Source organism: Vigna unguiculata, chromosome 3 (genome assembly GCF_004118075.2).
Source record: "Vigna unguiculata cultivar IT97K-499-35 chromosome 3, ASM411807v1, whole genome shotgun sequence".
In the NCBI taxonomy this organism is placed as follows: Eukaryota; Viridiplantae; Streptophyta; class Magnoliopsida; order Fabales; family Fabaceae; genus Vigna; species Vigna unguiculata.
Genome location: NC_040281.1, coordinates 13,031,234 through 13,175,412, shown reverse-complemented (window position 1 = coordinate 13,175,412; position 144,179 = coordinate 13,031,234). Strand labels below are relative to the sequence as shown.

The 144,179-nt window shown below is 31.8% G+C and overlaps 13 protein-coding genes and 2 pseudogenes across 20 annotated transcripts; 6 read left to right on the top strand and 9 right to left on the bottom strand.

The window, feature by feature from the left end:
- The first annotated feature begins 1,805 nt into the window (after positions 1–1,805).
- Positions 1,806–5,593, top strand: LOC114175993 (mitochondrial arginine transporter BAC2). The gene is made up of 6 exons (XM_028060866.1): positions 1,806–2,052; positions 2,129–2,204; positions 2,501–2,596; positions 2,954–3,470; positions 4,119–4,254; positions 5,079–5,593. Exons 1-6 carry the CDS (start codon positions 1,936–1,938, stop codon positions 5,277–5,279), a joined length of 1,143 nt encoding a protein of 380 aa, XP_027916667.1. The 5' UTR covers positions 1,806–1,935; the 3' UTR covers positions 5,280–5,593.
- Positions 5,594–8,514: 2,921 nt separating this feature from the next.
- Positions 8,515–10,141, bottom strand: LOC114177146 (NAC domain-containing protein 104-like). The gene is made up of 3 exons (XM_028062400.1): positions 9,738–10,141; positions 9,221–9,492; positions 8,515–9,120 (listed from the first exon to the last, which is right to left on the bottom strand). The coding sequence occupies exons 1-3, from the start codon at positions 9,898–9,900 to the stop codon at positions 8,983–8,985; spliced, it is 573 nt and encodes a 190-aa protein (XP_027918201.1). The 5' UTR covers positions 9,901–10,141; the 3' UTR covers positions 8,515–8,982.
- A 12,487-nt stretch (positions 10,142–22,628) lies between these two features.
- LOC114175042 (L-type lectin-domain containing receptor kinase S.4-like) lies at positions 22,629–24,692 on the top strand. The gene has a single exon (XM_028059797.1). It carries the CDS (start codon positions 22,629–22,631, stop codon positions 24,690–24,692), a length of 2,064 nt encoding a protein of 687 aa, XP_027915598.1.
- Positions 24,693–25,877: 1,185 nt separating this feature from the next.
- On the bottom strand, positions 25,878–33,215 carry LOC114175629 (dynamin-like protein ARC5). Its single transcript, XM_028060394.1, is given in 15 exon segments — positions 25,878–26,207; positions 26,313–26,477; positions 27,526–27,861; positions 28,063–28,120; positions 28,509–28,609; positions 29,016–29,078; positions 29,508–29,568; positions 29,645–29,802; positions 30,353–30,435; positions 30,585–30,633; positions 30,907–30,970; positions 31,124–31,216; positions 31,318–31,451; positions 32,145–32,296; positions 32,299–33,215. Coding segments are annotated over 15 exon segments (2,283 nt in total). The 5' UTR covers positions 32,999–33,215; the 3' UTR covers positions 25,878–26,141.
- A 778-nt stretch (positions 33,216–33,993) lies between these two features.
- On the bottom strand, positions 33,994–35,867 carry LOC114175631 (15-cis-phytoene desaturase, chloroplastic/chromoplastic). The gene has a single exon (XM_028060399.1). The coding sequence runs from the start codon at positions 35,474–35,476 to the stop codon at positions 34,043–34,045; it is 1,434 nt and encodes a 477-aa protein (XP_027916200.1). The 5' UTR covers positions 35,477–35,867; the 3' UTR covers positions 33,994–34,042.
- A 114-nt stretch (positions 35,868–35,981) lies between these two features.
- On the bottom strand, positions 35,982–39,549 carry LOC114175632 (putative protein TPRXL). Of its 2 annotated transcripts, none has more exons than XM_028060400.1 (4): positions 39,378–39,549; positions 38,459–39,076; positions 36,599–36,655; positions 35,982–36,521 (listed from the first exon to the last, which is right to left on the bottom strand). In XM_028060400.1, exons 2-4 carry the CDS (start codon positions 39,065–39,067, stop codon positions 36,210–36,212), a joined length of 978 nt encoding a protein of 325 aa, XP_027916201.1. In that variant the 5' UTR covers positions 39,068–39,076; positions 39,378–39,549; the 3' UTR covers positions 35,982–36,209. The 2 variants fall into 2 exon arrangements, with proteins under 2 accessions (XP_027916201.1, XP_027916202.1); XM_028060401.1 differs by having other exon boundaries at positions 39,382–39,474.
- Positions 39,550–39,561: 12 nt separating this feature from the next.
- LOC114175630 lies at positions 39,562–44,362 on the bottom strand. 3 transcript variants are annotated; one of them, XM_028060396.1, is made up of 3 exons: positions 44,206–44,362; positions 43,132–43,286; positions 39,562–42,119 (listed from the first exon to the last, which is right to left on the bottom strand). In XM_028060396.1, the coding sequence occupies exon 3, from the start codon at positions 41,780–41,782 to the stop codon at positions 39,869–39,871; it is 1,914 nt and encodes a 637-aa protein (XP_027916197.1). In that variant the 5' UTR covers positions 41,783–42,119; positions 43,132–43,286; positions 44,206–44,362; the 3' UTR covers positions 39,562–39,868. The 3 variants fall into 3 exon arrangements, with proteins under 3 accessions (XP_027916197.1, XP_027916196.1, XP_027916199.1); XM_028060395.1 differs by having other exon boundaries at positions 44,085–44,268; XM_028060398.1 differs by having other exon boundaries at positions 44,150–44,215.
- A 19,084-nt stretch (positions 44,363–63,446) lies between these two features.
- Positions 63,447–67,273, bottom strand: LOC114178706 (beta-xylosidase/alpha-L-arabinofuranosidase 2-like). The gene is made up of 7 exons (XM_028064761.1): positions 66,517–67,273; positions 65,950–66,237; positions 65,696–65,865; positions 65,253–65,350; positions 64,775–65,125; positions 64,263–64,673; positions 63,447–64,168 (listed from the first exon to the last, which is right to left on the bottom strand). Exons 1-7 carry the CDS (start codon positions 66,937–66,939, stop codon positions 63,597–63,599), a joined length of 2,313 nt encoding a protein of 770 aa, XP_027920562.1. The 5' UTR covers positions 66,940–67,273; the 3' UTR covers positions 63,447–63,596.
- Positions 67,274–74,281: 7,008 nt separating this feature from the next.
- Positions 74,282–80,127, top strand: LOC114176318 (somatic embryogenesis receptor kinase 1-like). Of its 4 annotated transcripts, none has more exons than XM_028061324.1 (11): positions 74,282–74,566; positions 75,029–75,161; positions 75,236–75,307; positions 75,552–75,695; positions 75,882–75,953; positions 76,053–76,124; positions 76,447–76,520; positions 77,541–77,675; positions 77,765–78,106; positions 78,568–78,962; positions 79,507–80,127. In XM_028061324.1, the coding sequence occupies exons 1-11, from the start codon at positions 74,464–74,466 to the stop codon at positions 79,813–79,815; spliced, it is 1,851 nt and encodes a 616-aa protein (XP_027917125.1). In that variant the 5' UTR covers positions 74,282–74,463; the 3' UTR covers positions 79,816–80,127. The 4 variants fall into 4 exon arrangements, with proteins under 4 accessions (XP_027917125.1, XP_027917124.1, XP_027917126.1 ...); XM_028061323.1 differs by having other exon boundaries at positions 75,224–75,307; XM_028061325.1 differs by lacking the exon at positions 74,282–74,566 and adding an exon at positions 74,735–74,835 and having other exon boundaries at positions 75,224–75,307.
- Positions 80,128–82,618: 2,491 nt separating this feature from the next.
- On the top strand, positions 82,619–89,785 carry LOC114175041 (annotated as a pseudogene).
- A 3,555-nt stretch (positions 89,786–93,340) lies between these two features.
- Positions 93,341–100,767, top strand: LOC114176320 (BRASSINOSTEROID INSENSITIVE 1-associated receptor kinase 1-like). 2 transcript variants are annotated; one of them, XM_028061329.1, is made up of 11 exons: positions 93,341–93,821; positions 94,004–94,136; positions 94,254–94,325; positions 95,114–95,257; positions 95,535–95,606; positions 95,690–95,761; positions 98,097–98,173; positions 98,720–98,854; positions 98,950–99,291; positions 99,410–99,804; positions 100,114–100,767. In XM_028061329.1, exons 2-11 carry the CDS (start codon positions 94,033–94,035, stop codon positions 100,432–100,434), a joined length of 1,734 nt encoding a protein of 577 aa, XP_027917130.1. In that variant the 5' UTR covers positions 93,341–93,821; positions 94,004–94,032; the 3' UTR covers positions 100,435–100,767. The 2 variants fall into 2 exon arrangements, with proteins under 2 accessions (XP_027917130.1, XP_027917128.1); XM_028061327.1 differs by having other exon boundaries at positions 93,341–93,889.
- A 1,057-nt stretch (positions 100,768–101,824) lies between these two features.
- On the bottom strand, positions 101,825–116,502 carry LOC114175040 (annotated as a pseudogene).
- LOC114179324 (protein SODIUM POTASSIUM ROOT DEFECTIVE 1-like) lies at positions 116,396–118,529 on the top strand. Its single transcript, XM_028065625.1, has 3 exons — positions 116,396–116,881; positions 117,811–117,886; positions 117,992–118,529. The coding sequence occupies exons 1-3, from the start codon at positions 116,582–116,584 to the stop codon at positions 118,114–118,116; spliced, it is 501 nt and encodes a 166-aa protein (XP_027921426.1). The 5' UTR covers positions 116,396–116,581; the 3' UTR covers positions 118,117–118,529.
- Positions 118,530–119,726: 1,197 nt separating this feature from the next.
- On the bottom strand, positions 119,727–120,468 carry LOC114176914 (chaperone protein dnaJ 20, chloroplastic-like). The gene has a single exon (XM_028062115.1). It carries the CDS (start codon positions 120,382–120,384, stop codon positions 119,830–119,832), a length of 555 nt encoding a protein of 184 aa, XP_027917916.1. The 5' UTR covers positions 120,385–120,468; the 3' UTR covers positions 119,727–119,829.
- A 6,397-nt stretch (positions 120,469–126,865) lies between these two features.
- LOC114175039 (non-specific lipid-transfer protein-like protein At5g64080) lies at positions 126,866–135,097 on the bottom strand. The gene is made up of 4 exons (XM_028059796.1): positions 135,053–135,097; positions 128,198–128,654; positions 127,701–127,730; positions 126,866–127,290 (listed from the first exon to the last, which is right to left on the bottom strand). Exons 1-4 carry the CDS (start codon positions 135,095–135,097, stop codon positions 127,112–127,114), a joined length of 711 nt encoding a protein of 236 aa, XP_027915597.1. The 3' UTR covers positions 126,866–127,111.
- Positions 135,098–144,179: the final 9,082 nt, after the last annotated feature.

Genomic DNA, 144,179 nt, shown 5'->3' with positions numbered 1-144,179 from the left:
TGCTTTTAAAATTAAATGATATAAGGAAGTGGTTGTACTTTAACGATAGTGGCACAAATAAAAATAACTTAAATGCATGGTCATATACATGATAATGTCCTTGGTTCTTCAGAATTTTAAAATTATGCATGACATATGTCTCATTCTCCACCAACCTATCTTCCCACGCAACTAGATCTTCTTTCCTAACCATGGCCAATATAAGGTCACCCTACAATTGTATGGAAATTTCATTAAAGTACACAAAACTAATAAACATGAAGTAAAAAAGACTTTCATCTAAGGTAAGACCATAGGAAATATATACGTATTTGATCATCCATAAGAATCATTTCCATATGTTTGCTTCCATCCTTATTCTAAACATACAAAAACTCATTGATTTTAACCCAAAGTTTAAGTGTCTCCCTTTTCCCATCAACATCTTTAATTTGGTCGAACTTATTATCCGTTCTAAACAACCATATTCAATATTCAACAACATTACAAAACACAATAAATGACCAATAAAAGTATAAGAGTGTAAATGAATCCATTCCTCTATCCTGAAAAAGAGGAATGAAATGCACAAACAACAACTAACCAACATTTAAAACAATCGACAAACATACCAAAATGTAAAGAGAAAAAAGAAGAAGAAAAAAAGTTAAGTAAGGCAAACAAACCAAAATGTAAGAAGAAAAAAGGAGAAGAAAAAAAGGTGAAGTACCAAAATAAGAAAACAACAACAAACAAAACGAAAAAATAGAAGCAGAAGAAAAAGAAGAATATCTGACAAACAAAACCTTACCTTATGAAAGACGAATAGAAGAAAAAGAAGCATAACCATCAACAACTCTTTGTTAAATAAAATAACTTTTACAAAACAAAACAAATATTATGCCCTTCAGAAAAAAGAATAAAAAAATTCCACAACCAAGCAATTTGACAACAAACAAAGAAAAACATAAAAGAAGAAGGAAACCTGAGAAAAAAAATAAAAAGGAAAACAACACAACGACATTACCTAACCAAAACCTATATTTTAAACTATTTCAAATTAATGGAGAGAGGATTTCAAAAAGTACATTGGTATTCTGATAATGTATTTCCTTTTACTACCATTTGATAGTATTTCTCATTTATATCAACTCTCTTTTTCTTTACGAAATACAAATATTAATTTTTATTTAGAATATTTCACTCTTATAAAAGTTGTCAAATGATAATTAAACAATCTCACACTACTCTCGCCAACATCACCTTTGCATTGCTGAATTACCGATAAGACTAAATAACCTTCAAATGGAAGCAAAAGGATTGGGTAAAAATGAGAATTCGGTTCGGTGCCCTAAGGGAGAAATCAGAGAAAGAAAATTACCCCAAATCCTAAAAAATATACACCCGTCAAACATGTAGGACAAACAATATTAAATTTTTGCGTGTGGTAAATGACCATATAACTAAAAAGGTGTACAAATATCATGATTTTAGGATGAACATTGGTATTTTCTGACCGAAATATTTTTTCATATTACAAAAATTTAATTTTAGAAAGTGTTTAAAACTATATTATAGATTTAATTTCAATATATACTAAATATTTATCGAAGATTAGAATAATTAATACTTTACAAAATTAAAATTTTTGAATATGATGCAAAACGTGGTAGTTTTTTATTTTCTAAAACTCTTTTAGTTTTTAATTCTAAAATATTTAAAAAATATATAGAGTCATAAAATAGACATTCTTTAATTATTTCCAACTTATTTTATACTATATCGATAATTAATAATAAACTAGAATAGATTCTTTTTAGTTTAAGGTAAAAACGAAGGAAAGTGAGAGTGTGGAATGCGTAGGGTTTAACATCGTGTTCCAAAACTCTTTGCCGTGGTTCTTCTCTTCAAAAATTCACTCTAATTCTGCGTTTCCTCCATAGTTTAGATGTTAAGATGAAGGAGTTATCTCAGAACCAAACTATCGCTGTCCATGGTATAGCTGGTGCTGGGTCAGTGGCTTTTGCCACTGCCTTCACTTATCCACTCGACACTATGAAAGTTCTTATTCAGGTTCTCACTTTTTCTGCAACCCTCTTTCTTTTTAAGCCCTACCCATGTGAATTTATTCAAGCTTGTTTATTCGAAGGTTGGTTCCAGTACTGGTAAACAATTGGACGCTGCTCAGGCTTTGTCGAGAGTAGTCTTTCTGTCGGGTAATGCAGGTAATGCTATTCCTTTTCCTGGGACATACTGAATGATGACCTGCTATAGGAGAATTAGAACGTTAAATGCGTGTATGCATAATAGACATGAGAATGCTGGGTGATGATGCAAATGGGTTACTGTGTAGTTCAGGATTGATGGGAAACTTTACATTTGTTTTTGGCATTTTCAGATTTGGTCGCATGTTACAGGTTTTGTGAAGCTAACTGCTGTTTCCTGTTGGTTTCTTGATCCACAATCACTTTATACAGACAGTATGGTAATTCGGGTGTTTTGTTGTTTTTGGACATGTTAGGTTTGTACAGTGGTTTTGGCTGGTTGGCAGTTGGAAGGATTTTTGGTCTGGGAGCACGATTTGGGGTTTATGAAATTCTGACTGCCTTTTATAAAGGTAACTCCTTTTGTTTTTCTTTGAATTCTCTTGTGTGATTAGTATTTTTTGTTTCAATTTTCTCATAAATATCAATGAAATAGAGTCGGACTACTTTCTTTTAATTGCTTATGCTTGTGACATGTTTCTCTTTATATCAATAGATAGTTAGTTTTGAAGTTTTTATAGGCCTGTAGATTGGCATTGTCTGATTTTGAGATGGCTTTTTGATTGCTTGACTTAAAGTTCATTAAGTCTTTCTTTTTGATTATCAGAATACGTTTTAGAGGTTGTACTCTGTAAAGTACAATTTATAGTGAATTTCTTCTTAGGTGGAGCATGATTTGGTGCTCACAAATATATTTTTGCACATGGCAGATGGTCGGGAAGATAATTATTTGTTTCCTTCCGAGGCACTTTTGGCTGGCATGGCATCTGGTGCCATTGAGACTGTCATAAGCTCTCCATTTGAACTCATCAAGCTTCGCAAGCAGGTTACCTCTGCTTCATATGTTCCGAGCCCCAACTTTGCTCTGGAAAATGGGGCTCGGAAACCTTTAATTGCAAGGTTACTTAATGGTTGTTATCCAGACAAAAGGTCCTTGGACCTGTATACTCGTCTTATCTCCACCTTAACAACAAAAAATACGAACATGACTAGTGCTTTACTAGAGTATCCATGGACAATGTCAGGATCTGGGAAGCCACCAGCAGTTTCCAGTGTCACGAGACCATCTGACATTATATCTTTGGAAGGCTGGAGCACTTTATGGAGAGGTCTTCGTTCTGGAATTGCACGAGATTCTGTATTTGGGGGCGTATTTTTTTCAACCTGGCAATTGCTTCACCAAGCTATGGTAGATTGGAAGGCTGTAGGAATGAATCCTCCACCCAGGTTCATCTCTTGTTCATTAATTGAATGAACATTTATTTTGAATCATTCTTCCTTCTATTGTTAGTGTTGTATTTTTAGGGAAGGTAGCTTTGTTAAAAAAATTCTAGATATAGCTAACGATGTTTAACGTTTTTATTTGTATTTACTACTTTTTAACGTCCTTCTACATAGATTGTTTTGTAATAACCTTTATGTGCAATAGCAATTGCTTGTTTTTGTGACAGTAAACTATGTGTAGGTTATTGTTGATTAGGTTTATAGGTTTCTTATTTTTCATTTTCTGCGTGGATTTTTTAAAGTGGATATGTAATCATCTGCATTTGCACTTCCAATGAAATGAAGCCAGAAAAACAAATTAGGCAAGTATGCATCCACAGCTTTTTGTTTTATTAGGTTTTCATGTGAGATTTTCTGTGATTTCTTTTGATAGTTTCTACGAATTAGTTTATGCTGATTTTAACTTATGGAGAAGTTCGATACATTTTTTCTTCATAATTTTTCCCTCCTAGAAGTCTTTTCAGAGAAATTTGTCTAAACAAATCTTAAATTGTATATTGTTGTCATCTACTAGTTCTTTTGGATTAATTAGTTTAATACAAGTGAGTTTAGTTATTCTATTTTGGTCTAAGTGTGCTTGTCCCGACTCAGGTTTAATGAAGACATTGGTCCATTGTCTCCTTTTACTGTTAGTCTTACTGCTGGATTCTCAGCTTCAGTTGCTGCTGCTGCTTCTCATGGTTTTGATACTTCAAGAAGTAGATCACAATGTAATGTTCTTCCAAAGGTATGAATGATACTACTTGTTACTGAAAAGTTTGAAACTGTGTGAACTACTGCCTTATTTATATTTCTCTTACATATAAAGCCTTAGATTCAGAAAAAGGGAAAGGTTGTACTTGAATATTTTGAATATAATGATTTTGGTATTTTGCAGCCATATTCTTTTCGCTAAGAATTGCTTTTCTTTTCTGACAAAAAAAAAAAAATTGGAGGGCAGAAAGAGTACAGAGGACAAGGAGGCTGACATAGTCTACTTAACTAAAGAAAAGTTAACAAAACATGAACTCAGTAACTTCTTAAAGTTTAATTTCTACATTTCAACCCAGAAGAATACCATTTGCAGATTTCACTGAAAGAAAAAAATCTGACGTATTAGGTTCAAGGTCAAAACCTTTTTTCTATTGTCCGAGAAATTAGCATGTTCATTAATTATATTTGTTTTGGGTGATAGGATTATGTCCTGGCAGTCATAAAGTTTTTGTGTTTCAATACTTGCTACCAAAAAGTGTAGTACTGATATCTAGATAGTAAAGTCAAAATTTGAGACTATAAATAGTAGAGAAAGAAATTGCATAATGTCCGATTAACTACGTTAAGCATGGCTTACTAGCAGGTTAGTCTGGGAAATTGCCTTCATATATCAACAAGTGTGACAACAACTTGTCTATCTACTGTTATTTGCTTAAAGTCTATATGCTAATTCTATATGTTGTCATACAACACCTTAAATAGTATTAATATCTCACTCCAAAAAAATAAATACTGTAATTTCATGTGTTTCCAAATTGCAATCAATCTGATAGCTACTCACACTTTGTATGTTTTTAGTACATCTCAATGGAGAGAAAGATTTTGAAATGGAAGCGACCAGGAAACAAGTTTGAAAGAATTACTGGGATCCATCCTTCAGACAGGAATGTCTTGTTCCACGGTATTGGTTGGCGGATGGCTCGCGCTGGGTTGGCGTCATCCATGATTGTAGGAAGCTATTTATTTGTTGCTGATCAGCTTACTTCTATTTTGACTTGATTGCCAAATATTGATACCCCTTGTTGGTTAATATGTAATGTCTACTATTTTTTCTCCTGGAAAAGTGACATGATTTGGGATTGTGCTCTGTACTAGTTAGTAAATGAAAATAGAAAGGAAACAGTACTTGATGCTACCACAGTTGAATTGGATACTGGTGGGAACCAGTACACGGATTCTAGTCCAGATAGAAAGCGAGAAGACTACATTTATTCAATTCATACAAAAGATCCTTGATGTGAGGATTCACAATGGGAATTTGTACCTTCCAATGACTGGTAACTTAATAAGATTATACATTTTCTGGATGTTTATGTATTATTGCTTCCCTTTCTTTTAGTTTGAATATAAAAATAATTGGTTTTATGAATTGTTGGCCATTCTTTAAATTATATACTGAGTACACTGATCTTCATATCTTGCCTATATACACCAGCCTCTTAAACATCCGTATTTTGCCCACAAAGCAATTGTTGTATACGTGTAGTTATACAGCATTTTTGAGTATCCTGGTAGTAGAAAAGACATACTATTTTCTTATGAACATCGTATATTTATCCCGTTTATGTGGTCCCTTAATTGGGTCAGCGTTGTATTGAGTCCTCATGGTGCAAAACCACATCTTTTTGTTTCCTTCATATTTTAGGACCTTTGTCCCTTGGGCGACAAGTTCTCTCCCTTTAGCACACTCAAAACTCACTGAGAATTTTCACCTTAGAAGGGCTTTTCCCTTTTGAGTAATCCCTTTGTGTGGGGTTGACTTATTTTGAACTTTTGTGTTGACTTGTGATGGCTGCATGGGTGGGTTGGTATAATTAACTTCACTCAAAAGCTACCTAGGTATTGGCCTCACAATCATGGTGGCTGGTTGTACTTTTTGCCATTGTAAGGGGGGGAAACATAATTCCTCGAAAACAAGCAAGCCAAAGGGCAATAGGATTGGGTTGGATGAGTACTTCTCAAACACCTGCCTTCCACTTTGTGGCTTTCAATACACATAAATTTTGTTACAAACAACCAAAACTTTATGTACAAGGTGAAAGAAAACCAAGGCCCATTGTGAGGGTTTTCATGACAGACAATCATAATGACTTCCAATTCGATTTGGCATTTTCCACTTTACAGGTCCAAACGGGGCATATAGTTTGTGTGAGATTGAGAGCCACAAACTATAATTATGTGATTCTTCTAAGTAATGACTTTTGGTCTCTTTGAAGTTGCCACCGAAAATCACACCTCACTCAACTCACATGTGTTATGTTAATAACCAAGCACGAGTGAGATGATTAGAAGGTTCAGTGGTTACGAGCTGATTAAGCAATGAAATAGTATTTTTATCATTATTATAATTACAAGAAACAACGGAGACTCGTGGATGCGAAGATCGAAGGGAAGCATACTTAGATAGGACAAAAACTATTCTTTTATCATTTAAGTACCAAGTTTCAGATGTTGGATTCTACCTTAAGATTTCAAACCACGTTATAACTTGTGAAAAGAGTCACATGACTTTAAACTACCATTTTAATCAAAAAGAAAACAACAAAGTGTGTAATGTGATGAATAAAAAGAAAAATGTTATTAGAGTGAATAAAAATGATGAGAGGTAATTGATTTGCTCTTGCTAGTGGATTCAATACACGGTCAAACAGTTTCATCTTTTTTCTTAGTAATAGCTTTGAGATGTCAGTTATTACATTACTTTAGTCCGTTACTCTAAAGCAAAACATAAAAGCAGTGTTATAAAAGCTTTTGTCTGTTTTATCACAGTCTTCAACTCTCATTTTCACATCCTATCAAAATCAAATTATTAAACTTGAAATGAATATACTTGTCGAGGGGCATTGTGATAGCTCTTGTTCTTTGACCAAACCATTTCGGCTAATTTCTCATTTATCTTTCACTTTCATATTCTGTGACACAACTACACTTCTAATAAGCTTTATAATTTTGAGTAAAATTTCTGACTTCACAACCTACCCACGACAAACGAAGTTGTAGTGGTTTGACTTTCACATTATATTTAATTAATAAAGCCTTTCGTGTAACTCTATCAACGGAGTTTTCTCCACACAGAATTCTCCTTTTGAAAAACGGAAGCTGTGTGTTTTTTTTATCTTCAAAAAGTGTGAACTTCATTCTAAACATAAAACAAACAAACTATAAGTATTCGCCACACATCAATTATCAAGCACGCCTTTGTCAAAAGAATCATTGCAATAAGTTGACTTCAATATTGATGTTGTTAAATTATACCATTTGTTTCACTGCTTAACCAGACATGTAATTACTAGACATTATTATAAGTGCTATTGTATATTCTAAAAATGAACCCTTTTCATTTCTCTGGGTATGTTTTTTACTCGATAAGTAAGCTTCATCATATCATTAATTAACGGATCTTGAATTTGGGTAGATGGTAATGACAAAGATGCCCAATAATGCAATTCTGAATTAATTTTTTATTTGGCACATCTATTTTTGTGATTATTTATTTTTTAACCCATGATTGTGGCATTGGAAGTTTGTGATAAAACTTAGAAAGCTCTTGGTCATAATCTTGTCTGTTCTAGTGGATATGTATGAAGAGAGAAAGAAGGTCATGAATGAGGTAAGCATCATGGACTGGTGTGTCACTCTTTTGTGATGACAATATATGGATATAATATAGTGCTCGTGTTGGTGCTTCAAAGCATGCGAATGCTTGCATCACACATGACTTGATGCTTCCCTAAGCAGGAACCCATATGCAACAAAAACAATACAAAGCAAAAACCGAAAAATAAAATAAAATGTCCCTCAGCATTGTGACACAAGACAACTAGCTAACAAATACCATCAAAGTAGGCAAAAGCTATAAAAGCCTAATAGGACTATTGCCCAATGTTCACTTGCAAGCATCCCTTGGAGTGCTCAATGGGCTCCACAACCCTCCACAAAATTTCAATCAACATGAATCTCATTCATTCTCTCAACACTATCCTTGCACGTGAGGATCGCAACTACCAGTTCAAACACAACCTTGAACACATATTAGGTGGGTTTTTCACTCCCAACATCATTTTTTCCATATCTAAACTAACACCATCAAGATTCAAATTCAGAACCAGTTATGGCATTCGATCTCACCACTCTATATATATAAATATCCCAGAAGAAATTTAGTTTCATTTTCATTTGCTTTGTTATATCAGAATGTCTTTTTAAGTGCACAGAACTCTTATGCAACAGTAGTCAAGTGTAGATTATATGGTAAATTGCTGATACATGTAAAGTTAAAGAAACAAGAAATAGAGGTTTTTGCATATCTTATCTTGATTTGCAGGATTAAAGAGTCCTACATTAATGGCTGAGAGTAGATACTAGATATATTGTGATTATCCACGTGTTGGAATAAGGACTAAAGAGCATGGAATTTCCAAGATTGACCTGTGCTAGTGAATGGGATATTTGAAAGCATAACGTCACACTGCATATTGTTTGGTTTTGGCCATGAGTTTCACCTAGTGCCCCACTTGAAAGGCTGCTATGTGGAAATCTAGCTATAGCGACTTCACTGATTACAATGGAACCTAAACTGCTAAAGGCTTTAACTACAACCAGTAAATATCAATAATAATAATGATCATGATAACAACAAAATTAGCTTAAATTAATATCCCATTTGGATATATAATGTAGCTAACTACATCACTTGCATCATTTAATTTGGCAAACTTATTTCCTCAAGATCATCCAATGACAAGAAAACTTCATCCAAACAAGAGAGCTCTGTTCCATCACCATCATCATCATCGTTATCCCGCTCATAAACTCGACATATCACCCATTTACTGTGATCCTGAATCAAACAACCAAAGAAAAACAAATCAGTACACATATCAAATTTCATTTTTTGGGTAAAATTTTCATGTACTATCGGCACTGCACTACGTACTAACCGGTTTTGGTTGTGGTCTTCTTCTGGATGATCTGCTAGAGGAAGCAGAATCTAATAGACGATACTCTTGCATTATCCAATTGGTGGTGTTAGCATCAGGGGCTTCTCCCACATGGAAAACATAATATTTCTTCATGCCAACTCTCTTGTTGCTTGAGCTTGTAATCACTGGCTCTTCCATTCCCATTGGCATCCAATAACCATTCCCAGTGACCCTATTTTGTGTCCTCCTGCTGTAGTAGTACCATTGCTTTCCCTCTGCCAAAGCTCTACCTGCAGCAATGCAAAACCACCCACCCACCCACAATTGATTAATACACACCAACTTTCATTTATTCTCTACCTATTTTTCATCATGAGATTTTCAAATTGACCCTAAATAGCATTCACTTTCAAAAACAATTGTGTTCAAGACATTGTTGTATACTAACCATGCTCACCTCCCTCAACAGAAATTTGAACCTTGCTATTGAGAAATGAAGTAATAAAGCATAAAACATATGTATATATGTGTGTACCATGAAGTTCCCAAGGATCATATGGGTAGAGTTCAAGATCAGGGATGACATCTGGATGGCAAGGTAGAAGATTTGCCTTTCTTTGAAGGAAATGGACGACAAGCTCTTCATCTGTGGGATAAAAGTGAAAGCCAGGTGGGAGGTTGACATTGTTATCTGCCATGCTTTCTAGAGCAAGGAAGAGAGGTTGAGTGAAAGAGCAATAATGGAAAATGAAGGTGGTGAGTAACTAGGTAAGGTGTGGTATTTATAGAATTGTAATGCAAAGAAGGGAGGGAGAGAAAGACTAAATGGACATATAAGAGACTGACGTGAAACTGAAGTTGGCGTTTATCACATACAAATACAATACAATACTGATACATCTCAATATTTTATCAAGTGTTTGATAAAAGTTTTGAGTACTTTCAGCACTCAACATCAAGCAAGCAAGGCGGCGGATAACGGAACGTGATGTACCACTTAGCTAAAACGAGATCTCCAAAACTGTGTTGGAGAGAGATTTGTGTGTGAGACAGAAAATGTTGCAGCTGTTTCTCTCAAAGTTTCTTATTGATTTTTTCTTTTCATTTTGGAATTTGCACAGGTTTATGAGAACTTTTAGACAGAAACATGTGAGAATTGATTTTAGGACGATATGTTAGGCACATACATACTCTTATAAGCACTATTTTAGATTTGTATGTTGTTACTGTTTATGGATATAAAATTTTGCATACTTGTATCCTGAATTTGTATTTTGTGTGTTGTGGGTTATGATCACACTTCATGCTGATATCATGGATGAGCGTTACGAACGTGGCACAAGAGTATGGTTTTGGTGTTGGGAGAGTTGAATTGGGGTGACCGACCTGTTGGAGTATACCTATATATGCTTCATGATTATTAGCAATTATCATAGGATTTTAAATTAGAATTAAAATACAAGGTCTTTTTGTTTGCTTTCTACCCATATGCTTTTGCCTTGCTTTGTAATCAATGGATTAGTAGTAGGAGTAGCACAGTGGGAACTGCACATACATTCCACATGAAACAAAGCAATCAAGTGAATGAGCTAATTTTTTTTTGAAGGGTTAGGGTCCACGAGTTTAACTGATTTGCTTGGGTCATTGGGGGGGCCAAAGAAGCCCCACATTATTTATATAATTAATCAATTATTAAATCTTGCATAAGAAAGAAACAAACATATAAAACTCTACTAGGAAACAACTACTTTGCTTATAACTTTTCCAACCATAAATTACATTTTGCAGCTCTACTATTATATATTTTCTTCTGATTTAGGAGCTCAGCAATTATAATTCTTCCATTAAAGTAGACAACATTATTCTGTTTCTGATGGCTAATCTCAAATTTTATAGTACCATTTGAGGCCAATTATAACCATATCGAGATATAAAATGTGAGGAAGTTACTATTTGCAGTACAAGGTGTTACAGTGTTTTTCTTTTATGTCATTATCTCCCTTTAAGGTGGTACCAACCTCCGTGAGACTACAACCAAAACCACAGGCATCAGCAACAAAAAACATCAAGTTTTAGTTTCAAAATCTTGGTGCCATATCATGTTAATTTTAATTCCTAAGTCTTGGTGCCAGGTTTGAAAGTTACTTGCACCAATTTTAGGTGTAATCCATGATCCCCTCTAAAGGAATAAAGAGTATAGATGTGGAAGCACTATCATGTATTTCTTTGTACCTTCGTATCCATGCCCCATTTCTGGGCTCTGGTGGACCAAGATTTGAGGGAAAACCTTCTATAAGGCATATTTTATCCATAAGGCCCAGTAAGCAGCATTCCCAAGTGTATATGAACTTAGCTTTTCATCCCCATTCCACATGGTCATTGACTTTTCTACTTATCCTTAGTCATCAGATTGGTTGTCGGTGTTTCTTCCACAATGAAACTGATCTTGCATGTTGAAAGTGTGCGTAAATATTTAGTCTAAAAATGACTGAATAACTCTTCTTCAGAACTTACTAATTATATTTCAAATCGTTGGGATAGAGTGTAAATAAAGGTACAAAACTTATTCTTATTTAAAAGTACTATCTTTTACTGTCAAGATGTTAATATTTTGCATAGATGTCACACTCCGGTTCTTTGAAAAAATATTTTTTTTTTCTGAGAGCATTCCAATAATGCATGACATCTATGCAGACAGAAATAGTATTACCAGTGAAAAAAGATTGCTGCAATTCTACTCATGCCTTAGTAAGTGTCAGTGAATTCTGTTAAACACAGGTTTTTTTCAGCGGTTCAAGTTTACTTAGATTAGTGGTGAGTGAGGTTCAATAAAAAGTTTCAAGCGATTTCATAATATCAAACAGTTTATAGTCAATAACAAGTGTGTATGAAAATATAGTTTTAACAGTTCTCTTAGTTCCACATAAGAGCATAGCATATTTGGAAAGGCACTGGTGCAGAATTGTGACATTTTGCAAAACTGTATCATTTTGTACAGTGGAAAATAACGTATAGAGAGTGGTTCTGTGGTGGGGTTTGTGAGAAAGAATGCAAATAGATTGCAACAAGGACAGGGGCTGGAAAGCACACAGTACCCCTTTGTTTCTGCTAACCTTTTCTCAGAACAAATCAATCTTTATACGAGAGAGACACAAACTCAGACATCCATCAAAATGGATAATTGCTGGAGCATTCACAAGTTACAGTCAGATTCATAATGCAAATTTCGGTACATTTCCAATTCATTGCCACATTCTGAAGTAATTAGTCACTTTTTTAGATGATCGAGACATCCAAAGAAATCCCAATTATACTAATATTTTTCTCTTTTCTTTTTACCTGTTATATAATAGACGTTCAATTTGAATTAGCAAGAGTGGAAGTATGCTAAAAGAGCATTATAATGCCCCAAATGGAATGAGCACGCAAGTTTTGCTGACTAAGATGATGGTGTTACGGTAATTGAGTGGTGGGTCTGAGTTAGGCATGTTTTGCTCTCATACTATCTTATTCCTTTATCCTTTTCCTATTATTGGCCGACATCAAAGGTAGTCACAAAAATTAAATAGAATAATTATACATGTATGCATACAATTTACAAACAAACATACCAATATTAATTTTACTGTCACAAGTAGTTGTTGTTTGTTACATTACATTGAGTAATAATCACTGGTCAAGTACTGCACTATCATCGGACAAGGAAACAGCAAAAGGGTCTTTTTCACCTTTTCAACAGCAAACAGTTTCAATTTCAACCTTTGAAATAAGTAGGGGGCTAATGGGGGTCTCAAAGTCTCAAAACTTTCAATTTCTTTGGTATGAACCACTCATTTGCAAAGTAACAAGTGACTCACTCAATTCTAGGATGGTAAAAGATCACTGGACGTGTCAATTTTCTGTATGAAGCACAGCCTTTGGTTCCCTACTTCCCTCCCATCATTTCACACCTTAAAAGGGTGGTATTCAAGCATAGCTCTAAAGCAACAGTAATTTGACTAGTGAAGCTTTATGTGAATGAACTAACAAGTGTTTTTCATGTTATTAGTCAATTTTGAAGTGTCAAGGAAAATCTGATCTGACTGAGAAAGAAGGGGGGAGTAGAGTGTAGAATAATTCACTCAAGAGTTGTTTCAAATCCAATCAAGAATAGCCAGAAACAGCAGTAAGTGATTGATGCACAGTACAATACGTGTGTGTGATGTTTTTGATTACTTGGATCACCACGAAGTTTGGACTCTGGCTGCTACATTTGTTGACAAAAGAAGCAATGCCAAAGTAATTTAAAACAGCAGTTAGGCAATCTTTGTCAATGATGAAGCCTTGTCAGGTAGAAAAGACCCTTACTAGTACTATTAATAGAACATGCTGATACAAAGAGAAAAACATAACAAAGGCATGATCTTAGGAAAAATAATACTGAGGGAGGGGGAGAGAAGATCGTACATGTCTCATCACCATCTTGAGATGTTAGTGTCAGTGGTGTTGGACTGAAAGCGAACCAAAGTGCTACTACACTTGTTTGATTGACACCATGATGTGCATTCATATCTCATATACCTTCATCCATCAAATGCTGAAATTTGGGCAATGGATTTTGACCCTCTTCACATGCTTTGACTCATCAAAAACTACTCTAGCAGTGATAGCTACGCTACCATTATTACAACACAGGAACTAACATGTAACACCAGATTAACATTTTGAAACATCAGGGTATGCTTTTGATGTAACTATGAAACTTGATAGAAGGTAGATTCTTCACTTCTTCACTGTATTCAAATGTTGCTATATGCAACAAAAATAGGATAATTACAAGTGGAGCATAAAAGTCATAAACTGGCCTTAATATTGACATTACTTGAAAAAATGTACTGTATCTGTATTGCTACTTGCCTTAAAAATTTTACCATAGTGACCAAAAAGATCTTTTATATAGTGTGCATTGCTTCCTCCAAGTCTGTGCTGGTTTGGAATTTAATTTGTACCTTTCAAAGTTGAAAGAGGCTGATCAATAATTAGGGTGTTTATTGTAATAGGAGGAACTCAATTCGACTTGATCTAAACTAAATAGGGTGAATTTTCTTTGTAATTGAATCAAATCTAACCTAACTTAATTTGACTCAAATTTGTATTGGTCGGGTGATGAATTATGTATATTAAATTCTATATCCAACTCAACTCTATCAAAATTATTAAGTAATACTAATACTAACAGTAATATAATTAATATTTAATTTAATTTATTATTGTTTTAACTAAATATGTATTTTGGACTATTAAATTATTCAATTATTTAAATATAAAATAATAGTCCATTAAAAAATGCCAATAATCTAATAAAAAAGTTTTGAAATTATAAATTCAAAAAATTTAAAACTTATAGTTTGATTAACATGAATTTATTAAAGATAGGTTAGATTAAATTAAATATAATAAAGAGAATGTCTAAATACAACTACTCCAATCAGAAAAATAAATTATTAGTTACATGATAGATTTATTGTAGCCTGACCTTACATCTCTACCTGTCATAGGTTGAATAATAATAAGAATAGGAAATAAAAGCGAATTATCCACCCCACATATTTTGAATCAGGTAAAGGAAGAAAATAGGTTGATATGAGATTGAAAAGAAAAAGGTATGCCATGTTCTGCCAATATCAATAATTCAGCAGAAATTTTTTCACTCTAAAATATATTGTTCGCCAACTTTAATCTTACTGTATAAAAGGATCTGCCATGAGAGAAAAAACAAACTATGTTAAAGGAATATGAGGTTACATTATCTATATTTGTTTTTGTTTTGTTTTATTTCAATAAATTTTCTCTTTAAACTTTTTATAACTATTGTAGAGATGTAGAAAACAGTTTAAAAGTGTTAGTGATTTTAAAGATGACACTCAATTATTTTATTTATAAAAAATTATTATAAATAGATTTTTACATTAGTCTAGTTTTATTTTTATAAAAATCATTATTTTCTTTATAATTTTTTTTTCTAAAGTTTTTCTTTGTCTTTCCTCTAACTTTTTGAGTTTGTCATTATCTATTTGATGATGATCATAAACCACTATGGATTCATGACAAAAAGATTTATACTTTTAACCGATCAAAATTAAAAACAGAGTAAATTCACTTTTTGCTTTATTTTTGAGTTAGTTTAGTATTTTGGGACACATGTTGTTCTAGGATTTATGTATGTGACTCAAAAGAGATGATAAAGTTGCATTGAGTGCCTTTTAGAATTGTGTGAAATAGAGATCCACGATTTACTTTTAAATACTGGCAAACTCGATAAGGTGCCTTGGGTAGTAGGTTGAGGATGAACTATGCTTACCATCCTCAAACAGATGAATCAGAGAGGACGATTTAGTCATTAAGGACTTGCTTAGGACATGTGTGCTGAATCATCTTAGAGGTTGGGGTGAAGTGTTGTCTTTGGTGGAGTTCACCTATAACAACTATCATGCCAGTATTGTTATGAGACCTTACGAGGATTTGTATGGCAAAAGATGCAGAACTCCTTTGTGTTGGTAGCAAGATGGAGAATCTATGTTGGTAGGGTCTGAGTTGTTGTAACATATCACAGAGGAAGTGAAGAAGGTAAAAGAGAGGATGAAAATCTTGTAGTGTCAGCAAAAATCTTATGTTGATCAGAGGAGAAGACCTTTGGAGTTCACAAATGGGGATCATGATTTCTTCTAGGTGGCTCTCACCACTGGTGTGGGAAGGGATATCCGTTCAAGAAAGTTTTCTCCTAAGTTCATTGGTCCATAATAAATCTTTAGAGGAATTGGGCCAATGGCTTATGAGATTGTTCTACCTTCTGAATTAGAAAACCTTCATTTGGTATTTTGTGTCTCTCAACTGATGAAGTATGTACCTGACCCTTCTCATATGCTAGAAGTGGAAGCTGTCACAATCATAGCAAATCTCCTAGTGGAGGTGCAACCTATTGGTATAATGGATCACCAAACAAAGCAACTTAGAGGGAAATTCATTAGTCTAGTAAAGATATTTTGGGATAGGAGAATAGATGAATCTACTTGGGAGATAGAGGAGAATATGAAGAAGTCATGTCCACATTTGTTCTCTAGTAGGTCTAATTTTCGAGGTTAAAATTCTTTTTTGTATTGAGGGGATTGTAATTTTTTTATTATTACCATTATCAATCCTATTGTCGACAACTAACTTTATACCACACACATAACCCTTCAAAAAAAAAAAAAAATTCTCCACGTTTGGCTTGCTTTCTCCTAAACCTATATATCTTCTTCTTCTCAATCATGTTCCCTCCTTCCTCAATGTCTAGGATCTGCTACTCAACTACAAGGGAGAGACCTTCTCAAGCCACATGACCTAATTTCCTTAGTGTAGGTAATGTTCTGTCCTCCTCTCTTTCGTTGGTCATTTTGGGTTCACATGCAAGCAATCCTTTTTTTCTTGCATGTGCCATTTAAACCTTTCTTAAGATTGATGGTGATGTGGGGATTCCCAGGGAAGGAAATATTATTTATATAGTAGGGTATGCATTAATGTAAGGAGTCAATACTAGAGGTTTATCCTAATACTCTAATAATTATTCAGACTCATATAGTATGGAATGAGTTATGTGGTGAGAGAGACAAAAGGTCCTAGTTTAGGGCCTTTACTTTGGACAAAGACTATGAAAGGATTAACCATGTGCGTCGAAGGGTGAAACCCATTCACAATGGTTCTACAAATTAGTAAAGGCCACCACAAGTGTGAGATCACCAAGAATCATACATTAATGATGTATCTAGATAATTGAGCCTAAAGTCATCTCTATTTGAATTTGTAGGTCTTGTTTGTTTGTGTGGTTTTGTTTTATTTTCTTTTGCAATGATCACCTTGTTTAGTGTGAGCAGAGGATTATGTAAGGTTAGATGAACCTTTGGGTGATATAAGGAGCTAACAACTTGAGTTTGAAGTAGTTGTTCTTTTTATCATAGATAATTTTGAGATAAAACTTGGTTGTCTAGCACATCTAAATTATATAATTATTATGATTTATTTTTTTGGATGATTGTATTAAAATATTCTTTATACCTTAGACTATTTGATTTGGATTATTTACTATAAAATGTATTATTTTAGTAGCATAATGTTATTATTGGATGTTACACATTTCAATAAAAAATTAAATTCTAAACTATTGTTTAATTAAGCTTCCATTTTTCTATTGATTATATATATATATATATATATATATATATATATATATATATATATATATATATATATATATATATATAAATGTATGTATATATGTATATATAAATGTATGTATATATGTATATGGTTAAAGTCCAACATGAATGGTGAGAAATTTGACATCCATTTTTCTAATATAATTTACCAATTTTATTATAAGATTTTGAGATTTATTTTACTAAAGAATTTATTACAAAATATCAAAACTCAAAAATAAATGATGAAAAATTTGACTCTCATTTTACCGACAAAATTTATAAATGGATCCATTATTAAAAAAGGAGTTAAATATGTTTTTGGTTTCTTAAGTTTCAGTGAAATTTGAAATTTTAAGTTTCAGTGAAATTTGAAATTAGTCCCTCTTCAAAACTTTTGTCCAATTTAGTCATTCATCTTTAAAAATGAGTGAATTTAGTCATTTTAACCAAATTTTGTTAAGTTTATCTGACATTCAAATGCATTTTATGATAGTATTTGAATTGATTACATCGTTTGACACATTTTCGTTTCAATGTTAACTCAAATATTATCATAAAATGCGTTTAAAATGTCAAATAAACCTAACAAAATTTGGTAAGAATGACTAAATTTACGTATTTCTAGAAATGAATGACTAAATTGGTATAAAATTTTGAAGAAAGACTAATTCCAAAATTCACTGAAACTTAAGAGACCAAAATCATATTTAACCCTTAAAAAATTTTATCACAAAAAGTTATACTATTAAAGCTGCAAATTGTCGACCTCGATTAAAATAAAGGTTGTCGATACAAATATTTTGTCAATAATAAGAAGTTATAGATTTGATGATATTTTTCATTGGTAAATCAATTTTATAGAAAAATTATTATCTATCAATAAAATTCTGTCTGTAATTACTTGTAATGTGTATTGAATTAATTTCTAAATGTTTGTTAAAATTAATGGAGATGTTGGTTTTGGATAGATTTTATTTAGAGTTATTAAAAGTTGATTGTTGGATGAATCCATTTAAAATATTGTAACATAGGTTAAATTAAATAAAAATATGTGGTTTACATTTAACTGAATTATTATTATTTATTTAATCCAATTATTTTCAACCTAAGTTTTGACTTATATTCATAGACTTACCACCAATTTTGCTTTATAAAGTAATAATTAAATTTAAAAAAAAATAAAAGCATTTAAATAGATCATATTCTTAATTACGATTTATATATTAAAAAATTGTATTTAAAATTAAAAATAATTTAATATAATTATTTTTTTTAAATTTATATTCAATTTATTATTTATTTTTCTATGTTTTTTTTCTTTCAAAATCCACCTCCCATATACACATATCCGAATTGTTAATTACCAATATGAATAATTTATGATTCTTAATAGTCTTGTTATAATGTGTCAGGTCACCACTCAATTATTGGATTTTATTTTTATATTTAATATTTTTTTTTTGAACTTTTATCCATAACAGATTTTAACTTTAATTTTGTCCCAAAAAAGACTTTCTACATAATTTTATTTCACTTTCTAAAGTGTTATAATCTGAATGACTTTCAAGACGAAAAAATTAATATTTTCATTTATAAATGATTAAGTCCGATCGATAATGATTAACAAAATTAAACATTGTTAATTGAATAACAAAAACATTTCTAATTTACCATTTAAGCCATGAGGAAAAACTCACAATTTCATCAATTTGGATGGAGTCAAATAATATAAACATATCAAGGCCAATGTTAGTTAGGGTGGACTAATTGGGTCCATGATAAACCCTAATTTTAAACTCTCATATTCATCTTCAAATGAGAGAGAAATGCAACAAAAAAGGTAGAGGTAGTTTGGCAAGTGTAGGAAGAAAAAGGAATACATTTTTTTTTTTCATAAAAGAGAAAACATTGTAACAACATATGTGGTCCATCTTAACTTGGTGATATTATTTATGAGCCTTGAAAGATGATAAAGAAATCTCTTCACCTTTTAAGCATATGCATGGGAGCTTTGGGATTGAGAAATTGGAAGAAATTGGAAGAAATGTTCAAAGTTTCCAAGTGGGGTCCAAATGTCAATTTTAATTACTCTTGTTTCTATGACTTGGTAAACCATTTGTATCCAAAAAGTTGTACATTCTTGCCAGCTATTACTCATTCACATTCAAGCAATTCAAAAGTCTATGTAATTTGAACTTCATAATTATAATTATGCCTTTGACATTAGTAATAAATTGAAACATATAAGATCATTTCAATCATTACTCTTTTGCCATCATACAAATATCGACTTGATCATGCAAATTAGAACCAATAATTTGTCTCTTTCTAGAGTGCTCTTGTTGGTCTCAGTGGGAATTTGCCTTCATTAAAACCCTTCTTAACAAGCTAGTAAAATAAATTTCCAATTCACATTGATTTTGATGCTTAATAGTAGGTGAGGTTGAAACTTACTACACAAATGTAAGAAATAAACATTTCATTGAAGGAAAATAAAGTTAATATCAGTCTTTTTCTTTTTTTTTTTTTAAGATTTTTATAAGAAGATACATTAAAAATATTTGACATCAATGAATAATGAACAAGTTCATATAGAAGATTAAGACATCATTTTTAGCTCAAAACTTTAAGATAATAAACTTATGAGTCTTTTTCTAATATATTGTTCATCGTACTCATCGTTACTCAATTTGGAACTTTTAACTCAAATTAAATTCTTAACAATCTCTTAATCTCTCTCAAGTGTGAGTCTCCCCCACATTATAACATCTCCCTCTTAAGCACGAGTATCTTAATGATGACCATTCCTTTGTACCAACATTCTACAACAAGACACACTTTCCTGAAATGAAAGACTCTTGTTACAAAAAAACCTTAAATGTTAGGCTTCTCCATATTTTTATACCATGCTTGTTTGAACCATCACTAGATGGGGCGCCAAGCCACATAGGTCCGACCCGCATAGGCTTAGGATAGGGCACACCAGGTATAAAAGAAAAAGTTTTTTATGCACTTGTGTATGTTGGTTACTTTCCTTCTGGGCTTCTGCATGAACATTCAAAATTCTTGTATGAGTGAAAAAGATCAATGATATATATCTTTGAATGTGCTAAAATGTCAAGATTTGATCATGCATATCAAATTAGAGATATAATGAAAATTGTGGATTATCAATTTATTATTTAACTCCCCAAAGTTTATGTTTAATTTTGTAGGACATTAAAAGCTTTATCAAAGAAAATTTAAAAAGAAAAAAAAAATTGCAATCAGCTTGCTAGCTAGGACCTATACAGGGTGACCAGACTATTAAGCTCATATTTTGTAGGCCAAATGTTGAGCAGGCCTAAACAGACCATGTCAACCCGCATTATCACCCTTACTATTAGATCTTTTTCGTGAGAGACATTAGGAAAATTCAACAACAATGAGTTATGAACAAAAGTCGAAATATCACTTTCAATCCAAAACTTTAAAATAATAAGTTTATGGATCTCTCTATTTATATATTATTCATCTTATCTGTTTTTATCTATGGTAAAACTGCCAAACTTACCTTGAGCTCCTATAAAAAGTTGTCAACATTTACTTGAATATCAACTTGACCAACCTATTTGCGTGCATGGCTCCACAATCAAGTTCCATAGATATCACTCCCCAATGCTAATAATTGAAGAGTTATAACAATTTTTTAAGCAAATGTTTATGGATGTTCAATATTGTAACTTCCATAATAAGAAAGTAATGTTGTAGTGTCAGCAAAATTATCTTGATTTTCTTTTATTCTTCAAAATACATATTAGTCCACTATAATTCTTTTTTTCACTGGACTTCTATTTCTATAGACAAGGAAAGGTTTACAATATTTACAACAATAATCAATCACAGTTATAAGGTGATACTCATTTTTTCCTCTCTACATTTTTAAAACTATTATGGCTTAAACATGTTTAGTTCAGGTATGGTAGAAAACGAAGGCTGTCTCCAATGATATTTGATCTTGAGGGTCTTTAATTTTTGAGCTTCAACAGAGCCAGGTCTCTCTCTCCAAGAACATTAGGTCCTTGCTCCAAGAATATCAATTGCCTAGTTGCCTAGTTTGGGTACAAATGAACACATCACACTTAATTAACAATACTACTTTATTGGTATGCAGAACACAAGTATAAATAATTCATCGACTGTTTTCTTGTCTACTTTATTCCATGTGTTCATCTCAGAGTTCCCCAGTAGCAAGCCGTTTGAATTTGGCAGATGCAGAATCAAATCTGAGGATATTTTTCATAGAGAAAAATAGATTTTTTTCCCCTGAAAATACATTGAAATTTGATTCTGATCCCGAAAAAAAAAAGATTACAAGGTTTTAGTCTGATCAATGTATAACCTTTTAATTTGTCATGGAGAAAATTGAAATTTATCACAAGAACTGTGGTAACACCTTTTGTCAGAAGAGTGTTCTAAGAAAATAAAATAGAAAGTATTGAGAAAGAGTTATAGTAGGGAGTGGATATACACTCGTTTAGACTTTACCACAAATAGTTAAAATGGGATTGATTCATTTGTATAAGTAATTTATTATCATTTTGTACATTTTTTAGTTTATTTAATAGAAGTTTGATCAAGTTATTACTTCCATTACTGTACCAAAACAAAGTTATTTCTTCAATCGCGAGTTAAATGCTAATTTATGAAAATAATGCATGAATCAATACGACAGAATCATAAACAAAAATGTTTTTCAGAAGGTCTTTGTCTAATACTTTTATTCAAACTATTTCTCATACATGTTTTACTGGTATCCTTCAAAGCCACATGATCAAGCATGTATTTGTAATCTCTTTTTTTTTCTTTTTAGATGAGTTATCTTAATCTTAACTCTTTCTCTTGATATTTGTACTTGTAATGAGATAATATACATTAATTCCTTCTTTTCTCACCATCTAATGAGATACACTTTTCGTTTTCATGGATTTTTATTTAAGTACAAGTTGACATTTTTCAATTAAAATTCTGTCTGAAGCCTTTTCTTATCTTCAAGTTATTGCCATTAATATCATTATTTGGGTTAAAAAAACGATTCTCACTTCCAAGGTGCATAATTCCAAACGGAGTATTAATAGGCTCTTTCCACCAAAACACCAGAGTAACCATAATCCTTATTTCAGAGAGCAGTGTTCTAATCTTTCTCAACAACCAATACCAACTTCACAAACATGGCAATGCATGCATTTGTCATCCTTTTGGTTGTTCTTTACTCTCTGTTCAGGCTTGCAATGTCGGATATCAATTTTGTAAAATATGGTTTTCTGCAATCAGGCTTGAAAATGGATGGAGCTTATGTGAGGCCAAATGGCATACTTACATTGACAAATGATTCCGCAAAAATCTTAGCTCATGCATTCTATCCATCTCCTTTGCCATTCAAATCTAGCAAAAACAAATCCATTGTTGCAACCTTTAGCACTACCTTTGTCTTTTCCATTGTTCCCAAGTACCCAGATCTTGGAGGACACGGTTTTGCATTCGTCCTAATATCCACCAACGAACCAAAAGGGTGCCTCAAAAATCAATATTTAGGCCTCCCAAATGAGACAAGTAATAAGCAACTCTCAACCCGGTTCCTAGCTGTAGAGTTCGATGGGGTACAAAACCTTGAACTTGAAGACATCGATGATAATCACGTGGGAATAGATATATCCAGCCTCATCTCTAACACATCTAAATCAGCAGCATACTACATAGAAAGAAATGGCCAAGAAGATCACAGCAAGAACATTTCCATCAGTTTGAAGAGTGGAAAACCAATTCAAGCATGGGTTGATTACAATGAAAGGGAGATGATGATGCATGTCACAATTTCACCTTTTGGCATGCCAAAGCCATATTTTCCTTTGATATCATTTCGCATAGACCTATCCTTGGTGTTTGATGATTACATGTATGCAGGTTTTTCTGCTTCCAACGGTCTGCTGATAGCTGAGTATAACATACATGGTTGGAGCTTCAAAATAGGAGCAGCAGCACAAGAGCTAGAAAATTCAGCTGTGCCACTTTTTCGATCAAATACTTCTATTAAGGTGGTGCACAAAAAACACTATGCAGCAGGTATTACTCTAGCAAGTGCATCTCTTTTTATATTGACAATTATAGGAGCTCTTGCCCTGCACAGATTAAGAAACAGGGAGGAGGTTTTAGAAGATTGGGAACTCGAATTTGCCACCCATAAATTTAAATATTCTGAGCTTCATTCAGCCACGGGAAGGTTTGGGGACAGAAACCTTATTGGGTATGGAGGTTTTGGTAAAGTCTACAGAGGTGTAATCCCTAGCACAGGACTAGAAGTAGCCGTGAAGCGGGTTGCTCCTGATTCAAGGCAGGGAATCAGAGAATTTGTGGCGGAAATAACAAGCATGACACAGCTTAAGCATAGAAATTTGGTGCAATTACATGGGTGGTGCAGGAAGCAGAATGAACTCCTGATTGTGTATGACTATCTACCAAATGGAAGCCTGGACAAGCTTCTGTTCGAAAATGGTGATCAAAAGAAGAAAGTACTAAATTGGGATCATAGATACAAGATCATTACTGGAGTTGCACAAGGGCTGCTGTATCTCCATGAAGAAAGTGAGGTGCAGGTTGTTCACAGAGATGTAAAGCCAAGCAATGTTCTGATAGATGCAGATCTTCAACCAAAGCTTGGAGATTTCGGTCTTGCAAGGACTTATGAGCATGGAATCAATCCACAGACAACAAGTGTTGTGGGAACACTAGGCTACATGGCCCCTGAGCTCACCAAGACTGGGAAAGCAAGAACAAACACAGATGTATATGGGTATGGAGTACTCATTTTGGAAGTAGCATGTGGAAGGAGGCCAATAGAGCCTCAAAAGAATCCTGAGGAACTGGTTTTGGTGGACTGGGTTAGAGAACTACATCACCAAGGACAGATCTGTAGAGCTATTGACCCCAGTTTATATGAGTATGACAGAGATGAAGCTCAGCTTGTGCTTAGTCTTGGATTGCTTTGCTCTCATCCAAATCCTGATTACAGACCTAATATGAGAAGCATTGTCCAGTTTCTTATGGGAGAAATTATCCTTTCTCCTCTTCCTCCAGACATTCATGGTGAAGGTCCAAGACCAATACCAAAATGTCCCTGTAACTTCCCTTATGATTCTGGACCTTCAAGTTCTATGGTGTCTTCGTCAAACTATCATAGTCTTACATGTTTTGATGAGGTGGTGTACCCTGCTGAAGTCACTGGTATCACTTCATAGCTATGGCTGTAAGTAACATAATAATAAAGAATCACATTGTTTTAGGTAATGATATCTCTGTGAAAGGAAAGCAATCCCAATTCCATGATTCTGTTGTCCTTAATATTTTTCCATAAATATAGAGAAGCACTCTTATATATACCAAGTTTTATTCATTTTTTAGGGGAGAATAGACATATTACCAGTCGAAGTAGGGTGTTTAGAACAGCACAAATTCAAATAAATAATTGAAAACTTATTCCAAAAATCGATACCCAATTAAAATAAAAAAATTTAAATTGATTTGAATTTTTTTTGTTTCTCAATGGTTTGGTTCAGTTTATTGGGAAGAAACCGTTCTTGTATATGCTATCTTTCTTTATTTCAACTAAGTTATGATTATCTATTATTTATGTCACAATAAATACACCATAACCTCCTTTATTCTTTGTTTTTCCTTCGTAAGTGCTTAAATACCTCTTGTGTCTTTCTATTTTATTTTACTTCGTTTGCAAATAAAAGAATAGCTAATTTATGTAAACAAGTTGTTTGACACTATGTACAACGTTTAAAATAACAATGAAGCCCGAAATTAAAATTTTCATAATGGTATAACATTAGACAGATACATGTATTGATAGATAAAAAAAAAATTAAAGAAAAAAAACTATACAACAAATCCGCTAAAACAAGTGGTGGAAAAGATTGCTTTTCTTGATTTCAGAAAGAAACATTACATTGTTAGTTAAAGGAAAAACGAAATCTGAATAAAAATAAATAAATATCCTAAAATAAAGGAAATGCATATCCATAAATAAAGGTAATAAATCTCCTGAAATAAAGATCTAATCCCAATCCCTTAATTTAAGTTTCTTACAATCAAATATGTATATATTATTTAATCAATCTATATTTATTGCAAAGTAAATGTGATATTTACACCCATATTTCAACGTTTGGTTTGAATTTCTTCATGTTCAAACAGAACCACATAATTTTAATTTTTATGTTTTATTCAGATGTACTTTAACCAAAAACCAAATCAAACTGTATTCGCAAACACTGCTAAGTCCAAGCATTCGCAACCAATATTTAGGGCCAGAACTAACAGCAGACACGTGATTACGGATTCAACTCAATATGTGGTGATCCACCGCAATTTGCTTTTGTTAACTTATAGACACATTAAAATTATTCTTGAAACTCTTGACAAACAAAAATTTATGTGTAACATAAAAGAATAAGAAAAGAATGTGCAAACACAATGTATTCTAGAAGCACATCACCTGACTTGAACTACTTGAGGAAAACAGATGTTCAGTTAGCTACAGCAAAATGTCCTCGTAATGAACATCCTATTCATTCTTCTTCTATGATAATTCATTAGCCACACATTAATATAAGAAAATGAAAGATCATAAATCTTTAAATCACATGCCTGTTTCATTTGAAAATTATATACTCAGCAGCTCACATGACTTGATTTTGAATTAGCTGCTCATGTATCATTCTGAATTTCTCTTTGAGCCTCTGGATCTGTAAATCGACAAAAAACGTTTAACATCATGGACGACAAAGACAAAAGTTGGCACGTCTGGATATTGTTCATGAGAAAACCATGTTATACGAAATAAGAAATACCCTTTTCAGTTCAATTTCTGTGTCTCTCTTTTGCTGCCCGAACGAATGCTGCAGATTGGTTATGTCAAAAACATTATCCAAGTCATCTTCAAAGGCAGATTCTAGATCTTCCCGGAGAAGTGCAGGCAACTTGTCCACAATGGGCATCAAAAGGAAACAGTTGAACTGCAAAATATTGGGTATAAGCGATGCATAAAAGATGGGGAAAAAAATTTTACAAAAATTCTAAATTATGAATGATTTTTATTATCCTAATCTATTGCCCAAAGTCTTGACATATTGTCTAGTGGTGTTAGTTTTAATCAACCTGAGCAAAAACAAAAAATTTGAAAGAAGGAAAAGAAAAATAAATGTAAATATGGGGTATACCTAACATATGATAACTAACTTGCTACCTTTGCTGCAGTCTGTTTTGCATGTGTAAATGAATTTTTTCATATATTGATATCCTTTGAGAAATTACAACATGCAAGTGTTAAATAAGAAATAAAAAATCTTCTTTTACAATACCTGATGTTGATGCAGTGCAACTTATAAATTTTTTTCTCAGTATTGGAAATATTGGAAGAATCAAATAGAAATACTGGAGAATCATCAACTATTTTTTAAATTTCACATAATTTTCTTGCTTAGATACCTTTAGACTCGCAGTTGCAGGAAAGGAAATCCATTTGAACAGTGTTGCTATTTGTTTTAGTAATTTTTTAAATTTTAAAAAAAGTAGCAATGAATATAATTGATCTTGACAAAAGCAAAAACATCAACTTTTCTGCTTACAGAAATTGATTTTGGGTATAGAATCCATATAACGTACTCATTTTTACTTCACCGTAGTTTTAGTTTACACTTCAAACAAAACTGATTAAAGGATTATTCTAAACTCAAACCTTAACAAAACTCAAATCAATTTTTGTAACCTAATTCTTTCACACTCAATCTACTCTAATCAATTTACAATGTCTGTAATTTTGAAGAGCTACACTTTTCTCTTATATTGTCATGCTGTAAAAGCAGAGGGGATCTCTTTGCCAAAAAATATTTAAGAACAATCACAATTTTCAGTAAATATCGCAGGTTGTGTATGTATATTAAACCCAAACAATCAGCCCTTAATTTCTATGCTTACCTGGGAAGCTTTCACTTCAAGCAAGAAAGAAGAAAACTGGGAGACCAAAAACAAAGAAGCTTAAATTAAAAAAGAAATATCCCAAACCTTTAATTCTGTGGAAACCAGGAAATATTCTCTAATGCCATGAAATATCTGTTGTACCAAGCCATAAACAATTCTTTCAGACGAAGGTGCAAGCCTCCTATTCCAGAGTGTACTATCCAGAAGGTCGGCAAGCTTTGTTTCTGTTGTCTGAATGGATGAACTAGAATCAATCCCAGAGGCGACATGACTGAGTTTTACATCTGGTTGTGACTTCGTGTCTTCTCTGTCATGCGCACTTGTTTGTGATATAATATTTGTTGTAGGATTATTAGAAGCATTGTTGCTCTGCTCTGTTCCACCAAATGAATCTAAGAACTGACGTAACCCAGCACGACTCTACAAAGTTGACAGTGACACTAGAATGAGATAGAAAATGAGCTATGAAAACTTAGCTTAGCAAATAATATTTTACTCATTTCTCCCAGGAAGATATAATGATACAATCCTAGCTTAAATTCCACGTAGGGAGCAACATCATTTAAAAGTGCACCATGCCAAACAATCGGTCCCTGTAAATGCCCCTTAAATCAAGTATACCTTATTGTGGAGAGACCATGAAACATATCTGGTGGTGCTTACCAAATCCTCCATACATCTAAAGCAAAGGATAACAAAATTGAATTTAGAGAATAGCAAATAAACAACGCTGAGTACTAATGTTTAATGTAAGAAAGAAAAATGATAAATTATGGATGAAAATGCAAAGCTAGAACATTTTTAAGATCAAGGGGAAAAAATGCACCCTAACATCTAAAAATAACAGGCATGAAAAAAATGGAAGAAAGCACAAAATGGTGATGTGATGCAAGAATGTCATATATTACACTTGATGTTCTCTTTTAAAAACATCAACTGTACATCTTATTCCTCATGCTAAAATTAAGGTCTTGATTATTCATTTTTCTTTTTTTTATCAAAAAGCTCAATTTTTCACTTGACATATGGAACAAACTTGTAGCATATGGGGACAAGTGGTGGTTAACTTTTCATGGCATGATTTTTCCGTCGATTCTGCAAAGTTGTTGAAGGCAGAGGCAACACGCCTGAGGAACACCTCATGGCCACTTAGATATTCATTATCTTTCTGTCAAACAAAGTCCATAAAAAAAATAAGTTAGGAAAAATAACAGACTAATAATTGTACAAAATTGTGAGGATATTTGCAAAAGCATAAACAATTTATTCATAAAACACATCAAGAACCGACTATCTCAAAAGCATAAGCTGTTAGGTGAAGACCTAAATAATTTTATACCATATTCAGGCTGTGCAAGAGCCCTTCAGAATTGAAGCACTGATACTGCACAGATCAACGCCTACCTTGTGCTAAAATTCACTTTTATTTAGAATAATAGAGCTGGCAAGGATCAAACTTTATATAATTTGTTTATGGAGGCTCTTGATCATTTCAACAACTAGGTGTCCTAAAAGCTAATGCTCCTAGGTAAGATTCAAATACTTTATATCTTACAGAAAATCCGAAAGAATACCTGAAGAAGATAAACAGAGATAGGAAGCAATCTCTTAAGTATATACAACAGTCTGGAGCCCAACTGTGCCAAGAATAGAGAATTAATCATTTAGTTAGACTTGGAATATGAAAAATAGTTAATTTTATTTTCTCATAATTCGAAGAATACAACAAAGATCATTTTGTATACAGCTTTGATCATAAAACTATGATAGAATCCTGGAAATCAAATCAAACCTAATTATTACAAACTGCAGCTGTCAATGATAAAGCTGGCTACTCAAACTTGTTAAGAACTGAATTTGGATATGAAAAAAATAGTGAGATCAAGAAATTTGAGGATTGTACAAAAATTGTAGATTTTTTAAAATCCAGGGACTAAGATCACAAAAATATTGGAAGACTAAAATACCAAATCAGAAATTAAAAGAGAACTAGAATTGCAATTCAGCTAAATAATTAAAGAAAGAAATCAAAAGGAATATATATTCATTTCTGTAGCATTAATCACCTGATGAAGAAAGGGTTCAAATGTGTCACGAGCCTTTGCAACAGCAATTACACAAGCAGTCCTGGTTACTCAAAAAATATCATTTTAATATTTGCAATTGGTAGCATCTCAAGAATGAATAGGTAAAACACACGGACCTAGAGTAATTTGTTCCATCATGAATGTCTTCGACTCCACAAGCATTTACAATTTCTTCACGAGTAATTGGGGGACACTTTATTCCTCCAACCACAAAACGAAATTCAGCCATTGCCCTATGATATTGTGCTCCACCATAAAGTCGCATACTTGCATTCTGTGCACAAGGATAGGTTAGCCTGTCCAATTATAGAGACAAAGCAAACAGAAAATACAAGGCTATGAAATGCATGTATCATTTATTAATGTATACAGGCATGATCAATGAAATCAAAATCCTGCGTATATTACTGTTTTAAGAGGCCTAATTTCTCATGGGTCCCAATTCCAAATTCCAGCCTCCCCTCCACCTCCCTTTAACTTTCTATACCCCTTCTCTTTCCTAGGTGTGTTGCACCTTTTAACTCTCCCAACATATACCTTAGTAAGGGTGGGCTTTAGACCTGTATCATCAGGTGTTTGTTTAACAAGATTCCGAGAATATCTTCACCCACCACACAAACAAAAAACTCATACGAAAGTCGTGATTAACAGACATTACTAACTGCCCAAGTTAAATAAAATCATCAACGAGAAGACAGAAATTGGCAATTATGCATGTTTTTAACAAGGGAAAATAGTAAAATCAAGAGTAGCTAGATTGCCATCCACTGCAATGAAAAGCTAATGCAGCTCATAAGAATGGTAAAAGAGTAAGCCGGACTTACAGGTATTAACTTATGAGGGAACTGAACACCATCAGCACCAATAAATGCACCTCCATTTATTCGTTCATCTTGCAGTGTTTCACCTGAAACAACAAAAAAACAAAAGGTCAAGCAACTTGTCAAGGGAAAAGGGATATCAAAAGATAGTAAGCTTGCTTTTTAAGTGCTGTGCATTATCAACTGTTCAATAGGCTAGCCCTTGCAAAACAGTTAAGAGGAATAGGAGATTTACCAAACTTATCAGGAGGTGCAACAACTGTCCCTTTAAGCAACAATGACAACTGAATAATAGAAAATATGCAAGTGAGGGAGGGAAAATTCGAGTAAATTTTAAGGTTCAAATGCTATCTATGAATTCAAACAGCTGAAAATAATTAATTACAAGCAGGCATATGCAGATACATACAGACTAAGAGACAGACAAAGAGTTACAAACTAAAAAACACAGATCAAATACCCCTGACATTGGTAGGAGGACAAACAACCAGAAACATAATAATTTTAGCAATAAAGAAGAGTCAGATACTGAGAAGAAGAATTTATGACAAAGAAACCTTGGTCAAGAACATATCATGGAATGCTCTTCCTTTCTCTTTCAGTTTGGCTTCATCAAGTGTGCTGTATACAATGTGAAGAAGAATAAGACAAGTAATGAATGGAAAACAGATAGATAAAAGTTCTATAACTAAAAAATTCAAAACCAAAATTATCACCCTCGTTCCTTCCTTTGCAGATCAAGTACAATAGAGATTTTTTTAACTTACAACATACCTCAACTCTTGATTTATGTCACTCAATTTCCTTGTCACACTCCGATACTCCTTCTCAAGAAGTGGAATGATCAATGGTACATTATTTATATACCTAGCACGATAATTATTAAGGACTCAGCCACAGAATTATAAACAAAAAATAAATAAATAAATAACCTGACAAACTTAAATCAAACTATAATATACAATTACCTCTTCTGTAGCAATTCTTCCAGAAACAGCCTAAGTTTACTTACGCCTATCCTACTCCTTTCCTGCTTTGACAATGCCCTCCCTAACTTCTCCTCCAAAGATGCAACATCTTCTATCTCTCTGAAGGACACTGCCTGCATCCGTAAGTAGAACTAAATAGATCAAGGAAATGAAACTCTCAACTACCAGTGCACCAAAATTTTAATCAAATTAAGAACTGCTTAAGGGAATTACAAGCTGAAATCGCAGTGGCATTGCGCTGTTTATTTATTATCTGGCTTAATTGCATTTTAGTTTCTTAAGTATCACGACTGTGCAATTTTGGTTCTTCAGATTTCGATTGCACCAATAGGATATCTAAAGTTTTTTCTCACTTCCAATCATGACCCTCCATCCCAATTTCATCCAATATTTAAGTCATTAATTGCTGAAGACGGAAGAACATTCCTTTTCTTCAAAACAATTCGTCGACAATCAAGTCACTATACTGACAGTACCTTTTATGTCATTGTCATTCAAATATCCGTGGTTTTGTATTTACTCGTCGTCATGTGATGCTAGTTTAGCAAGCGATGTAATTTTGTTTAAATATTGGACGGAATGAAGATGTGATAACCTGGACCAAAATCACACAATCTGCTCTTTTACTTTTAGCCACTGGATAGACATTGACAACAGTGGTAGAAAAACAGAAAAGAAAATGCGCAACATACTTGGCATGCCGAACATTGAAATGCAACAAAATAAGAAGTAGTAAACGAAGAGCACAAGAAAAATGGCAGGGAAACTGGCCATATACGAAGGAGGTAAAGGAGCATAAGCATAACCTGTTTGAACTCATCATTGGAGGAGTAGAGAAAACCAGTTCCACAGCCCACTCTTCCGGAAGGCACGGAGGTGAAGAAGGGGGAATCACCGAGAATGCAGCCGTCAAGCGTGGAGGGAGGCGGCGAGAGGAAAACCTCGACGTCGGAGGGCGGGCGAACTGAGGGATCCTGGTGTCGAGCTTGGTGGAGACGATGACAGTCCTGGCGAGCTCGGGATCGACCTGCATGACGACGCGCCTGGTGGTGGCGTTGCTCCAGTCGCTGCAATCCTCGAGGCAGAGTATGATGAACTCCTTGTGCTGCATCTTGGCCCGGACGAGCGCCTCGACGGCACGTGCCTGGGCCTGCAAAGCGCGGTTCCTGCGGCCGGGAGCGGGAGCGATGAGGCCGGGAGTGTCGATGATGGTGAGGTTGGGACAGTACTTGTACTCCACTCTGATGATGATTTCTTTGGCGGAGAATTGGCTTGAGTCCTGCTCCAACCGAGCATTTTCAGCTTCGATGAAAGCCTGAATTTGGGGGAGGGATTTGTGGTGAGAGAGGGAAGGGTCAGTGTCGGAGACGAGGTGGCAAGAAGGGGACTCGCATTGGGGGTCGTATTTCATGTGGAGGGTGATGGGCCTGCGGGTCTTGGTGCCGCCTCCCACGTGGTTGAACTGAAACCCCATCAGGGCCTCCACCAGGGCGCTCTTGCCGTCCGTTTGGTGGCCCACCACCAGAACCGCCGGCGCGTCGAACGGCGTCTGCAAGTCCTGGGCCAGCGCGTGAAGCTCATTGTAGGCTTCGTAGAGGCGCCACTCCCGCTGCTCCTCCTCCTCTTCTTGCGCCAACTCCATCTCCCTCTCCCTCTCCATTTCCAGATAACTCTTCCTTCCTCTTCCTCTGCTTCTCACTTTCCTACTACTCTTCCTTCCACCGCTTCCTCTTCAAATTCCCATTTACCATCTTACCCTCTGTTCAAATTCCCAACTGGCAGGAAAAGGAGCCATGACGTGATTCGATGCGTCACCAACTGACACCTGTCTTCTCACCTAAGACAAAACCAAAACATAACTCTTTCTGTCTGGCTCTACACTAGATATTTAGTTCATTCTAGACCCTTTTGAGATTGTAAAAACTAACTACCAAAACTTACTCTCACTCTAAAACTTATTTAATGTTCCTATAATTTTAGAATCCTATTGTTGATTGTTGGTCGGAACAAAAGTATCACCAGCATTATCTTTGACTCAATAAATTTTCTAGTAATTGCTCCCACATTTTCGAAGATAGAATCTGGCTTGAAGGAATAAACTGAGAAGTGGACTTCCAAGTTAAGACAGACTAACTCAAATTATTTTATCATAGTGTGTAGTTCTATGTCATTCTTAATATAATAATAGTGACCGAAACGCATTTAAACTAAATTTTGTAAATTGGGGTAAAAAAATGATTACAAAAACTTCTTGCCGAAAAAAAATTCTAGATTTTGCTGCAGCAAGTCATAGTGGGATTTTTGTCAAACATATGCTGTTATTGCTAGTGAATCCATGGCACCCTGGGCAACGTGGCTTATGTTGTTTCTTTGTTTCGTTTGATTCCGACCCAGTTACTGTCCCTACTTATCCTTGATGACAAGCTTGGATTGCATCATTGGAATTTCCTGTAAAGAGAAACGCTTCTCCTTATCCTATACAAGTTATCTCAGAAAAATATTCGATTTTATAATTTCAATAATTACATTACATTACATGAATCATACATATTTGAACAAATATCTCAGTGACTTGCACTCATTCGTCTATATTCTGAGTTGGTAAGAAAATTATATTTGAACCAAAGAAACAGAAATAAATAAATGAACTTATAATTATGACTCAGAAGGAAAAGAATTGTTTGGAATTAAAAGTGGAAGAATTTTAAGAGGAGGGAGTGAGGGCTCTATCCTTCAACAGGGATTCTGATGCCCTTCTCCCAGAGACCAAAGCACCATCAAACGTGGCAGATGTCAAATAATCACCACAAACATACAAACCCGACTCAACTCTCGGGTTTTTCTTCAGATCCGTGGGTGGGCACTGATTGGGCTGGGCAAACCCGATTCGATAGGTCCTCAAATGCTTCCACTCCCTAACCCATTTGCCCCCAAACCAACCCGAAAGCTCCTCAATAACCTTACCCACGAGTTCATCGTCGGACACACCCTCAAACAACCCAATTAGTGACACTGATACCAGGGCCTTGTCGGGTGGCCCGTACGATGGAGCCACATTCGTCGCAAAGAACATGTTGTTTACAATGCCCTTACCCGACCCGTTCAGAAATAGTACCGGGTCTTGAACCGGTATCTGATCCCGGTTCGCGGTGAAATACAAGCATACCGTGCTTCGAACCGGTTTCTTAGGAACCTGAGTAATCCTTCCCGCTAATAGTTCAATTGCCGCGGGTTCTTCGACTGCGACGATGACTCCCAGCTCACTCTTCAAAACGTCGCCGTTTTGCAGTCTTACGAGAGGTGTTTTGGAGCCGTCGAGGTCGACGGAAACGGCCCTGGAGTTGAGCAGGATCGAACCAGTCGGCAACCTCGCCGCCAGCTGTTCCGGAATAGCCGATATGCCTCTCGCCGGCAGGGTGTTGTCTCCGAGAGCGAGGCACTTGAAGATAAAATCGAACAGGCGCGATGTCGTTTCCAGGTTTGGATCAAAGAAGATTCCGCCGAAGAAGGGGCGGAAGAACCTTCCGATGATGGAATCAGAAAACCCTAGCTTCTTGAGTAAAGCAATTGTGGGGACTTCCTCTGCGGCGAAGATTTCTTCGTTGGATTTGGAGAGGACGCGAATTCTGGTGGATCCGATAAGTAGCTTGTCGAGAGGGGATCCAATCGGATTGGTGAGGGATTTTGCGGAGTCCCAGAAGTGGCGGAGAGGGTCGGCGACGGTGTGAAATTGACCATTGTAGAAAATTCGAGCTCCGGAGTAGAACTTCTGGAGATTCAGGGACTGGTAATTGAGGAGCTTTTGGGCCTCTGGATAGGCAGTGATGAAGATTTGGAAGCCGCGGTCCAGGAGGAAGCCGTCGACAATGTCGGTGCGGACGCGGCCGCCGACTGCGTCTGAAGCTTCGAGGAGGAGGAAGGGGATGTTGTTGGAGTTCAGGTGAGTGGCGGCGGCAAGGCCGGCGAGGCCAGCGCCGATGACAATGACTCCGGTTTTGGGTAGTGAGGGGTTTTGCAGAGGTGAAGAAGAGGTGGGGGAAAGTTGTGCGGAGGATTGGGGATTGAATCTGAATCGTTTTGGAGGAGAAGAGAAGGAGAGGTTTGTGCAAGGGATGGAAAATAGTGTGATAGTAGTCATTGGAGTTTGGATAAGGTTTTCGGTTAATGATCAAAAACCCTTTTTTTTCACAATAAGGGTTTGATTCTGGTGGATGTGGCTCTTGGATTAGTTTTGGTGGAGACGCTGATGTTGATGCCATGTCTTTACGTGGATTAATGAAATCTCTCGTGACATATTAATACTATCTGTGGAGAGTAAAAGTATGTTTTTCAATATTTTAAGAATATCAGAAGCAAGACGTGTCACGATATTCTCCCCTTGAGCTCCCTTCTCCTTCACACGAGGCATGGTATGATTGGATGAAATCATTTTCTTGTGCACTGCTAGGAATGTGAATAAGACGAATCCACTCTACAATGTCACTAATAGTTCAGTTGTCAACTCGTGACATTCCTCAAATTTTGACTAGATTTAACGCTGCTCCTATCATATACCTCATTGAAGAATAATCAAATTCCCTGTGCATAACTCCATACAAACAAATATGGTAGAAAGGCATTCAATCAAAAACAAAAACAAAATCTTAGCGATAATTTTTTTTTCTATCATGTCATTATTACGAAATGTATGCACAACTACACAGGTATTCTGGTCACCACGGTTATTGTTTCCAGTACGCCCCCGCAACCATGATTTTATTTATTTAAAAAGTGGGGGAAATTATTCGAATGAAAAAAAGAAAACAGCATGGTTTGGAGTTAGAATAGTATGTTCCATCAGTGAAGAGGTGTTGCTTTATGAATGGTGGGGATCAAGCCCCCTTGGTAATTGCTTCAAATACCGATAGCCTCCTTTTAGCAATCCGGCTATGTTTAAAACTGGAAATATAAGCTTGAATTTGTTCTCTTGATGGAGCTTCATCTGAACCTGGGAGTACAACCTCAATACCATCATCCAGGGGTGACCAGTCATTGGCAGATTCGGGTGAAGTTGGTTGGGAAGTTGCACCTTGCTGATCAGACTCCGCCGCTGCATGCTGCTGTTCAACAATGTCGCTGCTTAGGCCAGGCGTGCTTGATTCTGCTCTCACAGATGATGATGATGATGATGTGCCTGTCTCTGCCTACATAACTCCACAAAAAATACTCAATTCCTGAATACTTGCTTTTTTATATCCAACCTCATTGGTGTATTGCTTACTCTGGATTTGCTTTTCGAGGAGGGACGACCAGACTGAGGTTCTTCTTTTAAGTGTAACTACAAAATGTTGACACCGTTAAGCTATCAAAAACCAGAAGACAGGGCAATTTATTTCCTATTGACATTGAATAGAAAAGCATTTTACCAAAATAATAGATTATATTGTACCATTTTCAATAAAATGCAATTCGATGGATATATTTGGTACCCTTTTTCCTTAAACTTTTCAGAATCCCAGACCAATAGAATTTAGCAGATTCCTAAGACCGAAACTTAGTTCCATGCCAAGTAGCATTATCCAGGTCCAAATCGTGATCCCATGTTGAAGTGTGGGTAGTTATATTTTAGTCTAAAATGTCATTCTCAACCTAATTTAGAATGGGTCCTGTTTACAATTGATAATCACCTAATTAATCATTATCTTTTCATGTCACTGCAATTTATATTATAATTGTACACGTAGAAAACAGAGAAGGAAAGAAAGAAATTGGCTGGGAACGACAGAACATAATAGGAGTCAAAGATCATTAATTAAACCTTCTAAGACACATTTACAGTCCCTAGTATAACATCTGCCAAAGACTTGACAAATGCGTAACCAGAAGTGACAACAAAGATTTTCACACTACCCCATAGTGGAATTCAACTGTTCGCCACAGTAAGACATTCCTCATCCTAGAAAGGGAACCAAAACGGAAAGAAACCACGGGTTGCATTGAGGTTATGGTAAAGAAAAGTAAGAAAAGAAAGCATAATAATACACTCTTTTTCTTGAAAAAAACTCCTCTATTGATGAATGTTCACAATTTCATTAAAAATAGTTGCCCAACTTCGCAAGAAATTTGCATGGACAAAACCACATTCTTTAAAACACAAAATTGGTTTGGAGAGTTTCTTTGAATGTAAGCCCACCTGAAAGTAGAATTACTCTTCCAGTGGGCAAAGATTTTATCTTAATCAAACATAAAATTAGAGAATTTAAATACCCGAGCTCAATAAAGAATCATCTATGTAACAGATAAACCCACAAGACCAGTAGATAATTTTCTAGAGGAAGAAGAGAACAGGAAAAAGAAAAAAAACCTTCTACTAACCACAGTTTACCTTACCCTGACTACGTCCACGTAGAGCAGACTCTTCGTCACCTTCAAACAACCCATGAAAAGATTTATAAAAGGTCCTCTAATCCACTGACACCAGCCAGAGTAATCAACGCTTTCGCACTCGTGTTCAATAATTACCACTGGACGAATGAATAATTCTAACTTCTTACCAATCTTCCTATATATATCATTTAAAGAAAGTATTAAGTATACGTTATATTTCTAAAATATTTACTTCTTTATTTAATACAATACTAAAAGGATACAAAAAGAAACTATGAAAAAATTTAACATACTCCCATTATTACTACAAGATTTTAAGTTTAAATACTTCTAAATGTTAAAGTAAATTTTACTTCTATCCTTTAAATGTTGATATTTGTATTTCATATAATTTTTAAAAAAAATTATATTAGTTAGTTCTTTAAGTAAAAAACTTCTATCTGTCAATGAATATAGAAAAAAGTTGTGATAGGATTTTGAGAATAAAAATGTAAAATCCAAATAAAGTATTCTATAATCGACTTAGCGATTAAATAATCTCTAACTAGATTTGTACAAAGCCTAAATCAGACTTTTTAAATTACAATGACTAATTTTAAATTTAGGGGCGGAAAAAAGAAACTTCATTCAATTTTGTAAATTCGTGGAAGCAAAAAATAAACGTGTTACAGACATATCTTATAATCATAATATGTGATGGAGAAAATATACTAATCTTGCAATTCATAACAGTACAGTAACGATGCAGACCAACCTGGCATTTGGAGTTGTAGCGGCAGCTTGCAGAGTCTTCCCACGCTTTGCAAATATCTGTCTTGAACACGCTCTTGGAGGCCGACGACGAAGAAGACGAACCGCGGCCGGAGGAGGATGAAGACCTTCCACTCTTTCCCCCGGACATTGGCCTCACTAGAATGTCATCCATCACGAGAACGTCGTCGTCCCCAGTCGCCGCGGTTCGGTACATCGGCGGCGACATGAATGACGCGACCTCCATGTTCTCGATCGACGAAAGCGGTGACGGCGACAACCTACCTCGAGAGCCGAAGCTGCTGCTCCGCCCCGAACTATTGCCGCAGTACGGAAGACCTTTCGTGGACCACGCGCTGAACGAGGGAGGACTGAATGCCTCGCCGGAGGCAGCGACCTTCCCGGACAGTGGCGATCCGGCGAACAGGTAGCGCGCGAGCGGCGAGCCGGCGTCGATGTTTTCGGCGTACGGTTGAAATCGTGGACTCATCGCTGATGGTTGGAGATAGCGTCCTCTTCTCTCTTCCGAGTCTATCTGCATCGGTGGAATGTTCTCGTTCGAAGTCCTCGGCTTCAGGACCTTCATCTTGCCGTTGCTCCATGCGTTTTCCATTGCCTACTCCTGTATTTCAATGACGAAAAACAGGAAGCTGTTACGTCGAAATTTTCTCGTTCGAGTCACGACGCGAACAGATTTTCTAAAGCGATTGTGCGTTGTTAATTCGAACGCTAGTTTCGCTTCTTACAACATTAAAGCAATTGATTCGATGTTTAGTTAGTAAACATCAAAACTATCTTAAGAGTAAAATGCTTCAATCATTCAAAGAACTGGTTGAAAAGAAAATTTTCGAGCAAAATCATTGTAGAAAGATAATTAAAAATGTTGAAACTGATGGAGGAAAAGAACCGGAGAGATATTACACGCACAAATGGCGATTCAGCGCGGTTCCAGTGTCGGTTGCATTAGAGCAGAGGAAGAAGCCGACGACGACGCTGCTATTGGAGTATGTGATATATTCTCAGATAAACCTTTTATTTATACTGTGCGAAACACGATAGGAAATCAGATGTTTATTAGCGATAGTGGCCTTCAGTTTCACTCCTTTATTTTGAAACAAACTAAAACTAGAAGTTTAAGAATACAATGATTCGATTGGAGCAAATCCACGCCACAGCATGGTGCTGTTTGTAGCAGTGGACTTGGTTTTGACGTTGCCACCTTACATTGAATAATGAAAGCCATCGCACTAAGGAAGCACTACAAACAATAAGAGACTAATGGCTAATAACACCCAACAACTATACACAAGTTATTGAACAAGCAGCAACAAAGCTTTATGCACAATTCCATCATGGAAATGGTCCTAATCACTAAACTGAATCTACAACTAGCAGACAACAGCTCCATCCCGTTTCAGATGATGTCAAGGGCATTTTTGAGATTCCCTCCAAAATACAACATGAGATCGCCGCCATGAACCCTGCCCTCCGGCAGATTAAAGTCTAGGCCTTTCTGAGCAGTGCTGCAGCCTGCGGCGGAGCTATGGCAGTTTCTGTCTTGGTCTGGTTTCTTAGCAGTCAAGAAGTTCGAATAAGACGGTGACTTCATTGAAAGCGGAACCAACACCTCCTTCGGTATGAGGTGTCTTTGTGCTGGAGTTTCCATAGAATCATAGGAGTCAGACACAACACTGACGCCTGAGGAAGAATTGTTCTCAAAACTGCTACAGGCAGTGGAAGCAGCAGCTACGAGACCACGGAAAAGTCCAGGAGCAATCATGCCCTTGTTCATTTCCCGCTCTTGCACCAAGCTGCTGTGAGCAGCACAGAGGCCACTCTTTCCCCTTGCAAATTTCTCACACTTTCCATCTCCCCAGCTACATCGCTTTCCTCCGCCATGGGCCTTGCAGAAATCTGTGCTCCCTTGAGCACTTTTCCCACAACCTTCAAACCTGCATCGCTTACCCCCACCATGCCTAACGCAACAGTCGGTACGGCCACGTGCACTCTTGGTGCAACCTGCAACAGCACACCTCTTCCCACCACCATGAGCAACACAAAAGTTTGTGCCTCCATGTACACTTTTGGGGCAAATGCCACCTCCATTGAAAAGGCAGCGCTTTCCCCCACCATGTGCCTTGCACAGTGGGGTGCTTCCTTCCGCACCCTTGGTACACCCTGCAAATGAGCATCGCTTCCCACCACCATGTGCCTTGCAATACATAGTGCTCCCTTGTGCACCCTTTGTACATCCTTGCAACTGACAACGGCGCCCACCCCCATGAGATATGCACAACCCAGCCTGCCCTTCAGCACTCCGAGTGCAACCATCTATTCTACACCTCTTACCCCCTCCATGTCTAATGCAAAGTCCGGACTTACCTCGCGCAGCTTTTGTGCACCCATCGGGATAACCACATCGCCTACCACCACCATGCGCAATGCAATAATCTGTCTTTCCCTCGGCACTTTTAGTACATCCTAAGTGTTGGCACCTCTTCCCTCCACCATGGGCCTTACAATAAGCAGTTCGGCTCTCAGCACCTTTGTTGCATCCTGGTTTCTGACATCTCTGTCCACCACCATGTCCAATGCAAAGTCCAGAAGCACCTCGCGCTCCCTTTGTACAGCCAAAAAATCTACATCTCTTAGGATTGCTTGTTCGGGTCTCTGAAGTTATCCCTGTAGCCTGGGGCCCAGATGCAGGATCAATTGAGTAATTTACAACACTGGATGGTTCTGAGCATAATTGAGGTTTAGTTCCATTAGTTAATTGTTGTACCTGCACCGAACTTTTTGCAATATCCATTCTTGGAGCTAAAAGAAGTGATGGCATATAGCCACCTGATTTCTTTGCTGAGGTAGAGCCCTCATCAACAACAGGAATCCTAGAAAAATAATTATCTGCAGACGTTTGGCTTGAGAAACATGACACGTTCACATCAGTCTCGGTTGAACCTGAGCAGTCAAGTACACTTGATGCCTCATTTGTTACACCAGAAAGGCCAAGTTGAAGAACTGAGTCACATTCAGATGGCACGTGCTGAGGAAAAAGATTCGCTGACTTTTTTTTTGCACTAAAACCCAAATTGTTGTAGCCATCGTCATATGCCATTGGGGTTGGGCCCAATCCCAAAACCAATCTGCAGCCATCATCAGAAGCATTGGAAAACTTCATCCCAGTATTGCTCTCACTAGATCTATAAGTAGCCTTATTTGTTTCCCCAAAACCAATGCCATTCAAGCATAATGTAGTATCGCCGAAGTTGTCATCTTTCCTGAGTTCAGCATCATGAGGAGACAGTAAAGCTTTCATGTTTAAATCCATTATCAGATGTTGTATACTACAGCTACAGAAGGTTGAAGCAGCAGAACAGTTCACCACATACTACCACAATACTCACTTACCAACCAGAACTTTAAGACTAGTAGAACGACAAATTCCAATATACAGCTTCCACCACTTACAAAACCAGATGTATCTGACCTGTCCATTTTCACTATATCCCAGACAAGTTTAATCTTTCAATAAACTCAATTTAACCGTTGATATCTTATAACATCTCTTGGAAAGAAACCTTCGATAAGACTGCTTAATACTGAAATAAGGAGTTCTCTGGAGCTTTTCGTGCTCCCAGTGAATAAATCATTAAACTTCATTAACCCTGACAGAAACAAAGAAATAAGTAATTAATTAATTAATTAATACTTAAAGAACAAGTCATTTTTAACCCGCAGTGCACCCATATAAATCACCCTTCACCGCCATGATTGAGAGGGTTCATGTGATTAAAAAAAGGAAATGTCAAGTTTTCAGGTCTCGCCTTAACATGAGCATAACATTTATCCACAAAATACTGTAGTAAAATTAGGGGAAGACTACAATAAATATAGGCTTATTATATCAAGCTGACCAAAATATGTGAATCAGATATACATTGCGTAACAAGTTCAAAGATTGTTTATTTATGCAGTCCTCCAACATTCAACCTTGTAAAGACAGGAAAGGCTGTCTAAGCGACACACCTGAAGTTGATTGTGAGAGGTTTTACTTAACTAGCACTAAATATCCAAAACCAAGATAATTGAAAATCAAAACACTTTCATCCTTGACACACCTGAAGTTGATTGTGAGAGGTTTTACTTAACTAACACTAAATATCCAAAACCAAGAAGATAATTGAAAATCAAAACACTTTCATCCTTCACACGGGATACACGTACGGAATTCGATCTGTTAGATATGATTAAAATATTGAAATTTCAGATGCATTGCTCTTTGAGTATGCATGAATCTAGAAGGTCTGAGAGTATATAGATGAATGGGAAGCGTCTTGAGTTTCACTAACCTATGATCATAGGCACATTAAGAGATATGAAGTTGTAATAAACATTCTCAGACAAAAAGATTGAAATTTTTACTGTCAAGAATAAATGAGAAAAAAATCAGTAGTGTGTACAAAAAAAAATATAGAAATCTTAGAAGAGAAAAAACAAAAGGGAAGAAGATCAGGATATAGAAGACCAAGTTCATTCATTACATACGGAAAGAACCTCAAATCTATATTAAATATAGCTTTGACATGAAACAGAACCAAAGAGAAAAAATAAAAAATAACAATATTGGAACAACGAAAAAATAAAGGAAACAATAAAAATCATAAGGAGTTCACTGACCTTCGCCAACTCTATAAGGCTAGGATCCATTCTCATTTTGTTATGTAACTCCATAGTCATACAGTCTTTTCAGTAAATGAATTTGTTCACAAAAAGTCCAGCAGAGGCCAACTTTCCAATATACAAGAGAAGGCTAAAGATGACTAGTGCTGCTCCTGCATAAAATTTGAACATAACAAGCAATTCAAACCACAAGATTTGAAGGGGAAAAAAACTACGAATTCTGTTCTAGAACAGAACTCCAGCATACCAGACAATGCTAAATCAATTATAGGATTCAACTGTTCAACCAGGAAAACATCATAAGATAGATATACAACCAGTTCATATATGTGCAATAATACATCGCGTCCAAAAAAAAAAATACAAGCGTTCAATAAGCACACATGATGACTTCAAGAGTTGAGGCTACAGGGCCATATGCAGAATAGTAGATCTACGTTGAAACAAAAACACCAAACTCACACATTGTGTTGAATCTTAAGTTAAACATAACAAAAAGAAGAAGAAAAATCTTTAAAAATGACAAGGGGATATGCAGAGAAAAATCAACAAACTAGAAGAATAACTATTTACCAGCATCATAGTCACATCTTAAAACAAGACAAAGGAAAGATTAACACGGATAGATCGAAGATTATCATATTTTCCCGAAAGTTAAGCATCAGAAATTACAAGCAAAACACAAACAAACACAGAGTGCGACCCCTATAACCGAATCTGGCAAATTCTGCAACCAAAAACAGGAAAGAGTGCCATCTTACACACAACCAAATCCTCCGACTCAAAAACCATACCATAAAAATGAAAAACAGTAATTAAATACAGCAGCAGCAACCGACAGCATTAAGCAGAGGCACAGATAAAAATACAAAAAATCACCGAATAACTGAGCAATTCAATTACAGAAGCAGGGTATTATTGAGACAGAGAAACGAAAGCCGAAAACATACAGAGAGGACAGAAAATTCTAGACGGAAGGTAAATAGAGTTTCCAGATCTGAGAACCACTGAAAACCTGTCTCCTTGAAAACTATCGGAAGAAGAGAAGACACAGTAAAGACAAGGAAATACCGAAACATTGACGAAAGAAAGAAGAGCAACTCAACACAAGCCAAGCCAGACAGAGAAATAGAAACTCGTTACGTAATAAAGCCCCGCTAATAAATAAAGTAGAGGCGGCTCTTTTTTATTTTTATTAATATTATTTATTTTTTTATGTATACAAATTTTCTTGGGCGAGTAGTAGCAAGAACGCAAAGCTAATAAATATCGAAGGTTATAATGACAAAATTGTCCTTCTTGACAAGTGGGGGAAGAACAAGCGTCACATGCTGGCTGGGCATGCATACTTTTGGTCGAAAGGGATGCAGGTGAAAATTCCTTTCTTGCCCCAGAGTCAGCGTTTTATGCGGTCCAAAGGAAGGGTGGTTTAGTCTTTTTACATTCCAATGTAGGTTTTGTGTTTTGTCTTGGGTTAGTGGAAGAAGCAGAAGCTGTCGTGGCACGCTCGTGTCTTTCAAAGTCGAACAAATTTTGGAGAAATAATCTCCTGCGCTAACCACCCTTCGCCACCCACCGTATCAGACACCATTGATGCATTTGATGTGAAAACAAGTCAAAACATTTGAGAAAAAAAAACAAAATCAACGATTTTGATGCGACGCGAAGCTAAGTTAGCCCCAGCTTTGGGTTAGGCAGCTAAGTAAGGTCACTGTGGAAACATATTATAAATATATTTATTTAATAAATTTTATGAAAAATGGTTGCATTACTTTAGTATTTAAAATAATAGATGAGAAGAAAAAATTAGGGTTGATGTTTCTTTGATCTGAAAAGGTATTTACAGAGTAATAGTAACATGTGATAGTGAGTGTTGGATGAAGCTTTATAGAAAAGATGAGTTAGTCCTTAAGATAACATGTTAAAGAGAATGAGTGTTACTAGTTGGTTCCCCGCACCATTAAAATCCAAAATACCCAATTGGTTGGAGTCTGATTCTTATCTATTATCCCACAAAAACCCTTATCCCTCACCATCTTTAATAGCCATAGGTTCAATTTTAAATTCATTATAAATATTATGATATTATTATTAATTATTTATTATACTCTATCTTTTAATATATATTCAAAGAAGTTAAATTATTTTATTAACTCTTCTGTTACGTATTTATCTTCCTTCGTGCACACATTGGTAACAGAAGTTTTGACACGTCCTTTCATGGTTGGATTAATTTTATATTATTCTAAAATTATATATGATAAATCTATCTCACATTTTATTATAATTAATTAAACATAAATTTTGTTGAATGACAAATAGTAATGTGTTATTATAGCATATTTCTCTACTCTTTCTACATGATATTCAATGTGAAATATTTATGACTAGATTGTTACTTTAGTTTTTAATTTTTCATTAGGCTTAGTTTAACTTTTTACATTCTTTTAACCTTTGATTTACTTTTATGTTTTAAAAAAAATAAATTATTGTTCTGTCACGTTATAAATAACTCCATTAATGATTAATGATTTAAATGTATTAATTATTTAAAATTATTACAAAACAACATTTTTGTTTCAAAAATAATTTTAGTATTTAGTGTTAACTTTTTTTTACCATTATTATAATTAAAAAAATCTACCCTCCGTTTCCTCACTATTTTTTACCAGTTTTCTTTTCGGTTATTGTTGTCATCCCATATGATACATAAAGCCAAAATAATAATAATAATTTAAATTAAAATATATCATTTGTAATTCAACTACTTTGCTCCAAAGTTTAAATAAACTTACATCAAATCGATCAATAAATTTATACATTAAATCGTTTCTAAAATTAATAATTCTAATTTAGAAATAAAATATAACTTTTTTTATCTCTATAATTAAATATTGTTTTTATAAGTAAAATAAGTTTACATCGTAAACTTATTAAAATGTGAAATATGTATTTTGAAATTTTTATAATTAAAATCACTTTCATGGTAAATTCACGTGTTAAAACCGATTTTAATTTTATCTTTTTTTTCAATTATGATGTTAAGGGTGACTAAAAACATTATACAGACAAAAATTATACAAAACTTTTTCGGGACTAATTTAACATGTTTCAAATTTTACATGAAAGCAAGAATATATGCTTGTTTTTATGTCTCATTTAATCTAGTTATATCAGTACGATGTTAAAACGTATAGATAGGGCAAGTACTCTTAATTGTATAATTAATGTATAAACCACTGCAACTTTTAAGTTTCCAAAACTAGCTATATAAACATAGCTACAAATTACCAAACTACTATGAAAATTAAAATATCTCTCTGACTTTCATTTATTTATTCATGGTTACTTACAACATTATTTATTAGTGTCATACAAACTATAATTATAAGAATTTACAGATATTCAAATACATAATAGTAAATTATTTATATATATATATATATATATATATATATATATATATATATATATATATATATACGTATAAATATATGCATATATTATTTCCATCACATTCTTAATATAGAAACATATTCACACACAAAAATTACAATGTAATCACCTCAATCCAACAATACATGAGTTATCAATGGAATAATGATATGCTACAAATCGTACTGTTAAGCATATTCTATTATATACGAACATTCAACTTAGAAAAAATATCTTCAATTCCTATGTCAAGGTGACTTATCGACTTACGTTGTGATAACTTTAATACATTTAACACATCAATCTCACATAAACATATGTATCATCATATAATCATCACCAACATACTCTTACCATCAAATAGGTGTAGTTTGAGCAAGTTTGTATCACTCAAGTAACCTTGTTTCCCTCAATTGAGGTAAGATTTTTCACTTAAAGTAAATTTATATTGCTTGAGTGGAAAAATTATATATGTAAGAATTAGTTTTCTTTCTTTCTTGCTCACGTACTCGTCCAACACTTAGTTGACTATTGCATAAGTGTCATTCTAAATTTGAGAGATATTATTTGTTGTATCACCCAACAATTTCAAAAATTATTAATTTAATTTGCTTCATAAGTGTTTGAGTGACATATTATACACATTAGCTCAAAATTGGATTTTATGTTGGTTATACACGACTTTCTATGTAGGTTATTGTTAGTGGAAAACGGTAAGTGTACCGGTCGCACGTATCACGTAATAAATATATGATTCTCTTCACATGGACTTTTGCAACATATGACTAATCTCACAATTCACAATTCAAATAGACAACAAAGCTCACAAAAACACAAAGAAACTCATGTTGGTATTTTATTAAACAGTTGGTGTGCAATAGAAATTTAACATAAATTATATACAATTGTCAAGACTAGATTTCATTCACTTTATTCTCATGTATTCACAAACATCTCAATTCTAATTTCATGTCAAAATCAAGTCACAAGAATACTCAAATTTTATTCCTAGCAACTTTGAGTCTATGATAACTCCTCAAGTTCCAATTCCTTGAATCATCAACAAGTGAAATCATGCATTAAGTTCAAGAGTCTTAAGATTACTAATGAATCATGTTCTATCCCTAGATACAAGCTTCATTAGGCATTCAATTTCAATTATAGGTTCAAAAGACAATTTCCAACACCTCAAGAACCACAAATCATCCATGGATGGCCAAACAAAAGCAAGCATTAAGCATGAAAATCAAATACTAACATAGAAATGGAAAATCATATGGATTAACATCACACAATACACAAGAATTCAATTCATTACATCTAATCTCAACAAATAGGTTTAGCTCTCCATGGTGGAGAACCTAGGTTTTACAAATTGAAGAGATAGGGAAGAAATGAAAACCAAAGAGAATATGCAAGCCCTCTCCCAAGGTTCTTGGCAACTGCTCCATGCTCCAATTGTGCCTCTCATTCGCGTCTCCATCTCCAATTTGCAACTCATCTTCCTTTCCAACCCTAAAAAGGGGGAAAAACCACCATGAATGGAGGATAATACCCAAGGAGGAGATGGAGAGATTCCCAACACTCCTAGGAACCTCCAAAAAGCTCTCCAAGAACCCAAAAGTGTTTCTTTATCATAAAAAATGAGGAATGGTCCAAACTCTTGCGAGAAACAAGATTAAAAACTCATTTTTAACATGTCAGCGCGTCACCACTCAGTCTTGTCTCAGTAGCGCTCAACGCTAGGATTTACGAATTTAATGGTGCTCAGCCCCACTTTCCAACACTCAGCCTTGTGGCACTCAGTCCCAATTCGTCACCACTCAGCCTTATGGCGCTCAGCTCCAATTTTTCACCGCTCAGCCTTGGACAGTTTGACAACATTATGTATTTGAAGCACTGGGTGTGACGACAAAAAAAAAGTTAATTATTTGATTACTTTTATTATTTTTTTTACAATATACTTATAAAATTTAGAGGCAAAATTATACAATGATATCTAATTATACTTAAAATATTCATATATATATATATATATATATATATATTTACAATACTGTATGCATCTTATACCCACATCGTTTAGTACATCTTATATTTCCTACACTAGAAGAGGAAAAAAGTGTTATTTATTTACAGTTTCCCCTTCATTTACTGGCTTTCAAACAGGTGGAGGGAAAAGGTTATGGATAGGGTTCACTTAGACTGTTGGGGGTAAATAAAAGGTAACTCCGATTTGTCCTTCGATGATAATCGTGTTTGGGGCAGAGAGAAAAGTAATGGTAGAGTTTCTCGTTCCCTAAAATGTTACAGAATTATTCACTGCATTTGTTTGTCATGCATTCCCCGAGAAAACAACCACAATGTCAGCGAAGAAAGGATTAGGCATGTTGGGAGCAACCATCTATGAGAAGGTTATAAAATTTTGTTTTTCATACACAATCATAAGATAGGAAAGTGAGACAAATATCACATAAAAAATATATAACATATCATAATAAGATAAAATGAAATGAAAATTCTCCCAAATCCATAAAACTGGATTTTATCATACTTTATAAAGATATTCATTAATTTTGTAGTGACTAGTCAAGATAAATGAGCTCATGGCCAACAGAGTAACTCAAGAACATGTCATCTTGAGTAATACTAACTTATTTAAATCCCCAAGGTCATACCTCCAACTACAATAATCAAATCTTTATTTATCATAAATTTTATTTCAATATTAAACCATATAATTATATAAATAAATAGATAGGATCAATGAATAATTAAAATAAATATAAATAAATAAACAGGACTAGTACGTAACTAAAGATAAATATAAATAAGTAAATGAGAATAAATATAAATTGAATAAATAGGATCGGTGCACAACTGGAGATGAATATAAATAACTAAGTAGGAACGAGAACTAAATATAAACTAAAATGAGGTTAGGGACACCTCACTTAAAGGTAAATATAAAAATAATTATGAGGAGATAAGAAAAATAAAAGTCAAAAGATAGAATGATAAATGTCTCCTTCCCTTACCTCAGAGATTGAAAAAGATCTCAACTCTTGTTTCTCCTTTGAGTCTTACAATTACGTTTTTCCTTTTATCTAATGTGCTTCTCTCGCTCTCACATTTTCTTTTTTTTTCTCGTTGCTTTCCCTCCTATTGTTTTCACTCCACTATCCTCTGTATATAGAGGCATTGAAGATTCAATCATTAAACTCACTCAATCCTATCTTAGATCTTGTAGTACATGAATAAGAATCTTATTAATTAAAATTCTATATGTTAGTGAACGTTGTCCTGCATCATTTACTCTAAGAGAAAAACTTGTATTATATATATACATATATTTTAAAACGTAAATGTAATCTATTAAATAATGTTTATAACATTATGATATTAATATATATATATATACGTTTAAATATTATACATATATTTTGATATTTTATTTATTATTATTATTATTTTAGAATAATAATAATTTAGATGTATCTAAGTACATCATCCATACTCATCCATATTGTTATAATTAATGTAGTTTATCTATTTAATATTCACCATTAATATATATTTATTATATACATATATTTTATAGTTATTTTATATTATTATTATTTAATTTAATTATTAATTAACCCCATATATGAATCATAACGCATAGTTATTTATATATACATGAGATTTATATAACCGAACAAAAAATTATTATAATTATTTAACCAATTTATTTTATCCTAGAAATTTTTATAATCTTTATATTTAAATATACATAGTTTATTCGATTAGATATAACATAAATAAAAAGTAATATATTTTTTTTAGATGTTAGCATACTGAAAACATTGTGGTATAAATTTTGAGATGTTACACTGGGCGTGATTTCATTGGCGTCCGACGCGAGTATTTGCTTCAAAATCAATATTATCTTGTCTGATCATGCTCCTTTGAGTTCTTGTTTGTTTTCCTCCACCGCAAATGTTTCCTATTAACTTATTTAACACGCTTAAAAGAGATATTAGAGGCAAACCAAACATAAAACAACTAATACACAAAACAAAAACAAACCAAAACACACTAAACTTAGGATATACAAGATAAAGATACAAAAAGAGATAAAAATAAACATTATCAGTTATAACTAGAACTCACACAGTAAGTTGGAGCGGTAATAATTTTGTGATAAAGTATAAGACTTTTTACCTAGTTATCACAAGAACTGCCATAATAAGTGGGAGTGGTGGCCAATGGCGGACCTTTGAAGGTCCGCAAGGGAACCATAGCCCCCAAGATTTTTTAATTTTTTAAAAAATATTTTTTTTTAATTTTTGAATTTTTTTTTAAATATAATATTTAATATTAATAAATAATAAAATTAAAAATTAAACATAATGAAGAATAATAAAATTTATTGAGATATTTTCTTTCTTTCCGATTCTAAGTTTCTCACGTATTGTATTCATTTATTTCTCTTACATTTTTTCTTTTGTTCTTTTGTTTTAAAAAAGAAATAGAAAGTTAGATATAAATTCATTATCTAACTCTTAGTTCTCATTCGTTCTCTTTTAAGATAAAAAAGTAACTCTCTCCCTTCTCTTAATAGGAAAATATTAGTTTGATATTTATTTTATTTTTTTCATCTTATGAGTTTTTTGTATAGTTATTTTTTGTGAATATAAAAGAAAATTTATGTACTATATGTTTTTTCATAACCATTTCTTAAATGTGACTTGATTATCATATATTTTTTTAGTAATTACGTCTCTCAATTTTTTATTAGATTTTGATAAATTATTTTTTTAGTTAGGTCATTATCGCTCTTGCAACTCTCTCGTTTTGCAAGTGAGTGTTTTTCTCACATTTAAGATTTTCTTCATTCCTTATATCTCTCACTTAATCAATTTTTTTTAGGTTTCCAAAATTTATCGTCACAACTCCACTGCCACTCACACCAACATGTCGTCGGGGTCCTTCATCTTCTCCAACCCAAGTCTCATCATGTTGCTTGACGACGCCTCCTTCTTTGTACTCTTTGACAACAAGGTCCAAAAGCTCAATGTCCTTGAAGACACCTTCATGCGCTCCACCAAGTTCACTGTCTTTGAATACTTCAACAGAACAAAGCCTAACCACAAACTAATCAAGGACTTCTTCCTCCAAGCCCTCACCCGGTGAAAAGACGCCTTTCTCCCACTTTTCCGAATCTTTCTGCATGAGTCCATCACAAAGATTGAAGAACACTTCAAGAAGAACAAAAAGTAGAAAAATCACACTTTCTTATAACCTAACCGACATAGAATGTATAATTTCTATGTCAGGTCCAAAAAACCAACATAGAAAGTCAAAAACTTTCTATATTGGTTGCATCTATGTTGGTCCATAGGTAGTATAGAAAGTCTTTTCTAACTAGCATAAAAAACCTTCGTTGTACTAGTGGCATTATGACCACTTCAATGCTTAAGTGTCTTGCATCACTTGTTTTTCACTCATTCTCGTTTGAAAACTTGTCCTACTCTCTCTCTCTCACTCAAGTCATCTTCAAGTCATTGCTGGAATTATAACATCATTGCTAGATCATCTATGCTAACACTTGGACAATATTAAGTATTGCATGCAATAATAATTCACTACTTGGATGTTACTTCAATAATGTTTCACTACTTAAATGATATCAATCCCAAGAATATTTTTTTTTTTACTAGAAACACAACCCAGCAAACATCCAATACAAAACCGTCATTTTTTCATATACTTATTCTCGTAACTTAACGATAATCACCATATTAACGGACTGAATTTATTAGCAATGAGATATAATTTTATATGATTCAATTTAGTCATAAGTATAACATACTTATATGATCCTTATGTTCTCCACACATATATTCTTTTATCCAAATAACTATATGTTACAATTAACTTCTCTTATCTATATACTTCTAAAATCCAACAAAGTTTATAGTATTATTTCGGCTGAAATACATTTTTGGTCCTCATTTTCGTAGTATTTGTTGCGGATGGTCCTCATTTTGACAGAATGTTTAAAATGGTCCTCATTTTTATCGAATGTTTAAAATGGTCCTCATTTTCGCAATTTGTGTTTTATTTGGTCCTTTTTTGTAACGTCGTTTAAATCATTAACGAAGCATTGTACAGGTGGCACGGTTTGTATTAGGGTGTGTTACGTGTACTGTACATATGGCTAATTAACGTTAATTTTTTCAATTTAGGAGAAATTTTGCAATTAGGAAAATTTCTTCATCTTCGTCTTTCTTGAGCTCGGATTTGCAGAGGAAGCAGCTCATACTTGCCATTTCATCATTGGATTGCAGTTGCGCTCTTCATTTCAATTTTCCAGTTAATCATGATCAACAAGGTAAGTGGGTTTAGGGTTTTCTGGGTTGTGTTTGCTCGTGGGTTAGGATTTTCGTAATTCTATTTTGGGGTTTGTTTGTCCATCCACCACATAAGAGGATCTTACCAGGAAGACCCAACAAAAAAGAAGGTTGGAAGAGTGGGAGTTGAGAAAGGATAACACACAAATCAGCAAAGGAGGTCATAGAAAAAAAAATATAGCATATGCCGTCAGATTGGACATAACAGGAACAATTTTCCAGATAAGCCTATGGATGAGCAGACTGCAACACCTGCTGAGACTCCACCAGATGCCCAAACTACTGAGAATGCACCAACGGCTGAGAATGCACCAACTGATGTAGAATTCATTATTGATGTACTACATTTTGACTTTCCTTAAACTTCGTTCAATTTCACTTTTGCCAAACATATGTAGTGCATTTTGATGAGGAAGAATTAATGTTATGAATTTAACTTCTTCCAGACTTAGATCAATTTAATTTTTCCCAAGCTTAGATCAATATCACTTACTTCAATGCTCAGATTAAGATGTCATTTTGAACATGTTGGGAATAATATCAACATAATCAAACTAATTCATTTCTTCATTTAACAATAGTACTAAACAGATTGGACTTTAAAAGATTATACACAATAACAATACGAATAATACACAATAACAACATCAGTGAACCTTATTACTAATTGCAGCCTCTTCTCAGCAACCTTGAATGACTTCTCCAAATCATTAATCTGCCTCATTTGTGTCATGATGATGACATCCTTTTCATCAACTTCACCATTTGAAAAAAGTTGCAGACCACATTATTGGAACCACCACTCTGTAAATCAATAAACCAAAAATTAAAACCAATTTATTATTAACACAAAAATAAAAATAGATTGTACCTAAATTTTGTTACCAATATTCTTTGGAGTTCTTGCCATCCTCAAAGTTGTCATCTTTCCATAGTTACAAACTGGGGTTAATCCATTTCTCGTTGAACCACCAACAGTGCACGAAGTGATACATCACGGTTGCCTCCAAAGATTACAACCAGAGGTAAAGGAAGAAGATTGGGACCGTAACATACTTATATAATGGGATTGCAGGAAAAAGAAGATTGCAGCAACACCAATTGGGAATGGAGGAACAAGATTGTCAAAACTCACCAACTGCCCAAACATTCCTTACCAAAACCCTAGCTCACTTATTTATCCTCAAATATCTAACTACCACACCTGTACAGTACACATAACATACCCTAATACAAATCGTGTCACATATACAATGCTCCGTTAATAATTTAAACGGCGTTACAGAAAAGGACCAAATAAAACACGAATTGCGAAAATGAGGACCATTTTAAACATTCTGTCAAAATGAGGATCATCCGCAACAAACACTACGAAAATGAGGACCAAAAAGGTATTTAAGCCTATTATTTTAAATCCGACAAAGTAATAAATGATTAATTGATGTTATGAGTATAATAGGAATCCTAAACAAAATTTAGGAAAAAGGGACTTATAACTTTAAAATTATGTTAAAGGACATTCATGAGCCCACCAATTTTAAAACAAACCTACTCTATGTTTTTTCAATAAAATGATATCTATACATTCTTTCTTATTTTTAAATAAATATTGACATTTCTTATGTTTTCAATAAATGATACTCATCTCGCTTATAATTTTCATAAAGTGACACTCATTTTTTTAATTAAATATATTATATTGACTAAAATAAAACAAAAATTTAAAAATTAAACTTTCAAAATATAAGAATGAAAGAATTTAAACAGAAAATAAAATGAAAGGAGAATGTCAGTGTACTACAAATATGAGGAAATGAAGTAAATACCTATTTTGAAACGAAATAGGATGTAAGCATCCTTGTAATAGGATTTCACGAAAATGAAGTGTAATTTTTACTCAAAATTAAAATAATACTTTATTTTTTCTATATTTATTTAATGTTATGTAAGTCACGTTACTTTATTGTATCCAAATAATTCTATATATATATATATATATATATATATATAAATTTTATATTGTCGTGGTTACATAGTTTAGGTTTATTTTATCATTTTAAATATAATTTAATATAGTTAAATATTGCTTTTTTTATTATTATTCTCGTAAAGTTAAGCCAAGAGAAGCTGAGCCGAGCCATGTCACGCCACGTCATTAACTACGACAATTATTTATATTAACTATAAGCTTCATCGCCAGTTCGCTGCATCCAAGAAGAACAGCGTCACTACAATCAGATCCATCCAACCAAAAATTGTTTGCAAAGCCTCTCCACGTGGCACTTCCACAATCCCTCTAAGAGACTCTGATCGGAATCAACGGCCGAAGCGCCTCCTAACTGAACCCTCAAATGTTTCAACGCATTGCTGTGCACGCTGCGTCTCGAGCGTGTGGGATGCGTGTGCTTGTGCGGCCGTAAATGCACGGTGGGTCCGTTTCTGGTGTCAAAATCTAAGGCTGTGTACACGTGGCGCCCACGGAGAGGCTGATGCAGGTATCAATAATTGAATGCGACACATGGGGGCAGTCTCTAAGGAGATCCGTTGGTGACGCCAGAACCTCACCCGCGGTCCCCACCGTTAATTATTATTGTTATACTATTTATTGTTGTTATAATAAATTATTGTGATGATCCTGTGAGAGAAATGACATGAAAGTATAATATGACGTCATGATGATGAAATATAGAGTACTTTGGTGTTTGTTTTGTACTTTGTACTTTGCGGGCATGCCCATGTGTAGCTCTGATGCGCGCGCAACAATCAATCTATCTAGATCCTTCGCAATAATATTCTTTAATTTTATACCTTTCTTATGCTATTTATCAATTTTATGCCTCTTGTTACTTCTTAATAATTGTTTGTTTCAGTTAATTATTTTATTTTATTCCTATAAAATTAAACAGAATTTATCCAGTGGAAACTTTTCCTTTAGAGATTAAACTAATAGAAAACTTTCAAAAATTATCGAAAAATTTAATTTCGTCACGAATTGAATCAATCCTCCCTGCAAATTAATATTCAATTTAAAGCTCAATTTTGCTTTCTTTATTCATATTTATCTTTATATTGCAATATTTATACGTGCTAGATATTTAAATTATTTTAGAAAAATTAAGATGTAATTAATTTTAATTCTATTTTTTATCTTATTTTAATTTTGATTCTATTTTTATTTATTTATTTTTATGTGATTTTAATTTGGATTCTATTTTCTTCTATTATTTCAATGTGATTTCAATTTTGATTTGATTTTCTTTTTTGTGTTTATATAACTTTAATTTTGATTCTTTTTTTTTTATCTTTATGTGACTTAAATTTTAATTTTATTTTCTTCTTTTATCTGTAACTTGTCAAATACCGATTCCACTCCTTCCATGTCCAACTTTCTTCTATTCCAAAGTTTCTCTTTTGAAGATTTTGACCAATTTTATTTCTTGAATCTCATACTGTCCATGTGTGCCAATATTTTTATTCTCATTTCTAGTTACTATCTTTTTCTTTCTATTTTAGTTGATGTTGATTTTATTCTATTTATTGAATTTGTATTAGGATTAGAAATGTGTTACTTTTGTTTAGTTTTTCTTGAAGATTAGGGTTTAGGGTTTAGGGTTATGATTGGAAAAAACAATAATTTTTTATAACATTTATTTTATTTTATTATTTTAATTTGGTAAATTTATTTATTTTTTATCATAATTTTTGTTTGAGGAATTTTGTTAGAAAGTTTGTGAAACTAGTTGGGGAACACTTTGGCTAAGGTAAGATAAGGTACTTAAGTTGTCTATTGAGACACACCTCTATTTCCTAAAATTATACTTAAGAATCTTTCAACTTATTTCTTTTCAAAAAACCTCTTTCAAAAATGCAAGATAATTTTTCATATGAAAATAATCAACAACAATGTAATTTTTAAATGAATTTTGTTTACTATCCACAACAATCACATGATTTATATGGTTATCGGAAAAAACATTTCACACCTTCGTCTGTACTTGATATAGGTAGGTTAACTATACATCAACTAAATGATCTACATCCTAGATCATCTTTTTTTTTGAAATATGAACAACAACCATATTCTATGTATTCACCCAAACTATTATATGTTCCATTTGGTTCTCAACACGACATAGAATATATGCTTCTAAAGTTGACTATTAGATGAGAACAAATGTCTAATGATTCAAGTCAACTAATAAATGACAAAGCTAGGGAGACCATTTTAGAAAAAAGATTACAAAAATGACGACCGAGCATTACTCTAAAATAAAGCAAATGATGAATGCAAATTGGGAAATTCAACAACAAATAACTGATGTGAACGACAACAAAATTCAAAGATCAAATCAACAACCAACAGGATCACATCACGCTATTATATCTTCTAATAGATATGATGATACTTACACTAATATGTCTACTTCTGGACATATAAATTTCACTAAAGTTATTGTTGAACCTGTCAATGATGAAGTAACATAGTCAACTACTTCATGTGTAATTTTTTTTCTCATAAGAAGAGATTATAAGAATTACTAATGATCTTGTTAACCATCCCAATACACTTGATGATGCTCAAATTGAGTTGAAGCCACACCTTCCGCACATAAAGTTTGGTGATGTGATTATTGACATGGCTTTGGAGAAATAGGAAAGGTTGCTGAAAAAGGGAAACAAGGTCAGATTTAAATTATTTTGAAAGCATTGATGATGAAAATTTTAAAATATATGCATATTTATTTTTTGTTTTCATCATAAATAGAAAAAAATTAAAAATATTTATTTCTATTAAAAATAAAAATTTAAGAATTAATAAAATTGAACAAGGTGACTTGTACTTCATAAAATTAAAGAAAAAAAAATTAACATATGGTCATATTGAGTTAGAAGTCACACATTTTTTTCTTGCCTTCTCCTCAAAATAAGTCCATCAAGGATAATTTTTGAAATAAGTGTGGAGGAGACAAAACACTTATTTGACATGAAATAAGAGATTTTTATGATACTTATTGGACTGTTGGTGATGATGTTATGATTAATTTTTTAAATAATTTATGATTTATGGTGTTTTTTTAGATGCATTTCTCTCCATGTAGGTGTTTCTCATGTTATCACTACAAGAAAAAGCCTCATTAACGACCAATTTTAGTGATCAGAACTTGTTAGTCACTATAGTGACCAATTTAGATACCAATATACAAAATAAAAAATTATTGGTTACTAAAATAGTTACTATTATAAATACAAAAATATAATTGGTCTTTAAATTGATTTATAAAATTTAGCTACCAAAGGAAATTGGTCACTGAACATTAGTTACCAAGATTTTTGCTATCAAAAGAAGTTGGTTTCTAAATTAGTCTCTAATTAATTAGTGACCAATTTAGCAACCAATTATAATTTTTATTCATAATATTGATTATTTTAGTAACTAATAATTTTTTATTTTGTAAATTGGTATATAAATTGGTCATTATAGTAACTAACAAATTTTGGTTACTAAAATTGGTTGTTAATAAAATATTTTCTTATACTGTATTCTATTATATTTTTTTGCCACTGCTTCTCAAGTTTGGAATAATTCTGTTTGAATTTTGCTTATTTTGTAAGTGGGATATTTGAGTTGCAATCTATACACAATCTTAAAGTGACCTCCTTTGAAGATATTCCTAATTGATTTTTTTACGATTTTGGTATTATGAATCAAAATGCAGCTAATTTTTTTTTCTGTGTTGTTTTCACTCCAAAATATTTTGGGAAACTAATTTGTGAAAAAGCCTTTCATTCTTAATTTGGTATACTTATGTTCCTCCCTCAAGTTTTATGAAAAGCTTTTGATTGATAAAGAGGTATATCGTATATGGTTGAATTTATGCTCCATGTTTTCTCTGTGTAAGAATAAAGAGGATTCCATTCAACATAATTTTTTTTTTGTCCAAATTACAAGACATTTGTGCATATTTGTAATGGTTGTCTATGACTCATATAGTTATTTTGATTAAGTCCCCATGGAGTGCCTTGTTGATACTCATGTGACTAGGTGCTTTAGCTTATACTATTTACTTTTTGGGTGCAAAATTCTTTGTAATCTAGAATTATGAGTTATTCTTGTTATTGAACATTCTCATGAGGCTTACTTTACATGTGTTTGGTTGGAAAGTGATTATGTACTATTGTGTAAAAAAATTATGTTTCTCAAAATGTTTCTTGGTATGAAGAAAATACTTAGAGATATATAAAAGAATGATGTTTAAATGTTCTTATATGTAAAAAAATAAAATACCTATAGATAAATCACTATGCAGATAAATTGACTTCACTAAAATTAAAAAATAAAATTCACGATAAGCATAATCTTTATAATTGTTTAACTTTTTTTAAGAAAGTTTGCTATGTATTTTTTGTGTATAAATTTGGTTTATCCTCTTATAGTTTTCTTTTTTAATAATATTTTTATGTGATGACAAATAAATGATGTAATTTGATATGTCTCTCTAAGTGAGATGTCATGATACCTAATAATACTTAAACATGATTTTTAATAATAATAATAATAAATTTAAAGTTTGGTTAAAATTAGAAAACAACAGTGATGCTAAATAAAGTAATAGAAAAATCCAAAAGGAATCATGTTAGGTTAACCGTCAGCAAATGATCTGAACACGTCGTTAGCTTGCCTTTTGGCGTCAACCAAAAGCAAGCCTTTGTTCTTTATATTATTTACCCAACTTTTTTTATTCTACTACAACACAAAATTTTAAAACTCTCATTGTCCCTTCGAATATCAAACGAGCCATTATTTTTCACAAATTTCATCACAAAATTTAATCACAACCATGCAAACCCTTTTCTTATACTACATTTACCAAATTATACACCTTCTCTTCGTTATCATATTTTATTACAAATTTAAATCACAAAAGTTAATAGTCATTTTCGTTTACATTTTCATTTTTTTTTTGTTTCAACATGTCTAGTTATTTTATAAAATGAAGTCAATCTCATATATCATATAGTTATGCATTTTTATTTCTTGCCATCTCATTAAAAAGAAGTGTGAAATAGTTGGATAACAAAAAAATATATCAATATTTTGAATGGTTTAAGCAAAGTTTATTTAGTTAAAACATTTTAATTGTCACATTCTTATTTTCTTGGTATTATTTTTAACAACAAATATTTCAAAATGAAGCTAATTTTCTTGCCAATAAATAATAGCAAAGTGGTAGTAATTTAGTGAATGATTGCACTCAATGATATCATTGCCACCAAAATTTGATTGAAAAAAATTGTTTCTAAAATAAACATATTAGACAAAAACAAGTTGGTGATATTAGACTATGATTGATTCTAATTAAAGAAGGTGAAGTAGCTAGGTTTGAGATTATTATTTTATTAGCATTACTATAGGAAGCTCCACCTTGTGGTGGAGGTTTGTGCAATTCTAGGTCTTTCAACTAACAACATTGATTAATCATATTTAACTGCCATTAGCAAGGAAATCCAATAACTAATTATTAGTTAACACATATTTAATATAACCACACTTATTTGTCACTATCTTTGAAAAAATGAAGTTCTAGGATTGATTTTAATTGTTTTCTTTTTCTTCATTGACAAGCTTTTTTTTTTTTTTAAGTTGAAGTGTTTCATTGCATCATCAAAGTATCGTGAAATTTATTAATAAGTTTAAGCTTAACTTAATCATGGATAACAAGTTTTTTAAGTATGTAATTAAGATTTGTGACCATGTATATACAAAAGATTTTGATAAAAATGCCCAACATTTCATTAGTTTCTACTTTTTGTACAAAAATTCTGATCAAGATTGGTCCTCATGATAAAAAGATTCTTCTATTATGTTAATATATATTATTCCTATTTATTATTTTATAATAAACCATTAAAATCTTGATTAAGATATCTTATTAAATGCAAATAAAAAGGTGATCCTAATAAAAATTATTACTCAAAAATTGGTTAGTCAAACTTTATAAATAAGAAATAACTCGCTAATATATCCAAATAATACCATTCTCTTAATTTCACTTAAATAAGGATATTGCAATATAATTAGAATATAAGATTGGAGTAAAAGTAAAACAACTTATTAATTTCAATAAAATTTAATTTTCTATGCATAATAACTTCATACTAACATTAGAAATGTACGAATTTCTTGTGAAAAAAAATAATATATTTTTCTGTAAATATTAGAGTTGTCAAAACGGGTCACCTGTTCCAATTCATCACAAATTGGTGAGTTAAATATGTTTGTTTGTCGACTCACTTAATTAAAAAAATAATAATTTTTTTAGTGTAAAAAAAATTAAATTATAATTGTGATTAAATTTTAAATAAATTTCAATACAATCCAAAATAATGTTCAATCTCAAATACAAACTAAAATCACAAAAATATTAGGTTTGCAGTTGCCAACCCAATGGGTCGAGTGAGCTGGGTTCATAGGTCTGGTAAAAAATTAATTCATACTGAAATTTGTAAAAAAATTTCAACTCAATCCGGTCCAAGGATCAAGTTAGTCCACATATTCTGACTCATTTTGACAACTCTAGTAAATAGGATAATGATATGTTGATAATTTGACAATATTGTATTGGAATTTAATAAAAAAATCTCAGTTTTTTTTTACTGCAAATTTTCTTACAATTAAAATATTTAAAATACATATCAAATAAAGACATTAAAAATCAAGGAAATTATGTATAATTAAAATTTGTATTTGATTATTTACAATTTTTTTGTCATTCTCTAATGGGAAGCACACTCAAGATTAGTTTCCGTTTAAAACATTATGTAAGATATTACATAAATAAGTTTAAATTTACAAAAAAGTGAGGTTTTTATGTAAAAGATAAATCAACTTGAGAGCATAAAGAATTACAAGTTATAGAATAAATTTGATTCTTGCAAGAAGAAAACAAAGAAGGTTTTATAAAAATTATGCATTTTGCATTCTAAGCCTTAGAATGTGTAAAGGAGGGTCCATAGGTGACTACAATATTTTGACTGTGTTGATTCTTAAATTAAGCTCTCATGCTATGCTGGCTGATATGAAAGTGGTGGGTTAGGTCATAATTAGGTATGCTGATTTTTCCACGTTTTCTTCCTGCACCCCATTTTAACATAAAAAATAAAATAAAATATCCTCTTTGTTGTATTATGATACTTCTGTCCGAAAAAAAAATAAATTGTTCTGAAATATATTTAATGTGTTTTAGAAAACTTTTTTCATAAATTTGTTCTAAAAATCATGTTTCAGAACATGTTTTATATGTTCCAAAAATTCGTTTCAAAAAATTCATTTTAGAAAATATCACACATTTTGAAAAGTTTGTTCCAAAAACTTCATTTTATAAAACTCGTTCTAAAATATAAATTTTATTACAAAAATCATATTTCAGAAACCATATTCTAAAAGATTCAGAAAATTTATTACAAAAAAGAACAAGTATATGAAATAAAGAAGGATAAAATTGTTATTTTAAGAATGCTGAAGATATAGGAAGATTTCTTTTTTCAGGTTTTTGTTGTTTGGTGGGCTTCAACTTATATCTTATTTGAATTTGTTAAGAAAAGCATGGATGAACTTTTCACTTGTTACTGGAGAATTGTTATTTAAATTGAAGGTATATACTTTATATTACTAATATAATTTATTAACATGTTATTAAATTGTAGGTATACACCCTGTTTCACTAATAATTTTTGGTAACATTTTTTACATATTAATTTCAGTAATATTCTTTTTATTAGAAACACTACATTTTATAAATGTTCCTAAGTATTTTCACTAACATCTTTCAGGAGAAAAATAACATTATAAAAATGCCAGTAGCTATTTTTTTCAATAAAAAACAACATTTTAAAAGTGTTACTAAAGATTTTTAGTATCATTTTAATGTTATAAAATGTTACTAATATAAATATTTTGTAACATTTAACAAATATTACTTTTAAAATAAAATATTTTTTATTAAATTACATAAATAACATTTTGTTTAATAGATCAAAACTCTGTCAGACTAATTCAGATTTCTAACATAACCTAAACTAAAACATAAAAATTTAAACTTTTCAAAGCATATACATGACAAAAATACTTGTAAGAAAACTAATAAGTAAAAGGAAAACTATGTTTTAACAAAGTTTGGTCGATAAACTTTTGATAATACATATGTGGCAGCGTTTAAACGGATAAAAAAATGTTTGATATGACTTGAAAAGGGAAGAAAAAAAATTGTGTGTCGAAGAATAAACATTGTCAAACTTTATCAAAAATAAGTTGATGAAAGTATAATAGTCCTAAGTAAAAGTAAGATACTATCTTGTAAACTAATGAAAAGCTTCCTACTATGGAAGAAATGAATGTGAAACTTCTTTAGTATTGATTCCAAGCATCAAGCATGTAAACTTTGCAAGTGCTGATAAAAAAAATTGTAACAAATATCACAGTGCCTTGAAAGCATTTCAAATTTTTGTATTTGAACAAGAAGAAATAAGAGAATTTGCTACAATTACCTCAAACTTATTTCTGATCCCCTTTAAATTTTTCCCGAAAGGAACAAAAGAAAGGATTGAGTGCTGAAGATTTGAAGGTTTATTTCAAATCATCACACTCAAAGGATGCTTCAAATTCCCCACATGAAGCAGATGCTGTCCTAAGGCAACTTTTCTGTTGCCAAGTTCATCAACTATACTCAAATCTTTACAAACATCTACTTTGAACCTAACCAGTGTTTCTGATTTTCCCATCAATTGAACTTTCTCAAAACCAAGCAAGTGTTTCTGAGGTGCATTGTGCACTGCAGGGGGAGTAGAGAACAAAAACACTGTATGACCACTGTTCAGATTCCCCTTGTTCTTCACCCTGAGGTTGATATCAATGAACAAGTTCTCACAAAGTTCACCATCAGCATCAAGTGACTTGCATTCTGAGAAACGGCACACATGATCCTCAGCTAGGGGAACAGACACCATCTGAGGGGCTTTAATTAACTTATGCACAATACTTGAGTAGCTTAAACCATCCCCAAATGAGAAAACAGTTTCCCCTTTATAGAATCTGTATGTTCTACCAGGGTAACCTGTGGCAGGATCTGGCCTCATGTTCATGTTGGTCATTGGCACTTTCTCTACATATGATTGTGGATACCATGTCATAGGTAGTCTACCACCTGAATCAAACAAACATAAGCATCAATGAGTCTCAAACTAAAGACTGTAACTTGTGGATTAGTTTATCCAAAGTGGCCTTTTTGAGTGACTTACTTGGATTATGAAAACCAAAGATCACATCAGCTATGGCAGCTCCACCAGCTTCTCCAGGGTAACCAACCCACAAGATGCTTGTGATTTTGTCATTGGTTTTGGCAAAGGACACATCCATGCCTCCTCCAGACATTATGACAAGAATCACAGGTCCCTTGGATGCCTTTGCCACTTCAGTAACCAGAAGTTGCTGTTGTCCAGGAAGAAGAATGTTGGTTCTGTCTAGACTTTCTGCCTCTATGTCTAAACTTGCACCAGCTACAATCACTGTGGCATCTGCAGAGGCTGCAATCTTTTTGGCATCATCTAGTACTGGATTCGGACACCGCGCATCAAGACAGCCAGCAGCATAGCTTGTAGGAACTAAAGCTGTTAGGCCTTGCAAGGGTGATGTGTACTTGCATGGAATGCCTGCAAAATTTTAAGGAACTTGTTAACTGTGATCTTAAGCTGAAAGGGAAGATTGCAAGTCTTGAACTTCTGACATCAAACAATGTGGTCCATTTTGATACCTTCATAGTTTCCAATCATGACCCTTGTGGCATTAGCATTGGGTCCAATAACTGCTAATGATTTAATGGCTTTGGCATTGAGAGGCAATGATCCTGGACTGTTTTTAAGCAGCACAATCCCTTGCCTTGCAGCTTCACGGGCAAGTTCCCGGTTTGCTGGAGTGCAGACATCTTTTGGACCTAGATTTCCATAAGGTTGCTTGCTTGGGTTACCATCAAAGAATCCAAGACGCATCAATGTGGCAAAGTTGTTGGAGACAGCGTTATTAATGGATGCTTCATCTATAAGCCCTTGCTTCACAGCACCTTCTGTATATTGGCCAAGATATCTTCCACAGTTCAAGTCCAACCCTGTTAATCAAAATATGCATATAGCAAAGATAAGTAAAAGAATTTTTTATGTAAATTTAAACAAGACACTCAAGAATTTCAACGTCTGGTAAAAAAACAGAGATATGTGATTATGTAGTCTTTCTACCAGCCAGAATGGATTTGGCTGCTGCTTCTTCAGGTGTCTTGGTGTAATGCTGATCTTTGTAAAGCACTTCTACAGAGTCACAGTCAGAAACTATATATCTGCATGGGCCATTATATTCATATTATTCTCAGACAACAACGATGGTAAATAAACATCATTATACACTCCCTCTGGCTCATTTTTGTTTGTGGTTTAAGGTGAAGTACACACTCTACATTTACATGTTAAGATCAATATCAAACCAAAATATGTTAAAGAATCATACTCTACATTTACAATGATACATCTACTGGTACATTTATCTCTTTGGGTCCTATTGGAAAATTTAATCAATACTCTGTTAATGTCAAAAGTGAGAAATAATTTGAGAATATAAATATTTCAGAAATGAAAACAAAATGGGAGCAAGAGGGTAAGATACTAAGATTTAGACTGAAAAGTACCCATTTAGTTTCCATTCACCCCGGATAACACCCTTAAGGAGGTCAGGGTCTGCACAAGTTGGCTTTCCATTAACCTTGTTGTAGGAACACATCACACTGGCCACATTGCCATCAATCACACAGCTCTTGAATGGTGGTTGGAATGTGTCCTCCAAATCTTGCTTTGACACCTAAAAAAATCAAGAAGCAAGCCATAAAGAAGCATGAAAATGATTCTGTGCATGAGTTTTAGACCAAAGGTAGATTATCATTACCACAGCATTGAAGGTGTAACGCTGAATTCCTTTCCAGTTATCAACATCATAGGCTGTGTAATGTTTGCAACAAGCAGCAACCTTGAGCCTGTTGGGGTCCCCACCATCTGTTTGTTGAAGACCTTTGACATACCCTGCTGCATATTTGCTTGTGAGCACAGGGTCTTCCCCTGGTGTTTCCAGACCTCTTCCCCATCTTGGATCTCTGAATATGTTTATGTTTGGTGACCAATATGTCAAACCAGCCAACCCCACATTGTTCATTGCTCTGGCTTCCGTTGAAACCACCTGAAATCAAATACCCCATTTACTTCATAGTTGAGACCCTTTTCTGTACTACAGTGCTTGATATTTTCAAACATCATGAACTCTACATTGTGAATCAATATCAAACTGCATTGTGAATGCAGCAATAGCGAAATATCCAAATGGAATCAACAAGCATCTATATGGCGTTTATTAGAATCATCAAAGAAAGAACTACTAACTCAAACCTCAAATTAACAGCATTTGCCAACCAGTGAAAGAGCGAAAGCTAGAAGATAAAAGTAGCAAGAGAAGCCTCACCCTTCCAATTATTTCAAACAAGGAAGTGTTGAAAGAAGCTGCAGTGAGAATAGGCATGGGAAAACTGGTTGCACCAGGAATCACGTTGGAGAAGCGCGTTCCTGGACCAACATTGGACACTCCATGAAGTGCTTCTGACCACCATTCATACTTGGGAATCCCAAGCCTACTCACATCCACTGCAGCATTCACCAAGTTCCCTATTTTCTCTTGCAATGTCAACCTCCCCACAAGGTCTGCCACCCTCTCTTTCACCCCCAAAGACTTGTCACAGAACGCATAACCCCCCAAAGCAGGGTTCTTCTCAACATCACAGGCAAAGATCGCAGATGTCTGCCCCCAAACACCATCACAACTCAACAACAACAACGTTGTCACAAAGAAACTCAGCAAAACATAGACTTTGTTTCCAGCACAGGCCATTGTTGTGGCCTTGGAGGAAGAGGGTGTCTTACTTTAACAATCTTTGTTGCTATGAATGAATGTGGTTGAATATAGGACTGTGTCTAGTATACTACCATATCATATACATGAATCATTCATGCATGGTATTATAAAAATGTTGTTGTATTTTAGTGGCCCGTGATGTGGAAGAAGGAGTGACCTATTAAATGGGGCTGCTTTCTGGCAGAGAGACAAAAGCAATGAACCAAGGAATCTCCTCAGCAAGACATGGAGCTTAATCCAGTCCGTGAAAAACCAACCTTTTTCTACCTTTCAGAGGTAGGAGGTGTTCTTTGTTTGGAAGCTCCACTTGCATCTACATATAACATGGGAAATCCCACCGAATCTACACACTGTGCTACTCAGTTAATCTCAACAAAACCAAACACAAAAGGGGTTAGAGTAAATAACTCTTTGTAAAAGTTAAGGATGAAAAGTGAAAACACTTTTTGTGGTAAGGAACTGTCATTTATGGATGTTCATCTTCTTTGAATATACAAAATTATTATGAACAATAAATTTCTCCTTTTAGATATTTAATGTAACTGGGTACTTAAATGAAAATGATTAGTTAAATTAAATCACTGACCTGGAGTGATCTTGTACAGTTGATTATGGTGGAGATAGTACTAACTTTTATGTTTGGACAAAAAGGAATTTTGAGACTTTTTGAATTGATAAAAGAACTCTACACTCTTATGTCTCTATCTGATCTAGAATCTCACTTGATGATTGTCATTCATGTAATTGACACAAACAAATATAATAATAATAATAATAAATAAATAAATAACTTGTATTTTAGACTGTAGCATATTAAAATTAGGTGTGAATTTCATATTTATATTTTGAGTGACACTCATATAGGGCTTGTTTGCTTCAAAATTAGGTCAAGAAATGAAGTACAACAAACAAAAAAGGTTAGAAAGTTAGAAAACACCAAAAATAAAAAAATAAGTTTCATAAAAAAGGTATACATAATAAATTATATTAAAAATATAATCTATTAAATTCTTACAACATATATCTTTATTATTGTATCGTAAATTTTTTATTACATATCATAACGTTTTAATATAATTAATTATTTTTATATAATTGATTATATTATTGACATTTTATTAATATTTATATTTCTATTGTAATAAAATAAATATTTAAAAATATTTAAAAAAATAATAAATTAAATTAATTAATTAAATTTTCTATAGCAGGATTACGTATTTTAATTTAGTTTATTCTGCATATTAAATTATTTTAGTGTCATTCTCAAACATACTTTTTTCTACTAAAATTTTATAATATTTTTATTGCAATTTGAAAAAAAATTTTCACTCTTTTTAAAAATATATCAAATAATCCATAATTACTTCAGTACATACTTGTACTCACTCGAACATATTGTTTACAAAAAAACTGGTAATATATGTTTTAATATTTGAAAAATCAATTATATTTTATTTTTAATATAAGCTTATCTAGTATTGTTTTAAATATATTAAAAAATTGTATTTTTTATTCAATCACTCATAACATGAACCTTAATTGTGAAGATGAAAAAAAAAAATATGAGAAAAAAAGATCATATCTTCACATGGATGATGATTGTGGGAAGATAATTTGTTTTTCTTTTTATCGAAAATTGGAATAGTGCGTGAGCAGTGAGCAGTGAGCAGTGTTACAGTCGAAATGGTGTTTCACGTGAGGAACTATGACGGCTAGCTTGGGTCTATGGATAAAAGAAATAAAAAATAATGTAAAAATGATTTAAATTTGATCTCAGCAACATTAAAAGATTTTTCTTTTCCAAAATCTGTATATAATTAGTCAAAAAAATCTCTATGATGTTTTCTCAGAAACTCAATCTGTGACATAATACATGAAAGGGTGAGCCAAATTGACAAAAGTGAAAACAGATAAAAGCTATTGGAAACAGTTTCTCTCTGTCACCCAACTTGATAGAAAAAAATGAATCTTGTGATTTTCTGCAGCTTATGAACTATCACACATCCCAATCCATCTTTTACCTTTCATTCAATTAAAGGATTTAAGGTCAAAATAAAAAATCAATTATAATAACCCAATAAGTCAAAATTTGATATCATTTTTTAATATGAAAAACAATTATTAAAAGTATGTTTATTTGGTAAAATAAAGTATCTGTTCTGATTAAAAGATTAATAAATATCAATACTTCCTTTGTTTTAGCATTTTCCAAAGCAACAAGTTTTGATTCTGTTATATGCACCCTACATGTACCATAAATACATTAATTAAGAAATTATACTTTTTTAAAGAATATATTCAAATGTATCTAGTAACATAAAAAAAAAATGTATAGAAGAAAATATGAAGCAATATCATAAATAACATTATCTGAAGGGACAATGGACAAACCTCAAAAAGCATCTAATATAAAGTATTTGTATTATATGAGCTATAATGCATGAGCATAATTAAACTCCACACGTGACACTCTTTTGTTTTTTTTCTCTTATTTCTTAGGTAACAGGCTGTCTTCAGTTTTTTGTCAACAATGTCTACTTCAAAAACTGTACACTAATCTTATTTTCATTTGGATTGATTTTCAAAAAGAGTTATTGAATTAAGAGTGACTAAAGTGTTTCTTTTTAATTCTGTTCTTCTTGGGCTAAGCTTTACGATATTATTTATAATTAAAAGTGCGACACTATGATGAAAATGAGAAAACCCTCTTTAAGGTTACCAATCTGTTCACACATAATTGGATTAATTTCCATATTTGAGTGGACTTCAAGAATATATATATTTTCACCTAACTTTAGTTACATTCTTTTGGTTTTTAAACTTTGATTTATGTCATTCTAGTTTTTTTTTTTCAAACTTTAATAACTAATATTTATAGTATACTGTTTATAATTTTTAATCAATTCAAATTAAGTGTTTCCCTACAAAATTTCATAATATAAATGGGGTACGATGTGTTGAATTATATATATATATATATATATATATATATATATATATATATATATATATATATATATATATATATATATATATATATATATATATATATAAATTGATTATGCTTATGGGAAAACAAAAAGTGAAAGGATATGTAAATAGGAAGGAGAAATTTGAGAAGACATCTTGTTGTCTAGTTAATTTTCTCACCATTTTTCTATTTAAGGGAAAAGGATAATTTGGGAAAATTATCTTTGTCTAGTTGGCTTTTTAAAAAAAAATTCTTTTTGTTTTAGTAGAAGACAAAGTGAGTGGAATCTACATATGCATCCTCTCCTTTCTCAACAAATTAATAGAAACAAAAAAATAAATTTTCTTCCTCTCCAAAGTGATAAAATGAGGAAAGTTAAACAATTATTTGGATATATATTGTTTGATGACTTTAACTTTTATTCATGGAAAACATAAACTATTACACTACCAATCAAATTAATCATAAATGAACGACATAATTTTCTGAAGATAAATTTTGTCAAAATAACACACACACACATATCCCTTCTTAAACAAGAAAACATATTTACAATGCTCAAACTTTTTAGGGGAAAAAAATAAAGAAAGAATTTAGGTTTATCTTGTTTATGAAATATAGAATCCGTTTGTAAGATAATGATAGTGCATTGTGTTTGTAGTATGTATGTTAAAGGAAATAGTGGATCACGGGCGCAATTCATGTGTATAATAATTGTGAAGGTTTGTGAATAATATGAGTTGGCACTGAACCATATAAAGGTTTCTTAGAATTCATGATCACCCACTTCTCATTCAATTTCAACTTTCTTCCTCTTTTTTCACTTCCATAATTAATTGCTTCTTCTTTTTTACTCAAAATCACTTACTTATACGGATGCCAACTGTGACTACAGATTTTATGTTGAGTATTTTGTATTGTTTTTTTTTTTGTTACATTAAAAATATATTGTTTTGATAATTTAAAATTAATTTTAATATATTTTAAAACTTTAAAATTAATAGTCACAGAAATATTTTAAAGACGCGACAAAAAAATATATTAGAAAATTCAAACTCGATATCAGTCTATCCATTTTAAAAAAATTACTTATTATCTATACTCGTGACAATTATCTGTTGCAAATCTTTATTTCCTTTTGATTCTATCGCATTATTTTTGTATTTTGGTGTTTACTAAATTTGTGAGTAGCTTAATTTCTGATTATGTGTGAATATTTGGTGTGAAATTTCACAGTTTCACAAACTTTGCGTTGGCAAGTTGTCGTTGCCCCACATCGATAAAGAAGTTGCCTGATACCGTGCAAATGTCCAAAAGCGAAAATCATTGGGTTAGGGTCCATTTGAAGAGTCCTATTGTTATGTCATTTGCTTCCTACACCCCATAATTACTACATCCATCTTAATGTTAACAATGTTAATAGCTAAAGGACTTGTATACTCTCCTTTGTTGCTATTATAGGTAAAAGAGATTAATGAGAAATGACTAATAATGACATTTCAATTAAGGTTCTTGACAAAAAGTGAGGAAGAATGTAAAAGAGAGTCCACTATAAAAAGCTAAAGTTGTTGGGTTCCACCATTTCATTAATCAACAACTCATATTTCCTATTATTTTTGGGATATTAATGCTACATATAACCCAATTAATCAAATAATTGAGAGTGAGATCAAGTAGGCTAGACCAAAATCAAAATAAAGTGAATAATAAATTCTGTAAAATAAAGTGAATAGTGATATAATAGATTATAAAACTCTTATAATTAATCCTAGGATTGTTTTCAAATACTTTCATTTTATTGAAGAGATAAAATAATTGATTGTGTTAATAGTCTACCATTCTCACACATTTCTTCTGTGTTTTGCAACCAAAATAAGAATGAGCCACTAGTTTTCTACATTTTCTTTCTCCTTTCATATTAAACAACCTTCCATTCTTTAATTGTTCAATTTTCTTCCCTTTCATACTAAACAACCCTTAAAAGAGGAATTATGTAGGTTTGGAGTGAATACATAAAATTGTAATGAATCACAATAGACGGGAAAATAAAATAAGTCATGCCTCACAAACAATTTATAGTTCTAGTTGCCTCAATAAACTTCTTCCTAAATATTTATGAATGAAAAATAATTAGTCTTTTTAAAATTAGTATACGTGTTTAAGTTATTTTCTGATGAATTACCAAGAATAGAATTAAAACTTGTAAACAAAAGTCTACAAAACCAGTCATCTAAATTGCTACGATCATTATTCTCTTGTTGGAGTGTTCTTAAAATGTTTGGAGTGTAAATGCAACTAGTAACCTTTTTGAACATGAACAACCTATTAATATTTTTCCATTTTTCTTTTCATTTAAGCCAAACCCACATTTACAACAATTACCATGACTCAAAAGTTTCATTCGATCCTTGTATACTTTACCTATCAACAAGTTTTTTTGGAGTAAAGTTTTACCACCTCACAATGGATGAAGGAAGCATCATCAGATGAGTTGCGGTGAGAAGTTAGTAAGAACTTAAAATGATAATAATTGTATATAGATAATAAATTAAATTATTACTTTCTTTTGTATATATATACTTTTTAATCTCCAATCGATGGGAAACAATAACAAAAAAAGAAAAATATTAAAGTATACAACAACAACAATATAAAATGATAACAATAATCATGAAAGGAGAACACTAATAATTTTAACGTGAAAAAACTTATAAATGTGAGAAGAAAAAATGCACATCACAAAATCAAACTCTACAGATATCGAAGCTATAAGGTTAGTCTAATGGTAAAAGTTGGAAGAGAGGGTAGGAGATGCTGTGAGTTTAACTTTCCCACTAAAATCTTAGAGATATAAAGTTGGTTTACACGGTTTGAAAGAAATGATGGAAAAGCAATAACGGATTTTATAAGAGTTTTCAAAACATTGTTTTTGTTATATAAAAAACTTAAATAACTATTGAGTTTAAAAACATAAAGAAAGGTAATAGCATTTACCATCACCTTTTTACTTACTACTAGTTAATAATTTAATAACTAAATTGTAAATATCATGTTCAATAAAAAATTAATTTAAAATTATAACTATCAGAATTTCATCTTCATGATAGTGATCAACAATTGATGTCTTGGGAGAGGAAATGTGTGAATACAGAAGCAAAACAGAGAATAGGGAAAAAAAAGCAATGAGAAGCTGCGAAAAGAAAAAATTTTACTACTTGTATTACTGTTGTACAAAAGTAAAAAGAAAGTATTTATACATATAAAACACTTATAACCGACAGTAATTAAAACTTATTAAAGCTAAGAATAACTTCAATATTTTATTGTTAATGCTTTCAATTATTTAAATTTAAAAAATTTATCAACCATCAGACTATAACAATCTTTGATAAGAAAAGGAAACACATTTTACTTGAACATTTTTTTTTGTAATGATTATAATCAAAACAATATTGTGAAGTAAAATGGAATGCACATAATATAATCATTTATATAAGAAAATATATAGTTGAAAGTTTTAGTTTTAACTTAATTATTGATGACTTCAATAATTTAAAAGTACAAAAAAAATAGATATATACCATTTCTTTTATTATTATAATTACATTAAATTATGTATTTATTTGGATTGTATCATAGACAATGATAAAATATAATTATTTTTATGTATATTGATTATGGTTCTTCCAAAATTAATGATAAAGTATGGAAAATGATTACGAGTTCAATTTTCTTTATTAACAAAACTAATAACTAACATGAAAAAAAAATGACAATTTTAACCGTCAGGATAAAGAACCATAATCATGATATTGCAACAAGTTTTCTCTCTCTTCAAAGGCTGTAAAAATAAATCTATTTGTTGTGACTTAAGAAAACCCTCGCCACTTATGCTAAGTGAGATAAATTGGACTTTAGAGTAGACTTTTTAAACACATAGGAGCTTAACGCAACACTAATTAGAAGCTTAATAATGGAAAATACATTAAGCTTATTAAATAATACTTGATTATCAATTTTGATTCCAAGTTCACTACTCTATTGTTGAATCCGAACATACTCTAAATTTGGTTATATTGGAGGAGGGTAGGTAAAATTTCTCGCCCTCTCCCTTTATTTATTTAATTTTGCTACTATTAATCTAGTTAGCAAACTGTTATTATGGAACAATCCCGAAAAAGTGATCCCCAAACAAAAAGAAATAAGGAAAATAAAACAACATAAGTAGTTAAAGAGATTAAACAATTATTAAGCCAAAGAAAAGCAAAAAGCTAAATTTGGAAAAATGCAAAAAGCAAGACTTGGGGTTGAGTAAGTGTGTGAATGATAAGAAGCTAAAGTGTGCAGAGGCCATGGTGGTGGGGACAATCGTAGGCTAATTATTGTTGTTTCTAAGTTGTGATAGGTACAACTCTATGTTGACTGCTAATGCAATGAATATCTTATGGTCAATGAGGTCTATCTCCTTATGAACTTGAGAGGAATATTCATATTAATGTGCATGTGCATGTACATGATTGAAGAGGATGAACAACAAGAAGCGAGTTCCATCTTTGATATGCTTCTATATTCTGTTTTGGACAATTTTGGTGTTTCACTTGGTGCTCTGGGTTTCTGGAAATGCAGAAGGTGACGTTTTGTTTTTATTTGGTGCTTCAATTAGTTGTTTTTGTTTGTTTTCCTGTTTCTGTTCTTTTATGAGTTGTTGACTTTTCAGCTCTGTTGTTTTGGCTCATAGTATTAGGCTTTTGTTCATTAATGGAATTGGTTCAGAAGTTCTGCATAACAGAGTATGCAATATTAAAACACAAACTATGAAATTAAATAGAACGCAAAAATTAGAGGATAAATTGAAACCAATTTAGAGGACATGTATGATTAGCTCGGGCTGTTTGTAGGTTGTAAACTGAAAATGTTTCGGTGTTATGCTTGGGAGTTATTGATGATGACCATGGGTTTCATGTTTTTACTTTCTGTATTTCACACAATTTCATTAAAAGCAGCACAATACCTGTTTGATTTTTTACTCCTGTCAATTTAATATATTCAGTACATTTGTAATGGCACTCAAATATTACTTCTATGACACAGGTGATGCCCTTACTGCATTCAAGAAGAATATGATAGATCCTACTGGTGCTCTTGATAATTGGAATCCTAATATTTTAACTCCTTGCACATGGTTTCATATTGTTTGCAACGATGAAAAAAGCGTCACCCATTTGTAAGATATCTGCTATTTTTACTTGTGGTTTTATGAAAGATTTTGCATAAAAGTGAAAAAAGTTGCTTGGCCAGGTATCTTGGAAATGCAAACCTTTCGGGTCAACTTGTTCCAGAGCTTGGCCAGCTCCCAAATTTGGAATATCTGTAAGTTGTGCCTCCTTTGCTGAACAGATTTTGCATGACACTACTTTTTTCTTTTTATTGACATTTCATCAATTATTTCTTGTAATTCTTGATTGTTGGCTGAAACTAGTATTATTAGGAAAAGCTATTCTAAAAGTAAATGCGGTAACTGTGTCTCTCAGAGCACTACCTGTAATGCCATTTTCTGTTATTCACTGGACTCATTACTCTGCCAAAATCTAAATATTTTCCTTTGACCTGACAGGGAACTTTATAACAATAACATAACTGGGGAGATCCCAAATGTGCTTGGAAATTTGACAAACTTGCTGAGTTTGGATCTTTACTCGAACAACATTACTGGTCAAATTCCAGAAGAATTAGCCAATCTTAAAAAACTAGAATCCCTGTATGAAATGCTTTCCTTTTCTTATATCTTATTCAGCAAAACTTATTCAATGAAATTTTATTTTTATTTCTTCTTTTTTAGCATTCATAACATTATGGCACACGCTCACTGCAGTTGCTACTTAATCATTGTTTGTGTTCAATAGTTTATTATCTGCTAACCAAATGGCTCTGCTCCCTGAACTAGGCGCCTCAACAAAAACAGCTTGTCAGGAAAGATTCCTATGGGTTTGACCACCATTGATACACTGATAGTTCTGTGAGTTTAACTCCTGTGTCTAAATGTCTAGATACATTGCTATGCTAGTGATGTGTTATTTTGTCTATAACCTGACACCATGATCATTGTTGAATCTAGTGACTTATCGTCCAACAACTTAACAGGGAATGTCCCAGCCAATGGTTCATTTTCAAGTTTTACTCCCATCAGGTTGGTACAAATAAGAATTTTGTTCTGATGAGCTCATTGGAGAACCACACTCCAACACTTGCCAATAGCCATATGCTATAAAATCAGAAAAAAATATTAAAGGTTGTAAAGCCAGAGAAATAAAAAACAGAGAAGAGTCTCTTACAATATTATGAGTGTAGTAGCCTATATGTTACAAAAGGTTTCTCTCTAACATGATTTAACAAACAAGAAAAAGTAAAATCTTAGAGTATCTAGAAAGTATCATTTTCATACTATTGTTCGAGTGGCATGATAAACCTTACATCACAATTTTATTAACCCCATTAATCCATTTTTGCAGTTTTAGCGATAATCTTTTCTTGGTGCAAGCCATTCCAATTTCACCACCCCCTGCACAGAAACAAAATCCTTCAGGTTTGTTATTATTTGCTTTATTGTTGGCAATGAATTTAATTTTTCAAAGAATATAGCTCTTAAAGTACTAGGCTTCGGATTATTGTCTTGCAACCAAAAAGTTAAAAGCAAATCAACTTTGCTTTAAAATTGTAAGACTGGAGCAGCAATCAAACTCTACACGACTTGGCCAACTAGAATTTGGTCCATGCATTTTAAACCACCAAGCTAATCAAAATCTCAAAAAACGTGTCATCGAACTCCAAATTAATGCTATGTAAAAGGTTTTCAATTTTGGTGGTATTTACATTTGGTTTTTACAAGCTGAATTCACTCCGTTCTTTTCCATATATTACTAACATTTCCTTCACCCTCTGCTGCCAAAAGGCAAAGAGAAATGGAGGTACTGATAATGGATAGGTTGCACGGCTTTTTCCCATATGCTTGCTATGTAATTTTGCATGATTTCCGTGGCTGAACTTTTTTATACTTAGAAGTTTTAAGTTTATAGAAAAGGACAGGTTGATTGCTATTAACAATGATCTTTGGCGATGTAGATACCTAAATAAGAACATCTTCTGCATGCTTAGATGTATAGTTTCTTAAGGTGAATGTGTGACCTAATTCTGAGTCAACAAGGGAGAAGACTACAGTTTGTAGGGACGTATATCCCAGAAAAAAAGAAAAGTGGGGGCTGGGGAAGGGTTTCTTTGACTTGGTGCTGCATGTTGTTAGCATTCTATTGGGAGAAAAGGGAGATATTTGAGTGATAGAGGAGGGTGGAATGACAGGAGAGGGTGAGAAAAGAGTTTCCAATTTTGTACTTAGTCGTTCCTTTTGTTTGAAGAACACCACTATATTTTTCAGTCATTTGGGGTTCTACTTTTGCTTTCTGTCTGTATCTTAACATTATGTGACCCTTTGTCAAATACAAGAAAGGGAGTAAATAATAATGTCAAGTTCTTTTTTTGTTCCATCAATGCAAAGCAAAGTTTTGGAATTGAGTTAAAGTTTCCCGTTTAATTCTGTTAATCCTTGTAGGTAATAGTTTCAGATCTATTGGAGTCATTGCTGGAGGAGTTGCTGTAGGTGCTGCACTGTTGTTTGCAGCTCCAGTAATTGTATTTGTTTATTGGAAAAGAAGGAAGCCACCAGATGATTTCTTTGATGTTGCAGGTTGGTGTATTAGCAGAAAAAGATGGTATACACACTGATTAAAGCTGTTTATGATAATCATATCTAATTTTTGTGTCCTCCACTGGCAGCTGAGGAGGATCCTGAAGTTAACTTTGGTCAACTTAAAAGGTTTTCGCTGCATGAACTGCTAGTTGCAACAGATGGCTTTAATAACAAAAACATTCTTGGTAAAGGTGGATTTGGCAAGGTTTATAAAGGACGCTTAACAAATGGTGATCTAGTTGCAGTAAAAAGACTTAACCAAGAACGCATCCGGAGTGAGGAGAAACAATTTCAAACAGAAGTGGAAATGATCAGCATGGCTGTGCATCGAAATTTGCTTCGCCTGATTGGTTTTTGTATGACACCTACTGAAAGATTGCTTGTGTATCCTTTCATGGTTAATGGAAGTGTAGATTCATGTTTACGAGGTACCTCTATTAGGCTACTCTGTCGATGAAGATTAATGTGACATGCATTGCTTTTATTACTAATTTATCTCAACTTGTTTCTCTAGTAAAAAACCTTTTATCTTAAATGTCCTTTTGTGGTAGTTACTTTTAATGTCAAATTTCTTTCAACTTTGTTTCTGTTACTTTTTGTGAAATAAAAATTGTGTATGTCAGACATGTGTTATATCTAGCAGGAGCACATTCACTCAACAATTTGGAGATATGAGTTGCTTAAATTTAATCCTTTGTCAGTGCCCTTTTTTTCACAAATTATCCAATTTTGTTTGACCGCATCATTTGATGTGGTTGAAAGAGAATACAAATAAACTCTGCAGCTAAATAGTGCAAAAGCAATTGAAATTTCTTGTAGTTAAATTTCAGCAGGCTTTTCTTTTTCCTTCAAATTGTAATGTTTTTTGTATGTTGATTTTATTTTGTAGATCGACCAGAATCACAACCACCACTTCAATGGCCAGTTCGGAAGCGTATTGCTCTGGGAGCAGCTAAGGGGCTTGCTTATCTGCATGATCATTGTAACCCAAAGATTATTCATCGTGATATAAAAGCTGCTAATATATTATTGGATGAGGACTTTGAAGCAGTTGTAGGAGATTTTGGTTTAGCAAAGCTTATGGATTACAGAAATACTCATGTTACTACTGCTGTACGTGGGACACTTGGTCATATACCACCAGAGTATCTCTCAACTGGAAAGTCTTCAGAGAAGACTGATGTTTTTGGATATGGTGTGATGCTTCTTGAACTAATAACTGGACAGAGGGCTTTCAATTTAGCACGACTTGCCATTAATGATGAGGTTATGTTGCTTGAATGGGTACGTATTATTATGTTTACTTAAGACAAGCTATTAGTACTAGATCAATTACCAACCACAAGTGCTTTAACAAGTGTTGGAGATCATACATTGATTAGAGATAAAGTAGATTTATAGTATATCAATTGATGCAAACTTCACCTTAACTTATAAGTTGATTTTGTAAGGTTTAGTTAAGCTTAAAATTCATTTTTTAAGACTAAGTATTATGAGATTGGAGATGGTACAACAGAAGGAAATCATATCGTTGAAGGATATATTTTGGCACTAAAGTGTTAATTCCTAGTCTTTTTAATTGTTGTTATACATTCGTACTTGAAGTTTAGAAACCTCTTTTGTTCCCTATTCTACTTTTGTGTTTTCATATAACTAGCCTTTGAAAATACCATACAAAATTGAGTTGGTTGTTATTTCTGTCCTAGATTCTAGAGTCTCATCTTTCTGGTTGTTGTTTAGTTTATGGTTGTTGCATCAAGTATGTGCTAATGTTAGCACCAATGACTAATGGATTTTATTGGCGTACATGACATTATTTTAATCCCAGGTGAAAGCACTTCTAAAGGAGCAGAAGTTGGAGACACTGGTGGATGCAGATTTACAAGGAGATTATGATGAGGGGGAACTAGAGAAGTTAATTCAAATAGCTTTGCTATGCACACAAAGTTCCCCTTTGGATAGACCAAAGATGTCTGAGGTGGTGAGAATGTTAGAGGGCCAAGGGTTGGAAGAAAAGTGGGATGAATGGGGGAAGAAAGAGGATATGATCCAAAAAAATTACAACCCCTTCAATCTCTACATTGCTTACGACTCAACTTCAAATATTGCACCAGATGAACTGTCTGGTCCTAGATGATCTTTGTAGAAACAAGTAGTTACTCAAAGTTGCAAAATGTTGGCTTAGTACACCGTATAATTATTGTGCCATGCAGTGGTGAATTGTAGTTCGTGTTTAAATATAGTTGTTACTTCACTGCATATTCACCGAGTGTTTCTCCTACATTTTGATCGGAGTTAAAGTATAGTGTCATTTTTTTTATGTCTAACTTGAAACTAGTCATTGTGGGTTGTAGAATATAGTCATGGTTGTTGTTTACTCCGAGCAAGTTAGTGGAAATAGTTTGTTTGTAAGTATTGGGGAGGGAGAATATATAATTTTTTAGTGATATATTTGATCTCTCTCGTGATTCAAGCTTATGAGCTAATTTAAATAACATGTTTTCATTAAAAGGATATTTTTGTTAACTAAGACATTGAGAGCGAAGTATTTAATACGAAATAATGCTTTTCTTTGTATCAGAATATCATAATTTTGAATGGATTGTGGATCAAACTAGATTAGTATACCAAGATTTTAAAATATGTAAAAGAGATGAAGTGTTGTATGTTGAAACAGTAAAAAGGAATAATCTTCAAATTCCTACATGGCATAAAACAAAGTATAACCCTATTAAGGAGAGAAAAATTGTCACCACTTTCAGAAATATTTTATCATAAGGGAGAGGAAACTCAGAGGATTGTCATGCTTGATGAAGGGATCTTCAGCATAGGCTCTACAATGACCTCAGGAAAGGGGGTCCCCAAAACCTTGGAAATAAGTGTTATGCAAAAGGAGACCATGGAGAATATTGTTCTTACTCTAAATGATTTGGCAATACATCGGAAACATGCTTCAAATTCTACCAAACATATAACATTCTTGAGTGCATGGGAGATTATAAATTAGATTAATCGAGTTAGTAGTGCTAGACAAACATATTAGTGTGCTACATGTGATGTTTGTTATGTGCAGGTTGAGAAACACATGAGAGTAACAAAAACACAACAAAAAGAAAAAACGAGGAAACAAAAGGTTATTTTTATGGAATCTTGAGATAAAGTGTGTCTTAGCTGAAGTATTAAGAAATCAAAGAAACTTGGACAATAAGAACCACAAAGCTTAAAAAAGGGTTGCATATAATGTTACATATGTGTGTTATCTAACAACTTCAAATTCAAAGTCACTTGGGTGTATGTTAAAAATTGAATCAAATTTTGGAGATCATCGTATAATTGTTAGTGACATACTTTAGAGTGGATTTGGTTTGGATGGAACCAAACATACGATTACAATTGGTAATGAAAATGCATGGAAGGATTATGTTAATGTATAGTCTTTTGTATTCTCATTATTCAAAATAATATTATAATTGTATTATTATTTAATTAAGTGTTTTTAAAAAGTCACATAAGGAGGATAGGAATTTTCAATTCAAAGTAATTCAAAATTTCAGTATGATGAAGTGGGTTTGTGTGCCAAAGACAAAGTCATCATCATGAAGTTGAAATTGTTACGGATGTTGATGACGTCATGAGTAGTGAGGTAAATGAAGTAGATTTTGTGGGTTTGAAGGGTTTCAATGCTACTATAAATTTGGAGAAACCAAACTCTAACTCAAAAAGAAAAGGACAATCTTCAAGTTATACTAGTACACAATTCTAGAAGAGAAAACTCGAAAAAAAAAAAAGATTTAGTTGACTCTTTTAAGTAATTGACACATGTATTAATTTGGTGAAAATGTTGATGAAAATGAAATCAAAGAAGTGTTAGAAGAGATGTGTTTAATGACAAACCTTAGTAAGCAACAATAAACTAAAGTTGTTAAATGATTAGTTGACATGCATGGATTCTAGAGTCAAATGTACCTTAAAACACTAAAATGATTCTACGATACAAATTAAATGAACTTATCCTATTTTTAATTTTTGTAAGTCAAATGTGTAAAGTTTTCTTTTGTGACTCCATGAGTTGTTCTTGATCATCAAATAAATCAGAAGTAAATTTAGAAGTTTGGAGAGAAAATAGAGAAAAGTTTTTGAAAAAGACTCTAAAGAAATAGTGATTTTTATAAAATAAAAATCAATTAATAGAATTTTTGTTTATAATTTAACTTTTTATTAATAAATAATTGAGTATCTCCTTTAAAATCATTTCTATTCTTAAACTATTTTTCAACTCCTTTAAAATCATTTCTATTCTTAAACTATTTTTCAAGTCCTTAAAATATTACCTCTTTTATTGTTTTAAAAATTATACGAAATTATTTAATATTAAAAATTTAATTATTCAATATTTAAAATTGAATTACCAAATATTACTTAAATATAGTTTACTAATATTTTTTATAATTTAATTTTAAAATTCTATATATTAAAATAATTAATTTTAAAATAAAAATTATCTTATAAAAAAAGTTCAAATACATTTTCTACATAAGAAATTCAAATATTAGATATTTCAAGTAAAGACAATTTAGTCGCAGGTCATTCAAATATAACCTATTTCAATTTTCTAGAATTATTGATTTAAGGAGAGTGTTTTCCAATTTAAAAGTAAAATTCATCCAAAAAAAAAATTATGCACTTACTCTCTCCAATATTGAGCCATATAGATTGCATTGAAAGGATAATTTCACCTCATCAACTACATACAAAGCAGAAGTAAAAATAATAATGATAAAAAAAATACAGTAAAGAGACGGAAAGTCAAAGTAAAAGAAGTCTAAAGAATTAGGTGATAAGTGTAGAAGCAAAATAAAATAGCTTACATTGACTCCGTGTATGACCACAAATAAGTAAACCCAGAAAAACAAAATGTGGCAATTAATTATGCAGAAACATCTTCGTATGCACCGGGCAATGTCATGGGGACCTCTCCAAGGGCGCATCTTTGACCCTTTCTTCATACTTCTCTATTCAAACTTCTAACTCCTGCAAATTCTTCTACACATGACATTCTATTCTATCTACCTCCATTGTAAGAAGTGACAGAAGAAAAGGAGAAGTTGGAAAATTTAGTGAAGAGGAGGTGCAACATGAAGCAAGTCATTTCATCTTTCAGCTGTTTCTTTCTTCTTTCTGCATTTTTGGTGCTTCATTTCATGGTCAAGGTTTCTGGCAACCAAGAAGGTGGGTTTTAACTTTTCTTTTTACTGTTTCGACACCTGTTTGATTTTTCTACTCCTGTCTATTTAATACATGAACTGTGTTTAATTGAACTTTAATATTACTTCTATGACAGGTGATGCCCTGTCTGCATGGAAAGGCAATATGATTGATCCTAACAATGTTCTTCAAACTTGGAATTCTACCCATGTCAATCCTTGCAAATGGGATCATGTTACTTGCAATAATGACAGTAGCGTGACCCGTGTGTAAGATATCTGTTATTTTTTTTACTTGTAGTTTTGTGAAATTTATCATAGGTCCTCAAATTATTTGATCCGTAACAGAGTGTTCATACAGTGAAAAACCACTTTTCTTTTGTTGGGTAGTGATCTTGGAAATGCAAACCTTTCGGGTGAGCTCGCTGCACAGCTTGGTCAACTATCAAATTTGCAGTATTTGTAAGTTAAGAAATGAATATGATATTGATGACTGAATTAGATGTGATTTTAAGCAAGATTATTCTAAAAGTCAATACGAGAACTATCATTCAGAAAATTCCTGACAGTTCTTTATATGCATAGCACACAAATTTTTACCATATTAACTTTCATTATAATTTTTAACCCGTCATAGCATTGATTCACATGAGTTATGCAATTTTTTGTTATTCACTTGATCTTTCTTTGCCCAAATCTGAATATCTTTCTTTTGACAGGGAACTTTTTAGTAATAATATAACAGGAAAAATACCAACTGAGCTTGGGAGTTTGACAAACTTGGTGAGCCTGGAGCTTTCCTTGATCTCATATCTTTAATCTGCAAAGCTTATGTAAATCAGTTTCAATTCTGTTTCTTCTTTTTTAGCATTCATAAGTTTTGCTTTCCTACATATTCCTCGATCTTCATTTGAGTTCCAACACATCTTCTTGCTACAGAGAAGAATAACTCTGCATAATTACATGACATAGATGCTTATACAACTTACAATCAAGTTATTGTAGCACTAGCACACACTCACTACACTTGCTACTTAATGATTGCTTTTGTTATCTTGTTTCGTCACTCTTCTGTTATTAGTTTATTATCTGGAAAACTAAATGGCTCTGCTCCCTGAACCAGGCGTCTCCACAATAACAACTTGTCAGGAAAAATTCCTATGTCTCTGACCAATCTCTATAAATTGCAAGTGCTGTGAGTTTTACTCCTCTGTCTACATTGCTATCAGCATTGTGTTATTTTATGTGTAACCTGACACATGTCATTGAATCTAGTGATTTATCAAACAACAACTTAACAGGAGATGTCCCAATCAATGGTTCTTTTTCACTTTTTACTGCTATCAGGTTTGTACAATTTAAACTTGTTAGTTTCCATAAGCATACTTGATGAACCACACTACTTTTGTTCACCAACAACCATTTTGGTTCAGTAGAATCCCATCATATTTATGTGAACACATTACTATTAGTATTAGTTTACTATATTTATATATACTAATAATATTATCAGGGATGAGATATCAAAATTTCATTCACCCTTTTATTTGTCATTACAGTTTTATTAATAACCCCCTATTGAAATTTACAAGCATTCAATCTCCACCGGCTGCAGCACAACTACCAACTCCTTCAGGTTTGTTGTTTTCTGGTTGGTAATGAATTTAATTTTTTATACAATAATCTAACATAAAAATATAAGATGAAAAAATATAACTTAAAAATGCCCTCTGAATTATTTTGGTGGTATTCAGTTACGTTTCTTTAACATGATGCACACATTCCATTCCAAGTTCAAATATTTCTTTCACCTTTTTAACCATTGATACGTTCATGGTCCAAATGCTTATTCTGTAATTTTAAAAGATTTTTGGCACCGAATCTTTTCATTCTGACGAGTTTGAACTTTTTGGAAAAGACAGACCTAGTGTTACTAAACAGTGACCTTTGATGGTGTAGATACCTTAAGCATAACCTCTGCATGTTTAAGTGTATAGTTTCTTAAAGTGCATGTGCATATGATCTTATCTGCTGCTGAATGATCAGAGGGAGAAGCCTGGTGTGAGGAGGGTGTACTCTAGAAATAAGAAAAATGGATTAATAATAACGTTGAACTTTTTCCAATGCTATTAAACGGGAAGAAGCAAAGTTTTGGAACTGAGTTGTAGTTTCCCATTTAATTCTGTTAATCCATTTAGGTAATGATAACCGTGTTATTGGAATCTTTGCTGGAGGAGTTGCTGTGGTGCTGCACTGTTTTTTGCAGCTTCTTCTGTGATTGCACTTGTTTATTGTAAAAGGAGGAAACTACAGGACTTTTTCTTTGATGTTGCAGGTTCGTTGGTTAAAAGAAAATATGTTTTACTTATACTGATCAAAGTTGCATTCGATAGCCATAAATGACTGATATTTTTTTTTCCTTCACCAGCAGCTGAGGAGGATCCTGAAGTTCACCTTGGTTAGCTTAGAAGGTTTTCACTGCGTGAACTTCAAGTGGCAACATATTCCTTCAACAACAAAAACATTCTTGGTAGAGGTGGATTTGGCAAGGTTTATAAAGGACGCTTAACAAATGGAGATCTTGTAGCAGTGAAAATGTAGACAACAAACTTTCTAACTTTCTATTGTGAAAAAACTTGATTCATCTCTTGTTGTTGTTATTTTATTCACGCAATCTACAATGCGATTTATAGACCTACAATTTTCTGACCCTTGTATTCAAAATAGACAAAAACGACTATAAACAACTAATTCATTAAGTACCTAAACTCCAACAGCTAGTACATTAACTACCTACAATGACTAATACATTTAAGTTTGTAGTAAACTCAACAAAACTTTCCTCTAAACTTAAATGCTTCTTTTGTTCTTCATCTCAGTTCTTTTGTTCTTCATCTTGACTTCCCACGTGCAATAACTCCTCTCACACCATGTTTGCTCCTTTCATAATTAGCTAGGTTCTTTGCTTTCTTCATGGTTGACTTCGTTTTCACTTTTCCTATGGCCGACTTGTACTTCATTTTCACTGTGGTCAACTTGTTCTCTACTCTCTCAGTAGTCGACTTGTTCTTTGCACTCTTGGTAGTAGACTTGTTCTTCTCTTTGACCCACTTGTTACTTATCGGGTTCTTGTTAACAGACCAAGATCTTTAGAGAGATTGGACCACTCCCATGTATTGTTGCACTCAATCACATAGATCTCCTCATCTATTGCAAGTTGCCACTTCTCATCTTACACCTCCATTACAGCTCTCAAATCCTTCTCAGCATGCAACTGTTCTTGTAATCATGAAATATCTTGTTCAAGTTCCAAGCGTTACTTATGCAAAGCTTGCTTTCTTTTCTCTAAGTCTGTTCTAAGATTCATTGCCTATAATCTCCTTTTCAATTATCTATTGCAAACCACCTTTTGCAATCTCTAACCTTTGGATAACAAGCTCATCTTGCCACATGTCTAAGCTATCTGAATTGTACAAATGCACCATTGAGCTTTCCTGCACTTGGTCCTGCTACTTATCTGACATATCTGCATGGTCCACCGAGCTACCTAGGCTCCCCACTGAACTTTCCAAGTTGTTCACCTACTCCACCGAGCTATCCAAGCACTCAATTTGTTCCACTGACTTAACTGAGCTATGTAAACGCTTAACCAACTACCCAAGCTGGCCTCATGCTCCACCGATTTGTCCGGGCTATTTACATGTCTTGGCAACCTCTCCAACCTACTTGGTTGTCTTGTTGAGTTCTTTAGTTTCATGTGCTCGGCCTTCGAGCTATGTGACATCATCAACAATGTCGTTTCTTCTTCAATATCATCTATGAGGTTGATCATCTCTTCCTTGCTACTCTCAAATTAACAATCTTTTGTAAAATGTCTGACCATACCACACCGGAAACACTTGTCTAAGTAACAGTCCTTTGCATAATGGTCATACTTGCCACATTTGAAGCACTCAATATTTGAGTTGTTCGTCCAACCTCTTTTCCATGGACCTTCTTCTCTTCTGTGCCAATTTTATTGACCAGATTGTTCTTTCTTCCTGTCCTTCGCTTCTATCATTAGGATCACTTTCTCTACCTCTTTGGTATCATCCTCTACTTTGAGTTTTGTGAGCCTCTCCCTTCATTTGGAGTAGATGATTAAGTGGACCTGACAAGCTCTTAAACCATAAGCATTGACAAGTTCTTGGATTCTTCAATCACGCACACCACGTTCTCAAAGTCATTAGTCAAAGACATCAAAATCTTCTCCACAACTCGGTTAGCAGGCAACGTCTCTATATTTCTACTAATTTAATTCATCACGATTTCAACCTGAGTTAAGTACCCGAGTACTCCTTCAATTTCCTTCTTCATGCTTTCCAACTCTCCCTTGAGTGTTTGAAGTCAGAACGGTTTTACTCGGTCATCCCTTTTATATGCTTTCTCCAATATATCTCATGCTTCTTTTGAAGATTTGACACTTGCAATCTTCTCAAAGCCAGACTCATCAACAACTCGATACAATATGTGTAGAGTTGTCTTGTCCTTCACACGTGTTTCTTTCAACGCATTCAACTAAGTATTCAACCAATTATTGGTGTTTGCCGACTCTTCATGACCATTTTCCACCACCTCCCAATTATCTTGGGAACTAAGGAGGGCCTTCATTTGGAGACTCCAATTGTCATAGTTAATCATTTTTGTCAACTTGGGCAGGGACACATTGTTTGTAAGACTGACCATTATCACTCTCTTTTTCAAACACAAGCTTTCTCTAGCTCTTTTTTTTTCTCACTCAGACACTCAAGCTAACTGGCTCTAATACCACTTTATAGACAACAAACTCTTTATTATGAAAAAAAAAATGATTCACCTCATGTTGCTGTTTTATTTATGCAACCTACAATGCAATTTATAGACCTACAATTTTTTGACCATTGTACTCAAAATAGACAAAAAAAAAACTATAAACGACTAACCCATTAAGCACCTAGACTCTAACGGCTAGTACATTAACTACCTACAACGACTAATTATCGACTAATAAATTCAAGTTTATACAAAAACAACTTAAAGAGGAACGAACACAGGGTGGGGAGATGCAATTTCGAATAGAAGTGGAACTGATCAACATGGTTGTGCATTGAAATCTGCTTCGCCTACATGGTTTTTGCATGACACCTACTGAATGTTTTCTTGTGTATCCATTCATGGTTAGTGGAAGTGTAGCTTCATGTTTACGAGGTACCCTTACTAGTATACTTTACCAAAGAGATAATTAATGTGATTTGAAAAGAACCTTTTTTTATTTACCTATATGTTTTTCTCAAGTTAAAAAAAACCTAGTATATATCCTTTTACGGTTGCTATGCAAATTTTTCCCCTTCAAATTTCTTGCAAGATTTCTTACTTATTCTTTGTAAATAAAAATTATACATGTTTGATATGTTATATCAGAAGCTTAAGTTTGATCCTGTATAATTGAATTTTGTTTACACATTTATCCTATTTTGCTTGACCTTATCGTTTAATCTAGTCAAAATAGAGAATCCAAATCAACTTTATTGCTAAATAGCAAAAAATATGCTAGAATTTCTTCTGTTAAATGTCAATATGCTTTCAAATTAAAAATTCTTTATGCATATATATTGTATTGATGTACATAGTCCAGAAGTACAACACCACTTGAATGATCAAAACATAAGCATATTGCTCTAGGATATGCAAGGGAGCTTGCTTATTTGCATGATCATTGTGATCCAAATATTATTCGTCCAAATGTCAAAGCTGCAAATATTTTGTTGGATGGGGACTTTGAAGTTGTTGTTAGAGATTTTTGTTTAGCAAAGCAAATGGGTTACAAAGATACTCATGTTATTACTACAGTACGAGGTACAATTAGCCACATAGCACCTCATGAATATCTCCCAACTGGAAAGTCTTTAGAGAAGACTGATGTTTTTGGATATAATGTGATGCTTCTTGAGATAATAATTGGATATAGGGCTTTTAATTTAGCACGACTTGCCATTAATGACGAGGTTATGTTGCTTGAATGGGTAGGTACTATTATGTTTACTTAAGACATGCTATTATCACTAGATCAATTAGTAGCGATGTGTACTTTACCAAGTGTTAAAAATCACACATCGAGTAAAGATAAAGCAAATTTATAGTATATAAGTGAGTGGAAACGTCATCTTAAAAAGAGATTTTGCAAGATTCATTTAGACTTAAAGTCTGCTTGTATAAAAAGAAAAAGTATTATGGGAAAAATGTACAATATAGAAGGAAATCCAATTGTTGAAGGAAATATTTTGGCACTAAAAATAATTAATTCCTAGTTGTTTATTTGTTATTGTTCTACATTCCCACTTGAAATTTAAAAACCTTTTTGTTCCCTATTCTATTTTTGTGTTTTCATATAACTTGCCTATGAAATACCACACAAAATTGAGTTGGTTATTGTTTTTATCCTAAATTATTGAGTCTAATCATTCTGGTTGATGTTTAATTTATTGTTATTGCATCAAGTATGTTATGATGTTAACACCAATGACCAATGGATTTTATTGCCAAATACAAGAAATTATTTTAGTCCCAGGAGAAAGCACTTCTGAAGGAGCAAAAGTTGAAGACACTTGTGCATGCAAATTTACGGAGAAATTATGATGAGGGGAACTAGAGAATTTAATTCAAATGGCCTTGCTATGCATACAAAGTTCCCCTTAGGATAGACCAAAGATGTTTAAAGTGGCGAGAATGCTAAAGGGCCAAGGTTTGGAAGAAAAGTGGGATCAATGGGGAAGAAAGACGATATGATCCAAACAAATTACAACCCCTTCAATCTCTACATTGCTTTACGAATCAACTTCAAATAGTCCACCAAATGAACTGTCTGGTCCTAGATGGTCTTTGTAGAAACAAATAGTTACTCAAAGCTAAAAAATGTTGGTTTAGTGCACCGTATAATTATTGTGCCTTGCAGTGGTAAATTGAAGTTCATGTCTAAATATTCCTTAGTCTTTGATCGTTGTTCCTTCACTGCATGTTCACCTAATGTTTCTCCTACATTTTGAATCGGTTCTTCATGAAGTGTGGATACAAAGTTAAAGTAGTGTCACAATCATGGTTGTTGCTAATACGAACAATGTAGTGCAAATACTTTGTTTGTAAGTACTGCAGAGGGAGAATATATAATTTTAGTGATATATTTGATCTCTCTCGTGATTCAAGCATATATGAGCTAATTTAAATTACATGTTTTCATTAAAGAAGGATTTTATTGTCAACTGTGACATTGAGAGTAAAGTGTTTAATACGAAATAATGTTTCTTTCTGTATTGGAATATCGTAGAATTTCTAATGGATTGTGGATAAAAGTAGATTAGTGTACGAAGATGTTAAGATGTGTAAAAGAGATGTAGTCCCACATGTTGAAACAATAATTTCATGGTATTTGGTTACTTGTAATATTTTAAAATTGTCATTTTTATAATTAAATGATTTTATTGTTCTTAAATAAAGTAAGTAGTAAATAATATTATATTTCTTTTATGAAATCAATCAATATTAATATATAAGGGTATTTGTAATGACTAGATTAATCCATAAAAGATATTAATCAAACTATTACATAGATAATATAAGGCAATTTAGAACATCCCAAAACTATACATAAAGAGTACATTTAGAGTCCCCTAAATTGTAATAGGTCTTCAAAAGAAAGGAAGTTCAAAATATTATTATTGGATTATTTTATGTGTGTGTGTGCGCGCGTGCGCACACGTGTGTATGTATGTGTGTGTTTGTGTGTGTAACATCCAAATCATAACACCACTTTCATATCTTCTCATAAACTTTACTACTAAGCTTCATTGTCTCATGTACTAGCCTCTGCTCACATGAATCACATGATCATAGAAGGTGGATAATAACCCACATACAAAACACAAGGGTAAGCTTATTTATTTTTATAAAGTTCTAGTATAGATTTCATATCATATAATTCATGTTTCAAATAGACATTTCATTCAACTCATCATTCAACATCACACATAAATCAACCTATAAGACTTTAGTTCTAAAGACGTATACATAGAGTGTTGGTGCGCATGTAAAGTCTTGAACCTGTCATGATCTTTATCTATAGTGGATTCAAGCAAAATAATCGTTGTGACTCACTTGGCCCAAATCTACCATGACAAGGTTAATTCTTATAAATCCTTTAGGTCACGACACTATTTCATATTGATTTCACAGGCAATGAACATCCTTCAACTCTCACCACCTAAACCTCATTCTCTATAAGAGTCTGAGTTTAGTAAAGTTAAGATGACTTCATGCTAGAATCCTTACACCAATGTATACACTACACTATACATTATGACACTTCTCCTTAGAAATCACCATATTCATATAATTCACACAATCATAAAATCTTTATATCTCATTTCCCATAAGATTTTTGGCATTCAAACCCAGACTCTATTCAACCTAACAAACACCATCACCACAAATTTCTCACATCTCCATTTTCATCAGTTAAGAAACTTTTTTGAAGACCCAAAACCAGTTTTTACTCAGAGCCACCTTTTTCTCGCCTAGTGAGTCATTCCACAAGCGATAGTCCACCCAACAGAATAAAGGTGCACCTAACACAAACAAGTTTGAGGGCTCCCTAGAATCGAAATTTCAAATCATGCCCATCATACCAATATTCTCGTCTGCCTAACACCTAATGCTCAGGCCCCTAAAGCTCTCTATAATTAAAATTTCAAGTAGCGACCAACAATACCTATATAATGCCTAAAACTTTATTTGGAGCTCACTTTAATCATTTTTCTCCTATAACGTCTAATGGTATTGAGTTTCCGCCCAACGCTAAAGCAAAAGCTCATAATTTAACATGTGTATCAGATTGATCACTTGAGTCTATCTGAGATATTTTACCATTTTTCTAGCATAAAAATGAATCTAATTTAGTTAAAACTTTCCTCAGATAGTACCAAATTATCAATTTGATGCATTATACTCAAATTTAGGGTTTTACTAGACCAATTTGCATCACAAAACCAAATCAAACGCTAACAAATAATTTGACAATTATCATAAAGATTCCACAAACATTTTATCAGTCCTAACAAGTCATTTGCATCAATAATTCATAAAACCAACTAAATGATAATCAATTAGACCAATTCAAATTCATCAAAACTAAAACAATTATAGAAATAAAAAGCTTCCCTTACCCAGAATAAAAGCCCCACTAAACTCCCCGAAACTTGCACTATTCCTATTTGTAACTCCTCACAAAATGTTCTAACTACTTACATAGACATCAAATCACATAATTGAGCACATCAACATGATCACAACTACACATAGATTTACTTTGAACTATTTTGAGACACATCATAGATTATATAGCCACATGTACCTCAAACTCTAAAACGACTCTAGAATAGAAAACTAGTGAACTTGTCCTATATTTAATTATGATTAGTCAAATGTGTAAAGTTCTCTATTGTTACTTCCCTCTTAGTTTCATCAGAGAGATAAGAAGTGGAGTCAAAAGTTTAAAGAGAACGTGGATTCAGAAGTTTAGAAAGAAGGTAAAGGAAAGTTTTGGAAAAGAATTTTACAAAGATCGTAATGTTTATAAAATGAAAAATCAATTAATAAAATTTCTATTTATAATTTGACTTTTTATTAATAAAATAATTGATTGTCTTCTTTAAAATTACTACTACTCTTAAATTATTTTCTAGGTTCTTAAAATATTATCTCTTATTTGTTTTTTTAAATTATTTAATTTTAAAAATTTAATTATTCAATATTTAAAATTGAATTACCGAATATTACTAAAATATTTAAAGTTGACTAATATTTTTTTTAAATTATATATATTAAAATAAATAATTTTAAAATAAAATTTTATCTTATAAGAAAAGTTCAACTACATTATCTAAATAAGAAATTAAAATATAAGATATTTAAATTATTTTATTTAAATAAATTATTTAATAAAATAAAGAAAAATTAATTATAAATAATTCAAATATAATCTGCTTCAATTTTCTAAAATTATTGAATTAGGGAGAGTGTCTTCTAATTTAAAAGTAAAATTCATTAAAAATTATATTTTTACTCGAGGCATATAGGTTGCATTGAAAGGATAATTTAACCTCATCAACCTACAAAGCCTAAGTCAAAATAATAATGATAAAAAAATACAGTAAAGAGAGTCAAAGTCAAAGTAAAAGAAGTCTGAATTAGCTGATAAGTGTATTAAGCAACAGCTTACATTGACTCCGTTTATGACCACAAATAAATAAACAGAGGAAAACAAAATGTGGCAATTAATTATGCACAAACATCTTCGTATGCTCAGGGCAGTGTCGTGGGGACCATCCTAAGTCTCCAAGGGCGCGTCTTTGACCCTTTCTTCATACTTCTCTATTCAAACTTCTAACACCTGCAATATTTTCTCTCCATCAATGTCATTTTCATCTGGAACTCATTTTCTCATCACAATTTTCATGAAATTAAGAAAAGAATAACAAAAAGAAGAACTTTCTCGGCCAGAAAATGCAACATTCATTGACTTGCCTCCATATCCCAACTTATTCTAGCTCCATAATCACTCACTCTTTCTTATTTGAAGTTGTTGCTACCTTTAGCTTTTTTATTTCAAATTGATGACCTTCACATGAGATTCTATTCTAGCAAGCTCCATTGTGAGAAGTGACAGAAGAAAAGGAGAAGTTGGAAAATTTAGTGGTGGTGTAACTCTGAGTTGACTCAGATTTCTTTTGGTCAATTCGCTTATGGGCTAGAAGGGTATAACGGAGATCAATTAGCCCTTAAGAGGGGCTCTTTATGAGGGATATTCAAGTGCATGTGCATGAGTGAAGAGAAGGGGCAACATGAAGAAGCAAGTGATTTCATCTTTCAGGTGTTTCTTTCTTCTTTCTGCATTTTTGGTTCTTGACTTCATGGTCAAGGTTTCTGGAAACCAAGAAGGTGAATTTTTACTTTTTTTCTTTTACTCTTTCCACACCATTTTTATTTTTCTACTCCTGTCTATTCAATATATGAAGTGTGTTTAATTGAACTTGAAAATTACTTCTATGACAGGTGATGCCCTGTCTGCATTGAAAGGCAATATGATTGATCCTAACAATGTTCTTCAAAGTTGGGATTCTACCCTTGTCAATCCTTGCACATGGTTTCATGTTACTTGCAATAATGACAATAGCGTGATCCGTGTGTAAGATATCTGTTATTTTTACTTGTAGTTTTGTGAAATTTATCATAGGTCCTCAAATTATTTGGCTTGTAACAGAGTGTTCATACAGTGAAAAACCACTTTTCTTTTGTTGGGTAGTGATCTTGGAAATGCAAACCTTTCGGGTGAGCTCGCTGCACAGCTTGGTCAACTATCAAATTTGCAATACTTGTAAGTTAAGAAATGGATATGATATTGATGGCTGAATCAGATGTGATTTTAAGCAAGATTATTCTAAAAGTCAATGTGATAACTATCATTCAGAAAATTCCTGACAGTTCTTTATATGCTTGTTACTTTATGTTAATTATATGTTTTGAAATGAAAGAACCGGATTCAACTATGAAAATTCTTGGTTTGAAGACTCACAGAGGCAGTCAAGCATGAAGAGTCTTCTTATCAAAAAAGTAATATGCTGAAAATTTTCTTGAAAGTTGAAATGTTTCTACACTTTTTTCTGCACATTTTTAGCTTCAGACCTTTCCTACAAATGATGGGAGTGATGAAGTGTGAATCATATTCCTTATACTAGAGTAGTCGACAATCTTAAGTATGTTATGGAATGTACTAAACCTAATTTAGCTTCTGTTGCATGGAGTAAAGATATATAAGACTAAAGATAGAGCTAATAATAGAAGGTTGGTGTTCATCTTGATTAAAGATCTCTTTCTTGGATATCTTTATTCTTTGTAGTTGTGCTATCAGTTAGAAAGCTATACATCAATCAAATGCTATATTATCTACAGTTAAAGTAGAACATCTTTCATCTATAGATGATGTGAAAGGATACTATTTGACTTCAAGATGATTTATGTGTTTGCATAGCACACATATTTTTATCATATTAAATTTTATTATATATTCTAACCTGGCATAGCATTGATTCAGATTATTTATGCAACTTTTAGTTATTCACTAGATTTTTCTCTGCCCAAATCTGAATATCTTTCTTTTGACAGGGAACTTTATAGTAATAATATAACTGGGAAAATTCCAATTGAGCTTGGGAGTTTGACAAACTTGGTGAGCTTGGATCTTTACTCGAACAAAATTACTGGTCTCATTCCAGACGAATTAGCCAACCTTAAAAAATTACGTTTCCTGTATGAAATGCTTTCCTTGATCTCATATCTTTAATCTGCAAAGCTTATGTAAATCAGTTTCAATTCTGTTTCTTCCTTTTTCGCATTCATAAGTTTTATATTCCTACATATTCCTCAATCACATTTGAGTTCCAACACATCCTCTTGCTACAGAGAAAAATGACTCTGCATAATCACATGACATAGATTCTTATACAAGATAAAATCAAGTCATTCGTTACTCTTATGTTGTTAGTTTATTATCTGGAAATCTAAATGGATCTGCTCCCTGAATCAGGCGTCTCAACAATAATAGCTTGTCAGGAAAAATTCCTGTGAGTCTGACCAATGTCGATAAATTGCAAGTGCTGTGAGTTTTACTCCTATGTCTATATTGCTATCCTAGCACTGTGTTATTTTGTGTGTTACCTGACACATGGTTATTGAATCTAGTGATTTATCGATCAACAACTTAACAGGAGATGTCCCAACCAATGGTTCTTTTTCATATTTCACTCCCATCAGGTTGGTACAATTTAAATTTCTGTTTCCATAAGCACACTGAAAGAACCACACTATTACTATTAGTTTATGTTGAGAATATTACTTAATATCTTTTTTATTTAAATTAGTTTTTAAAAAATATTTCAGTTTTAGAGATATGTGTCAGTTTTAGAAATTTGTTATTATTTTAGATTACGAGTGAGATATTCTAAATATTTTATACTTGATATTTGTTATATTTTGCTCTATATATAGAGTATATCAATAAAATACAAAAACATGTTCCTCCGTATAACATATCACATATATCTCTTATATCTCTCATATTATCAAAAGCCCTAAAATTCCCAACAACTGGTATCAGAGCCATTGTTCTTACTGCCGATAGAATGGAAGGAAATATGTCACACGTCGCTATTCCACTCTTTGATGGTGAAAGCTATGATCTATGGGCGGTAAGGATGCAAACATATCTAGAGGGGCTAGATCTATGGGAAGTTGTGGAGGAAGATGATGTTCCCTTGTCTGAAAATCCCACCATGGCTCAAATGAAAGCGCATAAAGAAAAGAAAACGAGAAAGGCAAAGGCAAAATCATGCTTGTTCGCAGGTGTTTCACAAATGATTATGACCAGGATCATGACTTTAAAGTCTCCCAAAGAAATATGGGAATACTTGAAAGCAGAATATGAAGGGAACGAGAAGATTCGAGGCATGAAAGTTTTGAACTTGATAAGGGAGTTTGAGATGCAAAGAATGAAAGAGTCAGAGACGATTAAAGAATACTCAAACAAATTGTTGGGTATTGCCAACAAGATAAAATTGTTGGGAAAGGAGTTTTCAGATTCCAGACTCGTTGAGAAAATTCTGGTGACGGTGCCGGAAAGATATGAGGCATCTATTGCTTCCTTAGAAAACACAAAAGATTTGTCTACAATCACCTTTACAGAGGTGATACATGCCTTGCAAGCACAAGAACAACGAAGATTGATGAGAGAAGATCATGAGGCGGTTGAAGGTGATTTAAATTACACGGAAGATAATGCTCTCATAGTCAAGAAAAACATAAGGAGCAAATACAACAACACACAGGTTTTTCCATCTTGTCCCCATTGCAAGAGAAAAGGTCATCAACCCAATTGGTGTTGGTGGAGGCCAGATGTCAAATGTCACAAATGCGGTCAATTGGGACATGTGGAAAAGGTATGCAAATCTAAAGATTCTGAAGAAGATGTTCAAATTGTGGAGAATAAATCAGATGAGGATAAATCAGAGGAAGATCTACTTTTTACAACATCATGTGTCACAACCAACCAATCTTCAAAAGATTGGATTATAGATAGTGGTTGCACAAACCATATGACTCATGATAGAGAAATTTTCAAGGAGCTGAATAAATCAAATATTTCCAAGGTAAGAATTGGGAATGGAGAACAACTTGCTGTGAAAGGTACAGGAACAGTTTCAATTAAAACTCATTCAGGTATCAAATTAATTTTTGATGTCTTATATGTTCCTGAGATTACCCAGAATTTGTTAAGTGTTGCTCAATTGTTAGAGAAAGGTTATAAGGTCTCCTTTGAAAATAAAGTATGTGTGATCAAAAATGCAAACAACATAGAGGTATTTAGAGTCCACATGAAAGACAAAGGATTTGCGCTGGATTTTATGAAGGAGGAATTTGATACAAAGAAAGTGAACATGAAAGAAGGATCAAAATTAGAAGATAAATATCTTTGGAAGAAAGTAGATGTCCAAGTGAAGAAAGTAGATGGAGGTTCACATTTTAATATTCACAAAAGGTCCAATGCCACTCCAATGAAATCCACACCGAACAAAGAAAAAGAAGATGATGCTGATATAAGAAGAAATATGAAGGATGATGCCAAATTGAAGAAAGATGTGATGCCATGGAAGAAAGAGAAAAACAAATATTGCAAACACAAAAAGAGGAGAAAATCAAGCATCAAAAAATGGAGAATCAAATCTGAAGATATAAAATAAACAGATATTAAGCAAGGAGGAATGTTGAGAATATTACTTAATATCTTTTTTATTTAAATTAGTTTTTAAAAAATATTTCAGTTTTAGAGATATGTGTCAGTTTTAGAAATTTGTTATTATTTTAGATTACGAGTGAGATATTCTAAATATTTTATACTTGATATTTGTTATATTTTGCTCTATATATAGAGTATATCAATAAAATACAAAAACATGTTCCTCCGTATAACATATCACATATATCTCTTATATCTCTCATATTATCAAAAGCCCTAAAATTCCCAACAGTTTACTATAATATTATCAGGGATGAGATATCAAAATTTTATTCACCCATTTATCTGTCATTACAGTTTTAGGGGTAATCCACTATTGAAAAATGTAACCATTCAATCTCCACCAACTGCCGAACCACCACCAAGTCCTTCAGGTTTGTTGGTATATGTTTTGTGGTTAGTAATGAATTTAATTTTTTAAAGAATAACCTGACATAAAAATTTAAGGTGAAAATATATATAACTCATAAAAATGCCTTCTGAGTTATTCTGGTAGTATTCATTTACGTTTCTTTAACATGATGCACCCATTCCATTCCATTCCAACATCAAATATTTCCTTCACCCTTTTGACCATTGATAGGTTTATGGTATTTTCAAAATGCTTATTCTGTAATTTTAAATGATTTTTGCCACAGAATTTTTTCATTCTGACAAGTTTTAACTTTTTTGGAAAGACAAACCTAGTGTTACTAAACAGTGATCTTTGATGGTGTAAATACCTTAAGCATAACCTCTGCATGCTTAAGGTGTATGTGCTGATGAACTTATCTTCTGCTGAATCAGCAGAGGGTTTATTCTAGATAGAAAAAAACGGGATTAATAATAATATTGAACTTTTTCCTATACTATTCTACGGGAAGAAGCAAAGTTTTGGAACTGAGTTGTAGTTTCCCATTTAATTCTGTTAATCAATGTAGGTAACAGTAATCGTGTTATTGGAATCATTGCTGGAGGAGTTGCTGTGGGTGCTGCACTGTTGTTTGCAGCTCCTGTGATTACACTTGTTTATTGTAAAAGAAGGAAACCACATGACTTTTTCTTTGATGTTGCAGGTTCGTTGGTTAAAAGAAAAGATGTTTTACTTACTGATCAAAGCTGCATAAATGACTGATTTTTATTTATTTTTTCTTGTGTTCTTCACTGGCAGCTGAGGAAGATCCTGAAGTTCACCTTGGTCAGCTTAGAAGGTTTTCACTGCGTGAACTTCAAGTTGCAACAGATTCCTTTAACAACAAAAACATTCTTGGTAGAGGTGGATTTGGCAAGGTTTATAAAGGACGCTTAACAAATGGAGATCTTGTAGCAGTGAAAAGACTTAAAGAGGAACGAACACAGGGTGGGGAGATGCAATTTCAAACAGAAGTGGAAATGATCAGCATGGCTGTGCATCGAAATTTGCTTCGCCTGCATGGTTTTTGCATGACACCTACTGAACGTTTGCTTGTGTATCCTTTCATGGTTAATGGAAGTGTAGCTTCATGTTTACGAGGTACCCTTACTACAATTTCAATATGCTTTCAAATTAAGAATGTTTTTATGCATATATATATATATATATATATATATATATATATATATATATATATATATATATTGTATTTATGTAGATCGTCCAGAAGCACAAGCAGCACTTGAATGGTCTAAACGGAAGGGTATTGCTCTAGGAGCTGCAAGGGGACTTGCATATTTGCATGATCATTGTGATCCAAAGATTATTCATCGTGATGTGAAAGCTGCAAACATATTGTTGGATGAGGACTTTGAAGCAGTTGTTGGAGATTTTGGTTTAGCAAAGCTTATGGATTACAAAGATACTCATGTTACTACTGCGGTACGTGGTACTATAGGCCACATTGCACCTGAGTACCTCTCAACTGGGAAATCTTCAGAGAAGACTGATGTTTTTGGATATGGTGTGATGCTTCTTGAACTAATAACTGGACAGAGGGCTTTTGATTTAGCACGTCTTGCCAATGATGATGATGTCATGTTGCTCGATTGGGTAGGTATTTTGTTTGCAAAAAACTATGGTATTTGTACTTCTTGTTCCACTATCGTTTATTCTTTCTATATATTGGTTGATGTTTTGAAACCTCTCTTTGTTGCTTCTTCTGGTTTTTGTTTTGTTGTAAAACTACCTTTGCTTTGAAACAAAATACAGAATTGCTTTGTATTCCTTTTTCTGTTTCAGATTCTAGAGGCTCATCTTCCTAGTAGCTGTTTAGTTTGTTGTTGTTGCATTAGCTATGCACTGAAATTAACACCAATGGTTAATGGTTTTTGTTGGAAAATGACATTAATTTTGTCCCAGGTGAAAGCACTTTTGAAAGAGAAGAGGTTGGAGACACTGGTGGATGGAGATTTGGATGGAAATTATGAGGAGGAGGAAGTGGAAGAGTTAATCCAAGTGGCCTTGCTATGCACACAAAGCTCCCCTTTCGAAAGACCAAAGATGTCTGAGGTGGTAAGAATGCTAGAGGGTGAAGGTTTGGCAGAAAAATGGGAAAAATGGTGGCAGAAAGAGGATATAATCCAACAAAATTTTGATCCCTCTAGGCTCCACCATGCTTATTGGCCATTATTAGACTCATCTTCAAATATTACCCCAGATGAACTGTCAGGGCCAAGATGATTTTTGGATACAGAGAAACTTGTTAACAGTGAAAGAAGCTTATATCAAAGGAAGAGACAAAGTAAATGTTGGTTTAATGCACCAAATAATTAGTGTATCACGCAGTGGTGAAGAGTGCATAAGAAACCCTTTGATGATATTAGAATAAACTCAAAATAAGCTTAGAATAGACTTTATCAAAAAGTTGTATGTTGAGTTATACCTATTAGTAGCAGGGTCTAGGTTGTTTTCTCTACTATTTTCTCTCTCTCATTGTATCTCATATTACCCTACTGATTTTTTATAGAAATATGAGAACCTAATAGAGTATTTAACAAACTCTCTAAATATACTATTTTTCAGTAAATAACTCATTTAGTATAATAATTCAAATGCTTCTTATTATAAATACAAATTTATTTTCTTCCCTTTTTTTCCTAAAGCTCCTCATCTTATATCATTAATCAATGGATATAAAGTTGTTTCTAACCAGCGAAATTTCTCTTTCTCCTTCGTTAAACTTCGAATTGGTTTTCGTTCTTGCCTTTCCCTTCAATTTTATTTGCAAAGATATTAAATTGGTCGGTAACGTATGTGTGTTTTCATTCAAAAAGGTGAATAGTAAAAACCAAGTCCAATAGATAACAATAAATGAAACTATGAATCACATTAACAGCCTGTATAAGGGGTGTGTTTAGGGATGTCAGGTGAATAAGATATGGGTGGTAGCTCCCCTATACCCTATCCAATGAATAAACATTTATTTCATATTCGTACTCATATCTATGTGGGTTTTCGTTATACGGGTATCTATATATTTTTTGACATCCACGTGTACTCGCAGATGTTTACAAAAGAAAAATTTAATATTTAATAATATATTTTAACCGTAAATTTAAATAAAAATACAATGCATAACATTTATCAATTTTAAACAAAGTGCAGATAATCCATTTAAATAGTATTGGATGACAGTTTACAAAGAAATAGAGATTTTTTAAAACCAATTGATAATAAATAACCATTCAATTTCAATGTGTAAATGTTTTAATCATGTTTTTTTAATTTTTTTAATTTATATTAAAATATAACGGATACAGGAATCCACGGGTATGGGTACTATGATACTCATATCCACCCCATTACATGCTGGTATTAAAAATATCCTTACTCCTATTACCTGCAAATACCTATTTACAATATCCATTTCTTACACATTATAAATTTTATGTGCGGATTATTGCACATACAGATTTTTTTGACATCCTATATGTGTTTGTTTCTACTGCCAACTTCTCTCGTTAAAAGTATCACAAGTGGCCAAACGCTACAAAGCGGTGATGTTACCCCGTCTACGCTCAGAAACCATAGCCACAAGAGGACTGTAAACCACGTCTACCCAAAATAAAATTCAAATTTTATGGGATTCATAATTAACTAAGTCAACAAATCTGTCACTCCTAGTTGCAAGAACCTTCGTAAATTCTCCTTGTGTAGAAGATTCAACATCTTCAGTGATTGAGTTATTTGGTGAAGAGATCATTGATTGAGAGAAAGTTGACCCAGCATGTTCATGTTGCATGTTAGCATGTAAAGAGTGTAACAGTGTGATTAGCATCTTTAGTAATTATATGAAGTTTTCCAAGTAAACCAGCCAAGAGATAAGGAGATTCTGAATCAATGCAATCATGAATAGGAAAATCTACTGCTGCAACTTTCCAAGTATCACCTTCATAATCATATACCTTATCTTTGCACTGTCAAGCGAATTTGAAGGATGAAGTGCATATAGATCATCATTGACGGTAGCACTCAATTTTGTTCCAGCTTGCCTTGCAAGCCAACCTTCACCCATGCTGATTGGCATTTGAAGCCATGAATCTATATTTGGATCATATATTTCATACCCAACATCAACAGAAAATGAAAAAAATGGTCAGCAATTGTTGGGAATAGTCCAAGTGTGAGTCAAAAAAAAGTCCCACATTGGATAGAAAAGATAAAGTTAAACACTATATAAGAATAAAGACCCATAACAACATTGCCTTAAGGTTTTGGTGTAAAAATGGTGTCTAAGGTCTTATATGTGTAAGACTAATGTCATATAATCATATAAAACCACAATCTCTCAATGACCATAATAATATCCATAAACATGCTTATGAGGTTTATTATTTGGGGTTGTAATAACCCCTACTAAAACATAAACATAACAGAGGTTTTAGAAACCTCCTTAAGTTCCAGGATTTTTTCAAGAAACCTCAGCAAAATTTAGTTTCTAATTTATTTATTTTTTATTTTCAGTCAAAAACTGAGAAGCAACTTGGCTCACGTCTCATCTATCATCTTCGCGTGTAGGGATGGCAACGGGGCGGGGCGGGTACGGGTATCATGATCCCATCCCTATCCCCATAATAAAAATTCATCCACATCCCCATCCCCAAACCCAACGGGTATACAACTTTTGACCCATCCCCATCCCCACCGCGTAACGGGTATTTTCTTATACCCATACCCATACCCATTTTTTTATTGTTCCATATATCAATTAAATATTTTTTATAAAAAAAATTTAAAAATCACACCAACGGAATCATGGTACTATCAAAATATTCAATATTAAAATAACATACTCTTTTTGATTTTCATGATGTCAAATATTAAGAAAAATATTATAATAGTATAAATCTCAAATTAAAGTATCAAATAACAACTAAATAAAATTCAAATAATTATATAAAAGCTAAAAAATTACACATTACTAAAATTTTATAATAACCAAAATATTTATTAATTTTACAAATGATCAGTGGTTTCATTTGCATTCGATCCACCTACACATAGAAAAAAATGAAAAATTAGATATGATATAATAATTGAAATTGAAAATTTTAATTACTAGAATATAATGTACCTTCTTCATCAGATTCATTTTCACTCATGAGAACATCTTTTCCTTTTAATTTTTTAACACCTACAAACACCAAATGTAGAATATTAGATGAGAATTCACAAAAAATACTAACAAAAAATATTAATAAATTTGAGTAACTTACCTAGATGGTTTGAGTTTCATATCCAACTTCTTGTACACATCAAAGCCTCTATAGTAATATGATGAAGTCGACTATGGTGAGAAGTTAATATCTGACCACCAGTACTAAAAGCAGATTCAGAAGCTACAGTTGTTATTGGAATAGTTAAAACATCCCTTGCAATTGCTTGAAGGTTGGAAACTTTAACTCATTTGTTTTCCACCATGATAGGATATCAAATTGAGAGAGTAAACAAAGTGTATAACAAAAAACAAAAAGAATGAGAAATATGTTATATATATATATATATATATATATATATATATATATATATATATATATATATTATATTATATTATATTATATATTATATTATATTACTATGTATATATATATTATATGTGTGGATATCTTATGTTTATATATATATATATATATATAATTATTTATATATATTATATTATATTATATATTATATTATTATTACTATGTATATATATTATATGTGTGGATATATATATATATATATATATATATATATATATTTTTATAGATATATATTTATTTTAAGTATATATTATATTATATTATATAATAATATAAATATAATAATATATATTATATTATTATGTATATATATTATATGTATATGCGTAGATATTTTATGCTTATATATATATATATATATATTTCTTTTAAATTTTTATACATTTGTCATGTTATAAATTTGTTTATAAAAGATCTCACTAGTTAAATGATTAATTTGTTTTATACGTATATATTATATATATTATATTATATTATTATGTATATATATTATATGTATATTATATTATATTATATTATATTATATTATATTACATGTATATTATTTACATGTATATGTGTAAATATATATATATATATATATATATATATATATATATATATATATAAAAGTATATTTTATTTATATGTATATATACTATATTATATTATATTATATTATATTATATTTTATGTGTAAATATATTATTTATTTATATATATTTTTTAGATTATTTAATAAATTATAAATAGTTTAGTAATTTAAGCGGGGACGGGTATTTGGGCGGGTATATATATATATCCCCATCCCCATCCCCAGTTGAAAATTTCGGGTATTACCCATATCCATACCCAGTCAAAGCGGAGATTCCCCGTCAAAACGGAGACGGGTTCGGGTGATACCCACGGGCACGGGTTTATTTGCCATCTCTATTCGCGTGCCTTCCAACAAATTTTCTTCTCTCTGATTTCAAATCATAGTGCCCAGGAAGAATACGAACTGTTCTTCTGTCTGATTTCTTCCTCTTCGCTCAAGGTTAGATTTCACTTTTGTTATCGATCAACGATTGCGCCTCACCACTGTTCTCCTTGCTTTCAATTTTTCCTTTGCTTTCAATTTCGTGTCATTACTCTTTCGATTTCATCACATGCTTTTATTTTCATCTCATTCAGTTTCGTTTTCCATCTCTCACCAAGAAAAACTCACGACTTCCAGCAGCACAGAGCACTCATTTCATCCCCATTCTTCGTTCCCAGTGCCGGTGGTGAGTTGTAAGGTTAGATTATCACACTTTGGGTAACATTTTACTAGAACCCTCGATTGATTAATTGTAAATAAAAAGCCTCTGTGAACACTAACCTAAACAGAGAACTCTTGTGGTTTAGAGACGAAAAACGAGTAAAGGTTGGTCAAGCTAAAGATTGATTCGTGATTTAATGAAGACGGTCTCGTAAGGTGAGTTTATTGAATAAATATTCTCAGATTTTAATTACTTTGAACTGGAATTGTTATGTAGTAGAATTGTTTTGCTTCTTGCTTCTGGATTTAGTTTATAATCTGCTTGTGGATTTCATTTTTAATTTACACTCATGGATTGAGTTTTTGGTTGATTGGTTGAGCGTTGATACTTGTAATATTTGTTAAGAGTTGTTTTTCTGCTTTTTCCTTTTGAAACGAGAACAAAAGGTGATTACTCCTCTGAAGCAAAATTATGAATGCATAAGTTCAATAGTTTCAATCACCTTATAAACTGGTATGAAACCTACCTGTTAAATAAAAAATTACTTAATGGCTTCAATTTATATATATATATATATATATATATATATATATATATATATATATATATATATATATATATATATATATATATATATATATATATATATATATATATATATATAACGGTACCTTTTGGCTGAAAGGTGTCCATGTTGTTTCAGAAAGTTCTCGATCATTATGTAAATGGGGTTCTTCTTGTGGAAATAGTATCTTCGTAAGATGCAAGCCAACACCATCAAAATTCCCAATACTCCAGCAACTGATGTAGCTATAGGTTTATTACAGTAAGGAGTTAAAATAAGAAAAAAACATACCATCCATGATGCTTTGTTTATTTTCATATGAGATTGTTTGCAGGTGATTGTTTATTTATTTACTTTTGTTATAGGAAGTTACCATACATCTACATCTTTTTTCTGTATTTAATCACTTATCATATTCATAAGATGAACTTATATTGGAAAACTCCATCAACCAGTGAAGATATTTAACCTGCTATGATACAAGATTGACAAATAATTTACAAAATGTTGTACTTTTGTGTTCGAAGTTAAATAAATCACTGCAGAGAGAATCAGGGGTTGAAAAAGTTGTACCTGCTACCACTATCTTCACCTTTCTACTAGTTTTCTCTGCAAAACATGAAAAAAAAATAGGAATTAAACAAAAACAAATAACAATAAAACCTTAAGTAGAAATAAGTGGTAACTTGGATCGGTTAAATAACCATTTCTTATAACTAAACTTCATGAGAAAGTGAGAACTCATATTGGATCCTTAAGTGCTTGTTTCATTACTTAACCAGTTAGATATACTTAGATCAGGTTTCTTCATTCCACATCAGAATTACGAGAGATAAATCATCAGCCTAGGAGCTAGTTGAAACAAATTATTTCCATCAATAAACAAGGTACCTTGTATACATAAGAACTTCCCTTGGCTGTCAAGTTGACATTGGCCTCGTCTAAGACGGTAACAAGAAGAACACTCACCAGACACATCTATTTTAACCAGAATATCAGCTGATACATAGTCAAAGAGGCTTCCATTCGAGTTAGGTACAAGCTCTGCATCTCTTATTGGAAGTCTAACCATTGAACACTATTCAAAATAAGAACCATGAAGCTCTTCGGAATAGTAACTGAAGGACTCATCAACATTAGATGTGCCATAGAAGATGTCCTCCTTCGGGCATATTGTAGATTTATAAAATGCTGAAGAAGGAGGATTGATGTTGAGGGTGTGGTTGCATATGAATAGAGTAGCAGTTGCAAATAATGAGAAGAAAACAGAAGAAAATAATATCCAAGTGCTCAAGGGTTTTTTAATAAACACTCATGTAAAGACTCCTTGTAGAGTATCAGACTCCTCGCAGAATTCTTTATAAGACTAGAAAATTAGGTAGCATTACTACATTTCAGACTAAGATTCTCTTAGACCAGATAACATGTATAATCTATGGTTTTTCTGTCAAACATTGTAGAAGAAAATTGAGTGTATTTATATGTGTGTGGTGTATGATGAAATAAAAGAAATGATTGACTTTATGATTTGTTGATAAGTTTGATTTTGCATATGAGAACTCTGCCATGACAGAGTCAAACATTGAAGAGACCTTGAAGAGGCTTGTGACTTAACTAAAGAAGACTCCCCAAGAAGTCTTTGATGCTCTCATGAGCCAAACTGTAGATTTGGTCCTAATTGCTAATCCTACTCATTTTGTTCACAGATCTTTGTTGCAAAAGCATGGAAGGTATATCTGTTACATTACATTAACTAATATCTAGTTGCATTTATCATACTTGATTCATTGTTGCATTTATCTTATGCAATACACTATTTCTGGAATTGTTTGACACAATTATATCCATTAGTATCATTCTTTTCTTTTCAGGATAAGGAATTGTTTGACACATACGCCAAAGACATAACACCAGATGATAATCATGATTTTGAATTGATAAATACTTTACCTATGCTTTCTAGTGATTTATAGGGTTTGTAGCTTGGGTTGAACCTATCCAAGCTGTATAAGGTTTTGTTAATTTCTAGAAAACCTATTTTCATTTCTTAAAGTGTTTTTTTGTGGATAATTGTTATTAATGGCTTCATGCTAGGTTATTCATTTGATTTGACAATAGTGTTGTGATTTTATTTAAACACATGCACACCATGCAAATAAATAGTTTCATTCAATTTGGTTAACTTTATTTAGGTTTAGATTACATGACAGGTTCTTCTCCAAAGGCATAGCAAGAGGCCCACTTCCGCCATTTGCGAGAATGAGAAGCACACATAAGCAATGCAATGGCACACACCATAAGGGTCATCACAGTGTAGCCAATATGTGAAATGGTTGGTAGAGGGTGGATCATTACAAGTGGCCGAGCCATGGCAAAGTCAAATGACAAAGTGTGATATATTTCTCATATGTGAGTAACTACATCTATATATAACGTCTTGAACTTTGATTTTCAATTCAGAAGTAGAAAGTGTAGTTGGTTCTTTTGTGGATTGTTAGCATTTGGTTTTTGAGGGTTTGGTATTTACTGGACTTGAGGAAGAGGCAGAGTGTAGCAGTTGAGATCTCGTGCCAAGAGTGGGTTCACTAGCTCTTCAATGCACCAAAAGCATTCACTCGAAATGAAACTGTGGGGGGAAATGAAAAAACAAGGATGATAACAGAAAATTAAGGTCATTCAAGTATCATAATTTTATTTATATTTTATTTTTCATTTTAAGAATATTTCTTTTCGTGATTTTTCATAGATAGTAAAATTAGTTAACTCCTTTGATTTTTTTGAAAATTATTCATGTTAAATAAGATTTTGTTAATTTTAACTTTTAAACCTTTCAGTCATAATTATTAAGTGAAATTGTTAATTTACTTTATAAATAAATATATATATGTGAGTTGGATTGGTGGCAGGATTGCGATTTCGTGAGATTCACGATCTTGCCCTTTATATTTCTAAAGAAAAAGTTATCTGGCCAATTATGAGTGGTATTGGATTTTGAGCTTATGAATTTTGATTTCTAGTTCAATGATGTGATTAAACATATGCTTATGTTAACTATAATTTTGTATGGTTCCTATCATCACCACCTGAACTAAATTTATGTTATCCTTTACAATGTATTTCTATCATGAAATGGCACGAGGAAAGTAGTTGGTAAACATGTCATGTGTTATACGGCATCTCTAACAAAAGGGTATATTTTGGGAAGCTAATCTCCCAGAAATTATTACTCTGTTTTAATTTTTCTTTATACTTGTATAACATGTATATGAAATGAAAAAACTTCTCAACTTATTTTCTACTTTAGGTTTCTTTCTGAATCATGATTATAATTATTATGATTTCTGTTGTTTTAGTCAGATATGATGCAAATGAAAATCAAATGGTGACAGACTTGTTTCAACAAAGGAGGATTCTTAAACGTAGGTATGTATCCCAATATAAACACACTACTCTGTCTTGTGTAAACCATCTTATATCTTCAAATTTACTAAGCTAGATTGATGACTATGCAGATATTACCTTATGGAGAGAGCTAAGGATGTTAATATTGCCTCATGAGTTGACTATGTTCAATCTTGCACCGGTAATGTTTAAGACTGCATAAGTTCTTTTATTTTTCAGAGTTTACATTTGTAATTATGATTCACATTTATATTGTAGGTTTCTGATCAAGGAAGTATGCCAACTAATACAACAAGTTCTGGACATGAGGAAAATCATATGTGATAGTTGAAGAATATAATATAATGTGGAAGTTAATTGAACCATTTTATGTTTTGAGAACCCTTACAGTACTTCATGATAGTTTTTGCTGACTAATATTGTACTTGAATTTGAATTTGAATTCGTATATTTGTTATACTTTGATATACATTTAGTCATCTATAAATAATTTATCAATTTGATGAGTTTATATCTATTTATGTATAATTTCATTAAATATAGATTAAAAAAATAGAATAAATGTAAATAATTGTGATTGAAAAAATATATATGAATACATAAATGATAAATGAGTAAAAAAATATAATAATAATAATTTAAAAATCTATGGTACTTTACGGAGGTCTTGAAACCTATAGTATTTTACGGAGGTTTTGAAGCCTAGGGTATTTTAGGGGGTTTTGAAACCCATGGTATTTTATGGGAGTTCTAAAACCTATGTTATTTTATGGAGGTTTTAAAACCCATAGTATTTTATGGAGGTTTCAAAATTCATGGTACTTAATTGAGGTTTTAAACTCACAAAACTTAATTGAGGTTTTAAAACCTATGTTAAATACAAGAGGATAAAAAACCTCCGTTATTGATTGGTGCTTCCTGGGGTTCATAAAAACCCCGGCTAACACATTCTCCAGGGATGGTTTAGCGGGGGAAATCGAAACCCCGGGTAAAGAACTTAGTAGAGGTTTTAACCCTGGGTAATGTAAAAATAAACCTACGTTAAAAATATTTTTTTTGTAGTGAATATCCATAAACATGCCTATGACTATAACCCATATCATATATGAAAAAATATAACATATCAGCAATACAAACTTTAAGGGACAAATAACTTCCCATGTATGAAGCCATTCCTAAGGCAGTAGGCAACACTTGAGCTCTAGCAAAAGGCATGCTAGGTAATTGGGACCACATACTTGTATGAGGGTCATACACTTCTGCCGATTGTAGAGGGCTTAGTCCACTATGACCCCTTGTAACCCACCAATGACATAGAGCTTATTATTTAATATAATTGTCTTGGAATAGGTTCTACCAATTGACATTGAACTAGCTTTGGCCCAGGTGTTTTTAATGGGATCATACTGTCAAACAAATCTCATTGTTGAAGCTCTTGAAAATCCTCCTACTATCATCAAAGGCTCCTATGGAACAACGACAAAATGGCATCCAATTCTAGTAGACAAGCTCAAAGGTAAAACAAGTAAAGCACTTGTTTTAGGTCTACAGACAAAAAAGGCCTCAAAATTTTGTTTTTTTTACTACTAATATTTCTCTATTAAATTAATTATAAAATTATGTTTAAGAAAAAATGCCTCAATTTTTTTACTAATATACCTTTCTTAAATTAATTATAAAATTATGTTTAAGAATAAGAAGGCCTTAAAAAAATATTTTATTACTAATATAATTCTATTAAGTTAATTATAAATTTGTGTTTAAGAATAAAATTTAATTAATTATTATAAGTGTCGGTTAACTTTTATTAGTACTAAAAATGATAATTGATGAGTTAAAACCTTTATTTAGTAAATTATAATTTTTATACAAAAAAGATAATGATTAGTTATCTTTATTCTTTTTAAGGTTTTATCATATTACATTCCTTAATATTTTCATATTGTCTGTGTGTACCAATTTTTTCATCCTCATTTATGGTTAGTATGTTTTTTCTTTCTATTTGTGTTGTTGTTTTTACTTTGTTTTGGTTGTACACTAGTTCAATTTTGCCATTTTAACCTGCGTTATAGGCCTCGGTTATCACTTAACCGAAGCATAAAATGACGCGGTAACATTTTTACAATTTTTTCCAACTTTTATGCCTCGATTCAACATATACCCAAAGAAGAAAACATCTTTCTCCTTCAGTTCTCATAAAACCGGTGCCAAAAGGTGTTATATGCCTTGGTTTTAAAGACCCAAAGTCTAAAAGTTGGCTAATATTTCAAAAATGTCATTGGGGCAGTGATATTTGGCCTCGGGTGGAATTGAACTGGTGCCAAAAATTGTTTTCTGTCTCGGTTAAAAATTGATCTGAGGCCATAAGGTTCGTTAGGGTTCAAAAATCGTAAATTACTTTTTTTCTTCTTCTTCCTCGTACATGCGTTTTCTCTTCTTAGCCACTCACATCTGTTGTTGTTGCTGATGTTGAGCTCGAGCCAATCGTGAGTACTCGATGTTTGGCTCATTCGTGTTCTGGCTTGGCAAAGTACGATTTGGGGCTCGCGAAGTGGGCGTGAGTTTGTTGTGTTGCAGATGCATGGCATATTGGTGTTGTGCATGGATGAAAATCTTTCGTTGATGGTGACAAGACGTGTAGGTGGCGACATCATGAAGAAACTTATCTTTGCGGTAAAGGTAGTTTCACAATTTGGGGAGGATGTGCGATTTAGGGTTTGTGATTTGTTGTAGATTGTTGATGTTTGTTCGCGTTTATGCAAGTGTGATGTTCACGTTTTCGTGTATGAAGAACATGGAGGTTCCATGGTGGTGGCGTAATTTACGAATTGCTCTTACGGTGAAAGAGAAGATTATGGTGGTTGCGGATCTTTGGTGGTGAGTTTCGGATGTGGCGATGGTTGCCTAGGGTTTCTAGTGGAGAAGATGGAATGTTGAAAATACAGAGAGGCACATATGACCTCGGTTCTCAGCAGAATCGAGACAGAATATGAAGTTTTTGCTTCAGTTGAGACCCGAGGCAAAAAGCTAACTTTTTTTGGCCTCATCGTAATATGCCTTGGTTCTAGAACTGGGGCAAAATAACAAAAATAATCGTTATCAAAAGGCCTTCCTACACTAGTGGTATTAGAATTTGAAATGTGTTTCTTTTGCCTAGTTTTATTTTTGGGTACTTTTCAATTTATGTGTTTCAAGAAATTTTTTCATATATCTTGACAAGGAATTGTAATTTTCCTACAAAATTATTAATTAGATTAAGGTTTAGTCTTTTGGTGGATAATAGATTAGTTGAAGCATAATTCAAGATACTATAAGTCTACTATCAAGTTTACTTTCTCGACAATCAGAATCGGGTTTTATTTTTTTAACTCATTCGTTTTATATACTTATCTTTAGTAGTGTTTTATATATTATAATTTTTTTATTTCATATAAAAATATATAGATATTTCAACTGGAAAATTTGGATCAGACTATTCAAAAACTCAAAAAAAGAGGAGTTATGGATAAATTTATGAAGATAGATAAGAAAAATGAATTAAAAAATATATGTGGGTCAACAATGTCTCAAGAAAGATTAAATGGATTAACCTTATTATGTATTAAGTAATGAATGTTAAATGAAATTAATTATGACATCGTAATAAATAATCTTGCACAAAAAAAAAAGCTCAAAAATAAATTTTAAATAAAAGACCTCATTTTTTAAGTTTGTTTTAGTCCTCCCAGGCATCTCTCGTCCCCAGCCAGATCATAATGATATCAACAATTATAATACTTCAACCCATTATGCTCCACATCCGAAGGGGAAAGAAAATAAAACCTTTCTTTGTTTCATCTTCAAACCCCACTTTAGGCATTGGAGGCAACCTTTGTCGTCTTCTAGAAAGAGGGTCAAAGGCATACCATAAAGCTTATCATCATTCACTCTCGTCAAAATGTAGAGCCACTCTTCCATGGTTCCAAGACCTTTTCTCACACTAAATAGCTTAGAGCTAACAAGGGTTGCCTTCTAAGCACAACAAACTAACTTCATATTCAAATAATAAATTCGAGGAACTTTAGCTAGAATATGTATTATTATCTCATCAGAAAGGAAAGAGAGAAATCAGTCTTGCATTAAAATTTACTTTTTACTATAATTTAAATTATTTATTACAAATTTAAAATATAAATATTCATTTCACCTTTAGTTCTTACTCTATATATATTACAAATTCATCACATAACTACCAAAATCTTGTTTCAAAGAGTAGCAAAAGAAAAATTGGATTCATGTGAATCTCTTAGAAATAGGTTTTAAGTCTAACTCAATCTCAATTAAAAAAAAGGTCATAATATAAAAAATTAATTTGTGCAAAAACTCGTTGATAAGAGGAATTTGGGCATCATGTCAAAGTTCAAACTGAATTGTTATATACTAATGAATTCAACTTAGTCCACTAAACTATCATTCAACTACAAGTATCAAAGTTGAATACCACATCTAGTTAGTCAACAATTCAAGTGCAATAATGGTTAAACACAAATAGTCTCTTACTAATAAGAGTTGATAAAACATATAGAGTATTAGTTATGTCACATAACCTGTCGGCAAAGTTTTTTATTTCTCATCATAGTTCCTCTTAAAATACCTTCAACATTTGCTTCAAAAACAATTATTACCCACCTATCAGCAAACATTAAAAAAGATATTAGAGATTGAAATTTAAATATATATATATATATATATATATATATATATGTATAAACATAATTTAATTATGATGAGTTCATAATTTTAAGAGAATGAATACAACAATAATTGACAAGAAAAAATAATTAATATAAGAAAAATTATACTTTGACTTTTATTTTTTTACTCTCATCTTTTACTTCCTAACGTGGTATAGTGTAGACCATTGATTCTTTCAAAAGAAAATATGGTGGTATATTAATCAATAGCTCACATTAAATCACATCAAGGAGTAAAGGATGAGAGTCAAAAAATGAGAATCATAATATCATTGTCCTTAATATAAACATATTACAACTAATCAAACATCGGGGTGAATAAAGATGACAAAATCTACTGCAAAAAAGTTAAAAAGTGAAAATTTTATATATACATAAAGAATTTGATGCCTTGGACAAATTTGAAAAGAAAAAATAGCAATGATAGAATCATATTTACTCTACAACAAAAGAATAGATTTATATGTAACATAGATCTACTATGCAATATGCTATATTAAATTTTGAACTTATAATCTGTGTGAGAGAGATTTAAGAATTTAAGTGAGATATATTAAAAAAGTTAAAAGTATAATTTTCATTATCCAATTGTATAAAATATCATTTTAATTCAAATCATATGAATATTTTAAACTTACACATTACATTCATCATTACATGATTGAAGTTACTAACTGAGTATCTATTAATGTCTTCAACTATTATTCTAACTATCTTGTAGGTTGATAACTTCAAAATGGGGGGCAGATGAGACTTGGTTTTGAATTTTATGGAGTTAAGGGAAGGAGAAATGGGGTAGTGACATGTGAAGAAAAAGAATTTGTGAAATTTCTATTGCAACCTAGCACCTTCTTACTTCACCCCTTATTTAGTTTTCTGCTACAGTGTAAAATAAAAGCCCAAAAAACTTAAATGTCGTCTCATTATTCAATTGTATAAGGCTTTTTCTTCCTGTACTCCATTATTATTAATTGCACCCTCAAACTAACCAACAAAAAACCTAAAATAATAAGGCATCAAGTAGGAAAAAGAATGCCTTTGAAATTTATTAGCTTTCATATCTTCATGCCTTTCGATATACATAAAAAAGTTATTCCGATTATCTTAAACAAAATAGTGGAGGGTATAATTTTGAGGAAATTGAATTGCAAATGGAGTAAAAGTTACAATAACTGGTCAATTAGATGATTAAATGACAGAAGGTAAAAAGACATAAGACTATGAAAATGATATATTTTCTTTTTCTTGATATGTGAAAGTTAAAAACTAACTAACTTCCCTCCGATTAGGGTCGTAGATCGTCATGTAATTTCCACTTTTGAGTATACTTTTAATTTTACTTCTCACCAATTTAACTTTACTATTATTTAGTATTTAGGAATAGTAGATGATAAATAAGGTATATACAATAAGATGTGGATAATAGTAGAATAAGGACAAAAGTGTAGAAACAACAATTCAAAATTTAAATTTCAAACAAAAAATTCTTATGAAGGATAGTCTGCCTTAAATGAGAATCATCACTCTAGAAAAAGATAAGGAGATATTTTCTAAAATTTATCTAAAATACTTGAAATTCTATTAAAATGGTATATTTGTTTCTTCAGGTTAGCATTTGAATGTTAATAAATAAATAAAAAGTTTCAATGGAATTTTCATGTTTTATATTTATTTTTTTAAAATATTTCCCTCACATAGTCATTAAAAAGCAATTTAATGCTTATATATATATATATATATATATATATATATATATAACGTTTCAAATTAAAAATAATAAATGACTGAGATAAAATCTTTAATTAAAATTAAATTAGTTGACTTTTACTGCTGTATAATTGTTGTATGTTACTTTTCCATACTTGTTTTTATTCTTAGGTTATGACAGCTGAACGCAATTAATAATATTACCGTTAAACCACTACTATAAATTTAATATATTCAATTATACAATAATTCATAATCCAATCCCTTTACACAGTTAGTTCATTTTGACCGGTTCAATTTTGAATTTCTTTCGTCTGTAAAACTTTTAAAGAATGACAAATTTTAGTGATTAAACATGAGTTTAGAGATCAATTTTCAGACTAATTTAGAATTAATGTCAAAATTTTGATAATTTTTTAGAATTATTTTATTTATCAATAATTTTAAGTTTATAATTAATATTCAAATTGATTATTATATTATAATTAATTATATTTAGTAACTAAAATCGATCCTTATTTAAAAAATAAAAAAATTAGTGTGTGATCTTTCAACCAAAAATACATTGCTCTAGAGACGACTTTTCATCAGAATACATAAAGGATATATTTTTCTAGTTTTCTCGAGCTAATTAAGCTGTTAATATTCTCTTACGTTAGTGCAGGTGAATAACTGAAGAAATAGTTAAACGTTGTAATCAATATCCATTATTATAACTTTTGAAAACCGGTTTGATTATGCAGTCAAAGTATTGTTTTTTGTGGCAAAGTAAACACAAAACCCCATGTTCATTATGTTTTTGTCTAGTTTTTACCATAGTGAATCAACTTGCTTCTGTTCGATGTCTTTTTTCTTCATAGCAAAAGAAGGTTATGGTCAATTTCTTGGCATTAATCAATGACAAGGACATGTTTTTGGACCCTTGTACGTCCTATGTGTATGCATAATAGATAAATTGCCAAAATTGTTTCTACACCCACAGTAACCTATATTGTTAGCTAATGACACCATGTGTGTCACTGTCTTTCTTCTGTTCTTTTCCAACTCACAAAGCCAGCATTAGCATTGCAATAGTATAATAGTTGCACACCACACCCCATTTTTCTATTGCCTTCAAAACCTTCACAGATTCTTCTACTCTTCATTCATATCAGTGTTGTAGTAAACTTTTGTGTTGTGATGAGCCTGAAGAACAGTGACTGGAAAATGAGAAGAGGTTTCATGTGCCACTCTCAGGCTTCAACAGCAGTGTGCATGAGCACTCGTGACCCTCGATCTGTGGTTGTGCCAAAGAGGCTTCAAAGAACTGTTTTTCTTGATGATACAAGGTTGATCAACTATGCCAAGTACTCCAAACTTGTTGAGCCTCCAACCTCTAATCCAGTTCCAAAGATCAAGCTTAGAATGCAGGATCAAGATCAACCCAAAAATCAACCAAAGGACCTTCTCAAAACACACACAGATAATAATGTCTTTCAGGTTAGTTAGTTACTTTTCTCCTCAACTTCGTCAGATGCAACATGGTTTCCTTTTTTATTGAATTTATTATCTTGAAAATTTACGAAGTTTCATATGTTGCCCTACTTCATGTTTTCTGTCTTCATGTATCTGGGAAATGCAGTAAATAGTATACATAGTAGTTCAAAGTTTTAAATTTAAGTTATTGAAGCAATCTTCTTTGTGGGACAAAACTTCATATACGATGATCAACAAAGCAAACAATGATCATAAAGAACCTATATATGAAATGAGGGTAGAGTTTGGATTGTAGACTGATGTGATTCATAAATGTTGGTGTTGATGGCTTTTCAGCTACAGTTGCTATGGGGTCAACACAACTCACTAGAGTCTGATCCATTTTTTTTTTCCTTTAATTGATTATTTGTCATATTAAGAGAAATGTAGGACTATACTATACCAACCACTAGTGTAAGGTGGATTCAGCAAGGAAACAAATTATCTGCATTATTTGTCCTCCTAATATTTGTCATTTGCAGAGGTTTCAAGATGTCTCACATGCACATTACTTGACCCAGTCCCATGCATATATTCCACAGACAAAGCAGAATGATTATGTCCTTTTTATGCAAATGGGAATTTTATTAGGCAACAATACACATGAATATTGATGGTATTATCAGAGGCCACGTCGTTAAGCTTTGTCCCTTCTACATAAAATAACACTTGTATATAAAAAGCCTATTTTTTTTTCCTTTCTAGTTCTCCAACGAGGAAGGTTTGTGTCCTAGACTCATATGGTCACACTCACCAATAAATTTTGAACGGAATAATGGAATCTCATATTCAAATCTCTTTATGATTGTATGTGACATACGATAACTCAATGTTATACACTTCACGTGTACTCAATCATATTTGAAATTTTATCATTGAGGTGTTAAATGCAGGTGGTTGTGATGCGGGTTGCAATTCATTGTCAAGGATGTGCTGTAAAGGTGAAAAAACATCTGTCTAAGATGGAAGGTATTTATTCATCAGTAATTTGGGGTTAAGCTAAATGAAAAATATTTTAACTTGAGGTTGTAGTTAACATATTTTTTACTATTGTTTTTGAACCTTCAATTTCAGGAGTTACATCATTCAGTATAGATTTAGAGTCGAAGAGGGTGACAGTGATGGGGCACATTTCACCAGTGGCAGTTCTTGAGAGTATTTCAAAGGTGAAAAGGGCAGAGTTATGGAGTGCTTGTTGAAGCACTTCATAGTACCTTAAAGAGCAACATAGAACACGCAGAGCTTGAGTCAAAAAGCTAGAAAATTTCCTTAGTCATCTCATTTGTTAACATCTTTATATGGTGGTGGACCTGGTGGTCCTCAACACAATAAAATTAGGGAATGTGAGTGACTTGGTTCTGGTGGTGATGTTCAATGACCATTTAATGGTATCTACCCATTCCACCTTGCACTTTCTTTTTCTTTTATGGCATTCTAATTATAGTGGCAATGCTTAAAACCATTGTGAGAAAAAGCTGTTTCGTTTCTCCACTTTGAAACTTTCTTTCTGTCAAATTACACTACTATATTTTGCAATTTCCAATTTTGTTTCCGTAAATACCAGAGAAAGATGACAAAACAAAGGTGTCAGTCTCATCATGCAATGTCTGTCTCGGTTGTTTAAATTGTCTTATGTCGAATACTATAATCACTTCTGCTCATACGGTTAAATAGACTTGTCGTAGTAATTCATCCGGTTACGCAGACTTGTCATAGTTATTCACCAAGGACAACTTTGTTAAATTTTAGTATTAAAATGTTGTCACTGCCATGCAGCATAGCAATTCATCTGCCCATACCTTTTATTAATTTAGTTTTTGACAGAGACCCTTTTTGGATCTAGTGAAGTAGTTTTTTTCCTAGTACCAAGGTTGTCATCAAGTTCTCACTTAAGCAATGGACCCATATGAGACATGAAGTGTAGTGTTATACTCAAAAAGTCACAAATAACACAAATAAATAGAATGATTGAAAGAAAACATAAAATGATTCAAACGAAGTAGAAGGAACATGCTATCCTTTGAGTTGCTTCACAACAAAATATTGTTTGTGACCAACCTCTCCATAACTACATTACATGAGAAATCACTAATGAGTTTCCTCTTAGTTTTTAGGACTCTGAAGATTTGACCACAGAGTGTAGATTTAACTTGGTTGAATTGAGCCTGTTGAATAATCCATTTAATATGTTCAGTTAATTTAGTTTTGAAAGTCTGTCAACAAGCATCTCTATAAATATTTCGACACAAATAATAAGAAAGAGTTTATTTTTTTCTGTTAAAAGCAGTGTTTTTTTTTTTGAGAATACTCCACTGACTCTGCGAAAAATAGCAGTGTTTTTTTTAATATTCCCCTGACTTTGTACCAAAGTGATTATCAGTAACCATTGAATAAATTTCTTAAACTTAAGTTGGGTTAAAAGCATGGAATGCAAAGGAAATAGTTTAGTGGATATGCAGAGCAATTTGTGAATAGACCCATTTAAATAGGAAATTAACTGAACATTTCTTCACTTAACTACTAAATGAACTAATTGAACTTTTACTTCTTACATGCCTTATTACAGAACATTACAAGAAATTGAACTTATATCTGATATTTAAACCATCATATAGAAGTGACTGGCTTCGTAGAGAATAGAGAATTATAGAAAACTTGAACAAGTTTTAACTTTTCTCTTTTTGTTTGCATACTATAGAAATGTAATGTATTTTTTGTAATCATCTACTATGGTGTTGAAGTCTCAAAAATTTAATTCAGTCACCAACTGCATAAAATTTAACCAATTAACGTAAGCACTTGGCAAGAGTATCAAAAGGAATTCATCTTATCTATTATATGTATCAGAATGATTACATGAAAGAATCAACACCTAAAACTAGAATAATAACTACATATATGGCTCAGGAAAATCAATGTCTGTCTTTCATGTTTTGTGTTCTCATTCTGGTAGCTGATGATCCTCCCTTTTGTCCCATTCGTCTACGAGACCTTGTCTTCACCTCAATCACCTCCTCCTGAAACGTACTTCCCCATCTCTCAAAATCACTACAAACACTAACACTTCCCCATCTCTCATCATCACTACCAGCACTCATGACTTTGCTTCTCAGACCCAATTCACTGTCGTACTGTTCTCGAAGCCTTGGATTGGACAAAGTCTTGTAAGCGGCATTCACCAGCACAAACAGCCTCGTAGATTCCTCTTTCATGGAAGGATCATGGCACACATCAGGGTGGTACCGAAGAGCCATGGATCTATAAGCCCTCTTAATCTCATCCGTTGTTGCTCTTCCAGGACTCACGGACAGTACCTTGTACAAGTTTTCTTGCGTTGTGGCTCTGCATGAAACACTACCAAACTTCACAGTGGAAACTCTTTGCTGTTTAGAGAGTGGAAGACCATGAGACTGAAAGGGCTTGCACATGCTTAGGCTTGAACTTGAACTTAAAGATAGAGCATCCATTTTTCTAGTTAATTGTATGTATACACCAAGCTATAGATATATTTTTTATCTGTGATGAAGATGAATGTGGAAAACGGATACGGAACTCACTTGTATTTATATCTGTGATGGTTGAGAAAGAGCTTAGGTGATGCTATGAAGAGGCCAGGGTGCTGCTTTGAACACGTGATAATAGCTACTTTATTATTTTACGTTGATTATTTGCGAACGTACGTTGAATATTCAAAGGAAAGTAAAGTATTAGGTTACAAACAAGACTTTTCTGACACAGCTTCGTGATGATAGGGAAGATGGGTATGATTGGTGTATAAAATATGAAGAAAGAAAAAAATGTGAAGAAAGTGTAGCTAGCAACCATGTTTGACTGATGCAATCAATGTGCATGTTTATTTTTGAATTTGGCACAGTCGGCTGGTAGGGTCAAAAGGGTGTGTTTTTTTCTTTCATATAAATTAAGGTATTATATATCTGCATGAAGTGTATATGGTCAAGCTTGAATTTTCGTAGTAAACAACTTGACAGAGACACATGTGTCGTATGGGTGTAATCAGGGTCGAGTTTGAGTTTAATATTAGTTAATGTGTTTGAAGAAGTTAAAAAATTCTCATTTGAAAATTATTTATGATACAAAACTTAGAAGAGTTCTTACATCGCCTGGCTATATTATTAGTGCAACTGTGTACTTAAGTAAGTTCAATTTATGCACAGTAACCTTCATTATTAAAAATTCTCACCTTATATAAAATTTTTCTTACAAATTTGTTAAAAATATTTACAAGAAAAAAAAATTTCTTATTATTTTTTTAAAAAAATTTAATTCGTAAGTAATTCTTTTGTAGATAATTATTTTTTACAAAATTATAAAATTCGTAAGTATTTCTTACAAAATTTGTTACGAAAAGTATTTTTTACAAAATATTTTACAAAAAAATTGACAGTAATTTCTTGCAAATATTTTTTTATAACAAAATTTATAAATATTTTCTAAAAGAAATCCAAAACAAAATTGACAGAAAATATAAATTTTTTTAGTAATGATTACGTGAGAGTTTGAAATATTCCATCATAATTCATGCAATTTTATAGTTTTAATCATTTATTTATGTCCCTTATTTAAAAAGGTATTTTGTCTAATTCTATTTAAATTATTTAATATTCAAAATAATAATTACAAACACTAATGTGTAAAAATACCTTCTTATATTACAAAAAAGACTTAAATTCTATTTTTTATTTTTATTTTCATTTCATTTATTATTTAATGTGATTTCCTCTCTTGTTCATTAAAGTTTAATTTTTTGTTAATTTGATTTTTTTTTATAATCACGTTTAAATAGTTAAGGCATGTGAATCATGCATGAGATTTTTTTTTAATTTTAAATTTTTTTAATTTTTTTAATTTTAAAAAATTGTCCGCTCATCAAGTAAGTTTCGTATGTTAGTGTTATGTGTTAGTTTATTGTTGTGTCAGTCTCTTTTGTTCAATTCAATTTCAATATTCATTATTTTGGTTCAATTTTGTCTAATTTCTTTTAAATAGACCAATTTTGTTTTTTTTCAAATTAAAACCAAATTTAATTTTTATATAAGTGTTATACTGATATTTTTATTACAATGGACATTTTTATTAAAAATTTCTTGAATTCAATTATAAAATATTAGATTTAATAATAAATTGAACATAATTCTTATATTCAATTATTAAATAGAATATAATTACTAAATGATTTAGCTTTAAATGTTAATTTTAGAAATATCGGAATAATTAGAATATTACTATTAGATTTATGTTTGATTTTTTACTACATGTAAAACATAGGGTTAGTTTAACAATAATTCTAGAAATATTTATGATTAAATTTAAGAATTTAAATTGAATTTCAAAAATATTTAATAAAAATGTCAATTTTAATAAAATCATCAACATAAAATTTATATAAAAATTAAATTTTTAGAGGGGCAAAATTGCTCGATTTATAAAAAAAAAATTAAATTGAATCAAAATAGTGAATATAGGGACTGAATTGAACAATAGACAAGAACACAATCACAAACTGATATGTGGATATGATATTGACACGTGGACAATTTTTTTAAATTAAAAATAAATAAATAACTAAAAATTAAAAATTAAAAAATCACGAACTAATACATATTGTTCACATGTCGTTGAGTATTTAAATGTCATTACAAACAAATGACCAAATTGATAAAAATTGAGACTTTATTGATCGTGAAAAAAAATACCACATTAAACAAACACGACAAAAATAAAAACCAAATAATATTTATGCCTTACAAAAATTAAATTAGTTAAAATGAATTGTTGTAAAAAGAAACACAGTAGAATTTTTTACAATTTTGGAAACACTTAAATAACAGATGTAATTTAAGAGATATAATATTTGATTTAAGAAAGAATCAATGAAGTAACACTATGTTACATTGATTATATTTTTTTCTTTGTCTTAATGATTACACGTTATATACAATAAAGTTTAAAGTTTATATATAAATCTAAATTATGTTAGATAAATATTTATTATTGTGATTATGACAAACAAAAAAAAAGGTCTTCTTGCAAAATTGTTGTATTGTCCTTAATTATTTTAAGATCTAGGTGTTTATTTGTTAATATTAATGATAGAATTAGTATGTTCGATATAGAGATAATTTTGTAAATTTGGTGTTGTTGTATAAATAATATATTTTTATAGTCTTAACTTTTGAAGGACTATATTAATATATTTTTTTATTCTATTAATCTTCAATTGAATATTATTAGGAAATATCTTATTTTATTTGTTTTATACTACTAAAATGGGATGTTATAAACGTACCATTAAATAATATATTGAAGTATTTAAAAAGTAAAAAGAGTATAATAGAAATGTGTAAAGATAAATATGGAATCAAAATTATAAATTATTTAAGTATTTTAATTTTAGGTATAGATAAAAATATGAGGTCGGATTATGTTGGCCCGTCATCGAAAAACAGGTAAAAAATAGTAGACCAAGTCGGTCCCGGGTTGGCCTGCCATTTTTTTTAATTTTTATTTCTGATATATATATATATATATATATATATATATATATATATATATATATATATATATATATATATTATTTCGAGCATATTTAATCATATAAATGTTTTTTAAGTTTTTAATTGATCAATTAATAACTTTAATTTGATAAATTAAAATAATTGTTATATTTACATGTTGAATTACTCTATTATATATAATAATTGGAACTTAATTTTTAAGTGTCAATGATTTAAATTATAACATTATTGTATATTTACACTTATACAAAAATTAATATAGAAAACTTAATGTTTTAAATTATTTTTTATTTTAAAAATTAAAAAATTAACATAAAATTAAAAAATAAAATAAAAATTGATCAAAAACGGGCTGATCCATAAATTTGATGGGTTAGACAGATCGGATCAAAACGGACTAGAGAGTTGAAAACTTCAATCCAGCCTACCCTTCTCTTAGCGGGCTGCGGAGCACGCTTTAACACCTATATTAATAAACACATTTCAAGGATATTTTTAATTTGAAGTTTTAATTAATATTAGGTTCTTATAATATTTTATTTATAGGTGAATCGTTTGAATTATATCTATTTTACTTTAAATTGTTATATATATTTTAATAGATGTTATAGATGGAATACATTCACTCATAAAGCTCCACTCACTCTTCCAGTTTTATGTTTGGATAGTTTCACTTTGGACACCCTAATATTAAGAATGCTCTTGGGTTGGGTTGGGCCGGGAAGGATATGGAGAAATGTATTATTCAACCTACTAAAGATTTTGCTGATAAAAGAAAACAAACAAAAACCTACTAAAGAAAATATCAAGATGTTGAAAACCATGTTTTATTTGAAGTTGTAATTTTCAAATATTAATCGAATTAACAGATAACATAGTCTTTACAAAAATTAACTAAATACTTCATTTCTGTCTAAAATACAAAATTAATAGTAGGTCTTTTATACTAAACTCATCACCTGACAAATAAAATTAAATTAGTTTAAATTGGATCGGGTTTAGTTCAATTATAAATAAAAATGAACCTATATAATTATATTGGATCAAATCAAGTTGGATGATTGGATAAACTCAATCCAATACACACTTCTTCGTATATTGCTACTCATTTTTTAAAATTGTATTTACATTTTATTAGCATTAATTCATCAATCAAATTTTGAATAAAAATAAGTATGGATATAATATTATTTTTTCTATTATTGCATATCAACTTTCTGTTTCCTCTGCAACTTAATTTTAAGTATATAATATTATAAATTTAATTTGTGAGTTAAATTTTATTTTAGCTTCAATGAAAATTGTTGCTCAAGCTCTCAATAGGTGGGCCACATGTTAATAGGGTGGTGGGGGAAGAAATGGGCCACAAAATCTTAAGCTTGTCATAGCACATCAGTTTACAATTTATATTCCAAGAAAAAAAAAATCTTCTTATATATATATATATTTGAGCATGATTTAACTTAAATTAGTAGTAGTCATTTCAAAAATTTTACGTTCTAAAGAAAGGATCACAGCTTGCTTATTTTTGTTTCAAAATACCCTTATCGCAAAAATTCTGAAAAAGGGTATTATTTACTGATTTGACTCTCTCCTCACTACAGAGAACAAATTTAATTTTTGAACGATAAATGAAATAATAATTATCAATTAAAAAATATATATTCGAAATTGACTTTAGAAAATATTTATTCAAATCATAATTACCTTTAGATTTAATAGGCATATATTTAATTTTATCATAAATTAAATTTATTCATTTCTAATTAATAATTGTAAATACATTTTATTTTCTAAAGTTAATAATTAACTCTAAAAGGTAATAATTCTAGTCATGATTAGTTTTAAATTATTTTGTTACAATTTTGGTTTGTTGACTTTGTAATCAGTAATAACAATTTCTTTTACTTTCATTAATTTTTGTAATTGACAATTTCAAGTACATTTTTTCTTCTGAAGTCAGTAATTCAGTTTAACTTTTGAATTAAAGTTATAAGAACAATAATTGACTTTAAATGGATAAAATCCATCACGAACCTTCTGTTTTTTTGTTTACTTTAAAGTTTTTAAAAATGAGTAACACTTTTTTAATTTGATGTAAAAATAATATATAGTTTATGCGGTGGTTGATTGAATGGACCACAACATTGGTGCCTCCAGAATGATGCCACAGAAATTTGTAGCAGCAACAATTATGAATAAGCAATTTGTTTTGCGAAGCACGCGCCGAAAAGCAAACAACAGTTCAATGCAACAACGCCTTTCTGCCCATCTAAAGCCTCGCCGCATGCCACCAATCATTTGCAAAACTTGTACAACTCACTTTCCACACCACATGCACTTCCTACACAAAATGTTATAAATATAAAATTGTTATTGTGTGAATTAAATTTAAAATTATATGTATTAAATATTATTTACTACTTTATAAAATGGATATTTTATAAATAAATATATAATATCCTAAAATATTAAATATAAATATGAGTCAAATTAAAATACTAATGCATCATAAAATACACCTCTTAATAAGATGAAATCATTTTAGACTTCAAAGTGTATAATAACTTCAATGTCTAAAAAACAAAAATATTAAACAGACACGTACATCAAAAATCAATAATACTTTCAAGTTACGAACAACAAAAAAGAGAAAAGATCAACTATGAAAATAGTTTCTCTAAAACCTTCAATTCACGATCCAATGGTCAAAGTGAAAAAGTAAATATACCATCTAATCTTCTCTCTTTTCCTCTCTAAAATACTACAACTTTTACGTACTCTCTCTTGACTTAGAAGACTTCTCAACACTTAGATTTAGTGGAACAAAATGAAGTTAACTGAACTTTGTAAATAAACATAAGCAAACTAGAACATTTAAAATGTCCTTCTAAAAAAAAGGGAAACACTGAAAAAATTTAGACTTCAAAATATACATACATTACCTGACATGTTCAAAAAATAGAGTATTAAAAACACTTACAAAAAATTAAAGTAGATGAGAATCTCAACCCATTTTCATTGGATCGACTCATATCTCATCGCATTCAAATTTTATCAATTACATTTTTCCTATACGGCTCCTCTAAGAACGCAAACTTACAAAGATCCAAAATTTACATGTGAAAAACAACATCAGATTAGGTTTGAAAAACGTCAATGTTAAGTCAATCTATCGTCATACTGATCTAATCCAAACGAAACATGCATTTATATAACAGTACAGACACGAACACCAAACCATTTTAATAGGTGCTCCTTTCACAAACCTTACTCTCGACCAAACAACGAACTAGGACCCATTGTGTGCGTATACTAAATGTTTTTGCATAAGCGATTGTTGTGACTAAGAAAACCATAATTGAAAATAAGTCCACTGGAACTAGTGGTAGTGCTCGTACACCACACCATGTTATGACTTATAATATAAAATGGCACAAATAAAATACTGTAGGAACATAACATGACAAACATCAAACTGTGACATGAATAAACAGACTTGTATATAAAAGAAAAGAGGGTACAGTCTCAACTCAGGGAATGAATTTTATCTACCATTAAGTCAAACATAGAATGAGAAGAAAACCAAAATAAAACATCAAAAGTAATAATCCCTCATGTCATCTCTCTCTACTCTTAAAATGGAACCAAACTATTTTCAGAAGCCTGAGAATGTGGCCACCAATATGCCAACAAGCAAGGTTCCAGCAGAAATTGGGAATGATGCTGCGTTCCCTTTAGCTGGTGCTGGTGCAGGAGATACCTCACGTGCAGCACCGGAAGATGAAGCACCAGATGCTTTTGGAGATGGAGAAGCTTTTGGAGAGACCCCATTAGCTACAAAAAAAACAATGACTCAATTACAAACACCAACAATGTTCAAGTCTCACACAATAATCAAAATGGCCAAGATTTTTCATACAGCAGAAGAAATGCAGCTATGGGAAAGCATCAAAAGCAGATTTTTGTAAGTAGAAATAGGGAAAATAAGAATTCACAACTATGATATAATTATTGTTTACTTTAGATCATCATCATTCACAACACAACAGAAGAACAAACAAAAACTTGAAAATCAGATATGGCTCTTGTTTATTTAAATTAAGAGGCTGGAAAAAACAAAGCACGTGACCGCTTTGTAATCTGAAGCTTTGTAATCTGAAACGAAAATCAGCTTCAAAAACCACACATCAGGGATAAAAAGGGCATAAAGCAGGGAAAAAGAGTACAGTAAGTAGGTGACATACCAGGAGCAGCAGCAGCAGGGGCTTCAGACACTGCAAAAAAACAATCGAAGACACGGTTACTGACATGAATCAAGAAAGAGACAAAACTGCAAAAACGGGTGATATGTATGAAAAATGAGATCCATGTTCAACATCAAGGGTACACACAGAAAAAATAAAAACTATGTATCCCGGGTACCACCACCATCATCTGATGTAGCATAGGGTGATGTTAAAAAAATCGAAAAAAAGTTCAAAAATTGTGCTAATCCAGTCATAACATAAATAATTATTAACTCGATGTGTTTCTCGCTCGTAACACAAATGGCGTGACAAAGAAAGGCACCATGAGACCGATCCATCTCGAACATGCATAAAAATGAAACCTTTAACCAACCCAGAAGTCGAAAGCACTGATCTTTATCGAGAAATCTACCCTAACGAAAATAAAAACACAAAAGCAAAGAGAAACAGAGACCCCAAATGGGAAAAGGAAAAAAGTTGCAGAATTTACTCACATCCACAGTTGGCGACAGAAGGGGCAGAGACTTTGCATGCGGTGGGGAGAGTGGTGGCCTTGGTGGCATTCAAAATCACACCAAACTGAGCACTGCTTTTGAAAGCCTCGCATAGGCAAATAGGGGCAGTTTTGAGCACAGACTTGAGGCCAGAACAGCATGTGCCCTCTGGCTTGGTGATGGTGCTGCCATTGGTGACAAAGGACAAGCAATCGGCCATGGTGAGAACAAGGCTTGAACAGTCTACAGATGGTGCTGGGGCTTGAGGAGATGATGCGCTTTGTGCTAGATCAATGGCGCATAGAGCCATGAAACACACAATGAGGGAGAGTTTTGATGCCATTTCTGGAGAGAGAAAAATGAAGAGATAGTGAGGAAATAGAGAAGTGAGAGAAAGGAAGAGTGAAGAGAAAAGGTGGAACACTGAAATGGAATTGGGGTGTGGGGAGATGGTTAAATAAGGTCACAACGGAATTCTGTTTCTTTTTCTTTCTTTTTTTTTTATTTAAAAAGGTTTCAATTTAAGAATTATTAGGAAGGTTGAATACTTTAAGAATGCGTTCTTCCTGTTGTTTCGTTTCTTTTGTTCTTCAAAATTGTTTAATTTGTTTCTCTATTAAACTCTTAAATATTACTTCCATTTAGAAATTATTGGGTATGTTAAATAATTTAAGATTTTGTTCTTTGATTTCTTTTCAAAAAGGACTATTAATATATTAGAAAAGTTAACCTTTTAAAAAAATATTTAACAAAAAATAAAAAAAATATAAGTAGTAATTTAAATATTATGTTAGTTATTTTATATGAATTAATAAAAGTATTATTATAAAATTAAGAAAACATAAATTTATGAAAATTGTTTTTTAGTTCACATTTATTTTTTAATTTAATTCTTTAAATAATTTATTTTATATTAAAGTAATTATTTTATTAATTTTATTTTTAAGTAGTTGTTTTTTTAAGTTTAACTGTTTTTTTTTTTAATTTGATTATTTATTTTTTAAATTTAACTACTTTTCTAATTTGAACATCTTTCTAATTATAAAACTGCCAACAAAATAAATAATGACATTATAAAAAATAATTTATATTTAATTTTATGATTATAATCTATTATGTATTATCTTTAACAAAATATATAAAAAGAACTCTTTTGTGTTTATATGTCATAATATCAATTCTACCCTTTATAATATAATTATTTATTAAATTTTTTAAAATTAACAGTTACTTTTACCTAATTTATATAAAACTTTTTTTTCTTTTTTCTTTTTTTATATTCATTAACAATTAATTTTTCTGTTCATTTCACTTTATTTTTAATATTTCACTTCATTTATAATAAATATAAATTTATTTTATATATTAACTTAATAACATTATACTATTATCATCAATTCTATAGAATGCATATAAACAGACACGATAGAGTGTAAAATAGTAATATATGAAAAGAATATATAAGAAAATTTATTTTATTACACATTTTATTTTGTTGATAAATGTATTAAAAATTAAATTTTTAGTCGTCTATTATAATCTATTATCCGAAAAGAAGATACTAAAAAAAAAATTATTATACCTTTTATTTTATTGACAAATATCTTAAAGATTTATTTTTTAGTCACTTGACATTTAAAATTTATTTTTTATTCATTTATTTTACTTTTTAATTTTATTTATTTATATTTATTTTTTTACCGATGTGCATAATAAATTTTATAACTTCTACTTAATTAGTCATCGTATAAATTACTAAAAAATACCTTATATTCAAATAAGAAAAAGATCTTTCTAATATATTTTCAACGCATTTATTATATTAAAGAATGTCTAATATTTAAATTATTAATTTTTTATATATTATTTTTTTCTTTTGTGATATATATTTTTCTTAACATATTTTCAAAGTATTTATTATGTTGAAAAAGGACTTATATTTAAATTATTAATTTCTTTTATATATTATTTTTTTATTTTTCTAATATATAATTACTTAGTCATTTATAAAATTAAGTTTAAAAAATATATTTTATTTTTATATCTTAAGATTATAAAATTTAAAAATAATATATGTTTGTTGATAATAAAGTATAAAAATAATTGTAATAAAATAATTTTGTCTTCAAAATTTATTAGTAAAAAATTATATTTATCATGTTTATATTAAATAATAATATAAATATTCCTATTATTAAATATTATTCATCTTTTTAGTATGTAAAAGTTAAATTAATTTTATGTAATGAAAATTAACCTTAATGATCATAACATAAAATTAGGAATAAAATTTTAAATAATTATATTTATAACAGAAAAAATTAAAATATTGCATTTAATAATTCATTTAAAGGATTAAAATACATGTTTGTAACGAAAAAAGTTACACAACTTAATATTGTATATAATTTTTGTTTTACTTAATAGTTTGAGGTTTAAAAAATATATTTGTAATAAAAAGAAATACATACTTCTTAATACTATAATATTGAAGCGGGGATGTATTGAACGATGTAAACAAATGAAATGCTAGTATGAAACGCGTTTAACACACAAAAAATAGTTGATATAATTGGATTAAAAGAATTATATACATTTATGTTCAAAGTTCGATGACCAAATGTATAAAAATTTCAGACATTGATGAATTCCAAATTTGTGTCAAAGTTCAAGGACTAATAATATATTTAACCCTAATTTTAGTAGAGGTCTAATTGTGTTCACCTTGTAGTCCCCCATTTGAAATTGTTTTGTCGGTGTGATAGAGGTATGAAATGTAATATCTCCTTTCTTGGCTGGGTTATTTGAAATTTTTCAGGGTTGTATAGATATAGATTTATCTGTTCACATGGATGACTCACATTTCGAAATGGTGTTTCACCATGATGGAATGTTTGAGAGGAACGTGTCATTGTAATATGTTGGAGACTTAAGTATTTTGGCATGTGACCCAGACACTTGGAGCTACTTTGAGATATTGGGTATTTTTAAGAAAATGAGTTATGTCAATGTCAAGGAGATGTGGTATTCAGTTGGGAGAGGATCTGTTTTGGAAGGGAGCTTAAAATTATTGTCTAATGACTGAGTAGCATATCATATGCTGAATATAGTCACACTTAATGGTCAAGTTCACTTGTATGTTGTACACATAATGCACTTAATAAAAGTATTATTATAAAATCAGGAAAACATAAATTTATGAAATTTCCTTTTTTGAGTTCACATTTATTTTTTAATTTTATTCTTTAAATAATTTATTTTAAATTAAAGTGATTATTTTATAAATTTTATCTTTTAACTAGTTGTTTTTTAAGTTTAACTGCTTTTTTAATTTGATTATTTATATTTTAAATTTAACTATTTTTTAATTTGATAATTTTTCTAATTATAAAACTGCTTAGAAAATAAATGAAAAATTATTATAATAAAATTATAAAATTATTTATATTTAATTTTATAATTATAATCTATTATGTATTATAATATAATATATGAAAAGAATATATAATGTGCAAGTTAAAGAGGATCTCTCCGTAACCAGTTGGTTTAGAGGTCCGCCAAATCAAACATTTCTGGGTAAAATCCATCAGTCTAGTTAAGGTCATTTGGAATAGGAGGATATGTGACTCTATGTGCGAGTTAGAGGAGGATATCCGTATATGTGTTTTCTGGTAAGTCTTAATTTTTGAGGTCGAAAATTTTTGTTGTCTGAAAGAATCTAAAGTCCACTTTTGTTTTAAAATCTTGTGGGCTTGGATTTATTTTCTTTTTATGATATCTAATATCCTAGTCATTTATAAAATTGAGTTTAGAAAATATATTTTATTTTTATATCTTAAGATTATAAAATTTAAAAAATAATATATGTTTATTGATAATAAAATATAAAACTATTTGTGATGAAATAATTTTGTCTTGAAAATTTATGAGTAAAAAATTATATTTATCATGTTTATATTAAATAATAATATAAATATTCCTATTGTTAAATATTATTCCTCTTTTTAGTTTGTAAAAATTAAATTAGTTTTATCTAACAAAAAAATAACCTTAATGATGTACATAAAACTCGGCATAAAGTTTTAAATAATTAAATTTATAACAAAATAAATTAAAATATTGCATTTAATAATTTATTTAAAGGTTTAAAATATATGTTTTGTAACGGAAAAAGTTACACTACTTAATATTATATATGATTTTCGTTTTATTTAATAGTTCATTTTAGAGGTTTAAAAATATATTTGTAATAAAAAAATATATTTTTTACTGCTATAATATTGAAGTGGGAACATGTCAAACGGTGTAAATAAGTGAAATGTTAGCATGAAACGCATTTAACATACCAAGAATAGTTGATCTAATTGGGTTAAAAGTATTATATTCATTTATGTTTAATGTTTAAGGACCAAATGTATAAAAGTTTCCAACATAGACAAAATCCAAATTGGCATAAAAGTTCAAACACTAAAAACATATTTAATCTTAATTTTAGTAAGACCAGTAAAAGCTACAAAATTAATTGTCTTCAAATATATCACTAATGTATTTATATTGTCATTAAATGACTATAAAAACATACATTAAATATGCATTGATTGAATGAGCATGGATTAGATGAGTCTAGATACACATCAGATATACTTTTCATACCCTTATTAAACGAATATAGTAAAAAATATCACACGAGTCTAACAATACACATTAGACGAGAATCTAGAGTAGATACACTAATTAGAAGAGTATAAAAAAAAGATATTTGAAGACTCATTTCATACAATGATTAGATGAGTTTATGAATACTTTAATTAGACGAGTTGTCGATGAATTGATCAGACCGGTCTAACAATACACATTAGACAAGTATTTCATATATTGATTAGATGAGTCTAACAATATACATTAGACAAGCTTTTTATAAACAAATTTGACGAGTCTATTAATATACATTGGACAAGTATGTCCATTCACTAATTAGGTGAATCTTGCAATATATATTAGACGAGTTTATTTATACATTAATTAGACGAGTTTAGTAGTAAACATTAGATAAGTCTATCCATGCACTAATTATACAAGTATTTTTTGCATAAAACATAAAACAAGTCATTTCATGCACTAGTTAGTCGAGTCTAATAATACACATTAGGTGTGTTCATCCATACACAAATTAAACGAGTTTTTGCAACACACATTAGATGAGTTTATCTATACACTGATTAAATGAGTCTAACAATATACATTATATGAGTTTATTTATACACATATTATATGAGTCTATTAATATTAGACAACTCTATCCATTATCTGATTAGACGTGTCTTGCAATACACATTAGACGAGTTTATCCATACACATTAGATTAGTGTAACAATACACATTAGATGAGAGTGTCCATATACTGATTAGATGAGTCTAAGATTTGATATTAGATGTATTTGTCAATGCATTGAATATACGAGTCTAATAATACACATTAGACCAAATGTCTATACACTGATTTGTATTTATGACAAATATATTCTACGTATTTTTGCATAGTTTATCATTTGTATTTTTTAGAGAATTTACTCTATACCTTTTAACATGTTATATCCTTTATATTTTTACAAAATCTACTCTTTACATTTGTATATATACATTGACTTTCTAAACTTATAAATAGTTTTCACCTTGTTCTATTCAAAATTTAAAATTATTATTATTATTATTTTTAAATATATTTTAGTATAATATATATTTAAATATTTGTTAATATAATATATATTTACTAACATAAGAAACACACAAATAAGCATGCGTAAACACAACTTTAAAATTAATTATTATTATATCAATAATATTAATAATAATTATTCTTATTATTATTATTAATTTGTTATTTTTTATTATCATTAAACAAATTAACACATACGAATAGTATGTGTTTTCACTAATTATTATAATTACTCAAAATTTATTTTGGTATACAATTAATAGATTTAATAGATGTAATCTATTAATTTAAATTAATTATAACAATTTTAATGGTTTACTGCAATTAATGAATTAGTAAATTTATCATCAATAAATTTAAAAATATTTTTAATTTATTATTAATTTAAATTTAGTATTAATAATTTAAATATATTTTTATTAATTTAAATTTATTACTATTAACTTTAATAAATCTATAAATGCATTACTTATAATAAAACTATTGCTAAAATAACTATATTATATAGTATAATACAATATATTTAAAACATTATATTATTAATATATCTATAAATAGATCGGGTTTAAATTATTTATAATTTTGATGATAATAAATAATGTTTAATTTTAATATAATAATATATTAATATACATGATTAAAACATGTATACGGAATAACTATAAAATTGTTTCTTTAAAAATCATGAATTAGAATGTGTGATTAGGTTGTCTGATCCATTGACGGATTTTGACAAAAAATATTGGAGGGGTTAAAATAATATAATTTTGAGATCATTGAATTTGACTATTAGTATAATGCTTCAAAGAATGACTTCTCTACTAAACAATTTGATCATTAGTATAATGCTTCAAAATATGTGAAGAAGTAGAGTCTATATTGTTTTCATTAATAGTTTATTTTTTATCACTTTTAAACGACGAATTTATTCTTTTATTCTTTATCAATATACTTCTTTTGTAAATAATATTAAAAAATTATTTATCATAGTCTAATAAACAATTGAGACACGTAGTTATTAAAAGAAAAATATATTATAATTAAGTTATAATTAAAAATCGGTTATGAAAAAACACGTGATACATTTTTTTTCTATATTCATACAAAAGTGAACAAAAAGCTGATGAGATAAAAAATAATGTTTTAATTATCAAGTGAGACAAGAGACAAGGAAAGAAAAGCATAAATGAGAAATGAAAGCAAAAAAAAAGAGTTTGTGTCTAACTTTTTTTCTTCAAGAAAAAAAAAAGAGAAAACATATGAGAGTGAGAGATGATTACAATTTGTGAAAAAATTAAAAACACAATAAGAATGAAAATAAAAATTATCTTAATAAATATTTGGTTTGATTACTCTTTTGATTCGTGATTTTTGTTTAAAAATGTTAAGTTCGTCCTCCAGATTTTTTAGTCTCAATTTTGTCTTGATTTTTTTAAAAACTAATGCAATTTGGTCTTTTAGGATCAATTTCTTTAAATCTCTTAAAACGGATTAATGATTCTTTCATTAAAATTGAATCTTTTAATATGGATGATGTGCTTTATGATGTAATTAATATAATTCTAGTGTCAATTTTTTGACAAAAACAAAGATCAAAAGAGAAATTAAACCTAAATATTTTTATTCTTTATTATCTATTCAAATTAAATGTTGTGCTTTATTAAATAAATAAAAAATACACAATTTAATTTTGATCAAAACTTAAAATATAATACTTACAATTAAAAGTTTTAATAAATTTCCAAAAAAAAAATAATGTATATATATATAAAATTAAAAAAAATTCAAAATTTGGGGGGGCCAGGCCCCTCCCTGCCCCCAAAATCATCCGCCACTGGTCTTATCCTACAAACCGAAATTACACTCATTTTAGTTCATGATGTACAAGACAAATATTATAAAAGGATAATCATTTATTCCAATTTATCGATTTGTCTTGTGAATTTATTGGTGTTGACTTGATTCATACATTTATCTTTTGACACAATATGTAAGGACCACAAATAATTTTTATTATTATACCTTATTTTGTAAAGGGCTGCCCCAAACCTTATGGGCTTAAGGGTTGGCCCAAAAGCGAATTCTGACCTAATTGGCCCTAAACCCCCTCACTTTCACTCATTCACAAAAACGTAGCTGTCTCCCTCCACTGCCCAAAAAGAGCTATGCTAGGGTTTACACTATCTCGATCAAACAAAGCTCAACTTCGTTTCCGTACTCCACGTAAGTTATTCCTTTAGCTAATGTTGATCTTTCTCCAGCTACGTTTCTATTATTCTAGTTAGGGTTCCGTATTAATCTTGCTTTGGTTTTGTTCCATCGTGTTTCCAATTTTAGGTTTGTCCGTAGAACTGTGGTGCTCACAGTTGCGTATTGAAGTTTCTGCTAGCTTTTCCAGGTAAAGGAAGCTAGAACCCCTTTCTGTTTCATGTGCTTGTCGTTTGTCTGGCTTGTGTTTCATGATTCTTGAACTAGTATGCTATTGTGGATGCGTGGGAGGGTTGGTACTATCATTTATGTGTGAAATACAATTGATACAGGTACGAACAATGGCGAGGTATGATAATCTCGCCCAAGCGAGCTTGTCTCGTCTAGGCGAGACTAACAGGGGTTCGCCCAAGATTTCTGCGTGAGAGGTCGCTTAAGCGAAGAGTCCCCGTTTTGAGCGAGACGCATTCTCGCTTGGGCGAGGAGGGCTCGCCTAAGCGAGATCTCACATGAAGTCACTGTTCCACTCCTCGACTTCTCGCCTAAGCGATGGGAGTCCGCCTAAGCGAGGGAAACCTCTCGCCTGAGTGAGCATCCTCAGCCTGAGCGAGAGTTGGGCGAGGATGCACCTTGTTCTGATTTCTTCTATGTTAATTGGATGAATGTCACATGTATGGCTGGATTATTGTGTTAAAGTATGTTCTGACTGTTTATGCATGAGTGATGTGGTTCATGGGTTACGAATTGAGTGACTTTGTATGCATGAGATGGTAATGTTTGAGATTCATGAGTTTTAACATGATGTGAGTATGATGTTCGTATGGGATGATTCATGACAATAAAATGATGAGTTAGTTGAGGGATATGGCATGGTGTTGGTATGAAATCCACTTATACCTTCGTGCTTTGGGAAGGATGAATGAAATGGATTCAACATGGAATACAAATGGGGATGGATTGTAAAGTTCGGCATGAGATATTTATATGTGCATATTAAATATTAATTGTTTGTTTATGATTGGTTCATGGTCAGTGCGTAATTTCTTGAAATCTCTAGGTGGATTTTCAGGGTCGTACTTCAGTGGTCGGGACGTAATTCCATGGCCCATGTTAGTGGGTGTCTATGGTGGTGCCCCATCTATATAACTTGGTAAGGATTCAAGGTAAGGATCGCATTTTGACACTCTAAGGAGTCGGTTAGTCTCATTTAGAGCGGACTGACTCCTGTGATGAGAGTAGCAGGAGGCCCGGAACTCATTAAGGGCTAACCTTGTGTGTGGGGGAATTGATTCATCGTAACACTTGTAACACATAGCTCGGGGGTGAGAAACTCGGGGTGAGCAGAGGTATCCACCACAAGTGCAAGCATCTGCTGAATCCGACCAGGTTATATGTATCTGGATGAGTCAAGTCGAGTCTTAGTGTATTATTTTGGAAGGTCATAACATGTTAGAAATATTTTATTATAATTTAAAAAATAAATAATTAAAATAAAAATTCTACTCTTACTGAAGTTTTTATAAACCTTTAATTTATGGGTTAATGGTTTTTATGGCTAACGGCTATATTCTTATTACTATTTACTTCTTTGTCTCCTTTTGCTACCTATAAATACCACCTAGGTGCATGGGGAAAGACATAACAAAACAATAACAACAACAAAAACAATAAACACTAGAGTTCTCTAAAAATTGTTCTTCTTTTCTATATTATCTTTAAGACAATGGTGTTCATAAGGTTCGGAAATCCTTCGCTGCACTCGATCGATCTGACGGATTGTTGTATCTTGGGAGAGAAACGCATATGATAAGAAACACATATGATTGTGTATTGATATATTTGTTTAGCCCTGTACAGTAGGGGCGTTTTCTCTCTAAGGATAGCGTTATGCGTGCCTCAACCCAGGATATTTTCTACTCTTTACGTTTTATCTTTTATTTATTATTGTTATTATAATTGTTGATCTCTGATTAATATTCATTGTTTTATATATTGTCTTAGCTTTATTATTGATTTAATAATTATTATTATATTATTTCATATTTTTATTGTTAATAGTATTATTTGAGTGATCATTTTTATAACATTCTTAGAGAGAAAAGTATTATCTTGTTATTTCTAGTTTTGATTACTCATCTGTATTCATTTCTACAATTAAAAATAAATAAAAATAATATAGTGCTGAAGATTGAAAACACATTTTATGAATTAATGTGTTTCTTATGGTATAATTAAATTAGTTTCAACTAAGCCTAAAAATTGATGTATATAATTGTTTCTATTTCTATTGGTAACAATAAATGAAATTATGGATAAATAAAATTCATGCTCATTGAATAATTTTTTGTGATGTCTATAGCTCATGCTTATGTTGTTATATTAATTTATGCTTTGATATGGTAAATGTTATTCTACAAGTTCTAGCTTGCCTAACATTATATTAGTGAAATTTTATATCCTCCTTACCATATTTTGAACACAAAAGATTGTTATAAAACTTGTTATGAGTTATGAAAGAAAAAAGAACCACATTTAAAATATTTCAAAGTGTGGGGGTGTCTTGTAAAGGTTAATATACCTTTTGATAAGAAAAAAATCTTTGGTTATTTATACTAATAAATTATCTTTAGAGATGTTTCCTTCAAATAATAAATTGACTAAATTTGTTTATGATACCTCAAAAACTATTTTGCCATCTAGTGTAATATTATTTGCGTTTCTTCTAGTTATGGCAATATGTCCAATTTCTTGAGATGATAATATAGATTGGATATAGATTCTAGTGACACAAGATCACCTATTGGTTATGGTTATGTTTTAACCTTGGAGGAAGATGTACTATCATGGAAATATGTTAAAAAGTTGTTGTTCTATCATGATCTATTATGTAAGCATAAATTATTCATTTGTTCAAAGCAACCTGACAATCAAATTGTTATATTTAAAGTTTCTAGTAAAAATGTCAATGAAAAATTGACATATTAGAATGAGAGACAAATGTATTAGAAACTTAATTACTCATGATATTATCTCTCTTGACTTTGTCAGGTTAGAAAGAAATGTTGCAGATCTGCTTATCAAAGAGTTGATGCATCAACAATAAGTATTTAAGTCGTCGAGGGGAATGAGATTATAGCCCATAAATTAGTTGCAACAATGGACACCCATCTCCACATGAATGGCGATCCCATGGAATGGAGTTCAATGGGTAGCAACGAAGTTGTTGTTGACTAAAGTACACCAAATAATTTGATTAAATTTTATGTTTCATTCCTATGGCGAGATGTACTATAAATTGTAGCAATAATTAGGTTGAGGTATGTGCATTATTATGCTTATTTTATAAAATACCTTTTAATAAACCCAATGGTTGAGGTATGTGCATTATTTTATAAAATACCTCTTAATAAACCCAATGACAATTATTGTAGGGGTGTGAGTCACAAACCACCATTTGAGGGTTTACCTAGTGAGTGTGATGGTGGGGTCGCCATTGTGAGACATGGGTAAGTCTCTAAGTGACACTCATGAAACAAGATACATACACAAGGCCGTAGCGTGCACCCACTGATTAGAACCTATAATGAACACTGATATTGTATGTGTTATTTACTAAAACCCGGTCAAAGGGGATGTAGTTCAAGGCAATTAAGTCTCTGCATTTTCTCGGGTGGAAGTTTATAAGCACTAGGTATAAGGGTTAGACTCGGAAGGTTCCTTACACTGAATTACAATATTTTGTTTAAAAAGATAATATATTTTTTGTTTTATTTTATTTTTTAAATTATGTGGGGGATTGTTAGAAATATTTTATTATAATTTAAAAAATAAATAATAAAAATAAAAATTTTACACTTACTGAAGTTTTTATAGACCTTTAATTTATGAGTTAATGGTTTTTATGTCTAACGGCTATATTCTTATTACTATTTACTTCTTTGTCTCCTTTTGCTACCTATAAATACCACCTAGGTGCATGGGGAAAGACATAACAAAACAATAACAACAATAGAAACAATAAACACTAGAGTTCTCTAAAAATTGTTCTTCTTTTCTATATTATCTTTAAGACAATGGTGTTCATAAGTTCGAAGATCCTTCGCTGCACTCGATCGATCTGACGGGTTGTTGTATCTTGGGAGAGAAACGCATATGATAAGAAACACATATGATTGTGTATTGATATATTTGTTTAGCCTTGTATCGTAGGGGCGTTTTCTCTTTAAGGATAGCGATATGCGTGCCTCAACCCAGGATATTTTCTACTCCTTACCTTTTATCTTTTATTTATTATTGTTATTATAATTTTTGATCTGTGATTAATATTCATTGTTTTATATATTGTCTTAGTATTATTATTGATTTAATAATTATTATTATATTATTTCATATTTTTATTATTAATAGTATTATTTGAGTAATCATTTTCTAACATAACATGCTTGAGTGATGTATGCATAATTGACATTGAAAGTATATCTTGATTGTATGGTAAAATTTCTTTTGGCTCTAGCTTACCCTTCTGTTATTGTTGTGTGTTCTGCTGTGTGGTACTCTCTTTTGCGATGATCATCAACTTGTTGATGTAAGCATATGCGAGGAACACCCGTGATCAACAGGGAGGTGATGGTTTCGCTGCTTAGCCTTTGGATTGACTTCTGCTTTTAAGCTCTTCATTTAGGGCTAAGGCCTATGTATTGTTTTCTCTGGGGATTTGTTTAAGTCTTTATCACTCTCTTACTTTACTTAGTATGCCACTTTTATTCGTCCTTGAAGTTTGAGATATCTATAGAAGTGACTTCATACTCTTTTATTCTCGTTTCTTATATTAAGTTGTGTGACATATCTTTTATTTAGTTTTATTAAATAAATGGGATGTTACACAATATAGCTATTGGTTGCATAGAATGTATTATTAACGTAAGGAAAATATGTTCAAAACTAAATTTATTGTAAAGCACAAGTTACTAAAAGGTTTTACCATGTTGATTTGGGAATGTCCTATAAGAACCCTATTCTTTTGTGAGGAACCAACAACCTTCTTTTTTCCTTTCTTTTCGCTCAAACTATACCAGACAATCTATAAATCAGTTTTCACAATTACAGTAAATTAGTTAAAGCAAACAGTGTATAAGGAAACAAAAATCATATCATACAACTAAAAGTACAATTATTTTCTAATAAATGATACTCATGTTTAAATCAAATGACGTTTATTTTTTTTATTTTATTTAAGTATAAATAAAATACATAAGAAAAGTAATTTGTACATATAGAATCTGAATTGTGCAAATCACATTGTTACGCAACTTAATGATACATAAATAAATATGATTTTATTGTGTTTATCTTTTGAATTAGATGGTGTTTTCTTAGGAGATTTGAATAAGGTTATTAAAAGATTGACTCTTGAAAATAGTTTGAAAAAAAAAAAGAGTTGAAAAGTGTGCAACTTTTTGAGAGACTTATGGTGGAGAGAGAAAGAAAAGTTCCCTGTGAAAGGGGAACTTACACGTGGCCACTGCATGGAGTGCGATGCAAGTGTAAGTGTGCACGTGTCATCTTTACCTCTTCCAACTATGCGCACCCAAATCAAAACACTTTTCATTTTCTAAAGTAGTATGATTCTTTTAGGACTACATCTATTCCACCAACAATTTTTTTAAGAAAAATATTACAAATAAATATGTAACATATATATATATATATAATAGATTTTTATGATTTAATAAAACCAGGATGGATAATTTTAATATCTAAATACTAAATTGATAGGACTAAAATGATTTTTTTAAACTGTTCTATTCTCTTGAATTTAATATGTAGGAATTAAAATCATATTTTAGTACAAATTTGAGAGATTAAGATTAACTTCCTCCTTTTTATTTGACGGAAAACAGTTTACCCTAAATTTTTAGAAATTAAAATTATAACTAAATCTAATTTTAACTTTTAAAATAAAATTTGTTTAAAGGAAAAGTAACTAAGATTGATGGTAGAGGAACTATCCATGTCATAAGATGTGGTGTACATCTAATGTATCTTACAATATTTCTTTTAAAATTAAAAATAAAGTGAAAATAACATTTAATAGACATAAAATATTGAAAATAGTGTTACCATATACCATGTAATAAAAAAGAAAATCTGCCATCTATCAATATTAACGTATTAAAGTATAATTATGAAACAATAAAATAACTATTACTAATAATATAATATTTAAAATAAAAATATAATATAAAAGCATCACAAATAATCTAGAGTAGACCTTTTAGATATCACACCCAATAACTTGGTAATATTTTCTCCCTTTTTATATATTTAAGTTTATGTAATTTTTGTCTAAGCATATAACTGTTCACTTGCACTTATCATAACAACCAAAATTATTGTTATAGTAATTAGTGTAACATTCCAATTTTAGCAGTTTAAAACTAATAAAAATATAAAATTTCCTCATGGTTCCAAAATAGATAATCCAGTGTACACAATATATTAATACAGTCTTACAAAAGATATAATTATAAAAGTATATCACTTATACACTTAAACTAAACTAATAAACTCTATACTTAAACTGACTACTATTAAACCTTCCACTGGAAACCTCCTCCTCAACGAGAAAAATGATGGCTCTTCATCCTCCAGAAGCGCCTTTGACACTGCAACCACATCTGTTCTCACCGAATAGGTGGTAATCGCAAAAGGAAAACATATAACACGAGACAGACACACAGAAAGCAAGGGTAAGCTAATCTGATAAGAAAAATCATGCAATTCAATTATAAACAAATCATGCAATCTTCATCATTTTTACCATAATCACATAGGCCACCATAAACACAGTACATATATATTACTCTAGACTCAATATTCGGATTATGTAAGCGATATCGGATCTCTTGGTGGCGTGCACCTGTGACGGTTCCCAAACTCTGCAGAGTTTGGACACAAGGGATTATCACCCAACCACTCCCAAGGTAAGTCCCCTTCACGTCTGTGACTGAATCGGGTCCACATACTAGGACCTCCTGCTACTCCTCAAGACATAATCCATTACACTCTACATGAGCCTTAATGGTTATTGGAGCGTCAGGATACCAACCAAAACTGAGTCCTTATGTCCTTACATACACTAAAACAATCCTCTTAGAATTTCCCTTGAAATCCTAGTTCAACCACATCTTCTCATATTCCAACTTCATGCAATTTCATCACACATATTACTAGTCATAACAATTCATGCATATCATAACTAAGTTTACATTTTAACATTCAAACATAGCTTCATCCATTAGAAACAGAGAAATAACACTCAACTGTAGACGCTCTCGCCCAAGCTAGAAGGTCTCGTCTAGGTGAAAAGGCTCTCTCGCTGAGGCGAGCCATTCTCGCCTGAGCGAGGCTCGAAACAGAGAACATCATAAACTCTGGGCGAATTCTCGTTTAGGCTAAGCTGTCTCGCTTAGTCGAGAGTGACTCTCGCTTAAGCGAGACTGGCTCGCCTATACGAGATCTCGCGCAAAGACATTGGACGAGTTTTTGGTATTTTCGCTCAGGTGAGAGCTGCTCGCTTAGGCGAAAATACCAGATTCCCAATTTGTACTCACATGCAACATTCCAGAAATCTAGCACAATTCAATCATACACTCAATTACACAGTTCAAGCACTTATACAACACTCAATCATGCAATTCAAAGTCATCAGAATGATTTCTATAAGAAATTCAAGTAAAACAGTTAGCTTCCCTTACCTGTTATCCTGTTTAGACAGCTTTATAAATGTCAACGCCTTAAAAAATTAACACCTTTAACTCCACAAGATGCTCTATCTATACATGGAAACATCACAAGAACGATCAGGACATACCGTTATGATCACTTATCAGTAGAGACTCATACTGATGATTGAAATGTCGCATGCAAGCGAAAGAGGGCTCGCATGCAACAGAAAACAGAAAAAGACTAAAAAAGAGAGCGGAAACTCAACTTACACGAACGGAGAAATTGATCAGTCCATTTTGAAGAGCTCGCCGAGAGGATCAATCCTATGGT

What these genes read in the sequence shown, in the direction of transcription:
- LOC114175631 (XM_028060399.1), bottom strand. Translation starts at nt 35,476, where the DNA reads ATGACTACTATCACACTATTTTCCATCCCTTGCACAAACCTCTCCTTC.
- LOC114175630 (XM_028060396.1), bottom strand. Translation starts at nt 41,782, where the DNA reads ATGGATTTAAACATGAAAGCTTTACTGTCTCCTCATGATGCTGAACTC.
- LOC114175042 (XM_028059797.1), top strand. Translation starts at nt 22,629, where the DNA reads ATGGCAATGCATGCATTTGTCATCCTTTTGGTTGTTCTTTACTCTCTG.
- LOC114176320 (XM_028061327.1), top strand. Translation starts at nt 93,793, where the DNA reads ATGAAGAAGCAAGTGATTTCATCTTTCAGGTGTTTCTTTCTTCTTTCT. An exon ending in CTATCAAATTTGCAATACTT is followed by an intron (nt 94,326 to 95,113) that starts GTAAGTTAAGAA and finishes TTCTTTTGACAG; the next exon opens with GGAACTTTATAGTAATAATA. An exon ending in ATGTCATGTTGCTCGATTGG is followed by an intron (nt 99,805 to 100,113) that starts GTAGGTATTTTG and finishes ATTTTGTCCCAG; the next exon opens with GTGAAAGCACTTTTGAAAGA.
- LOC114176914 (XM_028062115.1), bottom strand. Translation starts at nt 120,384, where the DNA reads ATGGATGCTCTATCTTTAAGTTCAAGTTCAAGCCTAAGCATGTGCAAG.
- LOC114179324 (XM_028065625.1), top strand. Translation starts at nt 116,582, where the DNA reads ATGAGCCTGAAGAACAGTGACTGGAAAATGAGAAGAGGTTTCATGTGC. An exon ending in CAGATAATAATGTCTTTCAG is followed by an intron (nt 116,882 to 117,810) that starts GTTAGTTAGTTA and finishes TGTTAAATGCAG; the next exon opens with GTGGTTGTGATGCGGGTTGC. An exon ending in ACATCTGTCTAAGATGGAAG is followed by an intron (nt 117,887 to 117,991) that starts GTATTTATTCAT and finishes CTTCAATTTCAG; the next exon opens with GAGTTACATCATTCAGTATA.
- LOC114176318 (XM_028061323.1), top strand. Translation starts at nt 74,464, where the DNA reads ATGAACAACAAGAAGCGAGTTCCATCTTTGATATGCTTCTATATTCTG. An exon ending in TGATTTCTTTGATGTTGCAG is followed by an intron (nt 77,676 to 77,764) that starts GTTGGTGTATTA and finishes CTCCACTGGCAG; the next exon opens with CTGAGGAGGATCCTGAAGTT. An exon ending in AGGTTATGTTGCTTGAATGG is followed by an intron (nt 78,963 to 79,506) that starts GTACGTATTATT and finishes TTTTAATCCCAG; the next exon opens with GTGAAAGCACTTCTAAAGGA.
- LOC114175632 (XM_028060400.1), bottom strand. Translation starts at nt 39,067, where the DNA reads ATGGAAAACGCATGGAGCAACGGCAAGATGAAGGTCCTGAAGCCGAGG. An exon ending in GCTACAACTCCAAATGCCAG is followed by an intron (nt 36,656 to 38,458) that starts GTTGGTCTGCAT and finishes AACATTTTGTAG; the next exon opens with TTACACTTAAAAGAAGAACC. An exon ending in CCTCGAAAAGCAAATCCAGA is followed by an intron (nt 36,522 to 36,598) that starts GTAAGCAATACA and finishes GGAGTTATGTAG; the next exon opens with GCAGAGACAGGCACATCATC.
- LOC114177146 (XM_028062400.1), bottom strand. Translation starts at nt 9,900, where the DNA reads ATGGCAGATAACAATGTCAACCTCCCACCTGGCTTTCACTTTTATCCC. An exon ending in TGATCCTTGGGAACTTCATG is followed by an intron (nt 9,493 to 9,737) that starts GTACACACATAT and finishes GCATTGCTGCAG; the next exon opens with GTAGAGCTTTGGCAGAGGGA. An exon ending in GAAGACCACAACCAAAACCG is followed by an intron (nt 9,121 to 9,220) that starts GTTAGTACGTAG and finishes TGTTTGATTCAG; the next exon opens with GATCACAGTAAATGGGTGAT.
- LOC114178706 (XM_028064761.1), bottom strand. Translation starts at nt 66,939, where the DNA reads ATGGCCTGTGCTGGAAACAAAGTCTATGTTTTGCTGAGTTTCTTTGTG. An exon ending in GGTGAATGGAAACTAAATGG is followed by an intron (nt 65,351 to 65,695) that starts GTACTTTTCAGT and finishes TGGCCCATGCAG; the next exon opens with ATATATAGTTTCTGACTGTG. An exon ending in AGCCAAATCCATTCTGGCTG is followed by an intron (nt 65,126 to 65,252) that starts GTAGAAAGACTA and finishes TTTGATTAACAG; the next exon opens with GGTTGGACTTGAACTGTGGA.
- LOC114175039 (XM_028059796.1), bottom strand. Translation starts at nt 135,097, where the DNA reads ATGCTTTTCTTTCCTTGTCTCTTGTCTCACTTGATAATTAAAACA. An exon ending in TTCTGTCGCCAACTGTGGAT is followed by an intron (nt 127,731 to 128,197) that starts GTGAGTAAATTC and finishes GTTTTTTTGCAG; the next exon opens with TGTCTGAAGCCCCTGCTGCT. An exon ending in CCCTGCTGCTGCTGCTCCTG is followed by an intron (nt 127,291 to 127,700) that starts GTATGTCACCTA and finishes TTTTTTTTGTAG; the next exon opens with CTAATGGGGTCTCTCCAAAA.
- LOC114175993 (XM_028060866.1), top strand. Translation starts at nt 1,936, where the DNA reads ATGAAGGAGTTATCTCAGAACCAAACTATCGCTGTCCATGGTATAGCT. An exon ending in CTATGAAAGTTCTTATTCAG is followed by an intron (nt 2,053 to 2,128) that starts GTTCTCACTTTT and finishes GTTTATTCGAAG; the next exon opens with GTTGGTTCCAGTACTGGTAA. An exon ending in GGAATGAATCCTCCACCCAG is followed by an intron (nt 3,471 to 4,118) that starts GTTCATCTCTTG and finishes GTCCCGACTCAG; the next exon opens with GTTTAATGAAGACATTGGTC.